The sequence below is a fragment of the Cibotium barometz genome, chromosome 53 (genome assembly GCF_041138505.1).
Source record: "Cibotium barometz isolate CiBa-2024 chromosome 53, ASM4113850v1, whole genome shotgun sequence".
Lineage (NCBI taxonomy): Eukaryota > Viridiplantae > Streptophyta > Polypodiopsida > Cyatheales > Cibotiaceae > Cibotium > Cibotium barometz.
This window is the reverse complement of record NC_141098.1, coordinates 14,652,198-14,788,141: the sequence shown is the minus strand read 5'-3', so window position 1 is coordinate 14,788,141 and position 135,944 is coordinate 14,652,198. Positions and strand designations below refer to the sequence as shown.

The window sequence follows — 135,944 nt, the reverse complement described above, 5'->3', positions numbered from 1 at the left end:
GTGTTTAAGTAGGTATCCTAAAAGGGAAAGTAGCATTCCTCCTACTGTTGGGTTTGTTTAGCCATCGTGATTTATTTTTTATTATGAAAAAGAGACTTCTATTAAGTATGAAAAAAATACAAAATTTAAGATTTCAAATCAAGCTAGGGTGTGGGTCAATAGTGCTATCTTCAAGACTTTCTAGAGTCAAGCTACATAGACATTACATGGGAGATCATTGCTAGCATCACATCCTTGCACTTTTAGAAAAGGCTAGAAGCACTGAGGCTATGGAGGGCACTTTGTTTTGTGATACACAATGCATTTGGAGGATTTAGTGTGATATTATCCACACGCTCGTGGCCACTTGGGCTAGGATTCAGGGATCCTTGAGGGCTATAGAGAAAGAAAGAAAGAAAGAAAGAAAGAAAGAAAGATTTTATTAACGTCTTCCAAAAGACCGAACTTGGCCTATGAGACAAATTGGTGTACCTGTATGGGGTATCCTCTGTCATCCCAACAAAATGAAAAAGTACTGAACTAAAAAGCTGAATCTGGGTGTGCAATAAGTACAATGAGTGGGGGAGGGGATGGAGCTCTACTACTAGGAGAATGCAAAGCTATATGCATGGAGTATACAATCATGATATGCAACCCAGCTAGCTCCATCGTGTACCATACTGGGGGTATAAAATGGTATACATCAATGAAGGGGGTGTCCACAGCTCCCTGAAGAACATGCCTGGGTCTGCTCTGAAGAAGCGAGCCACTCGCTCCGCACCCTCTCTGTGAAACTGAGCTCTGATCTTTGTCATCTCTCTCTCTGGGGGTATAGGCGTGGTGTCCGAAAGCCAGGTGTCCTCTGCCTCTTGCGGGCTCTGAGTGTCTCTGCTCTCTGGAGAGTAATTCCCTATCGTGTAGGGGCTGGGAGTGGGATGGATCTCTGAAAAAATGTAGTAATCTATGTCTGTCGTCCCCCCTCTGGAGCTGTCTGAGCCTGTAATGATGTCTCTCTGTGAAGCTGTATGTCTAGAATGAATCTCCCCAGTATGCGCTGGTCTGCTGCCTCAAAGATCTGGTGTAGGGAATGTGGCTCTCTAAATAAAATGGGATATCTCTCTCTGATGGCTGTATATGCTCTCTGCATATACAGCCATCAGAGAATGTGGCTCTCTGAATAAAATGGGATATCTCTCTCTGATGGCTGTATATGCTCTCTGCATCTGCATACATAATGCTCCTCACACTCCACCTCCTCTCTGCACAATCTGCATACCCTCTCCTCTCTCTCGAGAAAGTGTGGCTCATTCACGAGAGAGTAGGATCATCGTAACTTTTTCACTAGCACTCATATGGGGCCTTGTGCCAACACAAGACATTAGATTAGTTGAGATTCCCCCCTAGCCACCATGAATTTGACGTCTTGACTCGGTTCAACAGCTTGATAATATTGATCTCATCAATCTTGAGATTTCTTATCACATTCTTTATGAGTCTCAAAAAGAATCTTGTTCTTCATTCTTGGGTGGTGTGTTGAGTTTTAGTGCATGGTTTTGATTTTCAAGGATATTGAGTAAGGTGTTACCTTTGATTTGGATATCTTTTTAGATCCAATATTAATAGAGATTGTCTTATCATTGGATATATGTCATATAAGAGTACCATTGATGGAGATAGGTCATACCTATGAGGGTGACCTTAGTGACCTTAAGGATACCATGATTAGTGATGTGGTTGTTGAGGACGCCACTTATCTCTCATGTGTGGATACCTTGTTGGTATTTAGTGATGATTATGATGATCATACTTCTACTTAGAATCATCATATACACATAGGGGGTTTTACACATGAGGATATGGTGCATGCTTTGGATCATGCTTACACTTATTGATGTAATGGATTATGCATTAATTTTTTGAGTGATGCTACATGGGATGATGGCATGGATTCACATTTGATCTTGCATGATCTTGACTTTGAGACATGTTTCTATGGCTTCCATGATTTACATGATTCTATTTTCTTTGGAGCTAGGACATTTATCTTTGGGTGCATCATATGTTGTTGTTTGAGATGTATGGTGGATGATAACGTGCATATCACTCAAATGCACATGTGACAGATCTTGGGCTTGTCCTACATGAAAGTTCTTTTACACCAAGATCATTTGACATTCTAACTATGAGATATCATTTTGTTTGGTGGATACCCTAGATGTCGGCTTCACACTGTTGTTCACGAGGAGGGGCCTATCAGCTTTCTCTCGGACTCGAGCTTTCTCTTTGATCCAAGAGCTATTGCTACTTTAGTTTCATGGATCCATGATACACACCACAGCTATCCATTTGATTGTGGTGGATACCCAGCTAGCTTTGACATCGACATTGGTTCCTTATATCTTCCATTTGATTTAAGAGGATGGAGAGCCATTTCTTTAGAGTTTTCATGGATTGGATTTCCCTTTAATCTAGGCGGTTGCTTTGTTAGCTTCATCATCGACGGTAGGAGTCCATCATCCTTTCCCTTTGATTCAGGTGGTTGGTTCCATCATTGTAGGAGTCTATTATCCTTTCCATTTGATCCTGGGGGCTTTGTGACTTTGGCAATTCATGTGGGCCTCCAACATTGTTACCAAATGTAGGATTGCCAAGATTAACTGCCAGAGGTAAAGCTGGAAGGGGCTCCCTACTAGGAGGTACGTAATTAAACCTCTTGTGGCTATATCAATGTATTGAGAGGGTACTCTTGGATGGGGTGATCGGACTACCACGAGAGTGTGTAGTGAGCATACAGAGGGAGGACACAGAGACATGAGGTGACCTAATAGGACTCCAAGTTTTGAGTGTCCCACTGGGCATGCCAAATTTTTAGTGTACCTAAAGCAGGGTTGGTTTGCCACAGCACACTTAAGTGGCAGTTCTCCTTCAGACAGTATGTAGGTAGTCCCCAATACTCATGACATAATGTATAGATGAACATGCCAAGACATATTATAATAAGAGCATAGCACAAACATTATAAACATTACTTGCATTACTCCTAAACAGCTGTCACATGCCCTTCACTATACTGTGCACACCTAGAAGTACTCAAAGTGAGTAGGGATATATACAAGTGACTACATCACTTGATGAATAAGACTCAATGAATGGGGCTAGATGGGTAAGGATATCCCTTAGGGCTAGATGGAAAATGATGTCCCCAAGGATGAGATGAGGGCCATTTAAAATGATTTCTACGAGGTGGTGGAGTTAGTGGCATCTCTGATCTTTGGTAGATTCCCATCAGAGTGACAATGTTGTGGTGCCTTCAATGTCGGTGTATGCACCTCTCATGTATGCATTTAATGGTGCACTTTCATTCTTGGATGGTCCACCGAATGCTCCGAGATGGTCCAGTGGCATGGTCTAGGTTTGGGATGATCCAATGCAACACCTTGGGATGGTCCAGCCTGGCAGCTTTGGATGGTCTGGGTAGAATAATCTAGTGTGGGCACCCTTAGTGGCTATATACAAAAAAACCATTCATGCATCCAATGGGAATCCTCTCGAGGATGGTTCTTAAAGGTTACAAGATATCTAATGTATACATTACCGTTCCTAGTTGTGGTTTTCTCATGGTCAACTATGGCCTCAAGTTGTAATTACTCAACATCATCTATACTAAATCTGGTGTTGAATTTTGAACATGATGGGCTGGGAGTGGTTCTCTAAATGGTATTAACAATAATGAAAATAGTTATGAATGTTCCAATTTGAAGGTAGTTGTAATCTATAAGCCACATCATTAATTCTTTTCAAAAATTTAAAAGAGCCATAAAATGTGGGTGCAAACTTCACAATTAGATTGGTCTTCACACTCTTGAATCGCCTCTTTTCTATACTTAAAAGAACATACTCTCCCTCATTAAATATGACATGTTTACGCCTCTTATTTGCTGGGTGAGTGTATTTTTGTTGAGTCATCTAAATAGCTAAGCAGACTTGGTCATGAACACTAAAAATTGATTTATAGCCTCTAATGTATGTGAAAGATAAGTAATGGGTGTAGGGAAAGGACTTGCCATAAACTACCTCAAAAGTTGATCTACCATTAGTGTGTTGAGAGTTGTAACAAATTCTACCGTTTTGGTTGACTAGAAACATATGCTCATAGTAGCAAGTCAAGAATCACTTTTGGTAACCAATGATGAAGAAGAGACTAGTTTCAGGTATAAATGTGCAGCTTGATATGCAATTAAAGTCTTTTTACAAGCAAGTATGTTTATTTATTAAATCTATCCAAAATTGTCCAAATCAGATAATTATGGTTAGAAGTAATAGGAAAACCAGTAATAAAATCCATAGACAACTACTCCTAAGGTGCATCTAGAATTGAAAGTGGCACTAACAAACCTTTTTTCTTACCCTTATAGCTTTTAACTTTTTGGCAATTAATGTATTCAAAAACAAACTTAGCTATATCACATCTCATTGAAGGCTTATAAAAATCTCTAGCCATGGTCTCTAGAGTGGATTCCTTAATAATGAACTATTCAAATGGTTGGGTGATGCGTAGTCTCTTTTGGAAAAAGAGGTATCCATCATGCATAGTCTCCTCTAGAAAAAGAGGTATCCATCATAAGAATATTCAAAATCAGGAGTCCAATTATTAACTTCCAATTTAGACCATATAGTGGCAAAGTCAAGTTTTCTATCATAGGTATCTCCCATACATGAAGTTTTGATCATTATGCATGAAGTACAATGAATGTGTGTCATAATCAATATGTGGATTGTGATTATGATGCCATGGCATACCCAAAAACATATAAACTCCATGTAAAGATACAATTAGAAAATATTCTTTCCTCAGAATATGGTGAAAAAGACACACATAAATTTTATATTTCCTTAGTGTAATTGTATTTTTGATTTTGGAATGCAGCTTTAACTTTGTAGTGTGAAGGTGTAGATTTAAGATTGAGAGCATTTATTAAGATCACAATTGTGTGCACTTCCATCGTCATGTAAGATCACAATTGTATGTGCTTCCATCGTCATGTAAGACCATAATTTCTTGTTGTTCACTTTACCTTATATCATCAAAAATGTGCGAGGAGTACACTTTGCTTACTAATTGTTAGATTGCTAACCTTCTTGGTTGGATTGTTCTCCCTCCCACCATTACCATATCTTCGTTTTCACGTAAATAGTCTTTGTTCATAGTCGTCTCCATCGTCTTCATTGATCATGTTCATTCGAGTTACTTGTGATTTGTTCTTCCCAATTGATTACACTAGTATCAACGAACAACACGAGCATTGGTTTTCTCTTTACTTACAATGGTAGAGATGTTAACCTTCTGATGTTTAGATTGTTGCCTTTAGATCCCCCATTGTTGTTAGAGGGACGATCACCTTGATTCCTATAAAAAAACTTTAAAAAAGAAGATACATTCCTTTGAAACATATGCGGGTGCACATCACGTGAAGGTTCAAACTTCTTTGGGATACAATTCTTTCTTTCATAGTTCAAAGCAAGAGATATGGTAGACTCGGCCCTAATCTTTGGGTTAAGACCAGCTATATAAATTTCCTCTTTTGGTCTTTCTCATTCACTTACTTTGTGGCTTCTAGCTAAGAATAAGAGTATTCTTGAATTTATCCATATACATCTACAAAGTTTCTCTCTTAAGAAGTCTAAGGTTATCCCATTGTTGCCTCACTCTAGCCTTATGCTATGGAGGAAGAACATTCTCCTTGATCAAACATTGAAAAGACCTCGAGAACCCTTGTATCTTTAGCTATAAGTTTTGGCTAGGTATTTTAAGATGGTGTTTGTGATTGTAAAATTTCTCCATGATGATAAAAGTAATATTATAAACAACATAAAACTATATAAAAATTAAAGATATTGCTTATTTGTCTCTTAAGTTGGTGGGTGATTTACATCTCTAGTTGTCTTATGTTCACGTCCATTTTTAAACCTTGCCAAATCTCCTATTGCTGATGTATTAGAAAGTATAACTCTATTTCCTCTCTCCATACATGTAGCCTTTTCGGTGTTTGGGCTACCTTTTTGGGGTTTGGGCTGTGGGTTTTGTTGTCCTTGAGAGAGATGAGAGGAAGATATATATCACATAATTAAAAGCCTCTTGTGCATACAGAAGGTTGCTAGTGTTATGTTTAAAAGGGTAGAAAACTCAAGCCTCCTTTATTGAAAATTATTCCCTTCCTAATCTACAATGTCCTATTGTGGGCGACTATGGGCTACGTGAAATAAACGGACATTACTCTCTCTCTCTCTACCATTCACACATTACACTCTATATTAATAAGGCCTTGTACACTTTTGTGTAATCTTATCATCACCTTCACTAACCTATGTGCATAACTATGATTGTATTGCTTATTTCCAGCTATTTTGGGGCCTTGTGCACTACCATTGTCGTTGTTGGTTCTTGTAGCAACATTGGTCTTATGAGAACTTATACATAGTAGATTCCTTAGGCGGCTTGAGAGTTAGAATTGTGGTCTTCTTAGCGTACACTAGGCGGTGGTGTTATTCTACTAGGTGTGGCGACTATTACCTCCAGTTAAGGGCCTTGGGTCTTGGGCCCTCTTAAGTCTAAGGCTTTGAATTTTAGAGTCCAATGGCTTTGTAAATAAACGGGTTCTTTGTTTGAGGATTCCTCCCTCTAGGCTCTCACATCGAGACTCTGAGAGACCAATGTGTCGAACAAGTTGTACTTGTACTTGAAAACCTTAATTCTCAAGAAAATCAAATAATTAGATTCTTCTTCCCATGAGCGTACCCTTGTTGTGATACCACTGAAATGTGTGCATACAAATTCAACACATCGCCAATATAAACTCAATAAACCAAAACTAAAATAGTGTGTAACCAAAACTATAATAGATCTAATACTTCACAAAACACCTCATGAGTCTTTGCATGCCATTTCACCAATCCTCACTCGAGCTATAACGTTGCCTAATATTTCACCATTGTTACCTAATATGCTCATAAAGGCATTCCAATGTATTAGTTATAACAATCTATCAAACTCACATCAATAGAGCCTAATAATGTAAATGCGACATTGACCGATACTAATTTAACATGGTCTAGCAAGAATAAATACCAATGACACTAGGTTGCAAATATTTACAGTGGTGTCACCCATGATATCTGCTAACTAGCATGGTGAACAATTTAGCTTTGTGAGTTCCCATCTTAACCAAATATGTACCCATAGATATATGGAATTAGTATCCATCATAGATACTAAATGAGTATCTTTTGTAGCTAACTCACGAGTGTAGATACTTATTACACAACTCATGTAGTGCGAAATTTCATACAAGAAGATTGGGATGATTCTAGCATGGTTCAGGGTGCAATGTTTAAAACAATGATGCATGACAAGGGCACTCAATTGCCACATTATTTATTGCAAGGCCATGATTAATACCAATGAGACCATGAGATTATGGACGTTCGATTCCACCTTCTTGTGGTACAAGGCATGACACCAAGCTCAATATGATAGATCAATACAAAGGCTAGTATGGGAAATCACTGAGTAGTAGCATCCCAACACCACCAAGAGAGAAGGTTTACGGATGAAGTTATTAAGACCTTATATTGGAGAAAAAGACAAATTTGACCAATGACATGGGGCCAAATGCTTCACACGTATTGACTTGGAACTAACTACCATGAGAAACCTAAGTAAGAAAAACAACCACAATGAGAAACAAAGTTGAAGACCCAAGGGTACAAGTGCACAAGAGTGAAGTCCAAACATAGCACATATGGATGCAAGGAATGTAGTCATGACAACTCTCTATCATCATTAAAACTAAAGTTTGTCATGAATATTTTTAAATTTTCTAATAAGTTGTGCAATATGTAAAGAGTCATTACAATGTAAAATGTGAGTTATAATTATGAGGGTCTAACATGAACATCTCATTTTATGTTGAAAGGGTTAATGAAGGTTGTTGAAAGAATTAATGTTTGTAGCAAGGTAAATAAATGAGCATGCTTTAAAATGATATCAGTTTGCACGGGGATTATAACGCTAAGCATGTGGATTATAACGTTAAGTGGGTGGAGGTAGCCATGCAAACAAGCTGACTCTACTTGCAGCGTAGCTCAAGCTCTGGCTTGCCATGTGCGCGCAGTAAAGTAATACCCTCCTCTCTACCAAGCTTTGTGTGCATCAGATCATTGCTAATGCCTGTGTTATGTTGTCGCTCGTTGCAATACGCTTACTGATAACCTTATTGTTGCATCTCATTGTTCTGCTTAGCATTTCCATCCCGTGCTAATCGCCCAAGTAAGTATCGATATGAAGACAAGGAATCAAGCTCGCGTAGAAAAGGAAGAGAAATCACTGGCCAACAGACAGCCTAAGAAGTCGCTCAAATGCAGGACTAAGCCTGCAAGGAAATTAACCTACAGTGCGCAGTTTCTAGGCGCTCCTTTCACTGCAACAGAAGCTAAGAAGCTATGGCCACACCGTTATCCCAAACCCAAAAACGTATGTTAGCGCTTCCCCTTTTTGGTCCTTTTACCATAGCTTAATCTTGTCGTGTTTGGCAAAATTAATCGTGAGTATTGAGCTTTTGGATTGGTTTCATGGCTAAGCTATCAAAGACTCAATTAATCTTGTAGTATCGTGCCATGTATTTGAAAATTAATGATCTTAACGAGATACTTAAAAAAGGGTAATCAAAATGATCATGAAAATCATTCTGATAGCTTATAAAAGAAACAGGAACTCTTGTTATGGCTTGCTATGGTGCACTTTGTCTAAATTATGATCTTGTAAGGGCACGTTCGTTGTGGGCGATCTTGTTTAATGAGCCACTCCAACAATTGAGGCGATATGCTATGTGTTTCATAGAGCCCTTGGTTCATGATTGTTCACACTCTCACCACACATGAAATCGCCTTACACAGACATCTCAATGCACATCATCATGAAGATTGCCTCGTGTTCACCATGGCATCAACATGCGTGCATCGTGTTTTCCATGGGTACTAATGAGCTTACCTTCCCTTAATGCAAAGGCACAGCATATCCGGACCTTACTTTACCATGGTTTGCTTGTCAAAACCCTAGTGCATCATGGTCCTGGTACCTCCTCTTAGTAGCATTGGAAAAAGGATAGCCGATGAAGCCAAATTGAGGTGTGCCAATCACACTTTAAAAGATGGCCAGGGCTACACTTATACTGTTGTTGACATTCAGGAAGGTGTGGCAATATTTCCTTCCATCTTGAAATCCTTGGTCTCAAAGAATAGAAGAAGAAGAACCATTGTAAGGATAATTCGAACACCAGAAGCCACTACTTGTCTAGAAATTTTAAGTTTCTGGGTAGTTTAATGCATTTGGATCTTACCATTAATGCAAGTCGGATATGATCTCCTTTGATATGTCAACAAGTGAAGCCATGATTCATCTGATGGGTGTAAAATTGAATAATCCTCCCAATTTTCTCAAAATTTTAAGGTTTGACTTGAAATTTTCACCCTTATGTCAGTTGTCATGTCTCATTTTGTGAGATCTCATGATACTTGATGCACAGCATTGCACAAGCCAAGAGGATTATCTTTCTGTCTAACAATGCACTTAGATTTCATGAAAAATGGGGCCATGACTAATCGAGACTTGGGTCGATCTTTTTTTTTCCCTGACTGGCATTAGGCTCAAGATCCCACCATAGTTATCGTTTTTCACCGCCTGCTGCTGCAGGCACCCGCCCAACCACAGGCACGTTTTTAATGTGTGTGTAGGGGATGCCACTGAAGAAGCACCTTGTGGGGTTTTGAACCCAAGACCTCCTGGTCGTAGACAAACACCTTTACCACTTGAGCTATCACCTTGTTGGCTTGGGTTGGCATTTCTTGTTGCTTGTTTGTGAATTACTTGATTTTTCATACTTGTCACATGCATCCATAAAGCGTGATTTGTGTTGTCTTCATACTACAAGTCGTACTAAAGTGGACTTTCCCCTGATTGGTAGCTAATTAGATGTTTCTTGTACCGAGCATTGTGAGTTCAGTTAACAATGGCCAAAGAAAAGGGAGAGGGAAAGCCCCAATTTGCCACCAGGCTTAAGGGATTTTGGCCAAATATGGTAGAAAAATATCAGTTATTTTTTCAGTCTGTGAGGGCTATAGCTGCTATATTGCTGTGGTCTAAAAGGGATATAGCACCAGCAATTCCTCTATGTTAGGCTTCCCAGTAACAAATAGCTTCACAAGGCTCAATGCAAAATCATATAAATTGATTCGGCCATACCATTAATCTATAGAAGGGCTGGGAGAAGAAAGAGTAGAGGGCCCTTTTCTTGGCTAGGAATATTCTGATGCACTTGTGTATCCTTGTGGGGCATTAAAATACATTGGGATTATGGGATTGAGATACTCACTTTACTTCTTAGAGAGAGGATGAAAGATGATCATTCGGGAGCCACTGGTAGATATGCAGCTCCATCCAAAGAAGAGTTGTGGGACAGTTGAGTAGATATGGGTTTGTAAAAACCCCCTCCACACATGCTATGCAATCTATCTTGGAGACTCAAGGTTCAATGGATGCTCTATCAGAGACTTGTAATGGGATCCAGGGGACTCAGTAAAAATGAATTGATAAGTAAGGGCACTATGCTGCCATAAACGCCCTGTTGGAGTGGAGGAGAAGAAAATACCATGGTTCCACTCTGTATGCTGGCCCAGGTGGCCAAAAGAGTGTGAACGATGTCACTCCATATACTGCAAACACACTGGGTGTCATAAACCTGCATGCTCTCGAAGGCCTCTGAGCATCTTGTCTTCCAGATATGCCATGCCGTGATACTAGCAATAATCTCCAGGTGGTGTCAATACTCACCGAAGGTGGTGTGTATCGTAACTAGCAAACATCTCTGAGCTATGCCCCTATGGACAAGTATAACATGATTTACTCCCCAACCACGCAATAGCACCCCAAGTAATATAGATAGGATCACTCCTCCTCAATGATTCAACCTGCGGAAGAGCTGGACTATGATACATTGAAAGTCTAGTCCGCCATACTTGCTCTGTTGCGAGGGCAGTGTTGCTGGTGGCTCCCATACTGCTCCACAGAGCCCATTATGACCATCCAGGTCTCCATCACAATCCTATGGGTTGATAACCAAAGGAAGAAGGAGATTTTGCAGAGGTGAAAATAGCCGGAAAGCTGATGCTAGAGATAAATGGATCACCATGGTTTGCAGCTCAAATATAAAAACCGATGCGGATAATGGATGCTAGGGTTTGCAAAAAGATTTTAGGATTCTTTCACCTCCTGCCTCTCCCGCTTCTTTGCCTGTGTCAACATACAGAAAAGTTTTTACTGTGTTCAAGTCTGCAGCCCACCCTTTGATTGGCACTATGGCTTCTGGCCAGAGGAGCTGAACACCTTCTAGGCAGATTTTGATAAAGATTTTCGGGTTTCATCCTTCCGGCTGTTAGGCTAGGGATCCTGGCAGCACTTCCCACAGAGCTTGCCTCACATTTTACTCATGCCCACTTCCTTGGACGGGGCTTCATCCAAGAAGATTTTGATTCGGCGGAGGACCACAACTATTCTTCTTTCAATACCGCTAGAACTTCAACCCGGTGCCAGAGGACCACAACTTTTGTCCAATCTTCGTTAGGTTTCCATGCTTCCATGGATCTATTGGAAGTTTCCATAGGGTCAACCTTTGGACAGGTTTTGGAAGTCCCCACCCTTCCAGAGACACCTTCCACGGCTGCAGCAGATGTCACGGCCAATCTCGATGGGATACCATGACTCTTGATACTCATCAATGACCCCTCTCTTACAGTTGATCATGTGATGCTGCCAAGACCAGATGGCTCCCTATTCAGACAGCAGATGGAGATTGCCAGTAGACTGGACAACCAGTGCTGTGCCTACCAACAACAAAACCACATTGCCACACAGTCCCAGAGCCAGCGGCTGCACTAGGAGACGGCACAAACGTGCCGCCATGGTTAGTTAGTACGAAAGGTACGGTACGATAAAATATGGTACTAATTGGTACCTTAAAATTTTTTGAGGTACGGTACGATATTAGTACGTTTTTAAAAAAAAAATACTTCCTAAACTTAAAAATTGTAGACAAGAAGTTACAAAATAGTAGAACCATGAACATAATGTCATCATGCCATTAGAGTACAAAATTGCTACAAAAGGATAGGCCAAAAACTCATGGCATGGGCGACCGCCAACATGCGTACATACATGATACTACATACTACAATACATCATCGATGGGCTAGAAGGAGATAGATGCCCAATGCCTAGAGAGCTATAACATATCAAAAGTCTACATCATCACCAACATCTGCATGATCATCAACATGATCACTACTAGAGTGTCCATCAAGAGAGTTCTTTGAAGAGGACTCTTCGAAGGTGGACGAGACACTCTGGGGATCATTCTCGCTAAGTAGGTTGCCATCATCATCAAACAAGGGCTCTCTAGGCAGTGGGGTATCATCATGAGGGGGCAATGGAATATCATCATGAAGGCGGGGATTGGAGCTCGAGGATCCCCGTCTCACATATGTGCGAAGGCCACCCTTTGCCGATGCCGAAGCCGGAGGCCTATGAACTCCAACTGCTCGGCCCCGTCCATGCTGACTCCTGGTGCTGCGAGTATCTGCTGCCACAAGCTCACTATAGAGCTCCATGAAGATTGCCTCCTCCTCCTCATCAGGCAATATGATCGCTTGCCTAATATGGCAATGGCAAGTGCACACGCTCCTGACAAACAGCTCCCTATAGGCTGCAAAGGGCGATGAATGGCTCTCTAGAAGACTAAAATTGCTCCACGCAACAACAACAACAACAACAACAACCCCCCCCCCCCCCCAAAAAAAAAATCGTACGGTATCGTACGAATCCGTATGGTACCGTACCGTACGGCAGGTACGTACGGTTTCAGTCGTGCAACATACGGAACTAACCCTGCGTGCCGCCGAGGCAACACAACACGCAAAATGTCAATCCTGCATCCAAGATATCTGGCAATGCAGCCTCTCAATTCAAGTCAATTCTCTGAGAATTACTAACCCAAAATTCAACAGATTTATGCCAATTTATGAGGGCCACTGTTTGCTAGACAAAAATTCATCCAAGGTAGTCCCGCTGTCCGAAACGAGCACAAACATGAATAGGAGGCCCATAGGAACACAGCAATATCATCAGCCAACTCAGAGTCGAAGAGCTTCTTTATTGGGCAAGAACATGAATAGTCGTCCTCTAGGAATATAGAAATATCATCGGCCAACTAATCCTATGTCTGCACAGCCTCACCATCACCTCAGCCATACCAAGGGAGTGGTCAACTCCGGCTGTAGGTAGATTTCGGGGTGCCTGTGTACGTGGCACCCCGTGGGCCCGGTCAATGGCCGGTGACGGGCCCATTTGTAGACATATGTCCATAAGGTGTTATGGACATGTGTTTATATCACAAGTGTGCGCGCGGTGTAGTGGATAGGAGCTTTGCCTCCCTTGGCAGGGACCTAGGTTCGAATCGCAGCAAACGCACCGACATATGGACGTGTGTTCATAACTCTTTTGCACTGCTGTCTGCAGAGAGGCGGTCACCTAGCCGGTGACCGCTCATGCTGGGGCCCACGGGGTGCCATGTACACAGGCACCCCGAAATCTACCTAGAACCGTCAACTCCATTATCACCATCGCCTCAGCCATCCCTAGAGAGTGATGAGTCTGATTGATTCACCACTCCCACATTTGTCAAGGGTGATTCTCTCTCTTTCCGACCATGACAAACTTCTATGGGTCATCATTGGCCACGACCTACAACCTTCGACCTTTCTCTTGCAGTCCCAATATGTGTGGGCTGCTTCCTCCTCGTCCAATATTCCACCAAGGAGGACCTCATGGCCCTCCTACATTGTATTCGTGTGATCAGCTTTCACAACCCTTTTGCTGTAGTGGAGGCAGTAGATCCTTTTTGGCAAAACTTTGGATTTGGGAGAAAAAACCCCCTGGCCAGATATAGTGGCGCTTGGAAACTAGAACTGGAGAGGCCCTTTGGCAGCCCCATCCTATATGTGCAGTGAGTAAAATGCGAGGCAAGCTCATTTTTCTCCTCATGGGACCTTACTCATTTTTCTCTGCCCTTTTAATTTTCCCATGAGGAGATCCTTACTACCAGTGAGGCCTGCAGGGATTTGACATGGGACCTCCCTTCCCTCAGTCACAAGCCCTCATCGCTGGGCTGTGGACTTGTTGGCTGTCCCTTCTCTGCCTACTCAACGCATGTTGGTCAAAAGCTCCAGCGAGGCCACATTCGTCACATCAAAAGCACTAGATAGCACATGGCATGACAACCCTCATCTTTGTAGAGTCTTGGCGGCATTTTGAATTGTATGCTTCTTTATCTTTATTGTTTAAAATCTGTAATACATACATTTCTCACGATTATTTTTATATCATCTTGGTCCTGCAGACCTATGAAGCCTTTTTTTGGGCTATAATTATGGTGTGCTATGTGTGCACCATGCATGCTGTGTACCAAGTGTGCACCATGCATAAGAGTGTGCACATTCTCAAGAAGTGTGCAGCAGGTGCACAAAAGTACATATGAACAAAAGAGAAAACTTCACCAAGTTAATCTTTTTTCTTGTGCTGCATGGCGTTTGTGCCCATTGCAGGAGCAAGCTTGCAACACAAAAGAAATGATTACCAAAATGTGAGTTTTTTCCTTGCACTATATTTTAGCTCCATGATTCTCATGTGTGTAAAATTGTCTGTAAAAAAAAAAAAAATTATTACAAAGTAGATTGATATTATTTATTATTACAGGGAAGAAGACAACATCTTGACATCTGAGTGTAGAGCTCATTATTCACAAGCAGAAGTGGACAGATGCACTTACCGATTGAATGACTATGTCACCATTAATGTATGCAATCACTTGAGGCCTGTAAAGATTTTTTTTCACAAAATCTGGAAAGAAATTTCTAGAGTCTTAAGAAATTTTGTATTCTTTTAATGAAGAAATAAAAATCCCTAACCGACTCCTATTAACATATTGTGGATCAGTCTGACAGTGGTCTAGACTATACAGGAAAGATCCTTGAGTTTTTTGAGACAACTGATAAAGCTTGCTGGTTAAGTGTTCAATGGATGTTTCGACCTGAGGACACGGTAAGTTATATCCTGTAATTGTGACATTTTTAGGGTAGCGACTTTATATTTTTAGATTCAAATTGTCCGTTTTTTTTTTCATAAAAGAAATTTAAAAAAAGAGAGTTATCATTTTGATTTGTGCTTTTTGTTTTTTGCATATTTGTGCAAATTATTGTCTTTTGTTTCTTATTAGTGTAAATATCTCCATTTTATGTGTACATTTAGGTTCTTGGACAAGAGGAAGCTAAGAAGCATAATAAGAAAAGACTTTTTTACTCGAATGAGAAAGATGTCATACCTTTGGAATGCATCACTTCTAGGATAAAGGTGCTGCAGCTTCCACCTTTGGTAAGTCTTTGGCCCCAGAACCAGAATGCAGTGAGGGCTCATAGGTGTACATATAATAATCACAATGTATCAAAAGACTCAAGCAATCCAATGCCCTTATGGGTTGCAGTTTTCTGCAAAGCGAAAGACTAGCGCTCGATGCCACTTTTACTATGATATGGGATACAGCTATGACTATTCTACATTCTATACCATCAAATCTGGTATAATACCTACATACATGACCGTCTCATTCATCCCTCTACCTCGCTTGTTCTGAGTAAATGTGATGTATGTTTTCATATCCATGTTTTTTTTACATCTCCTGCCATGCGGAAGCTATGGATACCGAAGCAGCTAGCTCCAGTGATTCGGCTTCAACTATCAACAGCTTTTGCTATCAAAGAGTGACACGATCTCGTAAACATGTTAGCTCCAGTGATTCAGCATCAACTGTATGCACCGAGCTGGTTGGCAATCGAAGAATCAGAAGAGCTCGTAAATATCAACAAAGCAAAGTCGCTGATTCAATGCAAAATACAAGTTCAAACACAGACCTAAGTCTTCTAGACATGTATTCAGGATGTGGCGGGATGTCGACAGGACTTTGTATGGGTGCATCCTTATCAGGGATCAAGCTTGTAACGGTAAGTTCTGGACAGGAGATACTATAAACCATGGTAATAATGACATCTTTTTCTTTATGGTGTGGTTTTATGTGTGTCTCTACTCTTTGAATACATACTAATATCAACTTGTATATCTTATCACATAGGCAGCCTTGACCCAATCTGTCCTTCTCTAATAGAGGATCGCTCCAAATGTGTTGTGCAGACCTCTGGCAGAGGCTTCCCGGTTGAGGAGATTGATATATGTGCTAATGTTTCCCGTAGTTAGATGAATCCTAGCTGGTTGCATGATGGATAGCTCAGTTTTCTGGGATAGGTCTTCCCCTTTGTGGCCACAGACACTTCTTGCTACTGAACCACATTTTCTGGAAGGACACAAATTTCTTCCCCTAATGCAAGATTCAGGGCAATGTGTGGGTGCAAAAGGACAACAATTCCTTTCCTCTATGCTAGGTTGAGAATTGGTGAAGGCGTAATAGATGTTCCATAGCAACTCTGCAACTGTAATTGAATGTCTAGATAGGAGTTGAGTTGATGGGGTTGTGGCAGCATATATACGAGAGCCATCCACATTGACAGGTACACAGTAAGAGCCCACAGGTACCAGTTTTGGCCTTTTAAACGTAAGTACCAGCTTCTACCACTTTTTTTGATTATGAGTTATCCCACCTGAATCCACAGCCCGCGGGGGGTGGGGTGGGGGTAGTAAGACAAGACATTACAATAGCATCTGCCACACAAAATTGGCGTGTAGAGGGTCTTTCCATAGCACCTTTGAATCTCAATACACCTCTGGGTGAGGTACTGCCCTTACAAGATCTACTTCTTCTCTTGGCAAGTGGTATGATGAGGTCTTCTAGTAGGTCATTGGTGTGGACAGATCCTATTGAATGGATCTTTGCATATATGCCATCTTACTTAAAATTCACCCAAGCACTCCTTACGAGATGTTGCTATTCTGGATAACCGCTTTGGAAACATACAACTCGTCTCTTCCAGCCTTCTTTGAGGGCATGATGTGTCTTCATATGTGGAGCTCATCTTTAAGAGAGTAACCTAGACACATCATGTGGAATTGTGATTTTGTTTGACCCCTTTGGATCTGACCATCGGTCTTTCAGAGCACTTGTGAGCAACTTTTCTTGTCGGAACCTAGCTTTTACTCCTCGAGACAATTCAGGATTTGGTTGACTCGTTTCAAATTTTGAGGCTAGTGGGCTTCCACGACTGCCGTCGCACATTGACCCTTCCCTCATGAAGGTGGTTGATGATCTGATCTACTGATTTTGGCTTTGGGAGAGACGCCCCTTGATCTGCTTCTATTGGGACCAGGGAGAGTGGTACTGGCAGGACAACCCGACCAGCTATTTGGAGGCCCCAGACATCTCCTTCTTCCAGTATTTGTTTCGTGTGGGCCGGTGCATTATCTTACCAAACAAGGGAGACTTCTATTAAGTATGAAAAATTATCCAAAAGGGAGTTTTCAAACCAAACAAGGGGGAAATCTCAACTAATCAGGTGCCAAAAGATGCCATGATCCAACTCTCATAAACTGGCCGTTGTTTATCTCCACAAGCCTCGAAGACCCCTGGATTCTGGACCATGTGGCCATGAGTGTGGCTGATATCTTGCAAATGCATTGTGTATCATAAACCAAAGTGCACTCAATGGCTTGGAAAGAATGAAGGCATGCTTACTTTCCAAGCAAAAACACTTTTTTTTTTTGGGTGAAGATGTATTTTTATTAATAATAAGAAAAGAGTACATATAAACTGTGGGATAGTCTTCTCAAACAATCAAGAGAAGAACTACCCACAGAAACTGCTCAATCCAAAATCCTCTTAGTGAGTAGTTTCATTGTATCTGACTCCGGTCAGTTTATACTCACCAGACTAGCAATGTTAGCTTTCACTAAACAAATAACTTGAGCACTTGATTCCCCTTGATGAGAGCTTTCTGTTTGCAGTCTCTTCTTCATCCCCCGGCTCATTACCTTCATCCTTCCCTACATGAGCTTCTTCATCCCCTTCTCGTTCTCCTTCTTGATCTCCTTCATAACCTTCTTCACATTCATTACCTTCCTCCCCACTTGCACATTCCACCATGAAAGGTTTCACTAGGTTTGGAATGATGAATACCGGTCTAGTAGGCATGTCTCTGATGCTGACCCCATTTGAACACTACTTTCTTCTTGGTTAGATGATGCAATGGAGTGGTAATGGTGGCAAAGTTTCTAATGAACCTCTTGTAATAGGAGCATAACTCAAAGAAATTGTGCACCTCATGTACGGATTTCAATAGTTCCAATTCTTGATAGCCTCAAGCTCTGCTGGGTCCATCCGCACTCCTTCCTTAGACACATTGTGTACAAGGTAATGTATATCTTCTAAGAAAAACTTACACTTTTTTCCATTGATGAACAGCTTGTGCTCCTGTAACTCCTGAAATACCTTAGCTAAAATGCTTTCTATGTTCCTCTTTGATCTTGGAAAACACAATGATGTCATCAAAGAAAGTGCTTGCATACTTCCGATGTGGTCTAAAGATCTAATCCATCATGCGGTTGAAGGTAGCCAGAGCATTTGTGAATCCAAAAGGCATCACGAAATACTCATACAATCCAAAAGTGTTATGGAAGGTTGGTTGGATCTGGATGTTCTAATGATAACCACTCTTCAAGTCAGTCCGTGTCATGGCCCTGTGAAAATGGAGCAGGACAAGTGTGGGCATGGTGGTTGCAGAGTCAGAATATTTTATGATTCACATGGGGGGGTGCCCGGACAGTGTTTAAGATGTGTGGACATCCCTAGGTGTGAAGGGGGAACATTAAAACATTAAGTTTTAATGTTTATTGAAGTTTGCCCCTAGGCCTTAGTGGCCCTAGGAACTTATTTAAGTTGGGGCCCTAGGGATTAATTTGGGGAGTAGTTTTCTCTCTCTTCTCTCTCTCTCTTCCCTTTTTGGGGAATCGTGTAGCAAAAGGAGAACTCCCCTCATGCGCTTGAGTACAAGCGTGGAAAAGCTCAAGAAGGAGGAGGCGACTGCAAAAGACCAGTTTTGTTGCTGTTTTTCTGAGGGAACCAGCCGTACAGCACTGTACGGCCAGAACTGGGCACTCTCTTTCTCTCTCTTTCTTCTCTGTTGCTGGCGGCGCACAGTACAGCTGCTGGAAATCCTGCGCAGAAGCCCTGTACAGGCTGTACAGCCTGTTTTCCAGCCCATATCCTACTGTACGACTGCCGTACAGTGTACGGGCAGTCAGGTACAGCAGGTACAGGTGCAGGCGGCGTTTTCCTGGGTGCTGCACAGACCTGTGTATGCTGATTCAGGCAGGTACAGAAGTGGACAGCAGACTGTTTATGCAAGTACAACGCCTGGCACGTATCTCGAGGCGGTACAGACGGGTACTGTGCTGATTTTCAGATCTGTATTTACAAGGACAGCATAGGAGTGAGCATCAGGAGGTGGATACAGGCAAGTGCAAGCACACGTGTGAAGCAGGATTGTGGATTCAAGTGCCTGCAGGCACAGATTAGTGCTGTTGCTTCATCCAGTGTTGTTTCACGAACTGAACTTGGTAAGCCTTGACTCTGTTCATCTATCTCTCTTTCTATTGCTTGATGTCTGCTACAGGTATGTGTTATCTGGCTCCTTGTGAGAGGAGGAGTATGGCAGATTGACAAGGGATTAAGACAGGGATTGAACAGCAGATGTGTGTTTGAGCTGAGAAGATGTATCATGCTCTTGAGTTATGCCAGATGTATGCCCATGGCTTGCCTGCTTTGTGAACTTGGCTGATCAGAGGGAGGCACAGTGTGTTGTTTGAAGACACAGATCTGTGTGCATAGATCCTCTGTGCTGAGAAGGATTTGTGGGCAGTCAGATTGGACTTACAGGTGTAAACTCTTGGCTGGTTTTTGTGTTGTACTCAGCCATACATATTATTTTAATTGAATAAAGAAATACCGCAAGGGGCGCCAAGCTTTGGGGCCAACAGGTGTCGCTGTGTATTCAGATTTGGGCACTCTAGCTCCAATCTGTGTTTTGTTTCTCATCTAGACTACAAGTGGACGGGTGTTTGTTCCCACCGCACTCTGGTTTTCTATCAGAGGCCGGTTTCAAGGTTCCGTTGCCGGGACCAATCATCAACTTTCTGAAGGGGGTGAGCTCGTGGTTGCTTTGGAGAAAGCCATCGCTGAAAATTCAGCAACCATGTCTGATACAGAGGATTTCCCATTCCAACACCAGGCATACCATACATCCCAGCCGTGTTTCCATACATTCCATGCTGCATACCTGGCTGCATGCCACCAAACATATTGCCTTGCATCCCAGGTTGCATGCTTCCAAACACATTTCCTTGCATACCGGACTGCATACCACCATACATATTCCCTTGCATGCCAGGCTGAAAATTGGCTCCAAAAGGCCCATACATACCCATGCCTCCCTGAGGATAACCCCCAGTCATGGATTGAAACACTGAGCCACCACCAAAGTACCCTGGATGCATGTTCTGCTGAGGAATAGGTGGCTGTCCATAAAAGGAACTCTGTGGGTTAGCACCAAAAGCATGCTGCATGTTCGGAAACTGTGCAGGAGATGGATCCTGTGGAGTGGTACCACTATGACCTTGAGAAAGATTCTTCGAACGAACCTTCTTCTTCTTTTTCTGGGGCTCTGTGCGGGGCTCTGAGCGAGATCGCAAAAATTCAGCAAATCTCTCACTCTGTGTGAGCTGCATAAAAGTATCCATAACACTAGCCAAGCGATCTTTGAACCGAGCATCATCATCCTCTTTACCATGCACATCTTCTGGCTGTGTTACATCCTCATAAGGCTCAACATCTGCAGCCTGTTCTCCTGCAAAAATATCCTCAGATACATCTCTTTCAGGAGAAGTCTCTTGCTCTTCTTCTTCTTGATAGAAGTACTCTTGTTGACCCAATGATGGGTATGAATGTTGGGGGCAGCAATCTTACGAAACCACTTCCATATGATAATCTAACGCCTATGGGCAAGGCGAAGGATTACAAGGAAGGGGGAGCTGCAGTGAAGTTTGACACTTTCAGTGGGGCCAAGGATAAATTGAAGGCACTTACCTTTTTACAGCAGTTTGATGCTGCTTTTTCTGGTGGGAATTACACAGAGTCCTCAAAGGTGAGGAAAGCTGCCACTTTTCTCAAGGGCAATGCTTTGCAGTGGTGGTCTACTCTTCTTTTGCAGGGCATAGCACCCACCACATGGGTCCAATTTAAACAGGTTTTCTCTTCCGTATGGCTCACATCTACATTTGAGGTGGATGTTATGACCGCATGGCACAAGCTGGATGCTTCAAAGTGTGATAGTTTGGAAGACTATAACAAGAAGTTTTGGGAAGCTCTACTCCCAGTGACTTCTTATCGTGCCGTGCCATTATCTGAGCAGGTAGAGAAGTATTGTTGTGGGCTGCCCAAGGAGGTACGAGATTACTGTATAAAGACAAGAGTAACGAACATGTCACAGATGATTGAAAATGCTATGACAGCTAATGCGTTACTCACAGGTGGTTCATCTGGATTTAAAGGCAGTAAGAAATTGGGCAAGAAAGCTGAAAAATTTGGGCATGCTTCTCGTGATGCTAAAGGGTCTACAGAGACAAAGTATAAGAAGTTGCCAATGCCCAAAAGGACTTCTGAGGAAAGACGGGCTTTGAGAGATGCTCAAAAGTGTTTTTACTTGTACTGAAGAGGGGCATATGTCATTCAATTGTCCCAAAAGAACGTCCAAGAAGGACCCTGACAATAAAGGAGAGCCTAAGCCAAAGAAACCAAAGCCTTCTGCAGGCTTAGTTCCTGATCTTGTGGGTGAGCAGCTAGGTGGTGAAGCTACAGAGTTGTGCAGGGCATGGGGCAAAGTGAGAGATCAGAATGCTTTGATCTTCTTTGACACAGGTGCTAGAGCCAACTTCATTTCACCAGATTTGGCTTGCCGATTGGGGATTCGCGCAGAGGAGATGGGCCCGTTACATGAGGCAAATATGGCTTGTCCAGGGTATGCAGAACCCGTCACTCCTATCATTGGGAAGCTTCGGCTTCATTTGTAGGGTTATGTGGACAGCGAAGAGTTTTTCATCATGCCTTTGGATGGCTGTGATGTTTTGTTGGGGATGCCATGGTGCCACAGGGTACATGTGGTGGTGGATACTTACAATAGGAAAATTACTCTGACTCATAGAGGGAAAGAGCATGTATTGGATGTAAAACTCAAAGGGGAATCTGTTCCTATTGTATCCGCTTCGGCGATTTCATCAGTAATGAAAAAGCATCTTTCCGCGTACTTGATTTATGTAAAGGATGCACAGGATGATGAGTCTAAGTCTAATTTGTCAATGTTAGATAAGGACAGGGCTGATTTCTTAAGTGGGTTTCAAGACTGTTTTTCCGAGTCATTGCCAGGAGAATTACCTCCTGAGAGGCCAGAAGATCATGCTATAGATCTGATTCCTGGTAGTACTCCACCGAATAGACTGCCGTATCGTGTTAGTGCAGCCCAACAAGAAGAGATTATGAGTCAGGTGCAGGAGCTATTGAATAAGGGGTTGATACAGCCTAGCTCATCACCCTTTTGCTCACCTGTGCTCTTAGTGCAGAAGAAGGATGGTTCTTGGCGCATGTGTATAGATTACAGGGCGCTGAATAAGAATACCATCAAGAATCGATTCCCCATACCGAGGATCGATGACATCTTGGACCGCTTACAGGGCTCCACAGTTTTTAGTCGTATTGACTTGAAAAGCGGGTATCATCAGATACGCATTAGACCCGAGGATGTGCATAAGACAGCATTCCGAACCACGTTTGGGTTGTATGAGTTCTTGGTTATGCCCTTTGGTTTAACGAATGCGCCTGCCACATTTAACAGAATGATGGACAGGATTTTCAGGCCTCATAGAGAGTTTGTGGGCACTTTCTTTGATGATATGATTGTGCATTCACGAACTGAGGAAGAGCATAGAGGGCATTTGGCCATTGTATTTGCAGAACTCAGAAACCATAGATTGGTGGTTAATGGCAAAAAGAGTGAGTTTTTCTTGCAGGAGATACATTTCTTGGGGCATATTGTGTCTGGTCATGGAGTCCGTATGGATCCAGCCAAGGTAGAAGCAATACTTAATTGGCCAGCTTTGAGGACCGTGCATGATGTACGCAGCTTTCTAGGATTGTGTTCCTATTACAGGCGTTACATACAGCACTTTGCTGAAATTGCTTCGCCTCTTCATGCTTTGACGAAGAAAGCAACTCCGTTTAGATGGGCTGATCGGGAAATTACAGCATTCAAAAAGCTCAAAGAAAAGCTTACTTCGGACCCAGTATTGGTGTTACCGGACCTCCGAAAGGCTTTTGTTGTCCAGTGTGATGCATGTGGAAGTAGCATTGGCGCAGTTCTCATGCAAGAGGGACATGTGATAGCCTATGAGAGTAGAGTTTTGCAAGATGCCGAGAAGCATTTACAGGTGTATGAGAAAGAGATGTTGGCTGTAATTCACGCTCTTTCTACCTGGAAACACTACTTGCTTGGGGCTGATTTCACTGTGCAGACAGATCATCAGACCTTGCGTTATTTCCTCACGCAGACTAAGCTTTCAGAGAAGCATATGCGTTGGGCAAACTTTTTGTCAATGTTTCACTTCCAGATTGTGCATGTGGAAGGCAAAAAGAATGTAGTGGCAGATGCTTTGTCACGCAAGCCACAGGTCTCTGCAGTTTCACTTGCTTATCACCATGAGCTTGATGAAATGAAAGAGCAGTATGCCCATGATGAGGATTTTGAAAAGTTCTATGATCAAATGTCTGAGGGTCAGCGGCATGAGCATTACACTCTCAGAGATGGGTTTTTATTGATGCATGGCAGACTGTGTGTTACCAGGCCATTGTGACTCAAGGTTATGATTGAAAGTCATGCTCCACCGTATGCAGGTCATAGAGGTATTGACGCCACGGTCAAAGCAGTGGAGACTTTCTTTTATTGGCCAACCTTGAGAAGAGATGTTGATGCCTTTGTGAGGCAATGCATCGTATGTCAGAAGGTAAAGTTTGACCGTCAGAAGACACCAGGGTTATTACAGCCTTTACCTATTCCGGATAGACCTTGGGAGAGCATTGCCATGGATTTTGTATTTGATCTTCCACGGACACAAACGGGAAATGATGGCATCTGGACTATCATATGCAGGTTCAGTAAGCAGGCTCATTTCATTCCCGTGAGGAAGACAATTAAAGTGGATCATATGGTGAAGTTGTTCATGGCGAACATCTTCAAGTATCATGGCTTGCCTACGTCTATCATTAGTGACCGTGATCCACGGATGACGAGTTTGTTTTGGAGAGGGTTGTTTGACAACATGGGTACAACTCTCAAGTTTTCATCGTCATTTCATCCACAGACAGATGGTCAGTCAGAAGAGGCTAACTCTACAGTGTTGGATCTTCTCAAGTGTTATGTGTCAGAGCACAAGCAACAATGGGAAAAATATCTCCCGTTGGTGGAGTTTGCATATAACAACACTGTACATAGCTCGACAGGCAAGGCGCCTTTTGAGATTGTAGAAGGAGGGAAGAAGGTACCACCCATTTTGCATACAAAGGATAAGATCTTTGAGGCTGATCAGTATGTGGAGAGTTTGGATGAAGCTTATCGGAGAGTTAAGTTGGCCCTCCAGAAAACTCAGCAGAAGCAAAAGAAAGCCGCAGACCGTCACAGACGTGATTTACAGTTTGCATTGGGTGATTGGGCTCTTTTGCGCTTTGAAAAGGCTAGACTCAAGAAGATGAAGGGTAAAGAGCGCTTATTCCCTAAGTTGAGTATGCGATATTATGGGCCTTTTCAGGTTTTGGAAAAGATTGGTGAGGTAACCTATCGTTTGAAGTTACCAGATCACTGGAGGATTCACAATGCTTTTCACGTGAGTCTTCTTAGACCTTTCCGTGGGGATGTGCCTGAGGATGTATCAGATGAGGCTCAGCCGGAAGTTGAGGAACTTGATGAGGTTCTGATTCCAGAGCAGATACTGGCACATAAAGAAAGGAAGGTACGAGGTAAAGTTTCCCGTCGCTATCTTGTGAAGTTCAAGAACTATTCACCGATGGATGCGAAGTGGATGGAGGAAGGTGACTTAACAGATTCACCTCAGGTTTTGCAGCTTTATCTCGATGCCTTTGAGTTAGAGCCGACTCTTATTGTGGCTCATTCAGGTTCAGCAGAGCATGGGTCTGGAGCATTACCTGATGCTCAAGAGGGGGGTAGCACCTCCACTCCCTTGATTCAGACAGGCTCAGATGACATCTAGAGGTCGCTTGGTGCAGATTTTATCTCATCCGAAGGTATTGAGGCTGACAGTACATCTGTTTATGGGACTTCTATGATATATGTGTACTAGTCACATGGAGATTTTTGTGGATATGTATGGTTCACAGTGGTATACAACTTGGACTATTACTATGCCATTGGTTTGCAGTGAATATTGATACATGTGTATGGCTCAGAGAGATTGGGACGCTGATCTTGCCATATTGTATATTTCACTTTGGATATTTTGATGTATCACCAGAATGCAATCGAGGACGCTTGCCATCTTTCAAGAGGGGGGTATGTCATGGCCCTGTGAAAATGGAGCAGGACAAGTGTGGGCATGGTGGTTGCAGAGTCAGAATATTTTATGATTCACATGGGGGGGGTGCCCGGACAGTGTTTAAGATGTGTGGACATCCCTAGGTGTGAAGGGGGAACATTAAAACATTAAGTTTTAATGTTTATTGAAGTTTGCCCCTAGGCCTTAGTGGCCCTAGGAACTTATTTAAGTTGGGGCCCTAGGGATTAATTTGGGGAGTAGTTTTCTCTCTCTTCTCTCTCTCTCTTCCCTTTTTGGGGAATCGTGTAGCAAAAGGAGAACTCCCCTCATGCGCTTGAGTACAAGCGTGGAAAAGCTCAAGAAGGAGGAGGCGACTGCAAAAGACCAGTTTTGTTGCTGTTTTTCTGAGGGAACCAGCCGTACAGCACTGTACGGCCAGAACTGGGCACTCTCTTTCTCTCTCTTTCTTCTCTGTTGCTGGCGGCGCACAGTACAGCTGCTGGAAATCCTGCGCAGAAGCCCTGTACAGGCTGTACAGCCTGTTTTCCAGCCCATATCCTACTGTACGACTGCCGTACAGTGTACGGGCAGTCAGGTACAGCAGGTACACGTGCAGGCGGCGTTTTCCTGGGTGCTGCACAGACCTGTGTATGCTGATTCAGGCAGGTACAGAAGTGGACAGCAGACTGTTTATGCAAGTACAACGCCTGGCACGTATCCCGAGGCGGTACAGACGGGTACTGTGCTGATTTTCAGATCTGTATTTACAAGGACAGCATAGGAGTGAGCATCAGGAGGTGGATACAGGCAAGTGCAAGCACACGTGTGAAGCAGGATTGTGGATTCAAGTGCCTGCAGGCACAGATTAGTGCTGTTGCTTCATCCAGTGTTGTTTCACGAACTGAACTTGGTAAGCCTTGACTCTGTTCATCTATCTCTCTTTCTATTGCTTGATGTCTGCTACAGGTATGTGTTATCTGGCTCCTTGTGAGAGGAGGAGTATGGCAGATTGACAAGGGATTAAGACAGGGATTGAACAGCAGATGTGTGTTTGAGCTGAGAAGATGTATCATGCTCTTGAGTTATGCCAGATGTATGCCCATGGCTTGCCTGCTTTGTGAACTTGGCTGATCAGAGGGAGGCACAGTGTGTTGTTTGAAGACACAGATCTGTGTGCATAGATCCTCTGTGCTGAGAAGGATTTGTGGGCAGTCAGATTGGACTTACAGGTGTAAACTCTTGGCTGGTTTTTGTGTTGTACTCAGCCATACATATTATTTTAATTGAATAAAGAAATACCGCAAGGGGCGCCAAGCTTTGGGGCCAACAGGTGTCGCTGTGTATTCAGATTTGGGCACTCTAGCTCCAATCTGTGTTTTGTTTCTCATCTAGACTACAAGTGGACGGGTGTTTGTTCCCACCGCACTCTGGTTTTCTATCAGAGGCCGGTTTCAGTCCGACTAAAGAATGCCGTGTCTTCCAGCCGTCCATCCAATATATCATCAACCCTCGATATAGGAAACTGATTGTTGATTGTAATCTTGTTTAAGGTTCTGTAATCCACGCACATGTGGAATGAGCCATCCTTCTTCTGCACTAGAAGCACTAGAGAACAAAAGGCGAAGGAGTAGGCCGTATCAACCCCTTTGATAGCAAGTCTTGTAATTGTGTCATAATCTCTTGTTGTTGTACTGCACTCACATACATGGTAAGGAGGTTGATTTGGGGTTGAACTCCCCAGAATGAACTCTTATCACATGATCCTCTGGTTGCTTAGGAGGCAACTATCATCGAATAACATTCGTGAAGAAATCCTTGTACACGAAGATGGAAGACTTTATTGCTTTGGAAATAAATACATGGGATACAATAGGGATGGTATTTTCCTTCCTTCTTTTCTACAATAGTGATATCCTTATTCTTATGCTTAAAAGAAATAGTCCTCTCGGGAATAATAGCACTCTTCCTATGGAACCATGGCATCCCCAAGATGACATCCGAGTGCTTCAGAGGTGAAATATAGAAATCCTCATAGTCCACATAACCTTGGACATGAATCCTCAACCTACCAATGATAGGCGTTACTGCCATTGCATCACCATGAAACACTTGTTCCGCATGCAAGGCCGGTTCCATCGCCTCGAGTTGATACCCAACTGTTCCGAAAGCTCTATGGAAATGAAATTATCTGTGGCTTCCATGTTAAACAACACTAGCGCATTCTTGTCCCGCACTTTGTCCCAAGAGAGGCATAACTCTCTGGCCTCGAGTTCTGAAGTGTTTCCCAGTACATTGGGAATCCCACCAACCACTATCTTAGACTTTTCCTTGGACTTTACTTGCTCTCTAGGTCCCTTAGGATGATCTGGACATTGGGCCGACATGTGCTCCTCTTTGCCACATCTGAAGCATTTCCCTTCCTTGTCGTAGACCTCTATTTGCTCATTGGTCAAGTTGTTCTTTCCTTTGTAGGAGTTTGGAATACCCCTCGGCTTCATAGGCTAAAACCTACTCTTGGAGTTCTCATGCTTCTCAAGTACCGAAGACTTCTGATCTCCAATACTTGTCTTTTTCTTTGGTTCGTCCACCATGTAGACATTGGCATCAACTGAAGTTGACTGCATCAAATCTTGGATGGTATCATTCGGGCATACATTCACAAAATCTTGAATGTTGTCATGCAAACCGGCTCGATGCTTTCTTAACTTAGACTTCTCAAAAATCTCATGCACCCCAGAATTTCTTGTTGTAGTCATCAACTGTCTCACCTTTTTCCATCCACAATCTTTTCCATGCAAAGTGCACATCATGTTCAAACTTCTTAGGTAAAAATTGATCATAAAACTTCTTCTTCAAGTCTTTTCATTTCTTAGAGATGTTCCCTCAACCATGAGTGCACCCCACCATGCAATGGCTGTCTCCGTAAGATGTAAACTAGCCATGTGAATCTTGGAGACTCCGAACAGTTTTCTGAACCAAAAGCAATATGAAATTGGCAGATAAAAGTGAGGGCTTTGTCTGTGTAACCATAAGCCCATCATATGGTGTAAACCGCAATGTCCTTCCTCCTCCTTTGAACTCCTTAGCTTTGTGCTTACCTTTCTTCCATTTCTTTCCATGTTGTGGAGAGGGTGACCTAGAAGGGGAGGAAGAAGAAGAAGATGATGAGGAAGATGAAAGGCTTGATGAAGAAGATGGGCTCTTGGACCTTTTTCGACTATGTCGGCTTTTCCCACGATGAGAGTGGGCTGATTTGGAATGGCTCCTCTTCCATGAGAAGGTGGAGGACTAGGTGATCTCTTTGATGAAGACGTTTGATTTTCAACCGCATCTTCCTTTGCTGGTTGCTCATCCCCTTTCTTCATTTGCTCGATCTTCTTAGATAGTTGCTCAAAAATTCTCATCAAGTTGGGATCTTGGAAAATAGTGGCCAAATTGGTCAATAGTTTTTTTGACCATGTGGGTTCTTGGGTCTCCTTGGGTTTGCTTTCCACTTTTGGTGGCTTGGTCCTCTTCTTGGTGGTGAGCTCTCTCCATTGCTTGAAGAAAAAGCAAAAAGCAAAAAGCACCGCGTGTAAAGATCGTTATCCCTCGTAGGAGAGAGAACAACAAATTCACATATAAGACCTTGATACCATTGTAACAGGCCTTCTAAGGGCTGTGGCACGGGTACTTGGCTTATCTTCAAGAAAACAACAAATTCACATATAAGACCTTGAGAAAATCTGAAAATAAACAAAAAAGAGAGAGTAGAGAGAGAAGACACCACACTAGGGGTTGGAATAGCATTTAAAAAGCTTTTAATCTTTTGCGCATCATTCCAAGCTTGTAAAAAGGCCTTGCGTTGCTATCTTGCCATGTGTCAGCGCTACATAACCATCACCACATCATCAATGCCACGTCACTTTTTTTTTTTTGGGTGGGGGGTTCTTTTTTGTTTTTTTGTTTTTTTTGTTTTTGTTTTTTTTTTCCCATTGTTTTTTCATATCAGCAACCTGTAGTTTGATGCTTTGTTGACCTCCCCCATTTGGGTAGACATCATCCATACTTTGCAAGGATGCTAGGAGTGTCTCACATGGACTTGGAGCAGATGCAGTGGTGCCAGGCCACCTTCGTTCGCATTTGGAGTCTGGTTCCCTTCCTTACTAGAAGGGCAATGGACCGTATTGGCATTAGAGGTCCCTGTGTGGCTTTTCCCTCCCCCTCCCTTGATGTAGTCTCCCTCCTAGAGTGGCCAGCCAGAGAAGGAGCCCCCTCTTGTTTTTTCTCTTTTTACTTCTTTGGAGGGATTTAACAACAGGCTCCCCATGGGCCTGCTAGTTTTGTAGTTTGGTTTTCTGTGGACGTTTCTCTTTTATAAATTATAAAGAATCTTCTTTTGGTTTTGAAAAAATTATGTTTACGAAGAGGCTGATGTTTTTCTTGTACATGCGTGCTACAGAGATGGGCTGTCGATCTTAATGTGCATGCATGTGAAAGCTTCAAATTGAATCACTCAGATACTGAGGTATTTAAATGTCTTATCTCAGATATAGGTCCATCCTCTTGCCTTAATGTTATACACAACTCCTTCATATCAAGTATGTGCATCTTTTTGACAGGTTCGCAATGAAGCAGCAGAGGACTTTTTGAGTCTCATAAAGGAATGGGAAACATTATGTGACAAATACTCAGATGATCAAATCTTTACTTCGAGTGCAGAGTCAATATTTGAGGTTAATAATGAGAAGTTTGGGGAAAGTACTAATCCCCCCTCGGACGAAATCCAAGACAATTATGAAAGTGATAGTGATTCTATTAGCTTGGAAGACAATGAATATGAGGTTGAAAAAATCATTGGTATACGGTGGCTCGATCCAATCAAACGTAGAAAGAGTGGACTCGAATTCAAGGTGCATTCAAAGAAGTCATCTTACATATTTTTGCTTTATAGCGCCACACAATGGTCATTGAAACATGTGATTATTAAACAATATGTTTTGTTAGGGAGCCCAGTTGTGCTACAAACTGATCTATTCTATTTAGTTTATTTCCAAGACTGTTCATTGCATGCTTATGTGAATTAATGATTTCATTGTGCTTGCTTAACTATTTGACATTCAAAAGTTGGGAAGGAGGGATGGCATTTATTTGACTATAATAGTGGTCTGCTTGACTTATGCTGACCTGTGCTAGCCTGGACCTGCCTTGAATCATATTAGAATTTGAAGAGAGTGTGTAGGCTGTAACAAACCCGAGTATGTACATGATATGTGTGAGTGCTCTAATAACCTTTGCACATTTAGCCTTCCAATTATGCTAAGCTAAACAATCTCCAAGCTGACTCTAATGCTGAGTGGTGTGCTTTGAAGAAAGAATGCTTGTGGACTGATTTATACATGCCAATTTGTTGTCTCTGAAAAGAAAAGTATTTCTACATTGTATGAAAAAGATGGAAAAATACAGAAGAGTTTAAGTACAAATATACTGAAAAGCCATCAAGGTGGCTGAGAGCACCAAGATAAGCCAGCAGAAGCCTTGGAGAAGAAAGAGCAATGCTAAATGCAACAGAGTGTCTGCGATGGATGTATGAGAGGTGTTACGACCCTGTGTTTTCCTCTGGACAGTATGCAGGTGGGCACGGGGACAGGATGGACAGTGTGAATGGCATCAGTTTGGAAACCCATGTGTGGACAACCCCAAGTGTGAAGGGGGGACAAAAGGATTTTAAAGTTTATAAGGTTTCATAACCTTAGATGATTTAAAAATCAATATTATTTTGGAAGGATGCATTTTGCTATTAGTTTTTGCTTTTTGGAGAAAAGCAGGACTGAATCGCATCCTTATCATTTAAAAGGAGGTGGTAGAGTTGACGTGAGGGGTGGCGCTTCTCCTTGGAAGGCTGGTCTCCAAAGAGCACAGGCGCTGACTGAATCTCTCTCTCTCTCTCTCTCTACTCTTGACCACATCTTGACTCTGCGGGCCATTATTGAGGAGGGCAGGTCGCATGGGCGACGGATTTATTGTAGCTTTGTGGACTTCCGCAAAGCATTTGATACATTGCCCAGAGCTAGATTGATGAGGCGATTACAGGAGATGGGGGTACCCATAGAGCTCATATGGGGGATTATGGCTTTATATAGATCAGTTTTGCAGGACAGGTAGAGGGGGTCTCTACTTTGGTTCACTCCACTATAGGAGTGAAGCAAGGTTGCCCGTTATCTCCTTCATTGTTTGGTATGTATGTGTATGAGGCTTCTGACTACATTGAGAGATTGGGGGACAGAGGAGCCCAGCTAGCAGGTACATGGATCCCACTATTGTTATATGCTGACGATATTGTGTTGATCTCTGACTCCCCTGAGGTTATGCAGCGTCATCTGGATGCTTTACATGAGTTTGCACATGATAGTGGATTGTCTGTCAACCTTGGCAAAACCAAGGTTATGGTGTTTAACACCACGCCACAGTGGGCTAGGCGATCAGCTCCCACAATTACATATGGGTAGGAGATTGTGGAGTATACAAATGCATATACATATCTTGGGGTAGTATTCAGTGGGCCAGTGTTTCGATGAGGAGAGCAGCAGAGACTAGATTGACTAGAGCACATGCAGCCCTGGGTGGTTTGGAGAGGATGTGTTCGCAGGTTCAGTTTCAGGAACCTCGAACGAAACTTTGGCTTTTTGACACTAGTGACATCAGCTATGCTTTATGGAGTGCAAATATGGGGACCTTCAGTGGGCCATCACAGCGCAGGCGGGTGGAGAGGTATGGAGAGGCCTTTGGTATCTATGATTGCTAGGATTATTAGAGCCAAGGCCGTGGTACCTCATGAGATTATTTGAGCAGAGCTGGTGGCGGCCCCTTTGGTGATTGAGGCTCTTACGAGATCAGTCTCCTACATACATGGCTTGTGGGATCTCCCCCGAGACAGATATGCACGCCTCGCCCTTGAGTCCTCGCGACAGTTAGCTTCACAGGGAGACACGGCTTGTTAGTATGGACAGATAACATCTTGGTTCCAGGCACATGGTTTTAGCATGGACAGATTGCCTCCCTTCCAGTATTCTCTGGAGGCACCTCTCACGGACAGAGATTACCAGACTCATCCGTCAGGATTTAGTTCAGCTGGACATTAGGAGGACATGGATACAGCCGACTGAGGAGCTGGGCACGAAGATGGCTTTCTACAGAGAGCATTTTCTTCAGCTCACAGCAGATGGCTTTGTGATCAGACCCAGTTACATGGATGTACACTTGTCTCATGCAGTACGATGTGCTATTGGTCAGATTCGCACATCCTCACACCAGCTTGAGATTGAGATTGGCCGATATAGAGGTATACCAGCTGAGGCCAGGATATGTCCAGTATGCCATGGGGAGCCAGAGAAAGAGCTGCATTATATATGCCATTGTACTGCATACTATGAGATACGTGGTCGATTCCACTATTTATTCAGAGAGGGTTTTGGACCACTCTCCAAAGTCATGGGGTACCACGACCAGAGGTGTTTGGGATTGTTCTTGCTTGAGCTGCGGAGATATAGAGATAGCTTGCTTAGGCGCACAGAGAGCCAGACTCGAGGCACATTACAGACTTCTTTAGTCCAGCCATCACTGCCCCAGATGGACCACAGCAGCATCAGGACATGGATACCGCCCACACAGGCGGTACACTGATTGATCGTGCGATTGAGCTTGGGTGGTCCAGACGCCCACGACTACGGAGGAGGGCATCCCAGCATAGACGGAGGTTGCAGCGGCGGATTCGGATTATTCTTGTGAGACATGCGGGACACCCAGTCAGGGTGCTGACCACAGAGGATATTGAGGAGATCCGCCAGCGCCCGATGCGGCACATATTATGAGATGGAGGCACCTCCATAGTGTACCCCTCCGTCCCACATGATATTGTATCCCCTCACTGTACTCCACTCACCTCCATAGCGTACCCCCCCCCTCCCCCTCACTATATTCACACCCTATAAGGCATAGTCACAAGGGAACGTCGTTCCAAGCTCTTGGAACGGGGGAACGCGTTCCATAGAGATAGCCGTTCCCGTTCCCATTCCAAAATGGCACCGCAGACCATGTAAGAAATATAAGTGAACTATGTATCATGTAGAACACATCTATGCATTATCATGGCCACTACTGAGATGGTTTGAGGTTCTTTCTTTACTATGCCTCTTTCCAAAGCATTTACGGATATATAAAGTAAATTTATAAACACATTTATGCAATGATGTGGCGTTCCCGATTCCGTTCCCTTTAATTCAAGCTTTCAAGCTTTTCGTTCCCGTTCCAAACAGTCATCCGTTCCCCAAAACGTTCCCGTTCCCTTGTGACTATGCTATAAGGGTTTCTGTTTACCTTCCAGTTCCAGTTTCATTTTCTAGGTGCCAGTAGTATCATCTTTATTTTTCATTTTCTGGTTTTTTATCCAGACATTGTATTAGATCCACCATGATGTAACTTTTTGGTCTCATAGGTCATTATGGCCTTTTGAAGACGTTAATATAACATTTCATTTCTCTCTCTCTCTCGCTTCAAGGAGGAGGCTGGCTGGCGGTCTGCCCTGCAGTACACATAGGCGAACTGGCGCAACATGCAGACACGTGGGCTGGTTGCGCAGGTCTGCAGGACAGGAGGACAGCAAGCGAACTGCTTTTTTCTCTCTCTCTCTCTCTCTCTCTCTCGATTCCCAAGAGGCCCATTGGCATAGCAGCCGATCATGCATACCTGAGTTTCACACTAGTAGGTAGATCCCCGAGAGATGGGTTAGCCACTCATCTACCTAGCTATCCGAGATATCAGTTTACACGTGAGAAAGTTGGGGTTTACCGAGATGCAGTATCTGATGGCTTGTTCGCTTTAGACCCGCATAGCCCTCTGGACGAGATCACGAGAGGATTGGCAGGTGTACTACATACATCCGCCTCATGCGTTTCCCTGCACTATGATCCCTTCCACCCACCCCCGTAGCACTGCCCCACAAAACAGTTGGTATGATGATGAGTGTCGTGAGACACAAGCACAGCTACAGCGTGAGATTGCCATTGGGTCTCACACGCATAGACAGGCCAGGATGATCTTTCGGCGCCTTGTGCGGAGGAAGAAATGAGTCTATCTGGCTAAGCTAGAGAAGGAGATCTACCAACTCTTCTTGGAGAAGGACAGCAAGAGTGCATGGAAGATGTTTCAGGAGAGACAGCCTGGTACTTCGATTATTGCACCTGAGGCATGGCATACTTATGCTAGAGAGCTATATGATGCACCAGGACAGCCCCCGACCTCCCTCCACTGGGAGCTAGACCGGTTAGCAGCACCTTTTTTACTATGCAGATGGTGCTAGATGCGATAGACAGGTTATAGAATGGAAAGGCACAAGATCATGATGGGCTAGTTGGAGAGCACTTCTCATATGCACGAGACACTTTGGCTCCGCTCATCGTACATGTGTTTAATCGTGCCATTTGTGAGGGTTTCCCGACAAGCTGGACAGAGCATATCATTGTACCACTCTTTAAGAGTGGGGACCCTATGGTACTAGGCAACTACAGGACGATCATGATTGGTCATTACTTGGCCAAACTATATGCCTCTATATTGGAGTCGGGAGCTAAGCCGATGGCAAGAGAGGCATGGTCATCGAGCACATGGACAGGCTGGCTTCAGGAGAGGATTTACTACCTTGGATCACATACTGACACTTCGGGCACTTATTGAAGAGGGCAGGGCATAGAAGATGAGGATATACTGCTGCTTTGTGGGCTTCCGCAAAGCCTTCAATACTGTACCACGTGCCAGGCTTATGCACAGATTGCATGACATTGAGGTACCCGAGGACATGCAGTGGGGGATATATGCTTTGTATGAGTCTGTGAGACAGGCAGAGTCCGAGCTCCAGGCGGACTATCTGATAGGGTGACCTTCACGATAGGGGTGAAGCAAGGATGCCCGCTATCGCCCTTGTGCCTCTAGCCCTCTTCACTATATATATATTGGATTGGAATTGATCATTATTCTACTTATAATGGTTATTTGGACATGCTCTAGTGGGTGGCAACGATGCCCGATAGTCCAAGGAGCGAGATTTGTATATGGGAGGCAATGATGACCCGTTTAACGGCAATGATGCCAAATATATTGGACTTCGCAGTTAGGCGGTCATTGTGACCAGATGGCCCAGATGACTGTATTGGATTTCGTAGTCGGGCGGTCATTGCGACTAGATGGCCGAGATGATTGTATTGGACTTCGCAGTCGTGCGGTCATTGCGACCGGATGGCGTAGATGAATGTATTGGATTTCATAGTCGGGAGGTCAATGCGACCAGATGACTCAGCTCAGATGACTATTGATGAACTCTCGGGCAGTCCTAGTGACTAGATGGTCTTGAGGACAATCTGAGTGGTTTCCTCGAGAACCAAATAGCTCAGCACGGTTTCGATGAAACTAGACAAGACAATCCATGAACAAGAGGATCATTCCTTGTGCACTGCATACTCATGCATGTTTGAATTTCTTTGACTTTGTGTGCTGTTTTTGATGTGTGGACAATGCTTGGATTTATGGCATGTGATAGTCCACTGGGCTCTAGACTACCTGGCCAGTACCTGGAATACCTAGTAGACGCGAATGATGCATACTTGTTTGTTGACTAGCTACTGTTTAGTTTTTGGAGGAGGTAAGTATGCATTTATTTTATCTAACACATGTAACAGGATGAAGATGTACCAACAAGAATAAAGCTATTGGTCAAAGAAAAGGCATTGAGATGTTGCCAGATGAGCAGATGACACATGGGGAAAGACCAGATGCACAGGCTCACCAGATGGGGCTAGTACCTTGAAACATATGGATGTACTTGATGTATCTTGAAACATGTGGACATATGGATATACCAGGGACATATGGATGCACTTGGAAGATATGGACATGCTTGGAACACTTGCGGCCTGCAATTGAGGACAACTGCGATGTAAGTGGGAGGGAATGTAACTATTTGGTCCTCCTAGCTCTATTTCACATGATGAAACCCATGCCTGGACACCAGACAGGTGGAGGAAGACATGTGGACAGGGTCCATAAGGTTTGATTAAGTAAAAGCACCATTCTTGGTCAAAAAGCAAGAAAAAGCAAAAAGTCAAACAGAGTTGATCGTGAGCCAAGGGCACCATTGGAAAGAGGAGACTGAGCCGGACCAAAAAGCTAAAAGGCGCTTTCTCAAAAAGCAACTCTAAGGCCAAAAAGCAAGGCCTTAAAGCCAGAAAAGCAAAGCATCAAAAGTTGAGTAATATTTTATTAATAAAAGTAAAAAGAGCAAAAGCATGAAGGCTTTTTGGCAAAAAGCAAGGTCTCTTACAAGTATAAAAAGGATTGGACTTCTCTTGTAGCACCATGAACAAGATCATTGAATTGAAGGAGCTTCATCAAGAGCTTGAAGATCATGAAGGACAAGACATGAATATCATTGAACAAGGCTAGGGATTTTCCTTCATTGTCAACAACAAGGGGATGGCCTCCATTGTAGAAGGGAGCAGCTCATCGCCATCTTCATCATCAAGAAACATGGAGTCTCTTCTACTGCCACCAACCTCCTATCATTTACGCACCGCTTGTGAACTGCTGCTGCAGCCCCGTATCGCCACCATATCTACCGTTGGAGCTGTGAGCATTGCTTGCCTCCACCAGCACCTCTGCCACCAGATCCACCTCTAACTCTTGGCCGTACTGTGCAGCCACTTGTGCTTCTGCGCAGCCACCTCAGCTGCCAGCGCTGCCCTGTCTCAGTCGCCAGTGCTGCCTTGCCTCAACCACCAGTGCTGCCTTGTTTCAGCCACTTAAGTGCTGCCTTGTTTCAGCCACTTAAGTGCTGCTGCTGTTGCTTGCGCCACTAGCCAACCCTCAGCGCCGCAGACAACAGTACCACCAGTCCTTTGTGTCAACAATGGCTGTGCGCCGACCAACGTTGCTGCCTTTAGTCCCTTCAGAGCCAGAGCAGCCACCAATCATCTCCGCCATTGGCAGAAATCAATGTAGCCACTTGGCCGCTGCCTTTACCTCCTACTGCTCTTGCCTATCGTGCGCTGCCATTTGAACCCTTGTTGCCTGAATCTTTTGTGACGCCATCTGAAGCTCTGCCGCTTGGACGCTGCTTTTGTGCCATCTGGCTGTACCATACAGCTGTGAACGTTGCCTGTACCTCTCAGCATCGTCTACGCTTACCACAGCTTCGTACCACTTGGTGGCTACCATATATACTTGTCTTGGTGCATCCATCTCTGTGTGCAAGCTTTCTTGTGGGTTCTCTCTATTCCGGATTGGACAACAGAATTTACAGTTTGGTCAACAAATACTTCGTCAACTATACAAATCTCCTGTTTACCTCGTGTACGAGCTTGGAGTTATTTGAACTTGGAACTTGGACATATAGCTTGGGCATGGAACTTGGACATATAGCTTGGGCATGAAGCTTGGACACGAACATGGAACTTGGTCTTGGATTTGGACAAGGATCCAAACTTGGATTTGGTTCTGAACTTGGATTTGGACTCGGATTTGGTCTTGGACTTGGATTTAGATATTCGATTTGGTACTAGCCCGGTGAGAGATTCTTGTGGGTCATCCTCGTGGTGTGCTCGGCATCAGAGATCTCGTGCCTGGACACAGACTTCGACTTAGAGATTCTACATCGGCATATTTGTTTGCTTTTGTATTCATTGATTGTATTGATCCTGGCCAGTGTGCCCGTGGATTGTTCCCTGAATAAATTCTAGCAGCTCAGAAGATAGAGTACTTTGCCACGACTCTAGGAAGTAAAGCCACCAACTGGTATGCACAGTACGGGTTGAACCACTTCTAGATATTTGATGAGGTGAAGTCTTAAGGCTTTCCTAAAGAAGTTTCGAAGAGACAAGACTAGCATTGAAGTGTTGGAAAAGTTGTAGAGGTTGTCACAAAAAAAGAGACCTACAGAAGATTATGCAGTAGAATTCAGAGCCCTCTTGATGCGGCTGGACCAAATCAACAAGCCAGTAACATCCACATTAAGCCACTGGTTTGTAAGGGGATTGCATGAAAAGCTCCAGACGGCAGTTGCACCGTCAGATTTGGAAACCCTTACATTTGAACGAGTGGTAGAATGTGCAATGAGGGCAGAGAGGATACTGAGGCAAACTAGGAAAGACCCAAAGAAGAAAAAGAAAAGATCTGAAAAAGATAAAGTGGACCAGGAGTCTTATCTGGAAAAAGGAACTTCTAATTTTGAGTCCAGTTCAGATTCGGATGTCGATGAAGAGTGGAAGCCCTCGGAGAAAGGAGGCAGGAAGTAGCCAAGTTCACTGGAGTATATGCAGGATCCGGATTGAGACTCGACATGTGGTGTACAAAATGTAACAATCAAGGCCACAATAAGGAAGAGTGTCTCAGCCCAGCCGTGTGCCATTTGCAATAAGAGTAACCACCCAACTGACAAATGCTACTACAACACTAAGAACAAGAATTCTAGAGTAGCTGTTGCACCAGCTGGCACTAGCTGGCACTAGCAGTCAATCAGATAGCTACTGGACCTCCGAATTGACCTACATATGGGAGAGGTAGTGGTAGGTTTGGCCAAAGAGGGGTTGGATTGACATGCTATTACCTGGTCATAGATGGATGGATTGTCCAATGTGGCAAAAACACCAACCAAGAATTGCAGGACTCAAGATGGAAGCGGGACATAGTCTCGGGAGCTCGGGATGTAGCTGTTAACATGGTGAAGGTGGATGTTGACCTTGCAGGTGTTAGAATTTATGCATCTCCGTGTCTTGGGGTTGTACCATTTATTGGGTATTTTATACATTTTTCTCCTATTTATTTGGCATGTGCCGGTCGGCCAGCCCTAGAGGTAGTTGGCCAGCTCTCACATGGACTATATAAGGAGTTCCCCCATTATTCACTAATCCATCCATTCCCTTGCACAAGTTCAACATTCTCTTGCTGGCCAATTGCCATTGTAAAGCTTCAAGCTAATATAACAGGTGATCTTGTCCACAAGCTCTCTCTACGCTCTCTTGTCTTGTCTATGCTTCCACCTGTGCATTCTTAATCATGGTATCATTCACTTAGGTTCAGGCTGCTCCATCTTCTGCAAATCTGCCCGCCTTCTCATCTGTGTCTTGCGTTTTCTGCCCTACCTCATCCTGGCTGCAGTTCAGTCCTAAACAGTGGCTGCGTTTTCATACACTGCTGCATTTTCTGGTCCAGCCAGTCTTTCCCTTGCTGCTGGCCAGTTCTTGGCTGCGTTTTCTCCTACAGAGGCAAGCCGGCCTGGTTTCTTGGCTGCGTTTTCTTCTGCAGAGGCAAGCGTTGGAGTTTTGGCTGCAAATTCTGCTCTAGCATCAGATTTGGTGAGTTCTCTTGCATGTGGAGTTGCCAGACAAGTGGCTGTTCATTTCCTTCTTCCTCCACGAGTCCCTGCCCTTTTGGTAGGAGGTTCCCGGTGGTTTCTTGGACTGTTTTGCTGCTGTCCAGCCTCCTTCTCTCTCAGGTTTGAGAGGGGGCTGATTGGTTCTGGAGCCTCGCTTCGTTGGAAAGCACTTGAGAGAAGTGTTTGAGAGCTGAGATTTGTTCTTTGTTGCTGTGGATATGGCTCCCCCCTGTACCAACAAGGATAAAAACTTGAAAGGACCCAACTATGCTCATTGGAAGCTTCAGACGCGGATCTGGTTCATCCACAAGGGTTTGTGGGATATTGTTCAGAGCATTGAAAGGAAGCCCGAGCGTCCTCAAACCTCTAGGAGGTGGACACGGGACCAAGAGGATGATTTTGTTGCAGAATTACAAGACTGGGAGAATCGGGACTCGAAGGCGCATTTTGTGCTTGTGCGGACCATCATAGAGGAGGTCTCACCGACAGTGCAAACTCTCATTAGTGCTCATTAGGTATGGTCTAAATTGGAGGATCTTTTTGCTTGAGATTCGTCGATGAGGGTAGTTACCTTGCAAGGGCAGCTCTACTATTTGTTATTTCCTGAAGGTAATTCCATGCAGTCGTTCCTTATGAAGGCCAAGGTTATCCATGACCAGTTATTACTGGCTATGGGTGCTGCTTTGTCCTCTTCTCAGCTAGCTGCACTTATCTCCACTAAGCTTCCTCTAGACTATGATGTGATTTCTTGATCTTTGCAGTGCCAAGTCACATCCACTCAGTTGGATTTTGATGATCTTAGCTTCCCACTTTTGGAGGAGGAGTCTGTTCTGGTCTCACAGGGTAAGTTGAAGGTGTCAGTCAACAGTTCTGACCAGGCACTTTCCTCAGTTTAGAAGACAGGTCAGAGTCAGTGCTTCTCTTGCGGGAAAAGAGGACATCTGACCAAGGATTGTTTGTCCAAGAAGAAAGACAAGACCAAGGGCAAGGCTTCATCTTAGAGAAAAGGCAAAGACATGACACATGATAGTGATACATATTCTAGTATCCTTTCTAGGGCTCCAAGGGCGCTTCCAGCTTAGGAGGACCCAGATGGTGTACTTCTCTCGTACACATGTAGTTTCCCCCATTTGGTTTTAGCCAGAGGAGGCTTGTGGGTGGGAGAGGGGGTTGATTGCAGATCCACTTACTGGTGCATGGGAACTGTAATTCGGAGTTCCAAGCATTAGGCATCTGGCAGGACATGGTTATCTTTTGTATAGCAGAGATTATGAATTGGATCTGTTCCAAGTTCATTATTCGAGGCTTTTGGGACGTGGTGTGTTCATTGTCCACTGTTGGGGATTATGGACGTGGTGTGTCCAGCAGTTCATCATCTATTCTTGGAGTTCATTGCACACTTTCGTGGGAATTAGTGGCCAAGCAAAGTTTCTTGCTGTTTGTGGTGGCATTTTGTTTCGAGGAAACAGGTTGGTGGATGCTCTCTCCGAGGTGATTTCAGTATTCGCAGTGCTGGAGGGTCCATGGCTGCATCTTCATGGGGTTATCTTCTTCCGACTCTTACACACTATGAGCTGCAGAGGAGGTGTTAGAATTTATGCATCTCAGTGTCTTGGGGTTGTACCATTTATTGGGTATTTTATATACTTATCTCCTATTTATTTGTCTTGTGCCAGTCGGCCAGCCCTAGAGGCAGTCAGCCAGCTCCCACATGGACTATATTAGGAGTTCCCCCATTATTCACTAATCCATCCATTCCCTTGCACAACTTCAACATTCTCTTACTGGGCAATTGCCATTGTATAGCTTCAAGCTAATATAAAAGGTGATCTTGTCCACAAGCTCTCTACTCTCTCTCTCTCTCTCTCTCTCTCTCTCTCTCTCTCTAAGTTGATCAAGGAAAGTGTACATTAATATGCAAAAGAGACGGGTGCAGGAGTTCCAGAGAGACCCCAAGCAACTCAGGAACAGAGAAAAAGAGTGCATGAGTGGGAGAGAGAGCCGAAGCAACCTAGGAAGAAAGAACCATTGTGCAGGAAAAGAAGAATGGAGTGATGAAGCTAACAAAGGGCCTCTAGGAAGAGGAAAAGTACAAGGATAAAAAAAACGATGGGCAGGAGCAAGAATGCGTCTTGTCCAAAAACGAAGATAAGAAACCTAGTGGAGCGGGATATGTGCTGTGGAAAGTCCTCAACCAAATGAAGATAAATATCTCACCTTGGACCAATTCTTGAATCTAGTGCCGAGTTATAAGCAAAAGCTGCTCCATGAAATCCAACCCGGTGAAACTCTGGTAAAAGCGCCAAATGCAGAAGTGGAAATCCCGAATGTGGATTGCAAGATTGTTGAGCAAGTGTAGGAATGTGACACTATTGTCTCTGAAGTAACAATAAAGTTAAGAGGGCAGATAATATCACAAGTAATTTTGAAAGGAGGATCGGGAGTAAACATACTCTTGAACAGCTTTTGGGAGAAAGTTGGGGATCGCCGCAATTCAGCTTGCTCCTTTCTAGATAAGAATGGTAGATCAAAGAAGAGTCATGCCAGTCGGAATTGTCCAAGGGGAGGAAATTGAAATAGGAGGATGCACTTTCCTAGTGGTATTTATTGTCTTGAAAATGACAAAAATATTAGGTGCATATCCAATGCTGCTAGGAAGGCCTTGGCTCAAAAGTGGGAAGATCAAGCACAATTGGGAGTATAATCGGATCACCATCCGGAAAGGAAAGCAGAAGGTAAAGGTGTTTGTGGCAAGCAAAGGCAAAATAAATGCTACCAGTCGACCTTTGCACGTAGAAGGAATAAACTACCTGAAAGGTGTAGAAGATAACGAAGAGGAGCAAATACTCTGGGAGAATCCAGATCTGCTATCCTTGTTTAAGGTAGATGTAGAACTGGTCATGAGTGATGAAATACAATCGTAAAGTCTTGATGATGCATCTAGAAAAGATGACAGCAAAAGAGCATGAAGAAGAGATTGATGCATCTAGAGAAGGCATGAACCAGTAGACCAAGGTCTCAAGAGGACCCATAGCATCAAAGTGAAAGAAGATGAGTTGGAAGAAATTAGTCTGGGTAATGAACGAGCGCATTGCATCATGCAGATCATTGTTCAATTAAGTCAAGATCTGAAGAAAAATCTTCACAATTGATGACATCCTACAAGGATGAATTTGCATGGAGCTACATTGACAAAAAGGGAATTGACCCAAGCTTTTATCAGAACATGATCAATCTGAAGGAGGATGCAATTTCCATAATATAGAGCAGATACATGATGAATCCAAACTATGCAAAACAAGTCAAGGAGGAGATTGACAAACTCCTGAGAGTTGGGTTCATCTATCTAGTGGACAAGGTTGAATGGCTATCACCCATAGTCATTGTCCCGAAGAAGAATGGGAAGCTTTGGGTCTAGATTGACTACAAGAAGCTCAATGCTACAACGTTGCATTGCAGATCCGTCCCTTGTTAGATGCAGTAGCAAGAGATGAGATGTACTCATTTCTAGATGGATTCAGTGGGTACAATCAAGTAAGGATGGCTAAGGAAGACAAAGAAAAGAATGCCTTTGGGACGGAGTGGGGAGCATTTGCCTCCAACGTCTTGACTTTCGAGGAGCTGAAGAATGCTCTTGCCACATTCCAAAGGATGGTTCATAAAATCTTCTATGAGTACTTGACCTCCTTCATGAGAGACTTTGTGGATGACTTCAGTGTGTTCAGGAAGAAAAACACTACTTGAAGCACCTAATGCTCTGTTTGGAGAAGTGTAGAGAAGCCAGGCTAAGTGTTGGAGTATGCACAGGCAGATGCATAGACAAGGAAAGAGAGATATGAAATGTTATATTAACGTCTTCAAAAGGCCAAAGTGACCTATGAGACCAAAGTTACAACCATGTGACATCTGATACACTATCTGGAAAAGAAAAGAAAGAACTGAAGGTAAGTATCTAGCCCTACAATACGTTAGCAGGGAGCATCCGGAAGCAGCAACTAGGGAGAGTGGGAAGCTAATGCTACTAGTCAAAATGGGGTACATGAGTACGTGGATACATGAATACATGAATATGGGGGAGTACAAAAGTGAGTGAGTACAACAGTATATGGCTGGAATGGTAATCATCCTAGGAGCTCTATCATGGGTCTCTGTCGGATGGCTTGGATATTTGCCATAGTGAGATGCCTGGTCGGACGAGCCCGATGCCTCGCAATGATGCTCTGAATCCTCCGGTGTAGGCACCGTCTCCGATGTGAAGATCAACGAACCCTGGGCGTCTGGATCTGCCCAACTGGATAGTTCTCTCAACTATAGTCCCAGGGGGTGCCTGCTTTTGAGTGTCGGCTGTGTGTCCTCCCGGGTAGTCCCTCTAAAGAAGTCAGTAATATGTCTCTGTGTGGACTCCCTGGTAGTTGGGTGTCTGGCGTCTGCTCCTGATAATGGACTCTCTGAGCCTGCGGACTCGATAAAAACCCAAGCATCTCTGATCACAATAGTCCATGATTCTAGCCAGTGGTCCAAATCCCTCTCTAAAAAATGGTAGCGCCCTCGAATCTCATAGTATGCTGTGCAGCGACAGATGTAGTGCTCCTCCATCTCTCGCTCTATCCGACAAATCTGACAAATCCTGTCCCCTGGAGGTATGCCTCTAAATTTGCCTGTCTCTATCTCTAACTGATGTGAAGAGGTGCGGATCTGCCCAATGGCACACCTCAATCCATGAGACAGATGGGTATCCATGTAGCTCGGTCTAAGTATAAAGCCATCCTCAGTGGTGCGGAGAAGATGGTCTCTATAGAAAGCCATCTTTGTCCCCAACTACTGTAGGGGCTCTAGCCATGTCCTCCTAGTGTCCAACTGAATGAGGTCCTGTTTGATGACACTACTAATCTCAGAATGTGTCAAGGTGAGAGAGGGTGCCTCCGGAGAGTACTGGAAGGATGGAAGTCTATCTAAACTGAATCCATGGAGCTCAAACCAGGATGCTATCTGCAAATACCAACATGAAGTGTCTCCCTCCATGGCTAGCTGATGAGAGGACTCTAAAGCAAGTCGTGCATACTGGTGCCGGGGAAGCTCCCTGGTGCTATGAATGAAGGACACTGATCTGGCAATAGCCTCGACTACGATCGGTGGTGCTCCCATCTCGGCTCTGATAATCTCATGGGGTACCGAGGCCTTAGCCCGAATCATCCTGGAGATCATGGACACAAGTGGTCTCTCCATCGATTTCCATCCATCGTATGTGCGTCTTGATCGACTGTGACGATCTAGGCTAGGCCCCCAGATCTGTACTCCATATAGCATCGCGGATGTGACCAGCGTGTCAAAAAGCCACAGCTTAGTGCATGGCTCCTGAAAGCGTACCTGTTTGCATCCTCTCTAGACCTCCTAGTGCTGCATATCCTCTAGTCACTCTGGCCTTTGTTGCCCCCCTCATGGAAAATGTGGGCCCAGTGAACACCACTCGAAGATATGTGTATGAGTCAACATACTCCACTGTCTCCTGCCCATATGTGAAAAGTAGGTGCTGATCTCCAGACCCACTGAGCTGTAGTATTAAACACCATAACCTTGGTCTTACCAAGGTTAACTGAGAGCCCACTGTCCTGTGCATAAGCATGTAAAGTATCCAAGTGCCTCTGCATACCCTCTGGTGAGTATGCTATAAGCACAATATCATCAGCATATAAGAGCAGAGGTATCCAAGTGCCAGCCAACTCAATATAATCAGAGATCTCATCAATGTATAGTCCAAATAGAGTCGGAGAGAGCGGCAGCCTTGTTTCACCCCTATAGTGGAAAGTATTGGCTGGGAGAGACCCTCTGAAGTCCGCACCTGCCCAACTACTGTCTCATAAAGTGCCATAATACGCCAAATGAGCTCACATGGAACCCCCAAGTCTTGCAGCTTGCGCATCAGTCTAGCTCTGGGCACTTTGTCAAAGGCCTTGCGGAAATCCACAAAGCCACACTAGATCCTCCTCCCATGTGCTCTGGCCTCCTCAATGATAGCCTTGAGAATCACCTCCTGAAACCGGCCTGTCCCTGAGCTTGGACCCCTTGTCTCTCTGCCCATCTGCTCAACTCCTGCTCAAGAATAGAGGCATATAGCTTGGCCAGCGAGAGAGGATCAATCAGCCCCCTCTCAAATCTGAGAGAGAAAGAGGATGGACAGCAGCAAAACAGTCCACAAAAACACACTAGAAACACCCAACCAGAGGGAGGGGAAGCCGGGGAAGAAGTAGGGTTGTCGGGTTGCACCACCCATGAATAAACCACCTCCAGAAGCTGTCTTGACTGTAAAAACAGCAGCCACTACACCAGCCACTTGGACTTGCACCTTGGAACCTTGCAGAAGTTGTATGGGGTAGAAGCACCTCCAAAAGAGAAAATTCTGATGTGAAGAGGCAGAAAACGCAGGTTCAGCAGAAAACACAGCCAGCAAAGAAGAAAATGCAGCCACCTTCTGAAGCCAAAAACGGAAGAGGAGAGGGAATCAAAACGCAGATAAGGGCAGCTGGGACCTAGTTGTGTGGTGATACCATGTTGGAGTATGCACAGGCAGAAGCGTAGACAAGGAAAGAGAGAGAGAGAGAGAGAGAGAGAGAGCAAAGGAGAGAGAGTACTTGTTGACAAGATCACCTTTATTATAGCATAAGGCTTTTACAATGGCAATACCCAACAAAGAGCATTACAATGTGATAGGATTGGTTACAACAAGTGATAATGAGGAGGCCCATTCCAGAAGTGAGGGCTGGACTTTGTGGGTCCGTTCAAACCAGTAGTGCAGAAAACGAACAACAAATACATTCTGGTACTTGGCTGGTAGTTGGAGGTCGGCCAACAGCTTGCCCGCGGTGCGGCCACCCTCAGGAGTCTCAATGGCATTGTCTTTGGGATTGCCCCAAGGCTTAGCAGATTTGGTAGTGGATTCTCCGCATCTTCACTATGGACAGGGCCTCGACTCGGATCATTACATGGGGCACTGTCGCTTGGGCCACAGAGGATGGAGTGGTCAGGGCTTATGAGGAGGATGGGGGAGGGCTAGTCCTTTAGGTCTCTCACATCGTATTTCAGCAGTACTAGTCACAGCCCCACCTACTGACCAATGGCGACCAGGCTCATGCCAAAGATGGGAGATTTGTAGTAGTATCGCAGCCTGGCATATTTGGCATGCTAGATGCAGCGAGGCCATCGAGTACCCACACTCCGCTTGCTGAGTCCATCATCAGGAGCATTTGGCTTGACATCATTCACACCCTCCGTGGTTGGTGGGGGAAGTTACAGGGAGGTTCTTACCGCATGTGGAAGCAGCAGGAAGCTTTCTTGAGGCTCTGGAGGCCTGGCCCACTTCTCACAGATAGAGGTGGTGACCCCACTTGGCATTACTGACCACCTGTACGTCTGCCCCCCCCCCCCCCCCATTAAATAGCCTTCTCCTCGTAGAGCGGCCAGCCGGAGGAGAAGTGTCTCTTCCCCTTATGATCATTTGATTTGCACCCTTATATGGGTGAGTTTGTATCAAGCCCTTTGTGGTTGTCTTTCATTAACTAATAGAAGGATCTTTTTCTTGGAAAAAAAAATGCTATGCTCCTACTTGGAAAGATTCAGAGGACTTCTACCCTTAGGCCACACTAGAAAAGCTATAACATCACCCATTGATTCAAAAGAGATTTTAACACAGACTTTGGCACTCGTACAGGAGGATGCCATATCTCTCACTTCTTTTGGTTGCCACTAATTAGTGGAGGGCTATTTTTGGAGTAGACCCCGCCTGCCCTAGATGCCAAGTAGCTTCTAAGACAATGCAACATTGTATTTGGGGGTGTAGAGCTGATCAGAGGATTTGGGGCTCTATAGCTCACCTTATGTGTAGATTCAGGGGAGAGATCATTTATGTTACTTGGGGCTCTATTGCTTGGCTCACTTAGTTTGGTCCAAAAATATTTTTTGATGGAAGGGATCATGACACTGCCATAATGATATGTAGAGGTGTGGCCCAACGTTGCATGCTACAAGATATTCCTCATATCCAATATAGACCACCTTTGCAGAGGATTGATACTATTTTGCCAATATCACAACGTGGAAGATTTGGGGGGCCAGATGCACAAAGGCTATTGAGGCACTCGGATATACGACACTAAGTGCATTTGTACTATATGGGGAGATATTATTCACTCTCTTATGGCCACATGGGCTCGTATACAGGGACCTTCCAGATCTGTGCATGCAAAGTGCACTGTTTTCATGAGGGAGTGGGATCAAGGGATCTTTTTCTTGATTATCCCCAGAGGACTCTCTTGGCACCTTTATGCTCCATATTGGTTGAGATCAACGTACATTTTGGGATGAGCTTTTGTTTTGCCTTTATGCCCCATATTGGTTGAGATCAACCTACATTTTGGGATGTTTGTTTTTCTCTGCTTCCAGCCGACACCAATATCCATGCCCCAATCTAGGGGTGTATCCAAGTTAACAAGAGCACTTTCAGCCAAACAAAGGTCTTTATGGCAGGGTGAAGGGAGGATAAAACATGGGGGGAAGATTCTAAGTAGGCTACTATATCATCTGCAAGCTCACTATCTAGAAGCTCCTCCTCCTGCCTAATCAGTAGCCTGAGGCCGGAAATATTTGAATTGATCTCAAGAAAATGCTCATTACCACTACCACAAACAGGTATTGCACTGGTGCAAGAAGACAACCCTGCCATACTAATCTGGAAATCTCAGAACTGTCACCTCTAGTTCCAGGGATAAGAATCTGATTACAACAGAGCAGAAGAGTGATGAGGTGCCTCTGACCCATGAAGCTAATAAGCCTAGATGGAAAAGGGCATTGGACAATATTACATTCATGACTACCTCCACCAGCAATGCTGGCTCTTTTCAAGATTCTTCCTTTCTTTGAACCCAACTCTTGTATGCTCTCTTTAGACTCCTTTTCTAGGAATAAGATGTCAGTGAGATGGTTTCTTCCATTTAAACATAAAAAATTTTGAGATTTTCAGCACGAAAAGACAAGGCATAGAGCACGAAAACTGTCATGTTTTATCAAACAAGGGTTTTATAATGCTATGTATCATGAGACGAGAATAATACACTTCTGCATAAGAACGGCCATCTCCAGTAGGCATCCAAGCATTCATTTCCCTTCTGTGATCACTTGTGTGCTTTTCTTTGCAGGTTCATTGGAGAGGATATCAAAATGAGGAGGATTCATGGGAGCCACTCCATGCATTAAAGTAAGCATTTTCTTTAATTGTGCTTTGTTCTTTTTTTCTATTCAAATTCATTCTCAAGTGGAACTAAGGGGTACAAGGTTATTGTATGCACAAGGTTTCTGAAGAAAAAACCTATAAAATTTCAGGGGCTGTGAGGAGCGACTCAGGGATTTTGTGGTAGCTGGGAGAAAAAGAAAAATATTGCCATTACCTGTACTGTGTCCTCTTCATCACAGTTCTTACATTCCTCTTTTAATGAAAAATTGCTCAATGGAAAGTCGTACACTTGAGATATTGAGCACACAAAGAAATTTTTTCCTGAAGAGATAATGATTGGCCAAACTATCAACATTTGCAGGGGGAGGTGGATGTTATCTGTGGTGGACCACCTTGCCAGGGAATCTCTGGACTGAACAGATTTCGCAATGCAAAGGCGCCTCTTGAAGACCCAAAGAACGAACAAATATCTGTTTTCATGGACATAGTTGAATTTTTAAGGCCCAGATTTGTGTGCTTGGAGAATGTGGTGGATATTCTAAGGTTTTCTGGTGGGTTCCTGGGTCGATATGCAATAAGCCGCCTTGTTCAAATGCACTATCAAGTAAGCCCTCAACTTTAGGATGTTGATTGGTCATTCTTATCTCAGCTTGTATTCCCATACACGATTGCAAACAATACCAGTCAATGAAAAAGTGCACTGTCCATCATGTGAAGCCATGCGAGACACAGCCCTTGCAAATGTGAACTCTTTTACAGGTCTACATTGCAAGGTAATAGCCTTCTATTATGATGATCAATTCAACAATTGTAATGCCTTTCGTGTGCTGCAACTCGTTGGGGGAGTTGTGTGCTATTCTGGGAGGTGCATGGACTCTTTTTGTTTCCATCCTTTTTTTTCCCGGAAACAAGATCCTTCTATTAGTTAACAAAAAACAGCCTCAAAGGGCTAAATACAAACTCGCCTCCCTGTACGGAGCGAGGATCAAAGAACAAGGATGGACTTCTCCTCCGGCTGGCCGCTCTATGAGGAGAAGGCTATCTCATACAAGGGGTGGGGAAGGGAATAACCACACAGGTGGTCTGTAGTGCCAAGTGGGCTCACCACGTCCATCTGTGAGAAAAGGGCCAGGTCGCCAGAGCCTCAACGAAGCTTCCCGACACTTCCGCATACGGTCAGAGTCACCCTGGAGCTTCCCCCACTGCCCGCGGAGGGTATGAATGATGTCAAGCTAGATGCTCCTGATCGACTCCGCAGGCGGCGTGTGGGTGCCATCGATAACTTTGTTGCATCGAGCTCTCCAGATGTGCCATGCTGCAGTGCTGCTACAAATATCCCATCTTTGGCATGAACCAGGAGTCCAGTGTGATCAATAGTAGATGGGGCTGGGAATAGCACTCTTGAAATATGAAGGTGAGAGACCTTAAGGGTTAGCCCCCACCTTCCTCCTTAGAAGCCATGACAACCTTAGCCTCAGTGGCCCAAGCGACAATGCCCCATGTAATAGTACAGGTAGAGCTCCGTTGCCAAACCTGCTGAGCCTTCGGGCAATCCCAAAGACGATGTTGCTAACACTCCTAGGGGTGGCCACACCTCGGACATGCTGCTGGTCTACCGCCAATGGCCAACCATGTGCCAACCGCCATACTCCTATAAGCCAGCAACCACTGAAAACTGTCCCAAAGCCTCTTCGAAAAATCTAAGAGAAAACGCGGTGAGAGGCCTTGAGACTACCAGAGTCTAGCTACTGTCGGAGTGCCCTTGATCTCTGGCATCTGGATCCTGTGGCCTAGCCATGCATTGTATGCAAAAAAAAAGGGGTACCTAGAGTCTCCTCCTTGTCAGTAGGATCACGTCAAGTCCACTTTTGGGTCCCACTGGAGGTGCATGATTGGCCGGCTCTCCTAGATCCATACACCAGAGTCTCTCCCTGGCAACCTTTTCCGGAGGGGGGTCAATGTGCCACTCATGTGCATGAAATCCGAGCACCCTCATGCATCCACGAAGTCATCCAAGGGGGCTTTGATCTCTCTAATTTGCCATGAGGTCCAATCAGCTCTCATCCGCGCCATGGACTGCCAAGAGAATATGATGCCTGGTAAACACTCCCAGCCATTGCGGGGGGAGTAGGGTTACAATTTTTTGTAGGCAGGCAGCATGGGAGGCTTGCTCGAGCCAGCATGGGAGGCTTGCTCGAGCCAAGGTGGCCTGGAGAGTGATCGTACAGTCGTGCCACAGAAGGGGCCTAGGCATCATCGACCCAGGCATTCAGAGTCGTGCCTTGTTGGGCAAGTTGATTGTTAGAGGGGTTCTCCTAGGCGGAGAGCCTTGAAAGATTTCCTCTTGGCTAGGATTTCAGCCCGTACTCCGAACCTGGGAGGCCAGGCCCATGGCTGCAGAGCACTAGATGGATCTTCACAAAGATGCGAGCCTGCGGCTTTAGTGAAACCGATCCCGTCAAGTGGGAAAGACTCCATTGGACACCCACACGCTTAATAGCACAACTTTAAAACCACAAATTTGAAATGGACAACTTAATACAACTTGAAATTGAAATGAAATGAAATGGAAAGATGGACACCAGCACTGGGGCTGGAACGGGCCGACCCCCCCCTCAATATATGATATATTTATTGGGAGTATTTAATGAATACAATGCTCCATGGGTTCCAAGAACCAGATGATGTCCATGTACATATGAAAACAGTACCAAACAAATAGGCTCGAAGTCGAATTTTGATGTATAAGCTCGAAGCAGAACGACCACTAGTGTGGTCCAGTCTCTACGGTCCTGTGCTTTCACTGGACTCCGCGGAGAGCGCCTCACTGGTGTTCCGAGACCACGCACAAACAGGCGCTCTCGTACCAACGCCTGGCTCTCCCGATCTCAGCACCTTTGGACTGAGGTTCTCCAATAGAGCTTGGACAACCCGGCACCGAACGGGTGTTGGCCATGTAGGGAGTCGGGAATCCCTTACCAGATTTAAACACAAAAATACTTTACTTAAATTTGAAATTCACTTACTTGTGGATAGCTGATAGAGAACCAATACCCGTGGTATGATGAAGCCACCCAGGAGATGCGAAGTCCCCTTGTAGAATGCCAGTGGAGAAGATGTGCCACCTCTTTCAAAGTAGAAAACAGAGAGGTAGCCTTAGAAGATATAACACCTTGTTGAAGACATAGTCACCTCGTGGAGAACCATCAAGATAAGTACCACCGCAAAAGTCCACAGCCGCCTGCTGTGAGAGGAGGAGTACCCACTTGCAAGGGAGAAGATACCCGACTGCAGCGTGGGAAGAAGATGGTGTGGAGGAGCAGCCTGTTATGAAGAGAGTGTACACACACAGTTGCCTGCAAGAGAAAAAGGGCAGCCACCTATGAGGATGGTGGGCAGCCCTGCAGGTAAAACAGGCGCAGCCCGTAGAGGGTGGGCAGCCTGCAGGTAACACCAGCGCAGAGGAGAGGGCAGCGCAGCCTGCTGGTATACTGTCGCCTGGGGGAGTAGCTGCCTGGGGAAACAGAAGTAGCACGCTGCAGTTAGGAGCAGCCGTACAGCTAGTTATGGCAGCCGCCTCTGTGTAGAAAAAACGGCCTGTACAGCAATTCAGCCTTTTGGAGTTGACAGCCGCCTGCTGAAGGGGCTGAGGTGCACACAGCCGCCTGTGAGTAAAAGGATGCTTGGCTGCTGTACACAGACGCAGCCCACCTGTAGGAGGGGAGATGGTGTAGGCGCAGCCTGTAGTGTAGTTGATAGGGCAGCCAGCCGCCTGGGAAAAACAGGCGCAAGAGAGAGATGGTCGCCGGTTGGTGAACAAACGCAAGATAGAAGCGATCCGCCGGGTGGTGATGATTTACGCTTGAAGGAGGAGGTTTTCTTTTATAAAGTTAAAGTGGAGTTTCTCTACGCTTGCATGTGGGTGGGGAGTATGGGTAGGTGACCATGCCCACCCCCACACTCACTTAAGTGGGGCTCCCCACCTTGGCCCCTAAGTGGGTGCCCACATTTAAGTGAATGTGAACACTTAACCTTATAAAACTAAAGGTTAGAAATAAAATAATAAAAACAACATGTGCGATATACTTACCACCTGTTCACATGCACTAAAGCTCGTCAGAATACAGAGCAGACTTCACGACTCACTGGCAGGCATCCCCGCTCAGTAAGTAACACGTCAAGCAGGCAAACACAAAAATACAAGTCATGCGAAAACAGTTTCAAACATGCAAATCATGTGTGCATGTGCAAATAGTAACATGGACATATCTCCCGTTCATGGAACAAGTACAAAATATCTGTCGGCACAAAACTGGAACGACATAAAAACAGAAAAACCTGGTCTTCCTATGGAGTGACAGTCCCATAGGTAAGACACAGTTCCAGGCACGAGTCTCCCTATGGTGTGACAGTCCCATAGGCAAAACATGGCACCCTGCGAACACTCGGGTGGCACTAGTCTGGCTCCTGTTCATGTCTGCAAAATACTGGCCTCTTCACACGAGACACTGGCCTGGCCTCAAGTGAACGAGACGCAAAAACTGGAGATGGACCAAATGGTCGGCCAATTGGTGACATCCCCCCGGGCTTCTAAAGAGTTGACCTCAACTGAAAAGCCTCAAGATATGCCTGCAACAATTACGGATAATCTGCAAAATAATCCTCATTTACCCACTTGGCATCAATAGGCAAATAATTTTTAAACTTCACAAGGTATCTCCTGGAAAGCTTTCTTGCGGGTAGCTTTCTCTCCTTGTGAAAAACAGTCTGTTCTGGCTGGAGGATCTCCTCAAGCTCTTCAATTTCTGGCGGATCTTCTGTGACAGGCTCATCAGGATCTGGCCCCACATATTTCCGAAATAGACTCACATGAAAAGCATTGTGAATCTTCCAATGACTAGGTAAAGCAAGCCTGTAGGACACTTCATTGATCTTGTGAATCACCTTGAAGGGTCCATAATAGCGAGGAGAAAGCTTAGGATATGATCCTTCTCGTCCTGGCCTCTTCCGAAGCCTAGCCTTCTCAAATTTCAGCAATACCCAATCACCTTCTTTGACTTCCATGTCCCTTCTATGCTTGTCAGCAGCCATTTTATGCTTATCCTGAGATCTTGCAATGGCTGTCCGTACCTGACCAAAGGCAACATCCAAGGCACGAACATATTCATCAGCTGCAAAAATCTCATCCTTGGTATGAAGGATGGGTGGCAATACCACTCTGCCATAGATAATTTCAAACGGAGCCTTTCCTGTGGAAGCATGGATTGTATTGTTGTAGGCAAACTCAACAAGTGGAAGATACTTCTTCCATGCAGTCTTGTGAGCTGCCACATAACACTTCACTAAATCCAACACGGCTGAATTTGCAGCTTCACTTTAGCCATCCGTTTGGGGATGATAAGCTGATGAAAACTCAAGTTTAGTGTCCATATTATCAAACAAAGCCCTCCAAAATAGGCTTGTAGTCCTGGGATCTCTATCCCCAACAATGGATTTAGGCATACCATGATGCTTGAAAATATTAGCAAGAAAAAGCTTTACCATATGATCATCTTTGATGGTTTTCTTGACGGGCAAGAAATGAGCTTGCTTGCTAAACCTGTCCACAATAGTCCAAATAGCATCATTCCCATACTGGGATCTAGGCAAATCCATAATAAAATCCATAGTGATACTTTCCCAAGGTTGCGAGGGAATAGGCAATGGCTAAAGCAAACCTGGAGGTTTTTGTCTGTCAAATTTCACCTTTTGGCAAGTAATACATGCACGCACATAAGCCTCAATGTCTTTACGCATGCTCGGCCAAAAGAAATACCTCTGAATCATGCGAGTAGTAGGCATAATACCTCTATGACCAGCATATGGTGGAGCGTGACATTCGTCCATAACCTTTGGACGCAAATCCTTTACCACACATAGGCAATTATTCTTCATGAGATAACCCTCGTTAATAACATAAGAGGCATGTGAATGACCAGCCATCAAATCAGTCCATAAATGGCAAAAATCAGCATCCAAATGATACAAATCTCTCATAGCAGATAAATCTCCATGAGAGGCCACTGAGACTGCAACAACATAAGGCCTCCTAGATAGTGCATCGGCCACCACATTTTTCTTTCCTGGAGTATGCACAATCTGAAAATGAAACATGGAAAGAAAGTTTGCCATTCTCATCTGCTGCTCTGAAAGCTTGGTTTGAGATAGAAAGTATCTCAAGCTTTGATGATCTGTCTTGACTACAAATTCAGCCCCAAGAAGGTAATGTTTCCATATCTTTAAGGCGTGAATTACAGCCAAGAGCTCTTTCTCATAGATATCCATATGAAGCTCAGCATCATGCAAACGACGGCTCTCGTATGCAACTGGATGCCCTTCTTGATTTAGGACAGCTCCTATGCAATCACCACAAGCATCACATTCAACCACGAATGACTTGTGCAAGTCAGGGACAGTCAATACTGGACCACATATGATCGCATGCTTGAGCTGCAAGAAAGCATCCTGTTCCTTCGAAGTCCATTTGAAAGCAGTTTTTTTCTTCGTGAGATCATGTAGAGGAGTGGCAATCATAGCAAAATGCCTTATGAAACGCTTGTAGTACGCAGAAAACTACGTACTTGATGTACGTTTTGCAATTCGGGCCAATTCCGAATGGTCTCTATCTTTGCAGGATCCATTGTCACTCCATGCTTGGATACAATGTGTCCCAAATAATGAATCTCTGAAAGGAAAAACTCACTTTTCTTGGCATTGACGAAAAGTTTATGCTTCCGCAACTCTTCGAACACTATGACCAAATGAGTTCTGTGTTCCTGCTCATTCTTGGAGAAAACCAAGATATCATCAAAGAAGACTCCTGTAAACTTGCGATGGGGTCGGAATATCCTATCCATCATTCGATTAAAAGTAGCAGGAGCATTGGTGAGACCAAAAGGCATTACCAAGAATTCATATAATCCGAAGGCTGTCCTGAATGCAGTCTTATGGACATCTTGTGGCACCACGCGCATCTGGTGATAACCACTCTTCAAATTAAGTCTGCTAAAGCAAGCCGAATCATCAAGCTTATCCAAGATATCATCAATACGTGGAATTGGGAATCTGTTCTTGATGGTAAGCTTGTTCAAAGCTCTATAGTCCACACACATACGGAATGATCCGTCCTTCTTTTGAACAAGAAGCACAGGAGAGCAGTAAGGTGAGGAACTGGGCTGAACCAAACCTTTCTCTAAAAGCTCGTTGACCTGCTTCATGATTTCTTCTTGTTGTGCAGCACTCACTCGGCATGCAGGTTTGTTGGGTGGAGAACTACCTGGCACAAGATCTATGCGATGATCTTCGGGCCTTTGGGGAGGTAATTCACCTGGCAATGAGTCAGCAAAACAGTCGTTGAATGCATTAAGAAAATTCAGCCTATCATTAGACATAGCATCCACATTTTGATGATTTGGCACAAGACTATCACGCACAAAAACCAAGTACGCGGAAAGACTCTTTTTCATTGCTTTATTAATTTGGATGTGTGATACAAGTGGGATGGAATCCCCTTCTTTGCCAGCATCAATAAAATGCATGCGGCCTTTATGCATAAAAGAAATCATATTGGACTTTTAGTCTTTGCGGGGCTCAAGCCTATGGTGCCATGGCTTGCCCAACAATACATCACATCCATTCAGTGGAGCAACTAAGAAATGCTCATTATCAAGGTAGCCCTGGATATGGATACGCAACTTCCCTGTCAAAGGGGTAACCTGCACCTCTTTACCAATAAATGCAGCTTCGGCTTCAATCTGAGGTTCCATGTTTTCAACCTCAATACCCAATGCAGCTGCCATTTGCATAGAGATGAAATTGTCAGTTGCACAGTCATCAAACATGAAGAGTGCGGATTGATCCTTGATTTGTCCCCAAGCCTTGCAAACCATTCGCTCTTTTGCATCATGACCTGTATTTCCTTGCACATCAGGAACTGCATGTACATTAGCTTTGGTGTGCTTGTCCTCGTGCTTTGATTTGCGATCTGGGCATTGTCGGAACATGTGGTCTTTGCTACCACAAGAAAAGCATTTTCCATCCTTGGCATATTGCTCTCTTTGCTCCGGGGTTAAGCCGAATTTGTTCTTCCTTGGGCCCTGTTCTTTAGATGTGTTATTTTCAGCTTTGCCACCCTTATAGGGCTCCCGGAAGTTCTTTTTAGGTGGCTGTCCACGCTTTTGCTGATTTGGGACAGCCTTGTCTTTTCCCTTGGAACCTCCTTGATCCTGCTTAATCTTGAGCACCAATTGCTCCATAGCAAGAGTAGAAGCTGTGAGTTGTTGCAAAATATGTTTCGGGTGCAATTCAATACCCGATCGATATGCTGGTTGCAGTCCAGAACGAAACTTCCTCTTTCTTTCATCCTCAGTGATTTGCATAAAGGGAGTCACTTCCAGTAACACTTTCCAGAATTTGTTAACATACTGTTGTACACTTTCATTATCTTTTTGTTCCAGCCTGTCCCACTTTTGAGTGAGAGTTTGCTCTGCATTTGGTGGCAAAAACTGAGCATAGAATCTGTCTTTGAATTCCTTCCAAGTGGAAATGGGATCCTTGGTGATCTTTTCAGTGATCCACCAATGAGCAGCAGTCCCTTTCAAAAACATGCTAGCATGGCGCACCTTTGACTTTTCTGTGAAATCCTCATCGCTAAAAGCAATGTCGATCTGTGCCACAAATGCTAACACCTTACATGAAAAGCATCAAATTTAACAGATTTGTCACCTGCTTTTAATTCCTTGAGCTTCCTGGCATGAGGCTCATGGTCTTCTCTTTTTCTTTTCCCCTTATCCAACGGGGCAGCCCTATCTGCATGGGCTCCATGGGCCGTCATAGAAATTTCATGAGGCACGGTGGCATGTGCTCCATGAACTCGAAACTCAGATGCATGTGACTTACCTGCATATGGCATTGTCTCTCCATGAGACAACTCAGAAGGCAAAATTTTTCTAGAAGCAGTCCTGTCACCATGAGATACATGTCTTGCATGCATGTGACTTTCATGCCCTCCATGAGCACTGGCATACATATATCTATCAGGCTTTGTGCCTTGTGGAGAAGATGCATGTCGAGAGGTGATTGTCACCTCTTCCTTTTGGATAAAAGATTTCAGCCTTTGGGATGCGGGATCTCCATGCTTCCGAGGTGGATTTCTGAATTTCAGCTCTCCGTCATCCCCCTCTTTAATGTCACCTTTGCGGAGGAGATAGGCAAGTGCCAACTCCCTTGGTTTCTTGCCCACTTCACGAGCCATTGATTCGAAAGTTACATCTACCATAGCATCAGCCTTCCTGGCTTCAATAGCACTTTGCAGATGGGGATCTTCATGCAAAAACTTTAACTCTTGCTCTTGAGCCTGCAAAAGTTTTCTCATATGTTCCATTTCAGCCCTCATAGCATCAGGCTCTTGTTCAAGCATAACTGTCTTTCCTAGAGACACTTGACCCTTTGATTCACTATCAATAATCCTTTCAAGGGGCTTGTGTCTACCTCGTAGGGCATCAGACCCACGAGAGGCACTAGATGGACCCCTCGAGTTTGGCACTTCCAAAGGGTTGCCTTGGCTGTCCATTGTGTTTTAAGTTTGCTAAAAGCGGGATATCCAGTACACAGGTTCGTTTCCCCACTAGGAAGAGGGAAACAACCGTGCTCTGATACCAATGAAACCGATCCCGTCAAGTGGGAAAGACTCCGTTGGACACCCACACGCTTAATAGCACAACTTTAAAACCACAAATTTGAAATGGACAACTTAATACAACTTGAAATTGAAATGAAATGAAATGGAAAGATGGACACTAGCACTGGGGCCGGAACAGGCCGACCCCCCCTCAATATATGATATATTTATCGGGAGTATTTAATGAATACAATGCTCCATGGGTTCCAAGAACCAGATGATGTCCATGTACATATGAAAACAGTACCAAACAAATAGGCTCGAAGTCGAATTTCGATGTATAAGCTCGAAGCAGAACGACCACTAGTGTGGTCCAGTCTCTACGGTCCTGTGCTTTCACTGGACTCCGCGGAGAGCGCCTCACTGGTGTTCCGAGACCACGCAAAAACAGGCGCTCTCGTACTAACGCCTGGCTCTCCTGATCTCAGCACCTTTGGACCGACGTTCTCCAATAGAGCTTGGACAACCTGGCACCGAACGGGTGTTGGCCATATAGGGAGTCGGGAATCCCTTACCAGATTTAAACACCAAAATACTTTACTTAAATCTGAAATTCACTTACTTGTGGATAGCTGATAGAGAACCAATACCTGTGGTATGATGAAGCCACCCAGGAGATACGAAGTCCCCTTGTAGAACGCCAGTGGAGAAGATGTGCCACCTCTTTCAAAGTAGAAAACAGAGAGGTAGCCTTAGAAGATATAACACCTTGTTGAAGACACAGTCACCTTGTGGAGAACCATCAAGATAAGTACCACCGCAAAAGTCCACAGCCGCCTGCTGTGAGAGGAGTACCCACTTGCAAGGGAGAAGATACCCGACTGCAGCGTGGGAAGAAGATGGTGTGGAGGAGCAGCCTGTTATGAAGAGAGTGTACACACACAGCTGCCTGCAAGAGAAAAAGGGCAGCCACCTATGAGGATGGTGGGCAGCCCTGCAGGTAAACAGGCGCAGCCTGTAGAGGGTGGGCAGCCTGCAGGTAACACCAGTGCAGAGGAGAGGGCAGCGCAGCCTGCTGGTATACTGTCGCCTAGGGGAGTAGCCGCCTGGGGAAACAGAAGCAGCACGCTGCAGTTAGGAGCAGCCGTACAGCTAGTTATGGCAGCCGCGCCTGTGTAGGAAAAACGGCCTGTACAGCAGTTCAGCCTTTTGGAGTTGACAGCCGCCTGCTGAAGGGGCTGAGGTGCACACAGCCGCCTGTGAGAAAAAGGATGCCTGGCTGCTGTACACAGGCGCAGCCCACCTGTAGGAGGGGAGATGGTGTAGGCGCAGCCTGTAGTGTAGTTGATAGGGCAGCCAGCCGCCTGGGAAAACAGGCGCAAGAGAGAGATGGTCGCCGGTTGGTGAACAAACGCAAGATGGAAGCGATCCGCCGGGTGGTGATGATCCACACTTGAAGGAGGAGGTTTTCTTTTATAAAATTAAAGTGGAGTTTCTCTACGCTTGCATGTGGGTGGGGAGTATGGGTAGGTGACCATGCCCACCCCCACACTCACTTAAGTGGGGCTCCCGCCCCTAAGTGGGTGCCCACATTTAAGTGAATGTGAACACTTAACCTTATAATACTAAAGATTAGAAATAAAATAATAAAAACAACATGTGCGATATACTTACCACCTGTTCACATGCACTAAAGCTCGTCAGAATACAGAGCAGACTTCACGACTCACTGGCAGGCGTCCCCGCTCAGTAAGGAACACGTCAAGTAGGCAAACACAAAAATACAAGTCATGCGAAAACAATTTCAAACATGCAAATCATGTGTGCATGTGCAAATAGTAACATGCAAATCATGTGTGCATGTGCAAATAGTAACATGGACATATCTCCCGTTCATGGAATAAGTACAAAATATCTGTCGGCACAAAACTGGCACGACATAAAAACATAAAAACCTGGTCTTCCTATGGAGTGACAGTCCCATTGGTAAGACACAGTTCCAGGCACGAGTCTCCCTATGGTGTGACAGTCCCATAGGCAAAACACGGCACGAATACTGGCTCTTCCATGGCGTGACAATCCCATGGGTTGAACACAGTCCAGGTCATACACGGGTGGCACTGGTCTGGCTCCCGTCCATACGACACCATCCTGCTAACACACGGGTGGCACTAGTCTGGCTCCCGTCCATGTCAGCAAAATACTCGCCTCTTCACACGAGACACCGGCCTGGCCTCAAGTGAACGAGACGCAAAAACTGGAGATGGACCAAATGGTCGGCCAATTGGTGACATTAGCCTAGCTTTTGAGGACAGATTTGCTGCGGGCCTACTACGAGCTTGGGATCACCTTAGTCCGCCCCTCCACCAGTCAGTTCTCGTAGCCTTGGAGAGCGTCTTCGGCAGCCCTTGATTTGGAACCTCCTGATCCAATTACCTAGTGGCCACATGCTAGGAGCCAAGCCTCCTGTATCCTAGGGAGCGTTGAGCACAGGACCTGCCAGATCCCTTGGAGACTCGTTTGCATTCAGACAGCTCCCCCTAGAGGCTCAGGAGAGGCCTAACTAGGATCCGGAGTACAGATAGACTCAACTTCAACATCGATTCTGCTACCCCCTCACAATGGCTGATCCCTTTTCCAACTGGTCTGTTCCACCCATTACTTCCTTAAGTCTATTGACATGAAATACAGGATGAACTTTCACATGAGAGGCAAATCCAGTTCATATGCAACTGAACCAATCCTTCGTGTAATACGAAATGGTCCACAGTATCTAGGGGATAATTTCGAAGATCGACCTGTTCGTAACGTCTCGGATAGACTGATTTGACTTACGTCCACGACCTTTCAACAAGTCGGTTATCGGTAGTGTGAGCTGAGAGTACTCTCGCACAGATTTTCGAAGAAAAACAACAAAACCGAGAAAAGAACGAAGTTGTTTCACTGTTCTTGGTATAGGCCAGTCCAGAACCTTCTGAACTCGGTCATAGTCAATGCTCAATCCATCTCTAGTGATCTTGTGTTCCAAGTAAATGATGTCTGTCATAAAAAACTCACATTTACTTAACTTAGCATATAGTCGATTCTGTCTTAAAATAGATAAGACAATCATGAGGTGTCTAACATGATCCTCAAGACTACGACTATATATCAAAATATCATCCAGGAACACAACCACAAATTTTTTCAAATGTTCACGAAAAAGATCGTTCATCATTTGCTAGAAAGTGACTGGAGCATTGGTTAACCCAAAAGGTAATACGAGAAACTCGTAATGGCCATACGTAGTCCGAAAGGCGGTTCTTTCGACATGCCTTTCATGAATACGTATCTGGTGATAGCCAGTATGTAAATCTATCTTCGTGAAATATTTTGCTCTTGCTAACCGATCAATTAGGTCATCTGATCTAGGGAGAAGATAACGGTTCTTAATTGTCAGCTTGTTCAATCTCTTGTAATTCTCCAGGTGTTGTCCTTCTTTCTCCTAAGCAACACACGTGCACCTCAAGGTGATTTACTTAGATGGATCTGGCCCATCCTCAAATAATCTTCGAGTTGTTTAGCCAACTCATCTTCCTCAGCTTGGCTCATCTTGTAAGGTGGAATACTGACAGGATGAGCACAAGGGATCAAGTCAATACGATGATCTACTGCCTTTCAGGTGGTAAACCTGATGGCAGTTTCTTAGGAAATACATCTTGAAACGAGTCAAGTATCTTCTGTAATTCTTTGCTTTCAAATACACTTAATTCATTGACATCCATGGAAGGAATGAGAAATGAAGAAAGTGGAATCAATACACAATGGAAAGCAGTATACAAAGAAGAATCCATTATATTTTCAAAATCCACTGTATTTACAAGAGGTCCCTGAGAAGGATGTATACAATCACCTAAAATACTATACTGGGTGTTTCGATGCTAAAAAGAAAAAATATGACTAGACCAATCTATCTGGACTTGAAGAGTCTTAAACCACTCAATCCCTAATAACAAGTCTACATGTTCTAGGTGCATAATATAGCATTCCAAAGTATCTTTGTAGACCTGAATCCGGATTGGTAGCATCTTTACCTTTCGATCCCATACTTGCCTTTTCGCAGGTAGGCGTACCTCATAGGTATGATTGCTAGGTGTCGTATCAAGACTCAATTTCTGCACAAGTTTGTAGTTAACAAAGTTGTGTGAGCTGCCAAGGTCTAGAAGAATGTGGATGCTATGGCCATTCACTTCTCCATAAACTTGGAGAAGATCATGCAAGCCAAAAACTTTAGAGTTGAACAGATAATCAGAACATGTACTAGGGCGAGAAAGTACAGTAACTGACGTACCGGTCAAGGACAACTGGTTAGCTGCCTTTGGCTTGGGTCCTGCGCTGGTCTTTGCACCCTTTTGCTTCGGGTACTCGTTACGCATGTGTCCTTTTTCTTCGCAGATGAAACAACGTCCCTCCTTCTTGAGCTTCAAAGCCTTAAGGAGTCGTTTGTTCTTCGCTGGTGTCGAACTTGAATTCTTTGAAGCTTGGTCCGAAGACTTTTTCAGTCGTGTTAGCCATTGGTGCGGAGAACTTTCTTTTATGCTTGTTCCCCTACTCGGTAATGGGTTTAGACTTGGAAGAGACCATTGTATCATCATAGATACGAGCTGAATGAATGGCCTCGTTCAAAGTTTTGCATTTGTTATTTTGAACCTGTAAACGGTATGAGTCGGGTAAACCGGCTACGAAGAACCCCAAAAGAGTTGTGGGATCCATCTTTGTAGCTTTCATCTGCAAGTCCCTAAACTTCTGGAGGTAGACCTCATAAGTGAGGTGCTGCGAGGTCATGGTCAAAGCGGTAAACCGGGCAACAACATCATAATCATCCTCTTTCTTGAGGAATTCCTTCTTGAAGACGTCTTCGAATTGTGCCCAAGTCCTTGGCTTAGGGTTGAGTTCCTTCCAGCAAAGCAAAGCTTTGCCTGAGAGGAAACGTGCTGCTAACTGGATCTTTTTTCCATCATCATATGGATGAAACTGAAAATGGACTTGCCACTTATGTAGCCAAGTGTCCACGATCTCCTTGGTACGCTGCTTTTGCTTCCCCCTGACCTGTTTCGGAGTAATGTTGGGGCCTAAAGCAGAGGCCAAGGTATCCATACCCGAAAGAGTAGATAGGGTAGTGGTCAAAAGAGAGATGGAGTTCCGCAAAGCTTGCATCTGTGCGGCGATTTGTGCCTGACGTTCCGAAGAAGCAGCTTCGAGAGCTACTCTGAACTCTTGGAAATCAGATTTGGACACACAATTGTCAAAAAGATCAGCATTGGTATCTTTCGTAGCCGGCAAGCCTTCGCGTTCGACAAGGGGCTCCAGCTCTGATTCTTGGGTCGACATCTTGAAGAGGGCAAGGGGAGAGAAAATTCGATCTTGCACAAAAAAGTGCTAGAGAACTTGAGAGCTTGAGAGCTTGAAAACTTGAGAGATGTGTGGCAAGAAGCCCACTTAAGGGGTTTATATAATCTTCCCCAAAAGCAACTTGAGCTTTTTGCTTTTGTGTTATATATATATATATATATATATATATATATATATTCTGTTTTCTTTAAAAAAAACACCTTTAAACCTTAGGGGAGGTCTTTAAACTCTTTTTAAAAAAAAGTTTAATCTAAAAAAAAAGCAGTCCAATTCGGCGTTCGATTGCTTTTACTGTTTCTTTTTTCACTACCCTCTTGGATTTAGCGCATCTTGCTTGCCATGCTGCCGTCGTCTGCCTGGCTGTCGTCACATGCTCTGCTGTCGGGTGTGCATGGCCGCCTGCGCCAGCCTGCCTGCGTAGGAGTGGCCCTTGCGTAGGCCTGGCCACATGCCAGCGTAGGCTTGGGCGCTGCCAGCGTAGGTTGGGCGCCTGCCTACGCCAACCTATACGCTTGCGCTTTCAGCCTATACGCCTGCGCCTGCAGCACGCGACCAGCAGGACATCCGACTGCGCATACAACGGCGAACTCTCTCTCTCTCTCTCTCTCTCTCTTTCTAAAAGAAAAAAAACAGTCGATATGCTTTTTCTTATTTCTCTCTCTTCAAACTCTTCATACAGTTGAAGAACATACAGCCTTGCTTCTTGCTAAGCAAACAACCCTACTAGACCGCTTTCTCTGTCATCACGGGTTTCTTTGATGAAAAAGCAACATACTAATTTGAAAAAACAGCAGTATGCATAAACAAAACAGCAAGCTTGTTGAACACATACCTTTCTTCGACCTCATCTTCTCTACCTACCTACTTGCTCGTTCACGAGGCACACTTTGATACCACTGTCAAATCCCCCCATAGGATCTCCTCGTAGAACGCTCCTCGTACAAGACTCGAAACCAGCAAACAAACAAACAAACAAGAAGGGGGTGCAGGCCTGACTCACCTCCCAACCACGACAGCCGTGGGGGCAAGCCCACAGACTTGGCTGTCCCCATCGAGCCACGAGCTGAGCTAACTAGATGGACGTACCGACCAATCTCTACCTCGCGACGTCCCATACCGCCACGAAGCTACCCTCGCGGGCCTTGAGAGTGCTGTCGCCCTCGGTTGCATGAAGGAGGTGCACGTCTACACTAGATCCAGGCTCCAGACCATAGAGCTCTCACAAAACATGCGAGACTCTATATGACTAATGACTAACCTTGGCCACCCTTTTATAGGCTCTTGGCCGGTCATTGGGCGTCCACACTTGGATGGCCGCCCGTCCATACTTGGGTGCCCGCCCGTTAGTCTATCCCTAACTCAGCTCGTCAATCTGCCTGCCTAGCTCCAAGCTTCCCCAAACCTCGAAGCTAGTCTTGTGTGCGTGTAGCACACGGTAGATACACACTGTGCACATGAGACACCACCACTTAGCCGGCTAAGGAAAGCTTCTCTGAACTCCAGTACAAAAGCTTCTTCTGAATGTTGATAAGAAGAGGGGCTAGCTGCTGCTCTGGGGCGATATCAATGCCCACCTGGCATCCAAGATAACGGATTGGAGTGCCCCTTGGGATCCACTGGAAAGCCTCAATTGGACACCAAGTCGGGGCGAGTGGAGAGCCAACCCAAAAACCACACAACTTGTGGCAGTTGATCTGCGCTCTTGATGCGTCGTAGAAGATCTCTATTACATCTACAAATCTCTAAAGATTCCCTACATCTCCAGATAAGTATGCTTTTGTGTCATCTTGAAACTTGGAGTCTAGCAGCTCCTCCTAAGTACGGATGGGGAGATGCAATCCTTGGAGCCCAGTCTCCTAAGCTGAGAGAAAACTGCTCATGGCCTCCACAACAAATAGAGAGAGGTAGGGTGCTAGTGGGCAGCCTTGCCGGACCGAGCTCCTCCCACGTAGATTACTTTGAGCCAGAAACTGTAGCCATGCCTTCTCTGAGTCTTATCTTCGGTTGACTCTAGCATGTTGAAGTCCCCACCCATGCACCAAAAGTCGGCTTGACAAATTGTACTCCATAAGGTGGCTCTACTTGCATGCAGCGACGTTCAGAGCATAAACGTTAATGAAGCCCACACAGTCCTCGCCAATCCTAATGGTAATCCACTGAGCCCGCCCCAGTGACTATGATGCTTGAGCCAACTATTGTCGGCAAGAGGTGCTCATTGAGAGAAATACAAAATGCCCCTTGCATCTTGAAGGGGCCAACAGAGGGAGACCAAAAAGTGCGACTCCCACCTGGTAAAATCCTCCCGTAGCGATGGATACGCCCCTTAGAAAGATGATGTTCCTGGAGGAAAAGAATATTAATGGGCCCCCCAACTATTGCTCTATGGAGCTCTCCTCTAAGGACGCCCCCCCCCCAACTATTGCTCTATGGAGCTCTCCTCTAAGGACGCCCCCCCCCAAACCCTAAATGTTCCATGAGGCAATTCGCATATCAATCTTTGTGGGAGGCGGAAGTATCAGAATTGCCCTCCACTCGAAGACTCTTGGGTGTAGGTTTAGACGGGACCCTCACCTCCTTTCTCTTGGTGGGCACCCTCACCTTACCCAACCACTGGATCACATGAAACTTTGTGGAAGGGCCTCGTCACTTATGGTTTGGGGTATTTTCAGGGACAGGGTACCTCTTCAGCTCATGTGTCCTCCACCTTTGGGTGAGGATGATGTACCGGTTTTTTACTCCATTCAGGATAGATGGATCTAGGAGAGATATCTTGGGAAGGATATCATCGAGGGTCTGACGGTCTGGCTGGTGAGAGTGGTGGGGGCAGCGCAGGGAAGCACATTTATATTGATCCCCCTCAAGGGATGAATACGAACTCTTGGAGTCTCTGGTTATATGATGGGTGTCCTATCAGATACTTGCACTGGGACCCCGGTGAGTGGGAGTGGAGGGATGCTTTTAAGCCCATGAAAAGCATGCCCTTCCTTCGTTAGACTTTGCAAAATGCCAGACACTTGGTTCTAGGACAAATCCAGAGACTCCCTACTTTTAGACTGCATTGGGAGGCTTATGGGGTCACCCTTGACAGAGGTTGTGGCACTCATACTGGGAAACGAGGATTTCCTCTTTTATTTGGCTCTCTCTACATAGTGGCCTTGCCACCAACCAGCGGAGATCGATCATTGGTGCTAGCCTAGCTTGTTTGAGATGTGTAGGGGCTTCAGAGACGGTCTACCATTGCTTATGGGAGTGCATGGGGGCACAGAGGATTTGGATTGCAATTGCACACCCTTTTGGAAGGATGAGGGAACATTTGTTTTGGTGCTATTGTTTGATTGACATTGTTGGGCCCTCAAATCAGGTTTGAAGGGAACGACATAAATATGGTTATGTGGGCTACCTAGGGAGTGGGTCAGTGGTGCCATTCAGGACATGCCAGAGTCAGGCTATGTACCTCCAACACAGAGATTGGACATTGCATGGGGAGATCATTGCTAGCATCACAGCCTGGCACATATGGAAGGATAGATGCACTGAGGCCATGGAGAGTACTTTGGTTTATGATACACATTGCATTTGCAGGATCTGGTGTGATATTATCCACATGCTCATGGCCACTTGGGCCAAGATTCAGGGACCTTGGAGGGCTACAGAGAGAAAACGTGGCCAATTCATGAGAGAATGGGATCGTGGCATCTTTTTCACTCTCATATGGGGCCTTGCTGGCAGCACAAGGCACCAGATTGGTTGAGATTTCCCCCTTTCTTGGTATGAGATCTCCCTTCTTGTAAATTTTTTTCATACTTACGTTTCTAGGGAAAAAAAGCCTATTATACAGACTGCCTCATCTCTCTTCTTTTTTTTTTTTTCTTTTTTCAGAAAAGAGACTTCTATTAAGTAATATAAAATCATAAAAAGGTAGATCTCAATCCAATTACGTTTTCCTATCCTTACAACACCTGCTGCCTGCTGAATTTGGCCGTACTCTTTGTGGTACCACTTGTACTTGTTGTACCTCATGATACAGGCTGATGTGGACCCACTACCATACTTATTGTTATGATTGCACTTGTGTACCGATGGCTGTACCTACGGTACTGGATGCACTAATTGAACCAGTTACACCACTGTTTCCTGGTTGTGGTAAAGTTTTATTGAGATCTTCTTGGCTGCACTATCTCAGTGCCTGAGGGGGCGTGGGGGGGCATGCTGATCCCGATGAGGTGTCCTGTATTTATTGAGATCTTTTTGGCTGCACTATCTCAGTGCCCGAGGGGGGGCATGCTGGTCCCAATGAGGTGTCCTGTATTTTAGTGTGCCTGTGGTTTTTTAAGTGGATAAACTATGTGCCTTTATATCAAGTGTTTAATCGCATTAATAGTGGTGTGTAAACCCCCTGTTTTGTTACATCTACTCAAAGGAGAAAAAAAGGATGCAAACATGAGGAGTGCTGATTATGCTCTCGAATAAGGCCCACAATGGTGGTCAACCCCATTGTGATGGTGATGGGGGCCAGAGGATACAAAAAATCACCTATCACCGTGTTTCCCTCATGCCTCTATAGGGGGAGGCCTGTGCATGACAACAATACTCCACCCACTGAACCTCCAAACCTTTCAAGGAGGTTTGGTTGACTACATCTGGGCTCTGGGCTTCGATTCAAAGGTTGTTTGGTGTTTGCTCCTGGATCCGTTAAAGTGATGCTAGGCCATGGTGGAGACTTTGGAGCCTAACCTGAATAAAGTTGAACTTAAAGCTCAATTAATATTAAGTTAATTTGAGATCTCTTGGGAAGTCATGTGAAGCAAGAAGTGATCTTTTGTACGACCGTGCCAAGAGATGCAAGGGCAGAATTAGGGAGGAAGGAGAAAGTCTCGTGGATCTCCTCAATACACTGGGTAAACCTCCGGTTTTTGGATGAGGCAGTCTTAGTCTCGCTATCTATTTCTTGTCTTGTTGACACAGGTCTCCAAGGTGCAAAAGAGCTAAGCTGTGGTCGAAAAATGTGATCTTCCAAGGGAACCTCCATGGTTGCATGCCCACTCATCAAGGTAGAGAGTGTTCAAGTTGGCTAAGTTAGTCCCAATGGTCGAACTTGGAAAAACTCGAGGTTATGGGTGTACAACCAAACTCCAAGAGGTGTGAGGCATTTGGCCATAGTAACAAGGAACTGCCGTTTCTCGGGAAACTGTGTTTCTTGAGAAAATTCCGTTTCTCAGAAAACTTTGTTTCTCGAGAAAATTCCATTTCTTGGGAAACTTTGTTTCTTGAGAAAAAGCTGTCTCTCGAGAGGAGCCATTTCTATTTTCTCGAGAAAAAGCCGTTTCTCGAGAGGAGTCGTTTCTGTTTCCGTTTCCCTATTTCCTAATCTCACTTGAGAATTTTCCTGTGATTTTCCCTTGGTAAGTTCTGATTTTTCCCAATTTTCCTTTCATCTCTATTAGATTGTGATCTGTCTGAAATTTCTCCTCTGTTTCTTAACTTTTCTACTGTTTCCTAGCTGTATCCGTTTCGTAGTTTCAAGCCATTTCCATTGCGGAGATGTCATCCATTTTCTGTTGTCATTTCTGTTGCATGCAACCATGTGGCAGACTGTAGGTGGCCGCAATGGCTAGCGTGCTCATAGCTAGCGATAGTGCTCACCCAGCTGGACCCCTGCCCCGCCCCGCACCGCCCTGCCCCCCCTCCCCCCAAAAGGCTCTCGCCTCAGGCAAACGATAACATCGGTGAACCGTTAACCTGGGGGATTCCTTTGGAGCTACCCAATCACGCGACGGATCCCCAAATCATTTGTTTTCAGATGCAAAGCTATCGCGACATATGCTTCATATTTGGAGATCTCATGACTTCTTACAGGCCTCTCAAAGCCTGGTCTCTACTCTTTGTGATATTAGTGACTTTTATCACACATGTGCCCTGTCTAAGAGGCAAGAGGCCTTGGACTTAGAAAGGGCTATTAGACGTAGATTTGGCTGTAGATTTGGCTGCCTTGCAGAAAGAGCACGAGAAACATCCTCATGCTCAATGAATTGCAGATACTTCATGTACTGTTAGAGCAGAACTTCATCACTGTCTTGAGCAGCGCGCGGAGTACCATTTCCATGCCTAGGAATCCTTTTGGATACAGATGGGTGGCAAATGTAACAAACATTTCTTTGCTTCTCACGGTCCATCTCATGCCAGAGATAGTGTCAAGCAGTTGCAGGATTCACATGGCACTCTTCACTCAGATCCTCTTATGGTTAGACAGATTGCCACCGATTTCTATTGCCAGCTTCTTAGTGCTGAGCCGCATTTTGATTTGAGACACAGAGCACAGAGGAAGGTTTGGAATGCATTGCCACATTTGATCACTGAGGAGATGTGTGCCGCTCTGGATGCCCCTTTTTCTATGCAAGAGTTCAGTCATGCTCTTCATGCCTTATCTCATGGTAAGTGTCCGGGGAGGATGGCCTCTCCCTTGTTTTTTTCATTAGTTTTTGGGATGAGATTGGGGCTGAGATCACATCGGCTTTGCAAGAGATGTGGGACATAGGTTCTATGCCTTCTTCTCTCACTGAGGGGCTTATTTATCTTATTCCTAAGAGCGGGGATAAGACATTGATTGGCCAGTGGAGACCTATCACCTTACTTGGGACTGCCTATAAGATTCTTGCTAAGGCAGTGAGCATCATGTTGCAGCCAATTTTGCAGGATGTTATTCATGATACCCAGAATGGATTCTTACACGGCAAGAGCATCTTTGATAACATTTTCTCCTTTTTCCTTTTTTTTTTCAGAAAGGAGACTTTTATTAAGTATGAAAAAATTTTACAAAATGGAGATTACACACCAAGTAAGGTGGAGATCTCAACCAATCAGGAGCCCTGTGCCGAGGCCGTTGAATGGGCTAAAGTGAGCAATCAGCCCTTAGCCATTCTGCTCTTGGATTTTGAGAAGGCCTATGATAGAGTGGATTGGGACTCTTAAGTCATATAGGCTTCTCTCAGAGATGGATCAAGGGAGTTTCATGCATGTATCGTGGTGCCCACAGTAGAGTTCTTGCTTGCGGTGATAGAGGAGAGCGATTTTAGATTTCTCGCGCAGTACGACAGGGCTGCCCATTAGCCCCTTTATTATATATCATAGTTGCAGAGGCCATGAGAATCTTTCTCCGCTCCACTGCTGGTATTTTAGGATTGAGGTTGCCTCTTCGTAGTCAAGAGGAGTTGGTTGACTCTACGTTAGAGCTGATGACACAGCCCTGTTTTTGGAGGCTTCACGTATATGCTTATGTTCCTTCCGGGTAGCATTAGAGGAGTTCTGTTTGGGAGCAGGGGCACTCATTAATTGGCACAAATCTGGTGGTTTTTGGGTTAGTGATTCACCGAGAGTTGATTGGGATGCACAGCTAGGTTTTACTTGGATCAGCAGAGGATACACTGCTAGATATTTGGGATGCCAAGTTGGGATTGATATTTCTCTTGCACAGCAATTTGCTCCGGTACTTATGAGTGTCCGGAAGAAGCTCCTCCATTGGAGCTCCAGGAGATTAGATTTAGCCTCCAGAGCTTTGGTGGCTAATCAGGTTTTTCTTGCCTTAGCTTGGTTTATTGCCTCTTGTTGGTGCTTCTCTCGTGCGTGCATTGGCCAATTGCGGAGATTGATCCGTAATTTTCTCTGGTCGGGCTTGGATGGCACCTCAGACACTCGTGCCAGGGTAGCTTGGCTCACAGTTATTCAGCCCAAACGAGAGGGGGGCTTGAATATTATTGATCCGGATGTTCAGTGCAGGGCGTTGCTTTGCAAATTTGTGGTCAGAGGTTTCCTACCAAGCACTAAGCCTTGGAAGGATTTTTTCTTGTCTCAGATTTTCAGATGTACATCCAGGGTCGGGAGAGACTAGATGCAGCACACGTTTTTTGTTCACAGAGGCTGATATTAGGGCACCATCTTTCCCTCTTATTGCAGCCATTGTCAGAGCATGGAGAAGCATGAGATATTTTTTGCGACAAAGGCTTCCTAGGTCTTTGGACGAGGTTGACCGACAATCTATTATGCGGAACGAGTTCATTAGGGATGAGGCTGGTCGGCCACTTGGTGCATCTCGTTATATGCAATGGTCAGGATGGGAGAGATGCGCATACACAGTTCTTGCTTGAAAGACCTTTAAGAGTCTTCCGAAGGATCGGAGAGTTGCATCCACTCAGCATCTTAGGGGCTCTCGCATTCGTATTGATCAGATTGATGCAGCTATTCCGCATGAGTGGCTTTTTGCGACCTTTCACAGAGACTATCATCCGAGTTGGCTGGGAGGGAAGGTTGGCGATTTCGAGCGTGTGATCTATGGCTAGAAGGTGCCTTGGATTATCCCATAAGTGGAAGCATGGGAAGTTGAAGAGCCATATATAGGCTAGAGTGGCACCTTGTCATAATCATCTCCTCCGGCCGGTGTTTTGGGAGGCAGCTCACTAGGAGATGGGAGCCCGATGGAGGGATGCTGTGGTGCCTGTTGGGGGTGTTCGTGGTACTCGACGGTGATGCATCTCCTACGTGCGATAGTCTTCCGCTGCGCATTCTGACATGGTATCAGAGCTCGGGCGTGTGTGGTCTTGGGCGACCCCCTCGCGCCTCAGTGGCTTGCGGAGCGAAGGTGTTGGAAGTTTGGCGATTTCGAGCGTGTGATCTATGACTAGAAGGTGCCTTGGATTATCCCATAAGTGGAAGCATGGGAAGTTGAAGAGCCACATATAGGCTAGAGTGGCATCTTGTCATAATCATCTCCTAAGGCTGGTGTTTTGGGAGGTAGCTCACAAGGAGATGGGAGCCCGATGGAGGGATGCTGCAGTGCCCGTTGGGGGTGTTCGTGGTGCTCGATGGTGATGCGTCTCCTACGTGCGTTAGTCTTCCGTTGCGCATTCTGACAGTTTTTTCGAGGATAGGCAAACCTCTGTAGGTCATTGCTCTCCCGGGCTAGGAGGATACAGATTGCCTCATTTATTCTATCATGCCTAGTGGGAGATTGAGGAGATGTAGTATGGAGAAGATCATCCCAGATACTAGGCTTAGTCCAGTGAGGATAGTTAGTCGCTCGGGGAAGCACTGGTTTATTGACCCTTCTCCTCAAATAGTGACTCATGGCTCTTGGTGTTTGTGGCTATATGGTGGCAGTCCTATCAGATATCTTCAGTGGGATCCAGGAGAGTGGGAGTGGATTGATGCCTTCGATCCTTTGAAAAGCCTTTATTTTTTCAGCTTCACTGTTCGGAATGCTAGGCTTCTCCTCACTCGACAGATGCATAGGATCCCTACTCTCAGGTCTCATTGGGAGAGCTATGATATTTCTCTAGTGATACAGCGCAGACTTTGGCATAGACTTTGGCACTCATATAGAAGGAGCCAGATCTCTCATTTCTTTTGGTTATTCTTACATGATGGTGGTCTCCCCACCAATCAGTGGAGATCAGTTTTCGGTGTAGCACCTTCCTGTCCTAGATGTGCGGCAGATTCTGAGTCCGTACAACATTGTCTATGGGGATGCAGCATTGCACAGCAGATTTGGGGTCTTGTAGCCCAACTTATGGGCAAATTGAGTGGCCGAGCCATGCATGTGACTTGGGGGGCAGTTGCTTGGTTCTCCCAGTCCGGTCCGCAACCTTTTTATGAGGGCAGTGGTACAGATTTTGCTTTTTTCATTCGTAGAGGTATTGCCCAACATGGTTTATTGCAGGATGTTCCTCACTCTGATTATACACCCCCTAGACAGAGGATTGACACCAGTTGGGAGATTATTGCCAGTATTACAGCATGGCAGATCTGGAGAGCTAGATGCACGGAGGCTATTGAGGGTGTCCAGATTTTGGGTCTCAGTGCATTAGTACTATATGGGGTGATATCATCGACACTCTTATGGCTACTTGGGCTCGCGTTCAGGGGCCCTCTCATTTTGCGCAAGTGAAGCGTGTGATATTTATGCAGGAATGGGACCATGGCATCTTCTTTTCCTCTACGGGTCTTACATGGCATCATGATGCTTCTCAGTGGTTGAAATCACCTTACATATTGGGGTGATTCTATTCTTTTCCGGCTTATAGCTGCGATTGTTGTATGTTTTTCTCATACTTAATAGAAGTCTCTTTATGGGGGGGGGGGGGGGGGGGGGGGGGGGAACTCATTCAAAGGAAATCCACTGTATAAAACAATTCCCAAATGAAGGGAATTCTGAAGATATCAATTGAACATAAAGGTAACCTTTGTTATAATCTTGATAAAACATTCTTTGAAAAAGAAGAACTATGTATAAATGAAAATCCACATTCCATAAATTGGAGCTTTTTCGGTAACATCACATCATATAGCGACTTGGTTGTAAGCCCTAGTTACAATATAAGTCCTGCAAAGACATGCAACATGGAGGGGTAGCCAAAGGATTATTTGTTATTAACTGGTTACACCAGTTGGTTATCCAAAACCAAAAACTTAAGCTATTTTCTAGTTTACTAGAGAAAGCTGAAAATTTTAAAAAGGATATAATAAGTTGGGTTTACGTAAGCCCAGGTTGACATGTCCTTAAGAGCTATTGAGCCCTTCCTGCGGAAAGTAGGACGGTCCCTTGGGAGTATAATCACCACCAGCTTGGAATGGTTGCATGGGAGGAGAAAGTCGAGGAATCATCTTCTCTTGCATAGCCTTTCGAAAAAGCTGACTTATTCTCTGCTTTCATGGCCTGTACTTTGGATGCACCTGTGCCCTCAAAAGCGTCTGCTTCCTGAGAGTCACCTCTACTCATGAAAGTCCTCTTCTTCTTCTTTGAAGCACTTGTTGGCTGATTCACTTCAATGTGCACTTGGTAGTTTGTGGGAGCTTGAAACTTGATAAACGAATCATGTTTGTCTTTAGGCTCTTCAATGAATACCCCTGAGGAAGTTTGGGATAACTGATAACCCTCTTCTAGCAAGAAAGCAATGGCCACCTCTCTTGGATTAAGCCCTTCTTGCCTTGCCCAGTCTCCCAACCTATTATAAAGTCTTTTGGCCGAACAGTCCTTTTCTTGATTTTCTTGTAACTCCTCAACTAAGCTCTCTTTTTGGAAGAGCTCCTCCTTCAACTCCTCAATCTGTTGGAGATAAAAGTCTTCTTGATTCTTGATTTCTTGCTGATATTTCTCTTCTCTTCCACTTCATGTGCTAAGTTCCCCATGAGTTGCAAGTTGTACAAGTGGGATGGGGGATGCCTTTGCTTTTTTCTTTGGCTCTGATACCACTGTAATGGTGTGGGCACCCGAGTAGAACCAATCTTAGTTTGAATACACTTTCAAACCAATGAGAAATTTCACACTAAAGATAAGTTAACCTCTCTCAACACATCACTGGGGCCCGAACAGGCTCAACACATCACTGGGGCCCGAACAGGCTGCCGCCGCCCCTCCCCCCCCCCGCCCCCCCCGCCCCCCAAAAAAAACTTCATTCCAAGGAGTATTTCTTTGGTACAAGTATGAGGGTGCTTTGCACCAGATTTTCCAATATGTGCATAAAAACAAGAACAAACACTTACCCTCTTCCCAAACCATTAGTTAGGAAAGAGAAATAAAATGTTATCCCAAGTCTATGACAAAGGGTAAAGAGAATCAATAACATGACACAACCAAGAGGAACTTACAGGACCATGTCCTAGTCTCCCCTGCTGTAATAAAACCGACCATAAGCTTTTGTCCTTTGTCTTTCTTCTCATCAAGAGGTCCCCAGATCTTTAGAATCAGTGGCCACCTTGCTTTGCATTGTCTAGCAGCCAGCACCTTCATGACCACACCACTGACCACCTTGCCTTTGAACTTGCTTGTGCTGACTCACTGTGTGATGCTCTTCTTTCTCTCTTCTTGTATTGCAGATTTGGTGTGGCCTTGCCGCCTTGTGACACCTTGGACCCACCACTTCTTACAGCTTGCAGTAGGTACATCAGGTACTAAAAACAGTTGTACTGTAGGTACAACACTTAGCAGTAGGTATAGCAAGTTCGTTGTAACACCTGGGAGGCAGGTACAAGTACGGTATGACACCCAGCAGGTACAATACGTCACCCAGTAGCAGGTACAAGTACGGTACGACACCCAGCAGTAGTACGGTAGGTACGGTACAACACTGGGCAGCAGATTGCGTACAGCAGGTGCAGTTGGCATAGCAATCGACAAGGCACAGCAGTCAAACCACCACCAAGCAAGTATGGGAAAACAGCCGTACAACATGCATAAGTTGTTACGGCAGTCGACCAGCAGGTATTACGCTTGGAGCCAATTAAACGGCAGCCTGAGCAGGTACAACGAGTACTAAAAAGAAAACAGAGCAGCCACTTCGTTCGATCCTGCCGGGAGGAGGTCCTGTCGTGTTGCTTTAATGGATTCAAGGTGGTCAATTTTGGAAAGCTCACATATGTGGCAGCTTCTATTTGAATCCTTGAGTCTATAATGCCAAATAAAATGCCCATACCACAAGTGATGCCCAACCTCAATAATAATGTCTGCCTTCATTTAAATGAATGTGAACACAAAAGCTTATAAGTTGGTCACCATAAAAATGTACCCTTTTTTGGGTCTCTTTTCACATGTTTTAAACCCTGTAAAATGCAATAAATTTATTAGAAAACAAAGGCACTCTACTAAGATAAGTAGTAAGCAATACCAGGCATCCCTGGCACTACCTATCCCTTCACACATCCATGCAAGCACAGGCAAGACACGAAAACATGTAATTTTCTAGCAAAAATACTCTAATACATTCACATGCATCCATGATTTATGCACATGCATGTGGGATGACACGAAAACACGTAATTTTCTAGCAAAAATCCCTTTGTAAAAGCTTAATGGTGTTTATGCACTGTTACTCTACTCTTGTCCTGAGCCATCTACATTGAATTTTTTAATAATTCAATTGTTTTTGGCCTAATCCTCTCAAAAGTGAATTGGTAGCCACTATTGCTTCAAACAATAGTAGAACCCTCAATCCCTCAAGGCAAAGGAGAGCTTACAAGCTCCATGTAAGCTAATTTTCTTACCTTGTTTACGAATTTTAAATGAAAAGTCTATGGTTTTCTTGATTTTTATGTTTTGCATATGCTTGAATTAAATTCAAATGCTATGCCTTTGATGAAAAGGCCACCCCCTTCTCTTCTTTACATTCCAGCCTTTCTTTACATTCCAGCCTTTCTTAATCCTAAAAAGATTAACTAAGGGATTAATTAAACTCTTCTTATACATTCACATGCATCCATGATTTATGCACATGCATGTGGGATGGAAATCTCCCGTTCTCTATACTTGTACTATTTTAGACACTTTGAAATTTATAGAGTCCTTTCCCATAGGAACATGCCCAGCTTCGTGACACTCACTAGGCTATAGACACCATCTAAGGTCTTTAGACTTAGGTGTCCACATTGGAGTAGCACTTGTAGGAAGCAGAGTTAGAGCTCACCCACCTCCGCTCCTCATCTTCCCACAGCACCGAGAAGGCAGTGGCATTACATGATCTATTAGAGCAGTAGACTCAGGAGTTGGTCTCTCTACGGGCCCAAGCAACCGACCTTGATGCCCTCCAAGAGTCCATCTGCTCTCTCCAATTCCTTCTCTTGTCCTCTGACTTCTTGTTATGGACTACCATACCTCCAAGAGGGAACTTTATGTATTCACCTAAAGGAAGGGCAGTAGAACACAATTGTCGTAGGGCACTTACCAATGCTTCAAACTTGAGTCCCTTGAGGCCTCCAAGCTCACTTGTTAAACGCCAAATCTCCAAGCTCCACCTCCACGCTGTCACCGTAGGTCGCACGCACCGTCGCATAAGGCAATCACTCTCTCTCACTCTCCAACACAAGCATGCAACATACAAGCATAGTAGAGAAGTGCTAGAATGCTCTCTCTCAATCTCTCTAAAGACACAAAGAAAAGCTTTCAATAGCACAAAGGGGGACTGTATTCTTTCATTATGAGAAAATGTCTTATATGCATTTGGTCCTTATTCACACTTGGGCGCCTAAAACTTACTTAACTAAGACCTTGGGTGGCCAATATCTTATAATATATAACTTTTATAGTACCTTTACACGACACTTATTAATGTTCTCAATTGGAGAAGCATACTTGTTAATCCAAAATGGGATTAACATCCCTCCTACCTGATGTAGGTTTTGTCCTTAGAACTTATTACCGAGGTCGAAAGACCTGGTCACCGAACTCATGACGGTAAAAGTTTCGGCGTGATTGAAGCTTTTTGAGGGTTCTTTTGAATGTTGAGTGTGATCTCCAGAACCTTGTGTCCACTATGTCCTCGAATGTGACATACATGTAGGCAAGAAGACACCTTAGGCGATGATAGTACAGCATTATGCCTCTGTCAGATGGACCTTGATTCAAGTCAAATTGCAGTTGCTCAGCTTCATATCCATCATATGGTTCCTTGGGTTGATTGATCAGGACCACGAGCAATTTTAAGAATCTAACACTGGCCACTATTGCTGGGTCCGGGATACGGCGCCATGCCTGCATCCAAGTCACCATCTGTTTTCTTTGTTCCCTTATGTCTGGAAATGTAGCTGGCATCAAGATTGGGAAGTTATAACAAACATGCGAATGTCGTTGCTTGGCCTCTTGAAATTCCAGAGGTGTCCATCTCCTCTTTAGTGGCATGCACAAGGGATCATCTCGTTGAGTTGGTGGCGCACACATATATACATGGCTGTATTTTGGAATTGTTATAAATTCCTTTCTCTAGTCTGGCTGTATTCCAAAATCTTCCAACTTGGGTTACACCCCATTATCGGTGATGATTGTTGCATAGCTCCCTCGTGTGTGGACTGGGTGAGCTTTCCTCCACCTACAAAAGCAATAACTGTTTATAAATGTAACCACTCTAATTTCCAGTAGGTCAGCCAATTGTGGATTGGCTAATTTGGTCTGCCGTGCCACGTTAGACCACAAGGTGTCCATTCCAACCAAAGGTAGCAGTTCTTCTAAATCTGGGCGAGGTGCTCGAAGAGGGTACGGTATATAATGTTGCTTTGTTGGTGTGACATCGGAGTAGGTCTCTGGTAGAATCCTTCGAGTTGGCTCAAATGGTGTTATTTGCATTAACACCTTGAATATTAGCTTTGGCTTTAGTAGTGGATTGTCAGCTCGAATGAAGCCTTTATACTCTGCACCAGACAATGACTCCAAAATAGTATCATCAGTAAAAGCTTCAATATTGTCTTGAGGGAGAGTATCTCGTATCTCTTGAGTTTGCCGAAGACGGGTCAGGTGCCGGTACCTCCTTGGGGCCGAGAGGGTTAGTGGGAAATTCTATATGTTGAGAAGGGAGAGTAGAAAAAATGCAGTCGGCTTGAGACTTGTTAGTAGGCGGTGCATTAGGAAACGGATGAAGTAGTTTACTAGCTACATTTGGATATATGGGTAAGTAGGGTTGGATAATGAAGTTGGTGTCTCTTCCTAACCATGGCCTGAGCTAGGGGGTGGGTGGCTAGGCTTGTGGAGTTTCATAAAATCTTGGAGCTCAGTGAGGTCCTCAGAACTTATGCGAGGATATTCGATATATGATTTATCAACAATGTAAAGGACATTGGTTAACATGGATTCTAAATGTTTATAGATATTATGGTATAGTTTTAGAATACCAAAAGGGTGATATAAAGAAGACTCACATAAGTTTAAGTGCTGGTGAGTATTGTAGACTTCTAGCTACCCGTGGCTTATAATCCATTGATAACTTTGTGCTACTACCTCGTAGTTGGCCGGTGTTTCGAGAATATCAGCTGGAACAAACAGGTCTAATTTTTCGACACTGTTGTCCAGGATTTCAGAGTTTTGGAGTACCCGACATCAACTACAAAGGTTTAGCACAATAGGGTGCAATGGATAAAAGTAAATATCCTGTGGATTAGTTAATACTACATCCCCCTCCCCGCAAAATTTCCATAATGATAGGGGGATCAGCATCACGCTCAGTATTTTGCTTAATGAGGATTAGTTTACCTAGGAAGATTTATATCATATTGAAGCAATGAGAGGGTTAGTGTAGACAAAAAAAGAGTAAGAGTTTGAGGAGGGACCCGAGGAGTTACTGGCAAAACTGACCTATCACCGAAGCTCACTCAAGGAGTAGATGTATTTCATTTGTAGGCTCTTGTCTTTGACTTTGGTCCTGTATGGCAAGTTGTCGTTCCAATTCTTGTAGACGGGAGTCATTGGTGCTAAGGAAGTTTGATATGGTTGTTTCTCGGACCATTCGTGCAGCATCCAACTTTTCAAAGCGCCTTGTTGCTTCCTCTTGCACACATCTGGCGTAGCCTCCCTTTCTTGAGCTTCTGTGATTCTTTGAAGTCTTTCGGCACCCAGTCTTTGACTGTCTTGTAAGTGTTGGGTGACCTGCGCCATTACCTCTTGGTGTGCAATCACCATTCTCTATATCTCAACTTGAAGGGCTCTCACCTTCTCTGCATGTGCCTTGTTTGTATGTTTCCTTTCTTGTTGCAAGTGGGTAGCTCTGCTTTCTGCTTCCTTCAGACTTAAGGATAGTGTCTGGATCTGGCTTTGTAGCTCCTCTTCTTTGGCTAGGGACGTATGTTGGAGCTCATGTATCTGTTGGGCATGAATGGCTGCTAGCTCGTGGTTATGGGTAACTTCCTTGCTCTTCTCCCATTGGATATTACATTTACTGGCGCAAATCCAGGATCCTCCTAGGATCATTTTCTCTTCCATGGAACCTGCAAGCATGACAAACCTCTTTCCAACCAAGAAATTATTTTTGATGAAAATGTCCACTTAAAAATCCCTCAGCTTTCGTAATTGTCAAGTGTATACTGCGTACTTGTGCATTGGTAGTTTCAAGGTGCAGTTTATCTTAAGGCTACCCATGTCTCATACGAGATCAGGTTATGACTTAATTCCGTATCTATTAATGCAATGCTCGTTTAGTCATAGAGAGTTCCATCTTGAGCCATGCTAGCTCAATGTTCAATTCCTCTTCGTCCAGAAGAGTTAGTGAAGCCATGTTCAGGTGCAACATTCTCTTTTGGAGTAATTGTTTGGCTTTGGCCTCCCTTGCCTTAGCCTCTTCTTGAGCTTGTTGGATTTTTTCCTTTGCGAGCTGCTTTGTTGTTTTAAGAGATGTTCTTGCAAGAGTATCTCTTGGGTCAATGGTCCAAAATATTTTTTGAGCTTGCTACCATTGACGTAACCCTCCATCTGTATGCCCTCAATTGTCTCAATTCTAACCGACCCCTGAGACACTCAGAAGGATCCTAGGCCTCTGTACTTGAGTTTCTTTTTCCTCGTGCTTCTTACACCATATATGAGGACAAGGTCTCCCGTTTCCAGTTTTTGAGTTTGCTACCATTGACGTAACCCTCCATCTGTACATCCTCAATTGTCACAATTCTAATCGATCCCTAAGATGTGATATGGGACACTCGGAAGGGTCCTAGGCCTTTGTGCTTGAGTTTCTTTTTCCTGGTGCTTCCTACACCATATATGAGGACAAGGTCTCCCGTTTCCAGTTCTTTTTGTTTTAAGTTTTGGTCGAGCCAATGTTTCCTGCGTAGTTTCTTGACTATGAGTCCATGCGATGCAATTAGTATGGTCTCATCAAGCTTCTCTAAATCGATTAGCCTTTCAGCTAATGCATTCACCATTAGACGTTCTTGCACTGCAATCCTTAAGCTCGGAACTAGGTATTCCATAGGCATTACTACCTCAACACCATAAGCTAGACAGAAGGGAGTGTATCCTGTCGCTACCTTATCTGATGTTCGGTATGTCCATAAGGCTACTGTGAGCTTATACTCCCAGTCCGTTTGACTTGCTTCCAAGGTTTTCGTCAAGATAGTACACAAAATTTTGTTTGTACTCTAGTTTTGTTTGTACTCTCTACTTGATCATTAGCCTGTGGATAATAAGGTGTGATGATTTCTGGTGGACTACTAAGAATCCACCAAGTAAATGATCAATCACCTCATTAATGAAATGTGAACCGCGATCACTAACTAATTCTAATGGGCAGCCGAATCTCGAGATAATTTGCTCATATAAAATTTTGTTGTTATTCGTGCATCAGCTCGCTTCGAGGCTCTGGCTTCTGCCCATTTGGTGAAATAGTCCGTGGCCACGATTACATATCGGGCTTGTGATGGATGTGTCACTGGACTAATAAGTCCAACAAAATCTATCTTCCATTTCTTGAAGGGTTGTCTACAATAGGGGTGAGCGGCATCTTGTTCCTTTGTTGCGGGATAGCAAATCGCTAACATTCCTCGCACCTTTTGACAAATTTTATGGCATCCCCGAATAATGTAGGCCACCATAGTCCTGCTTGAAGTATCTTGCGAGCCGTAATCTCTCGAGCAAAATGCCCTCCGGCTATCCCTGAATGAGCTTCATCCAATATTGTGATGAACTCATCTTCTCTCACACATCTTCTTAGGATATTGATCTTACCTAGCTTATATAGTTCTCCCGCAATTAATTGATAAGGTGCAGCAAGCTTGATAAGCTACCGCATTTTATCTTTGTTCAAGGGTGTTTCTTGTGGAAAACCATAAGCTATATAATCTGATATCTCCTCGCTCCATTCGGGCACCATGTCCAATTTGAAGAAACAAGCATCAGGGAGGTCATCATCATCAACACCAGTTCTTGGTTCACCATTTGGAATTCTTTGACATATGATCGGCCAACACATGTGTCCCCTTCCTTACCGTAACTATAAAGTCTAATTCCAATAGTAATAGCAACCAGCGTGTGATTCTTCCCATGGTGCAAGGCTTGTTTACCAAATATAATAAGGCTTGATAGTCCACGAAGAACACGAATTTGTTGGCCAATAGATGATGTCGATACTTCTTGACTGCTTAAACCATGGCCAACTCTTCTCGCTCTGTGGTGGTGTATAATTTACCTCTGCATCATTCAATTGACGACTAGCAAAGCAGACTGGATAGTCCAGCGGGCTGTGCTAGTACGTATCCAATAGCAAAGTTTTATGCATCGATATGCACATGAAATATGAGGTCCCAATATGGAGGTCTTAGAATTGGTGCGCTAACCAACGTCTTCTTCAATCGATCATATGCTTCCTGGCATTCCTCAGTCCATTCAAAGACAATGAGTAGCTTGTACAATGGCTTGGCGATTTCAGCATAGAAGATTATGAAGCGGCGGTAATAGCAAACGTGGTCCATAAATCTTTGCACACCTTCGTAATTAGTGGATGGTGGTAGTTCCAAGATCAACTTGACCTTGCTGTCATCCATAGATGTACCATTCTTTGAGACAATGTGTCCCAATATCACACCATGCTTGACCCAAAATTGGCACTTTAAAGAGTTTAGGGATATACGATATAATTGACATCGCTTAAACACCTTTCTTAAGCAAGCCAGGTGGTTTTCCCATCGAGAGTGTGCACACAGATCATCAATGAATATCTCCAACCACTTCTGTAAGTAGTCTTTGAAGGTTGTGCACATCAATCGTTGGAATGTTGCTGGGGCATTGGTGAGACCGAAAGGCATGACTTTGTATGCAAACGTCCCCCACATTGTATTGAAAGTTGTCTTATGCTGGTCTTCTGGTGCTATAAACACTTGATTGTAGCTTGAAAATCTGTCCAAGAAACTGTAAGCTTCTTCACCAACCACTCTCTCCAAAACATGTTTCGTATAGGGCAATGGATAATGGTCTTTCCTAGTAGCTGCGTTGACCTTTTTAAGATGGGCACACCTCCTTAGTTTCCCATTCTTTTTTGGCACTATTACGATTGGTGACAACCAATCCGTATTATGTTCTATCTCATAGATGAAATCCGCAGCAATGAGTTTATCGATTTCCTCCTTTACAATTGCCGTATATTTAGGATTCATCTGGTATGGTTTTTACCTGATTGGTCTTGATCCTTAAATGATTGGGATCATATGTTGCATCACCTCGGGTGGTACACCCTTCATCTCCTTGTAGCTGTAGGCGAAACAATCCTTAAATTCCTTAAGAAAGTAACGAGCTCATTTTCTTGAGCCGAAGTCAAGTCCTTAGCAATATAAACAGGTTTGGCTTCCTCCCTTGGTCCCGCAATATCAACTTCCTTGACTTCAGCAGGGCCATCGTATGATGTGGACAGCCCAGCTTTCTTAATCCTTTTTGCTGTCAGTCGAACAACTTTCCGTTCGTCTCAACAGTGTAAGTTTTGAAGTGGTCTAGTACTGAAAGTAAGTCTGGTTTATCCTCATTCTCATTTTTTGTTTTAGCCATGACTTTCTTGGCCTCTGGCTCGGCTTCTGCCAAATCTTTGTTCCATTTTCAACGCCCAGCTTTCGTAAGCTTAGGTGTTTCTAGCTCTTGAAGGATGACTTTTTTCTTATGTTTCCCCTCAAGTGATATCTTACTCAATTTCTCATCCCAATCTTTAGAAAACTCATCGTGTACCTTAGTGGCTTCGAGATATCTCAAGCAATATATCATTTCTGTTTTCGCCATCTTCTGAGAGGCGTTGAACGTTGGTATGGCCTTGTGATCTAGTCCCTTCTATGCTAGAGGTCTTCTCTTCTTCATCAATGGTTTGCCAATTGACCATAGAGATAGAGGTAGTGGGAATGTTCTAGATTCCACATATTGGGTCCCTCTGGGTTGCATCACATCTATGGTAGCTAGCATCCAGTTTTCACTGAAATCCAAGGAGTAAGTGATGAATACATTTCCGTTTCCTCTTCCTCTTTGAAATTTTCCACCGTGGGCTGACATATTTGTACGGATGTGGTCCGCTCAGTTTGTGACCGAATCATTACTATGAACAATTTCCCTTCCATGGGATGTAACATGCGGAAGCTTTGGGGGAGATCGGTAACTTCAATGCTCTGAAAAACAGCACACTTGTCGCGACGAAATTAACGCACAAAATTGAATATAGATGTGCAGATAAAGAGAGAGAGAGAGAGAGAGAGAGAGAGAGAGAGGGAGAAGACACTGTATTGGGTCCTGAATACCCTCTGTAGGGCCCCCACCACGGATTGTGTATTTGCTTTTATTAGAATGATGCAAAACTGAAATGAAAGATTGAACCTGAACCTTCTTGGTTGAGATGATAGATCTTTGCCCTTGACCTTAAATCCTTCACCCCTTGTGCATTAGCTTGTCCTTGGCTGTCTTGGCCCTTTGATCAGCTTCAGCACTTGGTGAATTATGAGATGAATGGATTGAACCATGCAATGGGTATTTATACCCTTCAGGAATGCTAGTTGGTTGGTTTAAAGCCAGTCGGCTGTCTAAAAATTTCTCCACGACCAGAATATTCAGCATTAAATGCTAGAAAATCAGCGCATCACTAAATGAGTTGATGGCCATCAGACGCTTCACATTCTGGCTGCTGGGCAGCCTGTGTGGGCTGCCCCACACCTGGCCTACAGCCCTCTAGGGCTGTGTGCCCTGTCGGCTTTCTGTCTAGGAGCCCTAGGGCTGTCCTACAGCCCTTCCATCGCCATCCCATGACTGGTGGGCATAGCCAAGGCCTTTCTGGCCCCTATGGGGGTGGTTCTACACTTTCCCCATGCCCATATCTATCCTTGGGGTAGCCCTATGGGCTGGCCCCTTTCCTATATGCAAACCCTAACTGTCTACAGAGTGATCTGGCATCCATTATCATACCAGATACATAGAGCCGTTGACATCATTCCAAAGAGAGACTCACAGTATGGACTGGCACTGTTTCATGTGCAGGACAATGCACACCTGACCTTGGACGCATGTGCAGGACAATGCACACCTGACCTCGGACGACTGGAATGGAACCCTAGCTGACTCGTCCCAGACTGGGCTCACATGGGACTAGTTTTTCATCCGAGGTCCTGCACCTTCTGTACAGATATGTCTACGTGGCATCCAAGTGCAGGATGCACATGACATCCCCTTTTGGTGGTGGTTAACTTGACGGAAGTTGCAGAGCATCCAAATAATCCGTCAATAATGCCGGATAGTCGTTGAAAAACTCTTTGTCAAGCCATACCGCTTCGTGGGTCCCTTGGTCCTGAAACTTTGTGAGGAAATGTCTTTGTCTTGGGCTTGAGCCATGTTTGAAGCGGTGCAAAAGGATCTGTTCTGGAACCATAACTTTAACTTCATCAATAATACATGGTCCCGCCTCGTCTATAACTTCTGAAGGGATCGCACTGTTGGAGCAGGAGAGCAAGCTAACTCTAGGAGTAGAAAGAAAAGATAGCAAACATAATGAAATGGAAATGACCTCAACCGCACGGAGTTTGAGCAAGCCATCACCATCCTGCTCGGTCGACAACTCCAGGAAGAGCCAATCACCTAGTACTTACATGTAGACCAAGATAGCTTGATTTGATTGATGTGACACAAGAAAGTACATCACTCTTATAGAGTGAACACACACACTCAAGTACCATATGCTTATGGGATAACTCCCAAAGTGACACATGGCACTCTCTCACACAAAGACTCATAAACTAGTTCCTAGTACACGCTAGAACATACTCTTTGACTATGATTTCTCCAACACGCACTTGCATATGGCTTTAACCAACTGACGTGGAACACATTGTACGTAGTCCAACTCAAAGGTAGCTTCAACTTCATTGAAATCTCATTAATCTTTCTTTAAATGGGAAAAGGTTCGAAGATCCTGAAAGACAACTTTGGGCATCGCTTGCCCACCTGCTTCAACCTTTGCTTCATAATCCGAAGATAAACCCAATTCCCTTGCGAAAACTTCATATCCCTTTGGTCTTTATTGGCCTGTTGAGTGTAGACCTCTTGCGCTTTAGCCAACCTGTCTTTTATTGACTCTAAAATCTCCTGGTAAGACTCCGTCACTCTGTTCGCTTCAGGTACTGAAGACGAGTTTCTAGTCAATAGCGACTGGAATGGTCTTCCAAACGCTGCCTCATATAGAGTCCTGCCAATAGTTGAAGAAAAAGAATCATTCAAAATAGTTGAAGAAAAAGAATCATTCAAAATAGCTTGAACTAAAGGCAAATATGATCCTACTTATCTTGCTGATCGTGGACATAACACTTCAGCACATCTAAGGCCGACTGGTTGTAGATCTCTGTCTGGCCGTCCGTCTGTGGGTGAAATGCACTGGAAAAATTCAATTTAGTACCAAAGTTATTAAACAATGCCATCCAAAAATAGCTGGTAAACTTGGCATCACGGTCTGACACTATGGTCCTAGGAATCTCGCCATTCGGGTGCCAATGCCGAATGAACAACTGGGCAACATCCTCGGTGGTTACATTGGCCCTACATGGAATGAGCATAATAAATTTGCTAAATCTATCAACTATAGTCAAGCACTAAGTATTACGCTTACCCGGACTGGGAGGCAGATTCGTGACAAAGTCCATCGAAATATCTTGGAAAGGTCGCTCAGGAATTGGCAAGGACTGTAACAACCCTATCTTCTTTCCACGAGGAGCTTTCACCTTTTGACAAATATCACAGTGTTGTACATATGAAAACACATCTTGCCTCATCTTTGGCCAATAACATTGTGGTTCCAAATTCTCCAAAGTCGAATTCATGTCCCTATGACCACCAGTAATGGCGTCATGGAGAAGAGCTGCCCTGAACGTCTTCATGACACATAGTCGGCCTTTGTAGAAAAGCCAACCATCGCATATCAAAAAGTGGCATGGTCCTGTGGCATCCAATGCCTGTTCCCACTGTGTACCGAATTCCTTGGAATCCATGTACGTGTGCTTCATGTCGTCTAGTCCCGTATCACCAAGGTCGAGTCTAGTGGTCTGAATCAAAGTCACTTGTCCCTTCTTGCTTAAAGCATCAGCCACTAGATTGGCCTTTCCTGGAAGGTGCTCAATCATACCACCAAATTGCTGGAATATCTGGCTCCAACGGTGTTGTCAATCACTCCACTGTGCACTTGGCATTGTCTGAATCCAGCGTAATGCCTGATGGTCAGTGCGAACCTCAAAGTCACGGCCATAAAGGAAATGTTTCCAATGTTTCAAGGCCTATATAACTGCAAGGAGTTCATGATCGTAGACTGAGTAATTTTTTTCTGCGGACAATAACTAACGAGACATGTAAGCTTCTGGATGACCATTCTGTTGTAATACAACACCACCAATTGCGATGTTACTTGCATTGGTGATCACCTGAAATGGCTCGTCCCACGAGGCAAGTGCTAAACAAGGAGCTTCTGATAAAGCCACCTTGAGGTTCTTGAATGCCTCCAACGCTCGTGGAGTCATTCGAATCCGTTGCCTTCTTGTCTTGACACCCTTTAGCAGATTGGTGAGATCCGCCGAGAGGTCAGAAAACTTGTCTATGTGAGTGGAGTATGCCTGGCATATACCCACAAAGGATCTAATGTCGTAAGAGCTGTCTGAGGTACTTCCCAACAATTGACAATCTCGACCACCTTAGTCGGATCAAGTCGAATGCCTTCTGCACTTATTATATATCCAAAGTAATAAACCTGGAACAAATAAAATAACGACTTCTTCTCATTGACGTAGAGCTCGTTGCTTTCCAGCAACTTAAGGACTTTCTCCACATCAATGGCATGCTGCTCAACGGTAGCTGAAAATACTAGTATGTCATTCAGAAATATGAACACACACTTGTCAATTAATTCCCGGAAAATACGCATCATCATGCGGTTGAATGTAGCTAGGGCATTCTTCAAGCCAAAAGGCATGACCACAAATTCATAGTGGGTCTGTTCCGTACATAAGGCTGTCTTGGGGATGTCTCCCTCCACAATCTGCACCTGGTGGTACCCACTTTTTAAATCGTGTTTCGAGAACACCTTAGCCCCATTTAGCCTCTCAAGAATATAATCTATTTGAGGCATCGGGAATGTACTCTTGATAGTCAGCTTATTGAGTGCACAATAATCGACACACAAACGAGAAGACCCATCTTTCTTCTTGACAAACAGGATCGATGCTGCAAATGGCGACACACTCGGGCGGATGAAGCCAGATTGCAACAATTCTTAGAGTTAACGGTCCAACTCCGATTCCATTGCCTTGGAAAGGCGATATGGAAACTTGCTCAGGGGTTCCGTGCTTGGGAGGAGATCAATCTTGTGGTCCTCCGGTCTGGACGGGGGAAGCTAGTGGGGAGGGAGATTGTCCCGAAGAAAAATCTTCTTGAACTTTTCATGGAGAGCCAAATACTTCTTGGAAGCACTGGCCACCGTCTAGGCAGTCTGGATGCATATCATCGCATAAGGTGCACCTTTTCTAATTGCTTGTTTAGCCTGTAAGTGGCTTACTGTAAGTGGCTTACGAGTGGAAAGTTTGGAATTACTAGCTTACACTTAATGGTCACGGGGGCGTTTGACACATTCCGATTAATCTGGAAAGTGTGCTTGTCCCACGACATCAGGAAGAAACTTGTGAAACCACTGAATGCCCAAAATTATGTCCGCTCCTACAAGAGGGGCAACCATAAAATCACGCACAAACTCTATGTCCCGAATAACCAATTTAGCACCTAGAGCTTCGTACTTGACACTCATTGTCATGCCTATGCTAAAACCCTCAACTTGTTTGTCCACCGAAGTCGGGACGAAACGGGCACGCCGAGCGGCTTGTTTCGTGACCACGTCCTCCGTGCTACCGCTGTCAAACCAGACAACGACTCTCTGTCCACCCATGTAGCAAAAGGTCTTGAGCAATTTGTTGTGCTCATACTCGTGGTCATGGACGTCCTTCTGCTTATCTTCGAGCTCCCGACGAATGATTGCTCCAACTGAACCATTGGGATTGGAAGAACTAGGGGTAGCCACTGGGGTCTATGTGGGAGTTGGGCTCACCACGCAAGCTGTGGAGGCTGAGACGACGGTCTTTGGAGCGGAAGTCTTCTTAGGACACTCCTGAGAAGTGTGTCCTTTTGTATGACAAAAGAAACACCTACCCTCCTTGTACTTAGAAATCTCCTCAGCACTCAACTTGCCACCTGTCTTGCCTGTCTCCGCTTTCTGGTGTGGAGTAAGTTTGGACGCATTGTTCGAGTTCTTGGAGCCAAAGGCTCCAGTGCTCTGTCTTGGGGAAGACCTCGTCTGGTTCTGGCATTTTCCCCCCGAGGCGGTAGCCTTGGGAGTAGTCCGCTAGGAAGTCTTGGGCTTGCCACCATTGTGCTTTATTTCAGAACTCTACGCAAGCAAGAGTGCATCTTTGAAGGTGGGTGGCCTAAACTACGCACCTCCCACTGGATTTGCGTATCAAGGCCATTCAAAAATTGCCCTTTCTTGTCCGTATCAGATAAGACTAATTGCAAACGTAAAGTCAAAATTCTATTGGCAAACTGAAGGACTGGTTGCGCGTTCTGACGCGCTCCCCTGAACTCGTCTTCAAGTTGCTCAAGGTAATGGGGTGGTAGAAACCGCTGCTTAAGGTTGTGGACAAACTCATCCCACACATAAGCTGCCATACCTAATCTGGTGTGGGCACGAGCCCACTGGGTCCACCAAGGAATAGCCTCACCTTCCAAGTACCAACTGGAGAATGGGTGCGCGCTTCTAGAGCCAGGATCTGCGCCTTCTGCTCTTCCAACTTGGTAGTCTGGTCTGCGATTGCTCGCATCATCTGTTGGAACATCTGTAACATTCATGCCTGATGCCCTAGCTGGGTTGCCTAGTGCACTCTGGTCCCAAGGTTCTTGGTCTCTCGTCGTCGAAGCTCGCCATAGCAAGAAAACGTACTTCCTTTCCGAAGCGCAATCTGACCATCCACTATGTGTGCGGGAGGCTTCCAGAGGCTGAAAACCAACCGGGGACACGAGTCACTCCGAAAGAGGTAGTCCACCGGAGTTTGAAAACCAACCACACGAGAGAGAAAAGATTTCTGGTTTCTTGTTGAATCTTTACACTTGCAGTACGCTCTGATACCACTGTAACATGCGGAAGCTTTGGGGGAGATCGGTAACTTCAATGCTTAGAAAAACATCACACTTGTCGCGACGAAATCAACGCACAAAACTGAATATAGATGTGCAGAAAAATAGAGAGAGAGAGAGAGAGAGAGAGAGAGAGAGGGAGAAGAGGACATAGTATTGGGTCCCGATTACCCTCTGCAGGGCCCCCACCACGAATGGTGTATTTGCTTTTATTAGAATGATGCAAAACTGAAATAAAAGACTCAACCTAACCTTCTTGGCTGAGATAGATCTCTGCCCTTGACCTTCAATCCTTCACCCCTTCTGCGTTAGCTTCTCCTTGGCTGTCCGGGCCCTTTGATCAGCATCAGCACTTGGTGAATTATGAGATGAATGGACTGAACCATGCAATGGGTATTTATACCCTTCAGGAATGCTAGTCGGCTGGTTTAAAGCCAGGCGGCTGTCTGAAAATTGCTCCACGACCAAAATATTCAGCATTAAATGCTAGAAAATCAGCGCATCACTAAATGAACTGCTGTCCATCAGGCGCTTCACATTCTGGCTGCTGGGCAGCTTGTGTGGGCTGCCCCACACCTGCTGGCCTACAGCCCTCTAGGGCTGTGTACCCTGTCGGCTGCCTGTCCAGGAGCCTTAGGGCTGTCCTACAGCCCTTCCATGGCCATCCCATGGCTGGTGGGCACAGCGAAGGCCTTCCTGGCCCCTATGGGGGTGGTTCTACACCTCCCCCATGCCCATATCTATCCTTGGGGTAGCCCTATGGGCTGGCCCCTTTCCTATATGAAAACCCTAACTGTCTACAGAGTGATCTGGCATCTAGTATCATACCAGATACACACAACCACTGACATCATTCCATAGGGAGACTCACAGCGCGGACTGGCACTGTTTCATGTGAAGGACAATGCACACCTAACCTCGGATGACTAGAATGGAACCCTGGCTGACTCGTCTCGGACTGGGCTCACATGGGACCAGTTTTCCATCCCAAGTCCTGCACCTTCTGTATAGATATGTCTACGTGGCATCCAAGTGCGGGATGCACGTGACATGGGATGTGCTCTGCACGTTCTCATATCTATCTTTAAAATTTGTGAATCCCTACGCACATACACATGATCTAATGTCTAATCGTGCACCAATTTAGGTTCCCTCATAAAGGGTCTCCCTAATATTACGTCGTATGAGTCTGGTTGGCGCAGAAAGTCCATTACTACAAATGTATGATGGTAGCGAAACGTAAAGAGTTTGAGATTCACATTCTCCAAAAACCCAATGGGTCTTGAAGATGTTCCATCTACCATTTTAACGATTAGATCTGATCTTTTTAGCTCGGGTTTTTTCTAGTTTATGAATCGGGATTGTAGCATTAGTGTCGTCACTTTCGTAATAACGTCCCAATTGATTAACTGGTATCTTGACGACTCTGGTTGTTCTTTCCCTTCTGTGTTTTAGGGTTATTTCTGCTAGAGGTGACAGAACATCCTCTGTAGTGCCGGCTGGTCTTAGTCCGCCTTCTACCCATTCCTTTATGTCTGTCCATAGTGTTGGTGAATTGTGTAGCAGTTGTCCCAATGGCATTTGCGCAGAAGTGGACAGTACGATTGTGAGACTTCCTATATCTCTGGGTTCTCTGGTAATTGAGGTTCCTTCCATGTATGTCTCTCGTATCCATCCCTAGGGAAGGAATGGATGGACTCACCCTACGCATCTTCCTCAAACATTCTTGACATTGTGTTCCCTTTAGATCCCTCTTCTGTCTCTTCTGGAATTAGAGTAGGTATGTCCAATTCTCTTTCCCTTGTTGGCTCGTTTCTTGGATACATTGTATCTTTGACCTGGTTAGCTCTTAGCTTGGCTTTATAAAGTCATTGACATTCTTCTACTAAGGCCGTGGCATCCTCGAGATTCCTTATCTTCTCTTCGGCATTTGGGTATTTTCCCGACTCCTTTAGGGGTTGATGGTCTTTCCCCTTGCTCCTCTAGGTCAGACTCTTTTTGGTTGATCGCTTGATCCCCTTCTTCTCTCGATTGGGTGGATCCCGTGTCGATCGTATCTTCTTTGGATTAATCCTGGATTGTGACCCTGGTGTCACCCTTATCCACATTTTTCACTCTTCTTCTCCGACCAGTTTTGGAAGTGGTCGCATCTGCTCGGTTCTTTCCCTTGTCCCCCAACTGGGCCTAGGCTCGTGTCAGGACATTGAGTGGTGTGATATTTCCAAGCTGCACACTAATGGTCCGGATAGTGGCCTGGTTAGAAGTGGAAGTCAAACCACTTGCGTGGTATGGACAATCCTTGATCAAATGATCAATACCACATTTAGTACAAGTTAGTACTAGCTTGCCATTGGGCGTAGGAGTCAATTGTTGGGATTGGTACGTGTGAACCACATTCTTGTTTGGACACTCAGTAATTCGATGAGGCCCACCGTAGCCAAAACATTGTAGCTCTTCTCATGTTTGAGTCTATGTCCTTTCCCTTCCACTGTATCGTGGTTTGAAACACAGGTATTGGCATGTTATTCTGTAGGACATAGAATTCTCGTGCGATCTCCGTAGCTTCCTCATAGTACTCTCTACTAAGTTCTACTTCACGCACCATATCAATATCTTTTGATGGCTCTTCAATCATTACTTGGTTGATTTTAGCCTATGGTGGTTGTGGTGGTAGAACAAGTGGTGGTAGAGGTGAAGTGTCCTGTACTCGAAACATCCCTCTAGGTGAATAGGAAGAGTTGGACTGTCCTGCAGCTGCAGTGATTTGCACAAGTGGTGCTGGTAAGGCTAATGGAGCTCTAGGTGTCAGCAGCTGTGCAACTGTTTGGAACCTTGGATATCTGCACATGGAAGTGTTGTGATTCCCTAGTTTGACACAGTGTACACAATAGAGTAGTGGCCTTACTCTTAACTGTGGACATTCGGTGATAGTTTGATTCAATCTACACACAGAGCACCACACCAATTTCCTATGGGAGTAAAGATAGGTATGCCCATGCCTAGATGTTTCTCTTCTCTCCTTTACCTTCAATTTCTCTAGTATTGCATTATTGAGCTCTTCCACAGTCATGTTTCCGACTTGCTTGCTCCGAGTTTCAATCTCTTGGTGACTCGAAACACGCAAAGTCGTTGTCGCCGAAGATGTTCTGACATCTTTTGGCTGTGGCAATTTCAGTATATTATCTTCATATTCAATTGCGAGTTTGCAACATGCATCTATAGTAGCCGGTCGGGCTAATACCAGATAATCATGCATCTTGTGGTCTCTAACTCCTCTTCGGAAGCAAAGCAATAACTGATTCAGCTCTCGACTTATCCCTTCCTATCTCCACCATTACATCCCAGCTTTCCTTCATCATCCATGACTTTGCCCATGCCAGCTTCCCCTACACCACATGCTCCACAACAAGTTTGCCAGTGGGATTCCAACCCCATAATGGATGGTATGATGAATAGTGCAAAACCACCATGCTTCCACCTCTTACACGAGAGGAAACATGGGCTGATTTCAGCACATAAGATGCAATGCATCTTCTGTAAATTCACTTGCAGAAAGAAACGGGCATTTCTCACTAGACGAGAACAAGAGTTATACTAGCTCTTTTTGAGCGAGGACAACTCAGAAGCTTGGTGCATTCTTGAAAAAAAAAAAGCACCTACACCTATCATAGATCCTAGCCTTTGGGAAGCCTATGCACGACAGCTGTATGATGTACCAAACCAACCTATACCACAAATGTCACACATCCCTTGGCCTACATCATCTTATCTCTTTGATTCCCCCAATGTCACTAGGGCTCTTAAAAAGCTGCATAATGGGAGAGCAAAAGATCATGAGGATCTATGTGCGGAACAGTTTGCCCACGGGCATGACGTATTGGCTCCCATTCTTGCCAGTCTTTTTAACAAAGCAGTCTATGAAGGCTTCCCACCCTCCTAGACTACCAACACCATTGTCCCAATCCACAAAGCAAGAGACCCCACGGACCCAAGTAACTACAAGACTATCATGGTTGCTTACACAATGGCCAAAATCTATGGGGCAGTACTAGAGGACATGATGAGCTCTATGGCAGAGAGGATGGGAAAGAGAGCATCAGGCCAAGAAAGCTTCAGGAGAAACTTCTCCACGCTGGACCATGCTATCATAGAGGAGGCAAGGTCCTCAAAGGGACACGTGTATTGCTGCTTTGTGGATTTCCGCAAAGCTTGACTCCGTCCCTCATAGGACGCTTGCAGGAGCTGCAGTTCTCACATGAGATGATATGGGGTGTGATGGCACTATATGAGGCAGTACTCGGCTGAGTATGTGCACCCGGTGGGACCTCGGGAGATATATGTAGCACTATTGGGGTTAAGTAGGGCTGCCCACTTTCACCTACACTCTTTGGCCTATACATTGATGAGATCACATTATTTGTGGATAGTTTCGGAGGTAGAGGTTCACCATTGGCTTAGACAGTAGTGCCCATATTTCTATATGCTGATGACATTGTCTTGATATTAGATTCAGCCGAGGGTTTACAAAAACACTTAAATGCATTGGACATATTTTGCAGGGAGAGAGACCTTATGGTCAATTTGGGCAAAACCAAGGTTATGGTCTTCAACACATCTTATGCAGTCGCCTCACGATTTTCTTTCATATACAGAGATGCAATGTGGAGATTGTGCAGAAGTATGTGTATCTAGGAGTCACTTTTACAGGCCCTTTGAGTTCCCAGGATACACACGTCACATGCTATGCGTACCACGATCGGCCAGCTTAGGGTATCCTCCCACCGCTTCAGAGTAGAGACTGCCAAAGCTAAGAATATCCCACATGAGGAGAGGACATGCACAGTATGCATCACAGGAGCAGTAGAGGATGAGGCCCATTATATGTTTAGTTGCCCGGCTTACTATGAGATCGAGGGGAGATTCCACTGGCTCTTCCAAGAGGGATTCGGACCACTCACACAGGTGATATAGTTTGAGGATCAGAGGTGCTTGGGCATTTACTTGATGGAGCTCAAATGACAGAGGAATGTAGTGTTGAGGCAGCATGCTGAGAGACAACCCTGGCTCCGATAGGACACCTCACAGAGAGCCATCACAGATTTCTTTGTGGTACACACATCCAGAGCGGAATCCACTACCCACAATAGTTCCTCTACTACAACAGTTCCCATGCACCCTTGCTCACGCCCCCAAGGCAGCAACTAGGGGGAAATATGAATCTCTACAGGACCTGGAGGCATACATGAAGATAGTGGAGGACAACACCAAGAAGTTGTTGGGCAAATAGAAGGTGGTGTTGGACAGGGTCTTAAACCAACATGAAAAAAAGTTGGAAGGCCTCCGCAAGGAGATACAGAGCAAGAACAACAAGATTGAAGAATTGGCAGCACAGGTGAACCACTAGGAGGAGGTGATTCAGATGTAGCAAGGGATGATGGAATTAATGGACCTCAACTTGGGCATTATTAACTCGAATTACTTAGCTAAGAGAATACAAAGATGATGCATGCCTTTATTGCTAAAGCTGTTCAGTCCAAAAAGCTTCCATGAGGTACTTGATCATAACTTGAAATACTTGGGCGGGCATTGAAAATCCATCTTACAATTTTCAAAACATAGACTTGATGAAGGTTAGACTAAATAACATGCCTTTTCAAAACAAATTAAGGCTTGGATCCTGCTTATTTGTTCAGCTTTTAAGCCAATCCCCATGAAGGACCTCAAGATGGCCAAGATGCACTTGCACTTTGTAGGGCTCTTCACGTAGATATGGCGATTACAAAAACAAAGGATGGTGAAGGATGGTGACAAGTAGTCAGCAAGGCGTATGACTTCTATATCCTCATTGGAATGACAATCCCTTTGAATATCAAATCCATTCCAACACACAGATACCTTAATGAATTGCATTGCAAGAACCTCCACAAAATAGATATGGTCTTTCTTGAGCACCCGTGTATCAAATGTCTTAACCTTCGTCTGAACTGACAAATAATCCAATACACCCTTCGAGTTGAGGGTATGGTCCAATCATTATAATAGCACTAAGGGCTGTAATCTCTTTCATCCTGATTTTGCAAGAAAGATTAAATGATTGATTGAGCCAAGTTTAAGACCAATCTTAATATTTTCAACTGCAGGCAAAAGTTGGCCTTCTGGTTGCTGGATGTTATGGGCTTCCACAGTTCCGCATGAGATTTTTTCTTTTAGGAGCTTCTCCATCTGAGGTAAAAACAGTCCAAATTTTACTTCTTCAAATTTAATACACACTTCTTCCCCCCGCTCCCCCCCCCCCTCTTCTCTCTCTCTCTCTCTCTCTTTTGTGAGGGTAGAGCTCTCATTGAGGATTTTCAAAGTCCAAACCAAATCCAAAATAAAAATGAAACCCAGATGTTTTTAGTGAAGATGACTGTACTTGATGCTTGGCCTCTTAGATTTACTAGTTGATTAGTAGGATATACTTTCAAAGAATGTTTTCTTTTGCTAGATCATATATTCATCTCAAGACCAGCACACTCTTTACGTTACTTGTTTGTTCTCATAAGTAATTTTGGCCTTCTGTAGACATCAGTATAATTCTCTCTCTCTCTCTCTCTCTCTCTCTCTCTCTCTGTCTGTGTGCGTGCACCGGGGGGGGGGGGGGGGGGGATGGGGATCAAGGACATGCTCCGATGAGATGCGCCAACTTGGGAGATGGATTTGTGGGTAGGTACTCTACACATGATTTACTCTGCTATTTGGATACATTACTGTACAGACACTCTTTTCTCGGGAGTGTTTTTTCTCTCTTTCCATGTTCCCTTTAGCCTATCCATGGCACACTTTTGGTCTCATAGACCCTTTGAGTCTTTTGTAGGTGTTCTCTCTCTCTCTCTCTCTCTCTCACACACACACACACACACATGCGTACGTTCCCTAAAAAACAGTTGCTCGTCTTATTTTCCTGCAGGCTCTCCCGGCATTCCCACTACCAACACATGATGTACTCAAAGGCTGTAAACCTTCTGAGTGGGAGGTATTCCTGTTTAGCAACCTATGGGGTCCTCCAATGATCAAAGAGAGTATAGTTATGGTACAAGAGGAAAGTAGCCCACTAACAATCATAACCAGAAATTTTATAATAAAGGCTAGTTGTTTCTGTTTTTGGAATATCTGCAGAGGAATGTTGTTGCATATGATGACAACTATCTTCCACAGCTAAATGAGGCCATTCTTCTACAAGATGCAATATCCGATCTTCCTCCAGTACATACTTCATCCAAAAAAGAGCTCAATTCTAAGCTTTTTAATTTTCAAATGACAACTTTGACTTTTCCAAAAACTAACACATGTTATGTTGTTTTGGCCAGGTCAAGAATACGGAGAAAAGAGAACAAATGCGCCATACCAAGTCACCCTTAACAGAGTTCCAAAAGTTCATACGTTTGCCAGAAGGTTGTGATGTTTTTTTATTGTTTTTTGGGATCATCTCAAAAATGTTGTACTATGAAAAGCCTGGAGATGTCATCATATACTAATAGCTTTAAATACTGTATAGTGTGATCTTCACATAGTCTGTTATTGCTCTGGTAACCTTTGTAGATATGCTAAGGCCTGGTAAACACATTCAATGATATAGCATATATTGTTTCACATGTGCAGAAAGCAGCGCTGTTCAAAAAGCTAAAAACTTGGTTCAAGATCATCGGCCTTTGGTGCTTAACGGTGATGATTTCGAGCGCATGCGCAGAATACCCAAGAAGAAGGTGCATCTTTAAATTGTGCACACTGCATGTATCATAGAGTTTTCCTAAATGAAACAAATATGATATTTGTGTATAGGGTGCCAACTTTCGAGACTTGCCGGGAGTTCGGAGGCTTTCAAATGGAACTGTACAGTTGGATGCCAAAAAAGTTATCAAGCTTTCATCTGGGAAACAGTTGGTAAGAGGGTCAACTTATTTAATATGACACATTGGTAACCAAAAAAATTATTAGCCAGGAATTCAGTGACAAGTTTCAAGTCTTTTAAGTTGTGACTTGGAGGTTCTGTACTTCACAAAATTGGCTTCAACTCTGTGAACTGCACCACATAACTGCTCTCTTGCAGCCCTCTGCATGTGGATCACAACAAAGATGATTTTTTTCCATATTGTCATGACTTTTTCTCGCACCTCAAAAGATACACTTTCTTTCACTCACCTTCCTTTTTTCTTTTTTGCCAAAAATGAGATTCCGATTAACTATGAATAGAACTATACATCATGACCAAAGGCTAGAAGAAACGTCATCCCAGAATGCAAGGTGTATGCAGCCAAATATGGGGATACAATGGTGCTATGAAAGTCTAGGAGTAGCCTAGAAGGAGTTCCCTCATAAAAGCACAATGAAGACATCTGATCGGGCAACCGCCATAAGGCCATAAACTCAAGGAATCATATGTTAAGCATTCAAGAGAAGGGTCAATAAACCAACGCTTCCTTAAGTTGCCCACTATTGTGAAAGGCTGTCTGGTCCATAGTAGCATGGAACGACGTTCCATAGTCTTGGGAATGAGGGAACATGTTCCATAACCTGTGTCGTTCCCATTCCCGTTCCGGTTCCGCATATGTGCATCCTTGGCTAAAGGCATTCTGGGTCTAATTTTTGAGTAAATTAGAATTTTGTATTTTTCTATGATCATATTATATCATATGAGAGTGGTGTATGACCTTGCATCTAAAAGGCTTGGCAATATATGCCCTTGCATCTTCATAGCTTGCAAATGGTAGCCATATAGTGATAGCGTGTCTTTCCCATTTTCTTCCGGGTTCCTGTTCTCGTTCCAAAACAGACTCTCATTCCATTTGTCCATTCCCATTCCATGTGAATATGGTCTGGTCGCACCAAGAAAGGGATATGGAGAATGACTCAATGAGGAAGTTCTCCTAGAGGATCAGAGATATGCCCATACACAGTATCTTAGAGGGAACATCTTGATGCAGCCATCCCTCATCAGTGGAATACGAGCATTTTTACCACGAGTGTCGTCCATGCTGGGATGATGTTTTCTCCAAGACTAGAGTGCCCTCTGCAGGTATTTGCCATGTTGGGTCAGGAGGGGATTTACAATTTACTCCATTCAACCAGGGTGCAATTGGTGTGTTCTCATCATCAACAGAGAGGCAAAACAACTCTACTACATAACCATTGTATATAAATAGAGGCTCCTAAACCACAAGTGGGCTGTATGTGAAGTGATTAGGGTGGTTCAAAATGATCAAAAAACACCATGGTGAAGCATAATGAACCACTTAAGCTAGAAGGATTAAAACATTGATTAACATAAACATAGGTGTGATTAGCAGAATCAAGCACACATTGTATTAGATGAGTAGCCTCTTAAATAGGCATCAATGGTACATTGCTTCTCGAAGAAAACTCGTGGGAATAAACCAAGAGGGCAACTCCTACATCATCTCCTAAACCTCCTCCAAAAAGCCTAGATTATCTCCACCTCTCCATAACTCATGGGCTCTAACTTTTAACTCAATTACGAGTGCCTTTACATGGATAAAATCATAATGAACCTTAGTCTCTTGCTCTCGAATGTGATAAAGGATATTTTGGAGTATTAATCCAACACCCCCCCTCGATAAAATATCCAAGACTAAAGTTGATGACAATGCTAATCCTAGTTGCTGTTTACAATGATGAATATGATGACTACGTTGGTGTCCGTAGGTCTTACTCCAGTTAGGTCTACAATGCCATTTATGATGCCAGATGCTAGATCCTAGTTATGTTTACAACTAGTTTAGGATACGGGAATGAATTTGGAAAGGGTAAGTTCTCTTTTAGAAAGCCCAGCTATCCAAAAGAAAGTTGACCTTATGTGAGGCTCCTGCTTCTTCCTTTGCTTCATCTTCACTTTAGTTTGCTTTCTCTGCATGTAAGGCCTATTTAGCCTTTTTCTTAAAAAAACAATTCTTCTCTTCATGGTTAGCTTTTCCGCAAAAGTTACATGACTTCTTAGGAAACTCCTTTTTTTGAAAAGGTCCTTTGAAAGATGTCTTTGATCCATGTTTCTTGAAGCCTCCTTGGTTCAAATAAGCACCCCTATTGTAAGTGTGTCTTGTCTTTGCTTTTGATAGTAGGAGAAATTTGGACTTAAATTGGGTCCCCTAAGGATTTTTACATTTCTCTCTCTGCAAAAATGGGCGCACGGTAAAATTTTTATAAATCAACTCAGAAGTAAGCGAAGTTTGGACATTTGGAATCTACTCTTCGAGACCTTTCCAATGATATATAGCATGATGGACAATTGTGCATATTTAAGAAGTCCTCAAATTTTGTGATGATGTAATATATAACGTATCATGTGAATCACTAAATTGGGAGACTTCTTGAATATGAGAAATTACCTATCATGCTATATATTATTGGAAAGGTCTCAAAGGGTAGATTCCAAATGTCCTAACTATGCTCACTTCTGAGTTGATTTGCAAAAAATTCACCAGGTGCTCATTTTTGCAAAGAGAATGTGTAGAAATTTTTAAAGGATCCAATTTGAGTCCAAATTTTTGCTAATGTATTCTTCTCTTCTTCAAGTAGAGAAGTCTCTATATCCAATAGTGCAGTAGAAGGGAGGTTGGTGAGTGTGGTAGCAATGTTACCATACTCATCTTGTGGTAGACTCTTTAGGAGTACTAGAGTAACTTCATCATCTTCAATGTGTTTGTTGATTCCTACAAGTTGGGTTAGAATGCTCTTCATATAATTTAGATGAGTGGGAAGAGAATCCCCCACATTCATTTTTAATTCAAAGAACTTTATAAGAAGAGAGATTTTGGAGTTCTTGGCTTGTGCTCCAAAAAGTGTATCAAGTGTCTCCTAAGCTTCATTTGAGGTTTCTTTTCCATCGATATGGTGGATGAGATTATCACTTAATCGTAGGATTATAATGGCAAGTGCTTTTTCATCTTTGGTTAGCCATGTAGCCTATGCATCCCTTATACTTGGTTTTTTATCTTTACCATTTACAACATTCTACAAACCTTTCTTCATCAAAGTAGATTTAACCTTAGTTTGTCATGTGTGAAAATTATGTCCTTCAAACTTATCTGTTTTAGGTCAGTAAGCCATTGTAGGGAAGTCTTACTTTTGAGATGCATACCAAACAAGCAGTGTCTAGTGCTTTATAAATTTGAATGGCAATACAAACTAGCAAGGCAATCTAGAATTCACCCTCCCATACCCATGCATGTTGTTGCTAAAAAAAACACTGAGATCCATAGCCCTTGTATAAGCATAGTAGTGTAGTTTCTTTTTGATTGTTGTAATCTTCTTTTTGATGTGATTTCTATTAGATGATTCACTTGAGCTTGGCATAATGAAAATTTAAAAGAAGAATGAGCATGAGCTTCCACTACTAATGAGTAATAAACTGCTAATGATCAATGAGCTTCCAAAAATAATGGGCAATCACAATGTGAGTTGATAGAGCTTTGTAACACCTTCAAGCAGGAATGAATATTCAATTGCAGAGAAATTCAGAGATTAGGTCCAATTAACCTTTGATTAGCGGAGCTCTCTTACTGGTTTCTGTGCAGACAACAGTGCACTAGTGGAGAATGAATAAGACCACGTTATGCTTCTTTGTTGTTAAAATGCTTCAAGTCAACCAAATAGCAGTGAGTCTTGATGAGGTTGAAAGCTTTAATCACAAGATTAACCCAAAAATGAAGTGACTAATTTTGATTTTACCATAATGGCGTTTTGAGAAGTGCCTAGACTTGAATGTCGAGGTAGAAAACCTCCATTGCCAACATTGGCATTACCATCGTGTCGGGCATGCCTGAAAACCTTTGTAGCCTTTGGGAATTAGACGATTTCGTTGTGACGAAGGAAAGATCTCCGCTTTTCTCAGAAAAAAACGCGCTACAATTTTGCCGTTTGTGAGCTCGATGTGGAGGGCTTCTTTGATGGGCAACAAGCGTGTAGACATGGCTTCGCTCTCAAGATAGCTCACTCAATGATGTTGAGTGTGGGTTGATTTCCACCTTCCACTGAGTAGTGGTATGTAGGAGAAGCTTAAAATATCATAATCTTGATTAATTTTGGGATTAATCAAGATAATTAGTTGATAATGATACTAATGGAAGTAGTAGCATGGCTTTGATACCAAATGAAGTGATTAGAACCACATGGTTTTGATACCAAATGAAGTGATTAGGGTGGTTCAAAATGATCAAGAAGCACCATGGTGAATCATAATGAACCACTTAAGCTAGAAGGATTAAAACATTGATTAACATAAACATGGTGAATCATAATGAACCACTTAAGCTAGAAGGATTAAAACATTGATTAACATAAACATAGGTGTGATTAGCATAATCAAGCATACATTGTATTAGATAGTGGCCTCTTAAATAGGTATCAATGGTACATTGCTTCTCTGAGAAAAAGAGAAAACTCATGGGAAAAAACCAAGAGGGGTTGCAACTCCTACATCTCCTAAACCTCCTCCAAAAAGCCTAGATTCTCACCACCTCTCCAGAACTCATGGGTTCTAACTTTAAACTCAATTATTGATGCTTTTACATGGATAAAATCATAATGAACGTTAGTCCCTTGTTCCCTAATGTCATAAAGGATATATTGGAGTATTAATCCAACAGTATGGCCTTCTATGATCTGACTATTGACACATGACACCTGTACCAGCATGACCATTGCATATAAACTGAGGCTCCTAGATCACCTCATCGAGGGAGAAGGTGATACTAGATTTCTACCCTTACACCAAGCGGGGCCACTTCACATTGGTCTGCCATCCTCACATAGAAACTGGCTCTAGAGCCGAGTGATTTCAAGGCCTTGCAGCATTGGTCTATGAGCCGTATATGTATCTCTGCTTTTTAACTAGAGCCGCTTGCAAGGTGTCCCTAAGATGGGCATGGGCTGGTCTTCTTGCCACAACCAACTAACAAGAGTAAAGGATGTGCTACAACAGAAAAGAATGAGGTGCTGAAGCCATCATCTCCTTTCAGAACATCCTATTGGTCCAACCACATGGACCAAGGCCACCCGCGAAATACCCTCTTTCAGTTGTGAACCCCTCATTGCTTTTGACCTCATGCTATCACCTTGGTTTGTAAGATTACAGATATCAAACAATCTTGCTGCCAACTCCAAGACCATTTGCAAGCCGCTATGCTCACAGAGCAGGGCTGTGCCAGAGACATCCAGTTCCTTGGTCACAGCTCCATTCGGATCAAGTAAGATAAAATCATACAAAGGGAGATCACCATTTCCCCCCCATTTGTTCCGACCTTTAGGCATGTGTGTGACAAGTTCAATGCCAGAAAACTACTGATTCGCACCCAATGGAGCCGCAACTATGTCTCATACACATGATCATTGTGCCTTATACGGGGCTGATCTAGGGTATTGGAGAAAGCCCATTTGAACTGTGGCCTAGGAACCTCAAAATCAGCAGCCAGTGAGGAGGGAGTAGGTAAGGTTTTTACAAAGGCCAAAAGTGGGTCTTAATGTTGATGTGTATGTGAAGATCTGAGAGAAGCTTCCATGAACATATGATTAAGTATCTCACATGATTGTGCTTGTAGGTTCCCGACTATGCATTGAACTACTTGCAAGGGAGATCATCAAGGTAAGGAAACAATCTGCTGCTTTTTCTTTTTGAATCAAATGAAATCATAAGAGTATCGTACTGAATGATAAGGGTTTCAGTTAACTTTCTCGTCACATTCCTTGAGAAGAACATACCAGTTTCACACTGAATGCTGCCATCTTAAGCACATTTTCTCCTTGCTTGTGCAGACCTTTTGGACGGATTTGGTGGGATGAGATTGTTCCAACTGTTATGACAAGAACTGTTCCCCATACTCAGGTTTCGATCAATCGTATCTTCTTTATTAGGAGATATTGATTGCCACTGTGTAATGATGTCAATCTGCATTTCCAGATTATCATACATCCTGCACAAGATCGGGTCCTTACTATTAGAGAGTGTGCGCGGTTGCAAGGCTTTCCAGATCATTACAAGCTTGCTGGGCCAATTAAGGAGAGGTGATGGCAGCAGCTCAAGAGAATAGGTGGCGTGTGTGTGTGTGTGTGAGAGAGAGAGAGAGAGAGAGAAAGAAAGAAAGAAAGAAAGTCATATTAACGTCCATGGAATGCCTTGAAGGCATATGGGACCAAAACCAGGTACCTCACAGTCATTACAATCCACTTCGGGGTGCACTTAGGTACAAGCAAAAGATTAATGAAAACCCTAGGATGATAAACAACTATCTGTGATACAAAAAATTGCCGATGGCACAATAGAATGCTAGTCAATTGGGTTTAGGCTTACGGAAGTCCTCGATTATTGCCCTTCCGTCACGGTAGACTGCCCACTTTCCAGCGTGGCGGGCTGCTCGGACTTTGGTGAGTTCTGCACTTTTGTTTTTAAGCTGTAGGGGAGTTGAGTTCATCCGCTAACCAGAGCCTGGTGCCCTGTAATGATTTGGACTGTCGGAGAACTTGGATCTAGTCCTGTTTATTGCGAAATGCAAGTCCTGTTTATTGTGATATTTCGCAATGGCATGCTTCCCTTTCTTGACAATGGTCCATGGGTTGTCTATATCGATGAGGGGGAGGGCCTTACTCTGAGTCTCATGCGCGTACGTGTGATACCTCTAATGTGCTTGGTGCTGGTTTGTGTGTACAGGTATCGGCAGCTCGGGAATGCCGTGGCCGTACCAGTTGGAAAGGCTTTGGGTTACACATTAGGCCTCGCAGTACAACAGCTGCACACAGATAAGTGCGAATTGGAGCTTCCATTGGATTTTCCATTCAGAAGTCCGAGTGGTAGCGCAAGGATGCAAGCCTCCACCTTCCATAAACCGAATCTACGGCCGCGCAAGCTGCAGCGTCTGTAGGAGACACACACACGCCAGACGGTCGCGTACGTACCCACCAAGCTTTGTTACTTTTGATATTTTCAGATTTCCATGCGTATATTAATGACTGCTATAAGTGTGTGTGATGTAAGTGCTTTTTTGATATATTGAGATTTATTTAATACCCGGACATCAACCTTGTTTTTCTTTCCCTGAAATTATTGTGTGCCCACATCCATCATTATTATTCATCATTATGTCTCACATGAGAGTCCCTTGCATGCATGCATCTTGCACAAGAAGGTAGTAGACCTTGGATTATTACAAAGGTGATTAATGTTTTTCCTCAAAAAAGAGTCTCCTTTTCAAAACACATCCAATGTTGCTCACATCCATCATATTATTTATCATTACAGGTAAAATTCCTTTGGAGCATTACAGCTCTATAGAAGATTAAAAGCTATTCTTTGTTTAGGCTCTTCAGATTAAAAGCTATTCTTTGTTTAGGAGGCTCTGCGGGAAAATAGGCCATCCATTACCAAGGACGTGAATGTTTTGGGCAGGGGCTAATTAAGGGTAGGGCTCAAGTAGAATTCCTTTAGAGAATTACAGGTCTATAGAAAGATTAAATGATGTTCTTTCTTTAGGTTTTTGTTTAGGAAAATAACCCTTCCATTACCAAGGAACATGAATATGGCAATATAGTGTAAGGGTCGAATGGAAAAACAAAAGCCTTCTAAGTATCAATATTTTTTCACATATCACTTAACATTTATGTCTTGGTGGTGAGCTGTCAAACTAGTGTTAATTAATTTGATTGGTTTTCCAAAAGTGTGCATTGGTTGTCTTAATTTTTTCATGACTGGCCTTGTGTGTCAACCAAGGTTGGCCACATAGCTATGTTGCACTATGAGCAAAACACAAGGCGAGCAAGTTCCATCATCGTTTTTGTTTCAAATGGACCTAGCATGAACATAGATGTTACCTTGAAATCTCCATCCGCTCTGTCAAAATAAGCCATGTGGTCCTATCAGCATCACATGATCATATATAAAGCAGGGGTCAGTACTATCCAATCATATCCCAGGCTTCTGTGAAGAGTGTCCATGGTTTTTAGAATGTGACTCCCAACTTTTTTAATATGTTCTTCACCTCACTATGTTAACCAGTCTCTATGGCCACATAAATGTCTTTTCCAAGGTTTATGGTCACTGGCTACGCTTGGAATAAGGCTTAAGCTATCTCACTGTGGGTGCTAAGACAGTGACTCGTTCCTCCCTTTTTAGCCCTCACCAAAAAGAGTTAGTGCTAGGTTATCATCAACACCACGATACTGCTTACTCCTGCTACTACTTGTTTACACTCCATGTCTCATTTCCTAATCTAAGTTATGTAATCACTTGGAGATTTTGATGTTCGTGCTCTCCTTTTACTGCAAGATCCTAGATATAAGGGTTTTGGGCTTTCTTGTCCTTTGCATGAAACTAACATGGCCTGTGAGATCGTGAGCCTACAATCACCCTTGTGGTCACCCTGAAGTCCAATCTATTTATGCAATTTTCAAGTGTGCCTTAATTTCCTCTTCCCAACTTCCTTCTTGTGGCATAATGGCCTTGCATCTATTCCTCAAGTACCTCAAGATTATCGCCACAATGGGACACATTACTCTTATAGTTCAATCCCACAAGCCCTTACTCCATTGCCTTGATTGATTCCACTTGCATTCACTCTAGATTACACCTCAAGCAAAGAGGGTTTGTTCTTTTACTCAAGAAGCTCTTATGCATGCATGCTTGTTTTTCACAACCATACATAAAGCTTAAATCTTGAGCTAAACACATCAATTTGCTCAAATCTTGCAAATCAAGAGCTTGAGTGAAAGCTAATTCACTCAAACACATTGGGGCAAGAAAATCATACAGAAAATCACATTAGAGAGTAGCAAGCATCATTAATAAATAGTAAAGTTTTTTATAATGCAGTGTGAGGTCCATTAGTAAGATGAAAAGCAATAAATAGCATAAAGTTTTTGATAATGCAATATGTGGTCCACATGTATTAATAAGATGAGTGTGGGTGGTTTACAATTGTCTAGTGTCCACAACTCACTTTTATCTTGTCTTATTCTCTACTAAAAGTTCTCGATAATTAATTAAGCCTATGGCACATTATTGAGCATGAGCATAATTGTTTGTTATTTAACGGAACATAACAATGTGGATTTATGTCATGCATCTTGGTTTTGCATGACATCTTGTCATGCCGTCCAATTTCGCACCACATTTGTCATTGGGAATTCATATTATAGTTGTAGATATCCAATTGATGTTGAATCTATAGTGTGAACATGTCCCGGCACGCATACCCCCTAGTGTTGTACATTATTCTATAAGCATAAATTTTTGTCATTTAATGAAACATCTAGCGGAACATGATAAAATGGCTTTTCATCATGCAACCCAATTTTCGCACAAACTTGTGCATAGTCAATGTAGACAACATCCAATCCACATGAGTTGTGTTGAATCTACAATGAACACATCCCATGTTTCCATGGTGTGATTGTGCTCATAATCTTAAATTGCCTTACAAAAGCCTATTGAATCTTGTTTTCTTGTGTTTTATTGATGGATGCTGCTTGCATAGATTTGATCGTAGGATCTTTCTTGCATGAGCTTTTGCTCTCTATCTACATCTTGTATGATTAGTAAAGGCAAGACTAAACGATATTTGTTTTGCTAAAGGATAAGATCAGCTCTTGACTTGAACATATTTGGTACCATTGAGATGAGGACTAGACGGAACTTAGCTCCATTTTTCATCCATTCCAAGCTATTTTGATTACCCAATACTGTTTAGTGTTGATTTAGGAGGTTACTCTCTAAAAAACATACGATTTTTTAGCTTAGCATGTGTTGGATTTGTTGTTTTTATTTTGTTTTGAAGCTTGTTTGCATTAGGTTATTTTATTTGTATGTATTGGAATCTTCTTCTCATCACCTGTATTAAGGTGATTGAAGTTCTACCTTCACCCCCTTAGCAAAGGAAGCATTTTATGTGGCATCGAGGAGTGAGGATGCAGTAAACAAAGCTAGTGCACCTATATCAAGACGGTTATATTTGTGGCTCTAAGGTAAGAGCAAACGATATTTGTTTTGGCAAAGGCTAAGATAAACTCTTGACTTGAGCATATTTAATGCCACCGATGAGGACTAGCCAAGGATTCAGCTACTTTGTTTTTTCATCCATTCCAAGCTATTTGGATCACCCAATATTACTTGGTGTTGATTAGGAGGTCAGTCTAAAAAAATTATGGTTTTGGAGATTTGGATGTGTTAGATTTGTTGTTTTTATTTTGTTTTAAAGCTTGTTTGCATTAGGTCATTTATTTTCATATGTTAGAAGAGGATTTGAAAGGAAAAATTCCTTATTTTCATATGTGAGCCCACAAGGCTTTGTTTTTGTTGTATTGAATAAAGAAATAACTTAGGATTTGTGATTAGGAGTGTAATCCAGTCCAAAAACATAAGCTACAAGTTTTATTTAATAAAAGGTTAGTTATGAGGTCTTGAGACACTTTCATTGTGGGATTCTCACCCAATGTAGTCCCATTGCACCCCATTGCATAACCTCAAAGCAAGAGGAAGGTGAGATCATGCATGAAGACATTGCTAGAACTAAGTATCTCTTTATGAGATGCAATCTCTATGAAAGTTAGATGATTTATCATTCATTGATCAATTTATGATTGGTTCAAGAGTAAGAGACTTCATGACCATCTCTACAGGTGTAGACACTACATCTTTGATAAGTGTTGCTACAAGGGAATATAGACCTAGTAGACACACACTGTAAGATAGGGATGTAGAAGTTATCCACTTAAGTAAACCAAGAGGTAGGAGATGCATCAGTCCCAAAGCCTTTACGAGACTAAGAAAGTCCAAGCAGCACCAACAAGAATCCTAGTCAAGGACATGAAGATGGAGAAGCTGGTAAAAAATTTGTTTAATATTGAATAGGCCAACAGTGGTGGGGAGGGCAAGCCCCAAGGAAGTCTAGTGCCAGCTAGTTCTCAAGTTGGACACCCATACTTATTCCCACAAAGAGACATGGTTTGGTATGTAATTTATTACAAAAATTATATAAGCATGGAGTGTCCATTACTAAGTCCTAGACAATAATAATACTGTCACAAGTACCATAACACACGTCATTGTTGTACTTGTTACTAATGTCACAAGTACCACAACACACGTCATTGTTGTACTTGTTACTAATGTCACAAGTACCATAACACGTAATTGTTGGTACAAAAGGAAACCTAGTAAGACGAAATCTGGCCCAATGATAGTTATTCCATGTGCAAAGAAAATCATTAGTCCAAGGTTGCCAACTTTAGATATAGACACATTTTTAGCCATAAAAATAAAGTGTTTATAATATGTAAAAACCTATGACTTTACCTTTAACAAATACATCCAGGTGTGCCTCAAGTAGTCATCAATAAAAGTCACAAAGTAGAGATATCCCCTAATCGATGGTGTCCTCATGGGACCAAACACATCACTATCTATAAGTTGTAATTTTTGGACAGCCCTAACTAATCCATCTTTCGAGAATGATACCCATTGCATTTTGCCCAAAATGCATCTCTCACATATATGTTTGATGGGGGGCCCAAGCTTTGGCAACTTAGACACTATCTCTTGCCGTTTAAAGCACAATAAAGTACAAAAATTCAAGTAACTAAAGTGGGTATGCCACACCTCCACGTCACTCATAGCAAGTGGTGGCTGAACAAGCATTATGTGCCAATCATACATGTTCAACCTGTAAATACCATAGCTTAGAGTACCAAATTGATATCTCTACCATCACACCGATCATGAACTATACAGTTGTCTTATCAACAAATATGACCACTAGGCCTACCCTAGCAATGGGAGAGACTGACAACAGCCAGTTCTTTTTTATGCCTTCCCATTAGGGCCAAAAATGAAAAATTTTGAGCCCTATAAGAAAGTGATTAAGATATTTATTTAGTAACGGTTTTAGAGGTCAAATGTCTACAAATATGATGGTTTAGACTAGATTCATGGTTATTTTTTTGTCTTTAAAGCATATCTTTGCATTGCATCTTTGAATATATCTCAAAAGTCAATTTTTCATGCCATAACTCCCTTGTAATTTAAATATTTTGAATCACTTACTAACATCTACAGATTTCCCTCCAATGTCTACAGATTTTCCTCTAACATTCTTCCCTCCAAGCCATTTTTTGAGCTTTTCCTGCTCATAACCTAGTCCTAATACAATCTTTCATAGTAGCTAATGGCACAAATTTTCTCAATCTTTTAAGCACCTGCAAGTTTTGTTAACAACCTATTCTAATCTTTTACAACTTTTGGAAGTTTAACTTGGGATATGTCTAATTCAGATAGTCCCTCCCCCCCCCCCCCCCCCCCCCAAGAAAGTTTCATATGAATATTAAGCTCAATCTTGAATATGCAACTTGGTACAAGGCAAATTAGATGCCTTTAAAAGATCCAAATGAAGCAAACCGACTTCGGATGGAAGGGAGGAAACACATTGACTTATGGATTGATGGTAATCTCTACCCAAAATATCCCTCAACTAGAAGGTGTCCTCCTTTTTATTTTGTTCATGATCTTATCTAGTTTGTAAGAGATGGTGTAAATGGTCTTTTAGGATACTGTACAAGGTTATGCCAATCTAGGAACGAACAAGCTATCATAGCTTTGATAAATTCTCAAACACATCTTACTAAGCTTGAAAGAAAACTCAAATCTCTTGAAGATTTAAATGAGTACTGAAGTGGTAAATTGCAAAATCTTAAAAACGCACCCATTGGGTTAAGAGAAAGGATAACGCAAACGAAACATATAAATAATTTGTTTGCGGCAAGAAAAAGAAGGATGAAATTAGCAAGACAATATGTCACTCAAATTCCTAGCATTATTGAATCTCAAAATGCAAATGAATGTCTCAATGTTTATGGTGTTGAAAAATTTACAATTGAATGACATATGAATGACATATGAGTGCAGACTTAAAGGCATTAAAGTCAATGTTTGGTATAAGTGATGGTGTTAACACTAAACATCCTTGTCTTTATTTTATGGCAAGTATGGGGACAAATGAGTGGTGTAACACAAGGGCTATTGGAAGGCCACCCACAAGGAGTACAGTAGATTATCAAAATTCAAAAGCACAGAAATGATTTGGGATCCTATCCTCCCTATTCATCAACTCTAGAATGTTCATATTTGTACTTTACATGTTGAAATAAAAATACTAGATAATCTTCTTCGTCTTTACCTAGACTATGTATATTCAATCAAGCCTTCAAACATTACAAATGAATGCATAGATAAATGTGAGGTATTGCTTTCAAAGATGAGTTTTCATGGTGGTCAAGTTTGCATGAGGAAAGACCCTAATCTTTCTAGTAAGACATGTGATGTTCTTGTAGATGTATCAATGGGAGGATCAAAGGCTAAAAGATTTTTGAGCAATCATGATAAAAAACAAGTAAATGTCATGTGGGAATGTTAGAAAGAGCTTTGCCAATTAACAATAAATGTAGCAAGTAATTCACAGGTAGCAAACAAGAGAATGAAAGTGTGGATGTGACTTGATGAATTTCTCAAGCTTCTAAGAAAACAAAAAAGAACAGTAACATATGCATAGGATTTCAAAGAAGCAATCACTAATCTTATTCAAGCAATCAAGCTGGCATGAAAAGAAAAAGATATCACATATTATTTGGTAGGACAAAAAAGCCTTTGTATGATATTTCTTTCAGCCATTTTCTTTATATGAAACAAACATGGCTAATATACAATGTTCTTGCACATGCAGCATATTTTGTATATTCATGGCCCATTCTTTGCTGAGAACCAAGGACCACTTGCTACCTGGAGTGCTCAAGGCATGGAAAAATCACATTATCAAGCACGCACATCATTTTTTAGGAGTAAAAGGCATGGATAAGGACAAACAAGGAGCAATGCATTGAAAGAGCTATTCAACTGGTTTTTTAGAAGACAACTTCAATAGGAGAAACAATGCCAATTTTGAATATAAATATATTGGCAAAAAAAGTTATATGTACAAGCTCTTGTATTTTCACGAGCGCTTGCAGGTCCCTATACTCTGCAAATAAGCCCGTAGGGCTTTTGCGTTCTCATAATTTGCATCTGAGGTCGTTTCGGGCTCCGTTTTTGCATTTCAAGTTCTGCACAGGTGTTTTCGTCATTTTCTGCAGAAATTTTGACAGTGCAGTTTTCTGCAAAACAGGCATACGTACTCTATTGTGGACCGTGCTACATAGCACGAGTTGTTTTCTGTTCAGTCTTTGCTTCATTACAGGCAGCTTTTGCATCAGTTTCAGTCAGTGGCCATGGCTGATAACAGCAATGATGTATTTCGCATGTTGTCTGCTGAAGACAAACTGGATGGAGACAGCAACTACCCACTTTGGGCATACATGATGCAGCATGTTTTGGTTGCAAAAGGAGTGTGGAACATTGTGCAGGGTATGGATGTACGTCCAGGTTCTGTGGATGTAGGATCTGTTGAGGATGTTGCAGGTTCTAGCAGCTCTACTGTTGCTGCTGTTTTACCCACTGCTGAACAAGCTCGTTGGGATGGTAAAGATGCGCAGGCTCATGCCTTAATTGCACTTTCTGTCAAACGGAACATCACCCCACATATTCGTTCAGCTAAAACAGCAAAACAGGCTTGGGATATTCTAGCTGGTTTGTATGCAGGTCGTAATGAGGCAAAAATTGCTTACCTGCGTAAAGAGCTAGAATTGAAGATTATGCAAGAAGATGATGACATGAATGTTTTTCTTGCTGAGATTAAAGATCTCAAAGAACAGTTGATTTCTGCAGGTGAGATTATTCCTGATCATTCTCTTGTGCAGACTGTTCTTGATGCTTTACCTGAGACCTATCAAACTTTTGCTTCCACGTGGAGACTTCTTAATGAGGACAGACCTGATGCTGTCAAGTATGATACTTTAGTCAACAAGCTCTTGCAAGAAGCGCAGTCCAGGCAAAACAGGGCCAGGCAACGTGCAGTTGATCAAGCATTTATTGCTGCCCAGCAGCAGAGAAGAAGTGGTAAGGCAGCCCCTTCCACTGTTTCTTCTCCTATTAGTAGGTCTGCAACTTCTTCTACTTCCACAGGTAGCAACAATAAGTCTGAGAAGGCTCTTGATAAAGGCAAGAAAAAGACCAGGTGCAACTATTGTAAGGCAAATGATCATGTCATTAAGAATTGCCCTAAGCTAAAGGCTAAAGAGGCAAAGAAGAAAGAGTCAAATGCAGCCACAATAGCGGATGCTTCTACAAATGCAGATTCTGCAAATGTTGTGCAGGATACAGAATGGGTGTTTAGCGTGTATTGCCAGTATGACCCATCTGTACATGATGCATGTTTGGCAGCTTCTGTTGACTCTCATGTTTGGTATTTTGACAGTGGTGCTACAAAGCACATTACCTCGCATCGTGATATGTTCACTTCTCTTGAGGCTGTCCCTAATGGGAATACTGTCACATGTGCCAATAATGCTTCTTACCCAGTGAAGGGCGTTGGTAAAATTATGCTTACGGCTGCAAATGGCAGCGCTTTCACACTTTCAGATGCCTTGTATGTGCCAGGGATAAAGAAGAATCTATTGTCTGTCTCTGCGCTTGCTAGACTTGGATTTGTAATCAAATTTGTGGATGATAGATGTACTGTTCATGATTTGACTTCTGGTGATACGATTATTGTATCTGGCACCTTGTTTCGTGGGCTGTATAGGCTCAATTCTTATGACAAGTGTGTGGAAGATTCAGCAAATGCAGTTTCTGATGAAAAGGCAGTTTCAGATGCAAAACTATGGCATGCTCGTTTTGGTCATCTGAACTTTGCTAGTTTGCTGCGTTTGCAGAAATTTGATATGGTTGCTTCATTGCCCCCTCTTGAGGCACCATTGAAACATGTTTGTGAAGGCTGTATTTTGGGCAAAATGCAGCGTTCTGCGTTTCCAAAGGACGGTTCTGTGCGGGCCACTCGCAAATTGCAGCTTGTACATAGTGATGTATGTGGGCCTATGCAAACTCCATCATTTGGTAAACACTTGTACTTCGTGACTTTCATTGATGATTACTCAAGGCATGCATGGGTATATCCACTGAAGGCAAAGTCCGAAGTGTTATTGTGCTTCAAACAGTTTTTTCTTATGGTTGAAAATGTATCCAATTGTACTGTGTGCACCCTCCGTACTGATCGAGGGGGGGAGTACATGTCTAAAGAGTTTGATGCATTTCTGGCTAGTCGTGGGATAAAACACCAATGTACAGTGCCATATACCCCTCAGCAAAATGGTGTTGCTGAGAGGAAGAACAGGTCACTTATGGAGATGGCACGATGTATGGTCAAGAGCCAAGCTTTGCCACATGCATTTTGGCTTGAGGCTGTCATGTGTGCTGCATATGTACTCAACAGGTGTCCCACTAAGGCCTTGCAGTCTATTACTCCATACGAAGCTTGGCATGGCAGGAAGTCTTCTATTGGTCACTTGCGTGTCTTTGGTTGCTTGGCCTATGCTTTAGTGCCTATGCAACAACGCAGAAAATTGGATGATAAGGCTGTTAAATGCATTTTTGTTGGTTACAGTGCTGAGAGCAAGGGTTATAGATTGTATCATCCGCAATCAAAGCGTATCTTGATTAGTCGAGATGTTGTTTTTGTGGAAGATGTTGTGCAGCCCTTGTTATCATGTACCAAAGAGACAGGTGTGAGCTCACGGGATGTATTTGATACGTTGTTGCCTCTCTTTACAGGTGGGAATTCAAATGTAAGTCCTAATGAGGCAAATATTCAGCCTACGCAGATTTCAAATGACATCATAGATCAGCCTATTTCTGATGCAGATTTACAGGATGTAATTCATGAGGATAGGGCTGAAAATGAGCAGGCTAGAGGTATCCCTAAATGGCTGGTGCAAACCTTGCGTGATAGTAAGATTGATGCACCTATGACTAGTCGTACTCGTTCAGGTTTTCAGCATGCCTCTTATACATCAGATTGTTATGCTTTGGCTGCGTCTAGTATGTGTGAAGAGGAAGAACCTCTTTCATTTGATGAGGCACAAAATTCAGAAAATTGGTTGGCTGCAATGCAAAGTGAATATGATGCTATAATGAAGAATGGTACATGGTCTTTGTGTGATTTGCCTATTGGTAAAAAGGCCATTGGATGTAAGTGGGTTTTTAAGTTAAAACGAAAGCCAGATGGCAGTGTTGATCGCTATAAAGCTAGACTTGTTGCAAAGGGTTATGCTCAAGAAAAGGGCATTGATTTTGATGAGACCTTTGCTCCCACTTGTCGTATGACTACCATTCGTAGCATTTGTGCATTGGCAGCTCATAATGGATGGAATGTACATCAGTTGGACATAAAAACTGCGTTCTTGAATGGAGATTTGCATGAGGAAGTGTATGTATCGCAGCCTCGTGGTTTTGTTCAAAGAGGGCAGGAAAACAAAGTGTGCAGGTTGAAAAAGGCTTTATATGGTTTAAAGCAAGCTCCACGAGCTTGGTATGAAAAGATACATGCATATTTGACTGCACATGGGTTTCAGAATAGTCCAACAGAAAGCACTTTGTATGTTAAACGTGTGGATGGTGTACATCTAATCATTGCTCTCTATGTCGATGACATGCTGCTCACAGGACCAAATGAGAGTCATATTGCTGATTTTAAGGCTGATTTGAATGCCTCTTTTGAGATGTCAGATTTGGGGCATTTGCATCATTATTTGGGAATACAATTTAAGCAGTGTGATGGAGGTATTACTTTGTGTCAGACAAAGTATATTGAGACATTGTTGCGGAGATTTGGCCTTGAAGACTGCAAGCCTATTGCTACTCCAATGGAGACAGGTTTGAAGTTGAGTCTTCATGATGCTGGAGATCACTTTGATGTCACACTCTATCAGACAGCTGTTGGTTGCCTCATTTATGTATGCATTACGAGGCCGGACATTCAGTTTGCAGTCTCACAGGTGAGCAGGTTTATGCATAGCCCAGGGTCTCAGCATTGGAAGGCAGTTAAACGCATCTTTCGCTACTTGAGTGGCACCATACATCTTGGGTTGTTTTATCCCAAGGGGGGATCGTTGCCGCCAGATTTACATGCTTTTTCGGACTCAGATTGGGCTGGTTGCTATGACACAAGAGTGTCCACAAGTGGTTTTTGTTTCATGCTCGGTAGCTCATGCATATCTTGGTTGAGCAAGAAGCAACCTACTGTGGCCACTTCTAGTTGTGAAGCTGAGTACAGGGCAGCTTTCACAGCTACGGTTGAGTGTGTGTGGCTCAGACGGCTTATGGCTGACTTGGGTGTTGGACGGGAGTCTGCCACCTCTATCTTCACTGACAGTCAGAGTGCATTGGCAGTTGCGAGAAACCCAGTTTTTCATGCTCGCACAAAGCACATTGAGGTGCATTATCACTATGTCAGGGAGAGACTCTCAGCAGGAGAGATCAGCTTGGCCTATGTGCCAACACAGGACAACCTCGCCGATCTTTTCACAAAGGCGCTTCCTCGTGAGAAGTTCGAAGCTTTCCGCAAAGCTTTGGGCTTGCTTCCCTTTGTGGACTGATCTACTTCGGGCATGGCACTCCCCTATACATGAGTGCCAGCTCTCGTTCACACCATCACTCCCAAGGGAGATTTGTTGCCATATATATATAGGCAGTGATGTGTGTGAACACACTTAGGACCGCCGGGGCACTTTTTCCCTCTTTAGGAGGTTTTTTCCCCCGGCTTGTATATACGCCCATCCTTCTAGGGCTATCTTATCTTTTGTACATTGACACAATCTAATACACTTTGTGTTGTGTGCATTCTTGCTTCTTCTTCTCCAAGCTTTGTGTGCTTTCCTGCAACCCTAATTCCAACAATTTTGAATAGAAATTACTTCTTGAGTTTTTTTTTTACATTTTTGTATTCAGGTATATCTCCTCTATACCTCAAAAATTTATTCTTATCGTATCCACCAATAAGGTTGACATTTGTCTTGTTATCTACAATAGCATAAGATGAATAGCAAAAAAAACAACCAACCCTTCAGGCCAAAAACTTAGGACCATATCCAGAAATTCTGACTGGAGGTGTTTGCTCCAAGAGCATTATTTTGTTTGCATTAAACTGGATATGGGAGTATCCCATCAACCTTGAAAGAGCTTTAAGGGATAACATTGGTACATCTAGATTATCTGAGAAGACACTGTGACAAACAACGAAAACCACTTTGTTCATATGTGGCAAATAGTGGGCAAGGGTGAGTTTTTTTGCTGGCGAAAACAATTTGCAATTTTAATCTGCACAAGGATTAAAAATGTCCAATTAATCCAACAAAAAGTTGACTCACTTTTTAATTTTCATCTTCTTCAAGCACTTTATCTCTCCTTAAATTAATGGAGCCATACTTCTCTTCTATTGGCTCAAAAACCTATTGCTTCTCTCTCCCAAAATCAACAACTCCAAGGGTCTGCATTCTCTGATCAAAATCTTCATCTTTAAGAGTTGGATGTTCCTCTAATGCCCTTCTAATACACAAAGATAAGGCATTTGATCCATCAATAAATCTTTCATTGGAGGTCTCTGTATCCAAAGCAATGAACTCCTCCTTATGTTCATTCTCAATGTCTATGAAACCTGAGGCAACATCACAACCCTCTGCTATAATTGACAGACAATAGTCCTCCCTAAGGTTGTAAAGGTTTTGGATATGTGAAAGCAAAATAAACTTTTTTCCATTGATATAGAAGGAGGGGAGGCTTGGCAAGGTAAATGATAACTCTGAAACATCCTCCTCTAGGATAGGCTTCAATTATTGTTTCAGCTTTGAACACTGCACTCAACTCCTTTTCAATTTCATCCTCTACTGGTTCAACCAATTCTTCAATTTCTCCTTTTACCAATTCACTCAAAATCAAAGCATTCTCCTAAGATGAAGTATTGTCAACCTTTGCCAAAGTCTCCCTCATGTCAACCAAAAGGTATAGGGAAAAAAGGTATGCAAGAGACTTGTGAACTAATATGCAAGCTATATTATGCTCACAGCATATATGCTGTGCTTGTATCTAATATTGAGCAAAATTAATGATTTAAACTTTCTTGTAACCTTGCCCCTATGTGCTGGGCTTTCACCAATCAAAGATAAATGAACATATTCAACTTCATTCACTTTGATTATTTGACCCTCACACACAAGTTGAAATTTGCTGCTTATGCTACCATCACTGTTATGTTTCACCCACTCTTAAGAAAGGAACTCCTTACTGTGATCAAGAATAGCTTCTAAATCAAACTCTGTATTAAAAATTTATCTTGCAACACTGAAGAAACCTGGTTCACATCCCCCTTTGAGCATGAAGTCAAGGAGCTTTTCACTAATTGTTTCATCCAAGATCTTACATAGACCTATTGCTGAAGTACCTTCATGCTGCTCTATGGTGTTGAGAATAACCTTGCCAAACGGCACGATAAGATAGGGTTGGATTAATCTTGATGTTCAATCTCACTGCATTTAGTTGAAGCAAAGGAGATGACGAAATGGCGCGAATTTACATTGTTTGCAACTCACAGAATGTGGCTTAAATTGCGCCGTTTGGTTAAAGCGAGAGCTGAATATCTTTTGGAAACTGTGAAAAAAAAGAGACGCTTTTTCTTTTAAATGACACTACGTGTCATGACCGTTGAAACGTCGAGTGCCCCCGTGTCATGAGCGTTAGAGCCCATCCATACGACGAATGGGAGCTTTCCACGTGTATAATTGGTTGAGCCCACATGTCACTCCTCTCCCATTTTTCTCATTTTCATTATCAATTCATGTTTCAAGTGCTACATTCTGCTCTCTCTCCCCATTGGGGCTCATCTATCATGTTTTTTCTCCCTCAACCAAACACCGCGATTAGAAGCCTTTCTTTCTTCTCTGAACCCACTTTTTCACGTCGTTTGGTTTATGTTGTAAATTCATTTTCACATCTATTTCTCATTGCAAGAACAAAGCAAACAATGAGAAGAGTTGGCAAAGGCTCCAACGTTGCTTCCAAGACAGCAAGTAGGCCATTTGGGAAGAAAGCAACAAGCAATCAAGCTGAAAGTTAGAAGAAGAAAGTCAAGTCTAGGCTTCACTACCAACTCAAATCTCTTAGGGAGATAAGAAAAGCTAAGAAAGCCACCAATCTTTTCATCCCAAGGACACCTTTCATGAGGCTTTTAAGGCAAGTTTCAAACAAGCTCTGTACACAAATGAAGTCAGAGGTGTTTGAGTTTGTCAAATAGCAATTTGTGATATTGCTTGTCTACAAGAGGCCTCTGAGGATTTCCTCATAGACTTTTTGAATGATAGCTATATTAAATATGCCCATGCCCACAGGGTGACTTTGATGAATAAAGATTTTAGTGTGGTCAGCAGGATTAGGTATAGATTTGAAAACTTTTTGCAGCCTATCCCAACTTCTGATAAGAAGGCCTTTTATATCCTCAACATCCCACCTACAAGGCCTGTCAAGGAGAAGCCTATCGAGGTTGAGGATGTCACTCATTTATATGAGACCAAAAAAGTTGAAGATGTAAAGGCTCGAAAAGAGCATGAAAGGCAGGAGACACATGAAAGCACAATGCTTTCAGAAGATGAGATCTTAAAAGAGGAAATAGCAAGGCTTGGAGCCTTGAATCACCAAGCAATAGAAAGAGTTAAAGGCCATATGATTGTCAATGTGTCCACATTTGGAGAGGACAAATATCTCACCATCACTCCTGAAGACAAAATCATGCTTGAAGATAAAAAGTCTTGAAATCACTGACTCTGTTCTTCTATGTGGGCTCTGGTAATTTTTTGCTCACAAGGTTGTGTTTTTCACAAATTTTAAGCTTGATTTCTTGATTATGATTCTTTTGTTTTAGAGTCATTATCACAAGTTTTACCAAAGGAAATGTCAAATAATCTGTTTGTATTAGGTCCTCTGGTCAGTTTTAGTTTGTTGGAGTCTTAGACCTTCTTGGAAGACAAGCCATATTCATGAATTCTCTAAGAGGAAGTCATGGACAAAGCAAACTATGAGTCATATTATTAATTTTGTTATTGCTTTATTGAAATTTTACCATGTTTTATCAAATAATGTCTTTTTTTACAAATTGCAACTCATACAAAGTTTTCATTGTATATTTGAAAAAGAAATATAAAGATCTCCAAAGTTTGGTATTTAAGTTAACAAGTGAGATTATTTCTAAGTATTCCACTTTCCTTTGTTTCATTATGATTCTGTTATTCAAGAAATGTTTGTTTGATAGGTACCTATTCAGCTAGACTCCACATCTTGTGGATAGAGAGTTATTTAACAATGCTTGGAGATTTATTGAAATTAATTACATTGACTGTAAGTTTGTAGTACATTTGTGCTCTTCATTTTGGCTTTAATTTCAATTTCTAATTAAATTTTTCTCTTTCTAGATGCATGACTATCCTGAGTCATAGGTTTGGCAGATCAAGGAGGAATGCATTTCTTGCATTCTTGAGAAAGCAACTTATTCCTATGACCCAAATTCCCCACTTCCACAACAAAAAGAGAAGACACATAAAGCAAATAAGTTAAAGAAGAAAGGCAACAACAAGGGAATGCCCATGTATTCTCCCCTAAAGCATGGTCATTCCCAAAGCCAGAAATTACCTAAGAAGCCCTCCTCCAAGCACACTCCAACAGACAACGGTGTACCTCTGAAGTTCTCTGATTCAAAAAAGACTTTCTCTAAGAGTAGAAAGAATAATATATCGAAGGCCAGGGAAGCTCCAAGTGCCAGAAGGCAAGTGAATTTTGGAGCCACTAAAGATGATGGACAGGTGGAGGGGAGGACTCAAGCATCCAAAGCCGCAGATACATAGGTTGAAGAGCCTATAAATGCCCCAGTTGTAGAGTCTTCATCTGAAGAGACCCAAAATTCTACAACTGCAGCCCAACAAACTAAGGAGGCCCAATGATTTTTATCTATTTGAGGAGCCCATTACACATGCTCCCTATGGTGTCTTTTTGAGTTTATCCCAATGTAAATATTTTCATTTTATAGAGCTTATTTGAGTTTATTCCAATGTAACATCTTGTTATGAGAATAGAAAACATCTTTTTGTAATGAAAAGTAGATTTTTGTGATGTTGTCTTATCACTCTACCATTTTTGATAAAATAACATAATTAAGATAATACTTGAATTTTAAGACACACAAATACATGTTTAAAGTTGAGAAAAAAACATGTTTGTATTCATCAATTCTCTTCATTTCTTCTCATTGATAATGGCTCAAAGGCTACAATATTTGGGGACATACATTTGATACAAGAGATTGATTTTTCAACCCTCTTTCCAATGACATCATCATTGATATTGAACTTATAGTCAAAGTTTGTACAATTAAGAAACTCAAGTGAGTCTCTAATATCTTTTAAGGTCCAGTTAGCATTAACAACAACCTATCTAGGTTCTTGAAAAGGAGAAACCTTGATCTCTATTTCAAACTCTGGACAGTTTTCTTCAAAGTCAAGAGGGATCCAACTGCCAAAACATTACCTCCACCTCCTATAATTATACCCTAAAACCGAGGGTTGACATGCTATTTAGTAAGAGAGGACCAATAAATTGGGACTTATCTTGTACCTTATAGTGTCACCTAGATGAAAGCTTTCCTTTGATTTCCACATGTCTCCAAGAAAAAAGTCCAAATCTTATTCAACCAACTTTCTATTCAGCCACATAGTCTTTGTTCTTTGCAACACCAAGGACTTGAAACAAGCAACAAACACATGAAGAAGAACAAACCATGTTAGTCTTATTCTCCGTGATATCCTTCTTGGTGTTATTGCCTTCTGGATATCTTGTGAAATTTTGGTTTTAAAGCTTAAAATTATTGATATATCTGGAATCTCCCAATTGAGTGAAATCAAAAGAGGAATGTGGAGGACACATGTTGATGGAAACACGTCTGAAATAGCTACATGTATATTATTTTCTAGACAATAATAATACATATTAAAATATTAGATCGCATCACAAAACTTACAATGCGAATGCTACATGGTTGCACTGCAAGGTTCAAGAACATATCCTTAGCCATGTAAACATGTTGAACTTATGCAAACCATCCATGTTCTGTCACCTTGAATGCAATGATACGGCCTTTCCAATGATTTCTAATGTCCTCTCGCTTCGTTCTCTTCACTCTGTGAGAGCCCTTACAAGATGGAAGCATTGTTACCCAATCATTAACATTCAAAGTCAATGGCTTTCAAACCCCATCTTCAAAGTCAATGGCTTTCAAACCCCATCTTCTTTTATGTAATGAAATATACAAGAAATAATAATGTGAGTAGAGCGTCTAGAAGATGCCATTAAAGCTTGAAGAGCTGAAGAAAAATAGCACAAATAGTATATGAGAGAAATGGCGAGTATTGTAATGTGAGAAATTCAAATATACCTTACTTTTTTGAACCTTGCGCAAATTTCACCCTTAAAACTAACTACTTCATCTTGTTTTTAGTGTATTTTGACTAAATTAGAGAAAGATGGTCATTTTGAATTTGAAAATAAGCCCGAAACCTCCACGATAGAGGAGACAAGAATGTCATATTTTTGTGCACGTGACAACTTGTTATTTGTTAGTTCCTTACTGAAAAAATTTAGAAAGGACCTTTTTTAAAACCTTTTTAGTCCTAATGACAAATAAGACTTCTGAGAGAGTAAATGTCCCACCATTTGCAGTTGTAAGAATAAACATACCAACTCCTTTTACTGGATACGAGAAGTTATTTGCACATGTAAATGTTCCTTCTTGAGGAGTAAACTCGAGTGAAAAATAAATCTAAGAAATAATGTGCTTACTAGCACCGCTGTCAATACTAGTCATGGTGATCTCATTGACATGCATACGTAATGGATAAAAGAATCATAATTATAATACACAATCATCCTGTGCATAATTCTTTGACTCCTTTTCACAGCACTTGGTGCTGATGCATTAGCCTACAACCATGCCTGACTCTTTCTTTTTCTCCTTCTCTATAGCCTTTTTTTTGCATTCATTGACGTAATGGCCTCGCTTCTGACAATAGTTGCATTTACTTTCTTCTTCGACTTATCATCCCAGTTCTTAACAACCTTTCGAGAAGACTAGGTTGATTCTACCTTTGACTTATAGCTACCCTGAGAAAAGGCTTTGTCTTTACCTTTTTGATTGACAACAACAAATGCATGATTTTCCACAAGCATACTAATTTGTTTACGTTGAGATTTCTCTTCTTACAACAACAAGAGCACTGTAACAACCAACTCATCAAAGGCAAGAGCATTCGGATGACCCTTCATAATGAGCCAAAATATTGATGCAAAACTATGTATGAATATGCTAGAGCTGTGAGAATTGTAGATACCGAATAACTATCCAAATAGGCCTCATCAATATATGCCAACTATTCCCTGATATCTTTAATCCTTGTCAAAACTTATCCATTAAATATCTCTCATTCATATGCTTAGACTCTATCTGCTTATATAAGTAGATCACTCATGCCTCATTACGCACCTGGTAAAAAGCAGCAAGTGCATCCCAAGCATGATTCATAGCTTACATAAGTGAATATAAGAAATAATACTCTTTTTCACTAAAAATGTCACTAATGCATGTGCATGTGCATCCTTGCCATCCCACCTGCCTTGTTCTGCTTTGGAAGGTGCGGAGGCCGATGCCAAAACTTGTATCACTATCCAAAGTACATATACTACGCTATTCTACTGGCAAGAGAGCGTGTGCCTCAATGCCAATGACAACATTCCAACGCCCTTCGATGGCCAATACATGGTGTGCATCATATAGGACCATAACGAGTAGTTATCCTCAACAGAAAGCATCCCCAATACATCATTGCTTCCCATTCTGCTTGCAAATAACTAATCACTGACACAGAATACAAATATTCCAATTGTCTCTGTAGGTACTATCAATTTCCACTGAGTAATCGAAATGGTTGTGCTAGTCGATCATTGATGATGATGGAAACCTACAAAGTATATAAAAAGTGGCTCAATGTAGAGTGTGGAAATAATACTTAGCAAGCATGCAAAAATCAATGATAATGTTAACGATGTGGGTTGAAAATGAACTCAAAGATGCAATATGGAAGACAAACTTGAAGATGTGATGTTGAAGATGACTACGATACTATCTACATATGAAAATGGTGGTGTTGTGCAGAAAATCCAAAATCGAACAAAAATAGTTCGAACTAACATCCTCCCCCTTGGATACCTACAGAAACCTAAACCAACCCAAAATGATACAAGAATGCAAGATTGAACAATTTCAAACAAGATTATAGTGTAACATGCATGCTTTTGATTCTTCGTTTTAACATGGTATGTGTAACCAACCAACCTTACTGGGAATCGAGCCCAATCCACTAGTGTAAACCAGTGTTTCATACACTACGAGTTTGAGGGTGTTGACGGTTGGAGGAGCAATATAGATCATTAATTAATCTGCATGCAAAAGAGATTTGCAATAGGCTAAGTAGGGAGTGGAATATATACTTCAAGAAATCAATATGACAAACAACTTCAAAGATGCAAGCCATGCAAATATAAATAGACACACTTGTGCTTGATATAGGAAAGCAACAAGCAAGGCAGACATACAGACAAGCAGCAAGTTTTCAGATAGATCGGCCTTTTGAGACATCTTGGATCTTCAAGAAGCTATAAGAGCTTACCTAGTTGGCTTGTTTGAGGTTACCAACCTGTATGAATCATAGGTTACCTTCATGCCCAAAGACATTCAACTAGCAAGGTGAAGTGAGATAGTAGCAGAGGCTGCCAATCCTGTCGAGAACTTCTAGGTAAGTACTTCTGGCATTACAAAATCAGATGCAAAAGCAGCTCTGTTGGGAAACCAATTGGGTCTAGCAGCTCGCAGTGGAGTTGGTGTGATGCCATTTTCAACTCAGGCAACTGATCCATCAGGATCTCTCACCAACATCACTGGTATATTCAGAGCATCATCATGCAGAAGATGCACTTTACTAAATAGCAGCAGAGGCAGCACAAAGCAGTCACGAATTTGAAGCAGAAAAGAGCGCAACGCAGAGTAGCAAAGATACACAAGGGATCGGTGCAACAAACAATTTATATAAAAAAACAAACAAACAACAAAAAAATATTGTGCATTATCAGAGACTCACCAAGCACGGAGAAGGCAAAACCAAAGGCTTCATCGTCTTCTTCAAGTCTTGCAGTGAAGTTGCTCCAACGTGAAGAAGAATGAAAAATTGTAGGGCGCCCATCAATCCTTAAGGTTTCTTTTCTTTTACCTTTTTCACACTCTTTACCCTTTCACACCCTAAGTTTAGGGTTTGAGAACCTCTTCTCACACACTCTGGGCGGCCGGGGTCGCCTGTTTTTGAAACCTCCTCCTCTTTCCCTTTATATTTTGGTGTTGACACACTTTCTGTGGGTGTTCACACGTTTTGGGTTTTGTTGGGGCTTGTTCACGCTCATTGGAGCATTGTTGTCCTTGTCCACACTTGGGCGCTACCATCTGAGACCGTGATCATAGGAGACATGCTCATGCACTATTACCATGGCTCTATGCTCATTATCTTGAGCTACCACTTTGTGCTTGGGTACATATATCTTTTGCCGCATTCACACACACCTTTGGCACTTCAAGGCTTAGACTTCCATACCCTCACTCATTGACTTCATGGTATGGCGAGACGCGGCCTACTCATGCCATGGGTGGATGTTTGAGCTTGAGGGCTTGACACCTAGCGTAGTGAGGCGTATGTACTTGCCACTTGGTCCATACACGGTCCATACATGCTCAGCTACCTCCACATGGATGGCTTAGTATTGTTTGCATGGGATGACTCTACTTACGGTGACTAGTACAAGCATCCCACAATCTTAAGCCATCATGACTACATTCGTGAGGATGTAGCCATGATGTAGCCAACACTAACACAGAGTTGGATGATGATGATGTATCTTATACTCATACACATGATGATGTATCGCGCACACACATAAATATGATGATATTGAAGTATCACGTAGACATACACATGATGATAGTGATACATGTGCACATGATGACATGGACACATCTGCACATGATGATGTTGTATGTGATAGTGATGTGTGTTAGCTAGATCATGTGGGCATGATCTCGAGGACAGGGATGGCATCGAGCATTATGAGTGTTCATACACCTAGGCCTACCTACCTAGCGATAATAGTTTGGCATTAGATGTTCTTGTGGGTTAGCATTCGATTAGTGATGCGTCCATTAGCACACACAAGGTTAGTGATACTTCGCATGTGGAGTCACAGGATACACATGAGCATGGGCCTGAGTTTCTTGTGTTAGATATGTCAGGCTATTCTTTTAGGATTTTTACATGTGGGGACATTCACGATATCACTACTAGTTTACTTGCCAACATTTGTGTGAGTATAGTGCATATATTTGAGCAGTCAAGCATTGAGCATGAGGTTAGTGATCACTTCAAGACAAGGCATGAGTATGCACACAAATCACATAGATTTTAAGAGCTTTACATTTGACTTAGAAATTTTCATAGATCCGATGATTATGGAGGCATATTATACCTGTGATGATATATTAGTTTTTGGTCTAAGCTTTGACTTAGATTATTATGCATTCTATTTTGATTCTCGTGGGATGCTTATGCATTGATGTGGACTCAGTTTATTGGGCATTCACTTTTGGCCATACTAGAGATCATCTTGAGAGCCTTGTGCTTATTGATGCAATACGGCATCACAACACATTTGTCTTCAACCTTGTTGGATATCTAGACCTTGATCTTGGCAGCGTATCTTGTGGATTTCTCTTTGATCTAGGCATCCTTGTTGGTGACTGTCTTTTGATAGTGGAGCAGCGTTTCTACATATTCGATCCAAGTGGCCATTGCATGCTCGTGACTTAGGGTGATGCGACTTACCCTTTTGATCCGAGTGGAACGAGATCTATAGCTATGATCAAGTGACTCCTTGGTTTCACATTCGACCTCGAAGGATGCATTGGTAGATTCACCATCGACACTGCACTACATTCCTTTTCATTTGATCCAAGAGGAGGCATAAACCTTTGATGATGACATTGCCACTTCGTCATGATTTTGGTTTTTGTATATAGCCTTTTGTATGTCTTATGAGCATGACCACCCTTTCGACTTCAAGGACAAAACCATTGTAGGAGGGGATGGTTTGTAATAAGGAAACAATTTAGGGTGCACATGCACTAGGACGTGGTTCTAGGCACATGGACTTAGGACATCTCTGTATATGTGGGATGAGAGTACATGTGGCCTTGGGACTATAAAAGGCACATGGCCTAAGCACTTTCTACTCTCTTGATATCTTTTTGGCATTCTATCATTTAACATAATCTCGACGCCTTTTGCTTACAAAGATTTGGGCTTATGGAAGGCTAGCATCTTCTTGGTGAGAGGTTGAACCACTTAAACATTATGGATATAAAGTTTTGATGCAAGCTTTTCCATGATAATTTGTTCCTTATCTCAACTTGATTCTCACTCCATTTCACACCCATGCATATCACCTCCATAGTTCTCACTACAGGCATCACACTTTTTTTAAATGCTCGCATCCCACAATGCACACAAACACATGCATTTGCATAACCTCGTCAACTCTCTTGGTACATTTATGGTTGGGGGACCATGTCGGGTGCAATCTTGGTCAACCAACACAAACTAACCCGAGCCGACATTTTCAGCAAAGAAGCCTTACCCCTCACCATTACATGTTGTGGGATCAAGACATACCATGAAGACCCAGGCCACCATCTACCCATGCACATCACTCCATCATGATAGTCGTGATACTCATTTTGCCAATTATAGGGTGCGGCAAGGAACCTTTATCATTAAGGACTTGGGAGGATCGATGTGGTGGCAGCACCAACACCACCATAGAGGGAATTCAAGGGCAGGGCTTGGGATTTCTACCAAGGGAATAGGATTCGTAGTTTGGTAGGCCTCCCCTTGTCTACATTTCTCTAGATTGGATTTGCAAGGCTTGGGTTTATGGTGCAAACAAGGGATTAGGGTATCTAAAATTCACCAAACTTGAAGAGGGGCTGGTACCTAAAATTCAACAAAGTTTGGTAGGCCCCACCTAGTCTACATTTCTCTAGTCCAACCCTCGGTCGTACATGCCCTCGTGTTGCATTCTACCGAAATACCTCTCTCTCTCTAGATTGGACCGCCATGCCATTGCTCCAAAAGTGGCTGCATGAACCGCTATGCTGCTAGATACAAAATAAATCAATTGAATACTGTATGTTTGTTTATTGCCACGTGGATGAATGTGGACTAGGCTATAGCAACCCATTAACCTCAAACAAAGAAATAAGCTTCCCATATCTAAAATTGTTCCATGCGTACCCTCTACGCGCCCTACAGCTCAAAAACAAAACACAGTACAACTTTGAAAAGCAAAAGCTTTCCTAATAAAATGATAATTTGAATTTACCTAAATGGGATTGTACATAGCCTCAGGTCTAAAATTGCTTCTCTGCATACACTCTAAAACCTGTAGCACTTGCATAGCTTTAACCAAGCTTCTCAACATCGAGCCAGGTTAATACTCATGTTGGGTTATGATTCTCTGTCTATGGAGGATGCATGTCTAGAAACCAGCCAGCTTGAGGAAAGCTTTGCCCGTGAAAAAAGCTTGGACGGACGCCTTCTTTGAAACAATTGTGAGGAAATTCCAACAGAGAACCAGGGCTATGGTCATCCACAGGGTAATGGTCCAAGCTGGACTGCTCAGTCAGCCAACGACCCTTCAAAGAAAATGAAGACTACTCAGGAGAAATTTAGCTTTGTTTTCCAACCCGATTGTCCAAACACTACAGGTAGAGTTTTACTGCTTTGTAAGCTGTTTTGCTTTCATCTGAATGAAAATCCAACCTATAATTTCCAGCTATAATACCTATCTGGAGGGTTGAACAAGAGTTTTCTTTAGGGTTTTCCTTGAAATAGAGAAGCTTCTGAAGTCTTCAGCAAGGGTTTTGGCTTGGCTTTCCACCTTTCTGAAGACTTTATCAAGGATTCCACTCAGCGTTTCCTATGACAGAGAAGTTTTCTGAAAACTTGAACAGAGGGTTTCTGCTACACATGCTTTGCTTCAGCTAATGTTTCCAGCTACACAAGCTTTCTGCAGATTGACATGTAGGGTTCAGCCAAGGTTTCCAGCAGCAAAAGACTTCTGCAAATTGAATCAGAGTTTCAGCTAAATTTACTGGCTACACCAGATTTAATGGAGAGTGGGTAAGCTTTTGCAGATCAGCAGGTGAAATGAAAGCTTCCAGCCAGGGATTACTCTCGCACAATATTTCTCGAGACGCTGTTATAGTTCCCATTGCCATCATTACCACTTCCCACTGTGTTGTTTCATCAGCAAGCTCCTCTCAAATTCAGCTAGGATTTCTACTGCATTTTATCGAACACTGACCACTTGCGGTTGCCCAGAAGGTAAGCTTTCACTGCTAGGTGGACTCTCTTTTCTTTGACCTATGGCCCTGTACATGCTTTTGTACAGTTGGGGGTTGCCATTCACGCCTTTCTGGCGATAGTAAGTGTGCACATTATTGTTACCTCTCATGTACCTGACCGGTTGATTTCGTGACCTTTGTCTTCGCTTGGTAACAAGAATGAACCCATCTCCATTGGCCTGGGGAGCCTTGTGGATGTTGCCATTCTCAATTGCCCCATAGTCACTGCTTACATCTGAATTCTCACTGGATGCATGCCCATTTTGTGTGTGAGTGAATTCCTGATGTCCATTGCCCATTGTGTCTTTACAATCGGAAGAACCTTTATCCATACTCACTGATGTCTTTGCTGGACCCATAGCATCCAAATTCAACCCATTTTCTTCATTCGAATTAGGGGATTTGCTCTTATGTGCCTCATCAATCTCTGGCTCTGTATCACTTTCACTCACTACATCTCCCCACAATTTTGAGAAACTACTGCCTGAATGCTCAGAAGCTTCTGACTTTCCACCCAGAATGCTGATGGGCTGTGATGTTTCCAATGGGATGCCTTTGCTTCCGTTTGCAATGACATCATTTCCTGACTTTACAGATGACTGCAAGATTTTGAGCCCATGACTTTCTAAACAGTTTGGTCCTCCATTATTGTCTGTGACTATGGAATCGGAAGACCCCTCAGGTTGCGAGATCATAGACTGCCATATTTTGCCTGGAATAAACTCAGCTGCATTTGGGTTCATGGACTTTCCTGGTATGTACATTATGGCATTGGGGTTCATCAAAGCAAGACCTTTAGGGTGGACTCCATTCCCGGAACCCCTGTCAAAAGAACTCCTGTATTGATGCCTTGCTGGACGAGAATGAGGGGCAGTGGCAGGAGGGTACCAGGAGTTAGAGCTTGATGAACCCCCTGAAAGGCGTGGGGGCTTGCGGACTGGTAAGAGGGCCCTTGTATTAGTATGAGCAGATGGTACAGGGATTAAAAGGGGACTTGCGGCATTAGAATCTGGAGCTCTCCCATTCTTCATAGGGGTCACTGCCACAGTGCCCAACACCACACTGGATTTTTGGGCTGGATTGTATGGCTTGGCTGCAGCTGAGAGTTTAGTGGACACATCACCGTTTCCTGCTAGCTTTGCCTCTTCACGAGCTTCTTCACTAATCTGACCTTCATCTGCATCACATTCAAGATTTGGAGCCTGATCAATTGCTGTTGGAGGAGCATCATGTACCTCCTTTGATAATAAGTTGGCCTCTTCTTTGATGCCAGCAGACTGTACATGCTGCACAGAAGTTACAAGAGTGTTTTCTTGGGTCTCATCTTCAACTTCAGATTCGGTCACATGGCCAGTTACTCCATTTCCAACCTTTTCATTTGAACCCTGGCCTTCCTGCTGAGAGGTACAAACTGTTTCCAAGGCAGCATTTTCAGACCCTTCACTTATGTTGCTATTTGCAGCCTGATTACCATCTGCCTTTTCCTGTCTTTTCTGGATATGTTCCAAAACCTTTCCCTGATTTGTTACATTGAGCACAGAGTCTTTATCAACCCCATCAGAAGGGAGCCTTGAAATTACAGGCTTTACAATGTTGCACTTGCCTGGTGGAGCCAAAGCTACTTCCTTGTATGAAGGAGCTGCTTTAGAAAGTGGTGGTAAAGCATTAGAAAGAGATTCTACTGCTTCTGATGGACCATCTTTGACAGTATTGATGTAAGGTTTTACTAGAGATGAAAACTCTTCTGCATTTCCATCAGCTTCAAAAGCTGCTGTAGGAACATTGTCCATAGCCATTATTGAGGATACGGATGTTGCTGGCTGACTGGTATTGTGTGGAGCACTCTTAGTGGAAGCTAACGGGGAAGCTGGCCTAGTATTGACAGAAGAAGCCTTTAGTAACTTTCTAGCAATGGTAGAGTCAGTAGGAGATCTAGGAGATGTGAATGAGTTACTAGCTTGGTTGGACGTGCTCTTCCGCTTAATAGAACCAGTGCCAACATTAAATGTGTTCCCTCTAAATCTTGCAGACTCTTGAGAAAACCTTGGTCCATTATTGGCAGCATTGGTAGTCAGCTTGGCAAGGGCAGGCCTACGGTGGGCATATCTCCGGGCAGTTCCGGCTGAATTTCTTCCTCTTGGCAATGCTTCTTGCCAACCTTCGTCTCCATCAGCAGCATTTTCAGTGTTCTGAGAATCCATTTGGGCTTCTGTTTCCCTTAATCGGTCACCAATGGTTGCATTACCATTGCTTGTAAGGGCCACTGCCTTTATGGAGATGAGGCCCACCTTTGAGTTACTATATGAGGAAAGCTTCTCTTCCTCAGAAGCTGAGTTAACATTTTGATCTTTGTTTAATTCACTGGGATCATTTGGAGGCCTTACCTCACTGAATTGGCTTCCCTTTTCTACTGATTCCAAGTCTAACACATGATCTTTTCTCATATCACTGGAATCATTTGGAGAAGGGCACTCCCAAGTATTTTGGCTTCCTTTTCCTTTGGACTGCATAAGGGAAGATACATAACAGCTAGTTATGATTAGAAACAGTGGCCAATGCAAGTGCTCATAATAAAAGATGATGCAAAAAGGGGGAACATGCCTTCGTTCGACGAGTCCTTTTCTTGACTTCTAACTCTTTCCCTTTCTCTTCCACATTAGTGTTGATAAAATCCAGCAGGTCTGACACACTACATGAATCCAGGTACACCACTTACTCCACTAAGACTTTGTACAAGGCACATCCCTATCCAGATATAGGGTAAAAGAAATACCTCAAGTGCCCTTTACTTGCAATAGAAGCATCCGGCTTTGGAGTACCATTGCGAGCAGCTTCTTGCTGCTCCAGCGCCTTTGATTCAAAGTACTCCAGCCATGCAGCTGCATCCTGTGTTATGAGGCAGGTCATTCACACCTCAAATAAGAGTTACTTTGGGTACAAGAAAAATGGTATCAAATTTTGTTACATAAATCACTGAGTATCACACATCTAGTTCTGCAAATTAGTCAAGGTACCTGTGTGCGGAGATCATCAGGACCAAGTTTTGCTTGTAGAATCTGGAGAGTGGTTTGCTCATGTTGGACACTCAATGAATATGCTTCCATTAGAGATAATGCAATAGCTATAGCATGGTAGCTTGCAGCAGTCTGCATCATCAGTGGGAGCCTTTTTTTTAAATTATATCCATAAACTGTTAAAAAAGAAGACCCATCTAGAACAGGAAACATGGGCAGGTATTTCCACCTGTTGTTTCCACCGTTATACCTGTATATGATCTGCTCCAAGCAATCTCTGATTGCATTTCAAAGCTTCATGTAAGTAGCGGAGAGCAACATGAACATTGCCCAGACCTTCCTCCATCATAGCAACATTTATGTATGTTGCAGCTGTGTTAGGGTGAGAGGGTCCACAAGTTAAATGCAAAAGGTAGAGTGCACGATTGACATACCTGTAAAAGAGAAAATTTACATTATGAAAGAGCACATATGCATAAAACTTTTCATTCTTCTCTGCTTCTGCAAGGTCTACTCTGCAGCAAACAAAACCAGACATACTTCAAAGCTAGTTCAGTGTGTTGAAGTCTGTAATAGAAAACTGCAAGATCCCCATAGCTTTTCATGGTGTCTGGATGGTCTAATCCTAGTTCCCGTTCATTGATGTCCAAAGCTTTTTGTTGGTAAACTGTCGCCTATGATACAAAAAATGCAGAGTTAATCAGAATTCAATGTCTCCTGTAGATTTCAAAGCAATGAAAAGAGATAGCGAGATTAAAGAAATGGTTATCAACCAACCTGGTTGAAATCTCCTGTGTGATATAGAACAACAGCTAGAAGACTGTAAGCACCCGCAGTCATGCGGTGATAAGGTCCACAGACAGCAACAAGCTTTGCAAGAGCCTGCCAAGCAGCACAAACAAATGTTGGCATTCAATGGTACAAAAGAGCTGTCAAACAAGCCACACACATAAATTCTTACCTTGGTGCCATAAGTGACTGCATCATCCAGTTTCCCCTTATCGAGGGCAGTCTTTGACGATTCCAAAAGTGTGCGACCATCAGCTGAAGAGCATGCTACTTGCTGGAAAAAGAAAACTTGCTGTGAGTAACATTTGGCCTGCTAGCTTGACAAAACTACCATCTAAATCAAGGTTCAAGCACAGCTCATCACCTTGTATACAGGTACCATGCTGATGACATCGATTTTTCTGAATGGATTGGGGCTTTCCATATCATAGTCACGAGGGGCCATCTCTACACCTACCTGCTCATGTTTCAAGCAAGTCAAGAGGTGATAGTTTTCATTTTGTAGCTATGGAGGATTCATCTGATAACCTCCAATGGTATTGCAAGTGGTAACAGGCTTTAGTAGTTCACAAACCTTGTGACATAGACCTCGAAGAACCGCAAATTTCTGGAGGTCAGGCCGTTCACTGTTCTCAAACTTCCACCCGAACCTTTTTTCTACAAAAACCTGAAGCCACTTCCAAATGCTGTTTGAGGCATCTGCCTCTTCTGCAGAACATGTACCAAGCATGGCATTTAGTGCAGCAGCAATGGCAGCTGACAAGTCTGTGGTGTTGGGAACAGCTGTAACCACAGCGCGCAAGAGATGCTTGTAAGCTCGAATGACCATCTCATGAACACATAACGATTGTACATGAGGAAGCTTCTCAGCAAGTTTCACCTGATCCATCAAACAAAGATGCTTTCATGATATGCTCATCTTTGCTAGTTTGCAATCATCCATTTTTGATACCCATTAACACCAAGAAGAGGCTTTTGAGAACATTGAGAAAGTCGATTTTAAAAGAAAGCAAAGTGTGAAATGCAAGAAAGTCTGTAATCTTTGGCAGAGTTTGCTATGCTGATATCAGCAAGCTAAAATATAAGAGGGAAAAAGAGTGATCAGCCGTGACTACTTACAAGGTTTCAATGGCTTCGATACCTTCTCAATCCCAATTGGCTGAGCACAAGGCTGTGGTATTGAAATGAGATGACGTCCTCACATACACCCATAGTCACATGAAAACGCGTTTCTGAAGTGAGAAACCCCGAAACGTTTCAGAAACTCTTGATTTTTTTGGTTTCTCATT

General features: G+C 43.4%; 2 protein-coding genes and 1 long non-coding RNA gene across 8 annotated transcripts in view; 1 reads left to right on the top strand and 2 right to left on the bottom strand.

The window, feature by feature from the left end:
- Positions 1–14,480: 14,480 nt before the first annotated feature.
- Positions 14,481–106,373, top strand: LOC147608333 (DNA (cytosine-5)-methyltransferase CMT3-like). 6 transcript variants are annotated; one of them, XM_086788967.1, is made up of 22 exons: positions 14,596–14,726; positions 14,840–14,939; positions 15,080–15,184; positions 15,392–15,514; positions 15,624–15,717; positions 15,833–15,991; positions 16,076–16,140; positions 30,174–30,239; positions 30,334–30,624; positions 49,319–49,377; positions 49,503–49,569; positions 49,715–49,957; positions 97,448–97,534; positions 98,257–98,322; positions 98,466–98,552; positions 98,657–98,741; positions 98,949–99,052; positions 99,129–99,230; positions 104,900–104,943; positions 105,114–105,183; positions 105,259–105,362; positions 106,006–106,373. In XM_086788967.1, exons 1-22 carry the CDS (start codon positions 14,713–14,715, stop codon positions 106,214–106,216), a joined length of 2,346 nt encoding a protein of 781 aa, XP_086645093.1. In that variant the 5' UTR covers positions 14,596–14,712; the 3' UTR covers positions 106,217–106,373. The 6 variants fall into 6 exon arrangements, 5 of the variants coding, with proteins under 5 accessions (XP_086645091.1, XP_086645094.1, XP_086645093.1 ...); XR_015264437.1 differs by having other exon boundaries at positions 14,481–14,726; positions 15,833–16,140; positions 98,949–99,011; XM_086788965.1 differs by having other exon boundaries at positions 14,481–14,726; positions 15,833–16,140.
- An 18,261-nt stretch (positions 106,374–124,634) lies between these two features.
- LOC147608332 (uncharacterized) lies at positions 124,635–126,681 on the bottom strand. The gene is made up of 3 exons (XR_015264438.1): positions 126,489–126,681; positions 125,687–125,790; positions 124,635–125,312 (listed from the first exon to the last, which is right to left on the bottom strand). It is a non-coding gene; the product is annotated as an uncharacterized LOC147608332 (long non-coding RNA).
- Positions 126,682–129,782: 3,101 nt separating this feature from the next.
- LOC147608331 (protein REDUCED CHLOROPLAST COVERAGE 2-like) overlaps positions 129,783–135,944 on the bottom strand; it is a 13,115-nt gene continuing 6,953 nt past the window's right edge. The window contains exons 14-23 of the mRNA XM_086789517.1: positions 135,230–135,535; positions 135,020–135,112; positions 134,828–134,929; positions 134,644–134,748; positions 134,407–134,540; positions 134,117–134,300; positions 133,867–133,998; positions 133,626–133,738; positions 133,454–133,541; positions 129,783–133,356 (exon numbers count right to left, since the gene is read on the bottom strand). Of these exons, the coding sequence (XP_086645643.1) occupies positions 130,798–133,356; positions 133,454–133,541; positions 133,626–133,738; positions 133,867–133,998; positions 134,117–134,300; positions 134,407–134,540; positions 134,644–134,748; positions 134,828–134,929; positions 135,020–135,112; positions 135,230–135,535 (3,816 nt within the window). The 3' untranslated portion in view covers positions 129,783–130,797. The remainder of the gene's footprint in view (positions 133,357–133,453; positions 133,542–133,625; positions 133,739–133,866; positions 133,999–134,116; positions 134,301–134,406; positions 134,541–134,643; positions 134,749–134,827; positions 134,930–135,019; positions 135,113–135,229; positions 135,536–135,944) is intronic.

Coding starts and splice junctions, on each gene's coding strand:
- LOC147608333 (XM_086788965.1), top strand. CDS start 14,524: ATGTGTGCACCATGCATGCTGTGTACCAAGTGTGCACCATGCATAAGA. Junction 104,944..105,113: donor TTGCAAGGGAGATCATCAAG/GTAAGGAAACAA, acceptor TTGCTTGTGCAG/ACCTTTTGGACGGATTTGGT. Junction 105,363..106,005: donor GCTGGGCCAATTAAGGAGAG/GTGATGGCAGCA, acceptor TTGTGTGTACAG/GTATCGGCAGCTCGGGAATG.